Source organism: Lontra canadensis, unplaced genomic scaffold (assembly GCF_010015895.1).
Source record: "Lontra canadensis isolate GAN:19392208 unplaced genomic scaffold, GSC_riverotter_1.0 scaffold44, whole genome shotgun sequence".
Taxonomy (NCBI): domain Eukaryota; kingdom Metazoa; phylum Chordata; class Mammalia; order Carnivora; family Mustelidae; genus Lontra; species Lontra canadensis.
The window spans coordinates 10,553,042-10,697,220 of NW_022631038.1; the positions used below are offsets into that span (position 1 = coordinate 10,553,042).

The 144,179-nt window shown below is 34.6% G+C and overlaps 1 protein-coding gene and 1 pseudogene across 1 annotated transcript; one reads left to right on the plus strand and one right to left on the minus strand.

The window, feature by feature from the left end:
- Window positions 1-1,035: 1,035 nt before the first annotated feature.
- On the plus strand, window positions 1,036-94,710 carry CDH19 (cadherin 19). The gene is made up of 12 exons (XM_032872261.1): window positions 1,036-1,179; window positions 24,695-24,996; window positions 28,206-28,500; window positions 42,143-42,262; window positions 43,624-43,788; window positions 50,228-50,409; window positions 50,976-51,229; window positions 55,395-55,516; window positions 66,088-66,209; window positions 89,116-89,233; window positions 91,218-91,469; window positions 94,142-94,710. The coding sequence occupies exons 2-12, from the start codon at window positions 24,802-24,804 to the stop codon at window positions 94,630-94,632; spliced, it is 2,316 nt and encodes a 771-aa protein (XP_032728152.1). The 5' UTR covers window positions 1,036-1,179; window positions 24,695-24,801; the 3' UTR covers window positions 94,633-94,710.
- LOC116876248 lies at window positions 7,981-8,137 on the minus strand (annotated as a pseudogene).
- Window positions 94,711-144,179: the final 49,469 nt, after the last annotated feature.

Consider the following 144,179-nt stretch of genomic DNA (forward strand, 5'->3'; position numbering starts at 1 on the left):
TTCCTAACAAAATTTTTAAAAAATACTTAATGAAAAACGCTTATTTTTGGTTTTGACTCAGGTTATAGAGGCATCTAACATTTATTTAGCAAATGGTAACAAATAAAGCTTGTTCTTTGTGAATTTAAATATGAAGTAAGCCTAAACTAGACATCACGTAGTCAATTTAGTTCTCATCGACATTACTTGTAATTTCTTTCCTACTACCCTTCCCTGTTATGATGAAAAGCAATGAACATGCATACGGTCCCACTGTATCTTTCTGATATTTGTGGTTGCCTCCTCACAATAATTGCATATGTAAACCTTAAAATATTAGTTTTTTAGACATCAGTCATAATTTTGGCACTGTTTTACCTTACACGCTGTTCATTATTTCTGAACCTCTCTAATTTGGTACAAAAAAATTTTTAACTAAAAACAGCCTTAGTAATCAACACATAATTTAGGATTATGTAGCTCATAATAAATAATAGCTGTAACAGAATCTAATTATAAATTTAATGAAATAAGTGTATTTAGGTAATAGATAAACCAAGGAGAAGAAAAGGAGTTTAATTTAGAAATTGCCCTCTCTTTCTGTATTTTACTAGATTCCTGAGCAGAAAGACTGAATTAAGAAGCAGCCAGAAGGCATAGATGCTGAGTGGAAAAGCTCTTCTCTTTTTAGTAACTTTTGTGCCTGTTTTAAATTGATCATTTGTTTCTTCAGCTAATCCCCAAGTAGAGGGCATGTCATTTCCACTTGTAGGATTCTCTTACAGAAGTTGAATTCCTTCCTTATCACCTCAAACCAATAAGTACTTTATTTTTCCTTTTGCTTGTTGTTAGGAAGAAGGAAAAAAAAAATGGCTCATACCACTTGCTGGAGCTGTCTGCATTTTAATCCAAGCCTATGAACGGACATCAGAGTGCCCTTATGATATTTTGCACAAAAGGCTCAGTGTTCATGGCTGTACTCAGAGAACCCAAAATAGCATTCTGTAAGCAGTGACATGCTGGTGGTGTGGTACTAAACGAGCAAGTATCTCCAGCTCAGAGCACTGTGACACATGTTCATGTTTGAGGAGAAGCCTGGGAAGCAAAATAAGAACCATCTCTCCTACTCTTCCTCATGTGTTTACCATGAATTTTGAATGTCAATGTTTGCAGAACTCTTAGAACTTGAAGATAACACAGGTAAGGATGTGAGAATTAGGCATATTTGAATTATATAAATTGTCTTATCCTGAATATAGGGCCAGAAAGGACTTTAAAAGTGCTTTGCTAATTGGTGCTTCAAAAGAGAAAATAATTCTAAAAAATTTAAAATCACAATGTATATATTGAACTTTCTCTAAAATAAATATTTGTGAGACCACTTGGCCATCTCTACAATTCAGATTGAGGAAAATAAAAGTTGCTCATTCCAGAACATTTAAAATGTTAAATTTTTTAGGAGGAATGTATCACTATTATTTTTTTTCTTCCTCTAGGATTTTGTTTTTAATTTATCTTGTATTTATCTTTGTTCTATCAGATGCTATGGACAATAAAGTCACCTTAAAGATGCAAGGAAAATATAGAGTAAATATTTTTAATTCAATTAATAACTTACTTCTTAGGAAATGATATTCAGAATGGAGCTTTCCGCATATCTGAATAAAATTAAATGTTTCTTTGAAGGACAGTCGATTCTCAAATTTGACATACAAATACTTTATTTTCTTCCTTTTTGTCAGGTGTTTGGGCTTTGAAACTTTTATGAACTTTAGAAAAGTCTTAAGGCAAAAAAGCTTAAATAATTAAGAATATAATAATAATAATGAAAAGTGAACAATTGGGCAAATTATCAATACAGATACCACATATTCAAACGTGCATGTATTAATGTGCAATAAATTATATCCATCACATGTAATAAAGTAGCTGGTTCATCAGATATGAAAGACACAATAATATGAAAGACATGAAAGTGTAAATTATAAAAATGCAAATTGTGAGATATTTAATATTGCTTCAGTTTTAATTTATTGCAAGTAATTTTAATAGAGTTTCTAATTTTAATAAAATATTTTAGTGTAAGTTTGCCAAAGGGATTTAGTAAGTCTGTAACTAGCATATAAAAAACACATGAAGAGGTAACAACAAAAATATCTAAATAGAATGGCAAATGTTTTCTTTATGTTAATTTATATTGTCGCTCAAAAGAATTCATTTTTTGAACTAATGTTTCTATACAGAAGACATTATGTAAAATATTTGCATATTTAGCAATATAAATTTATATTTTGGGTACATTTGCAATATCAAGTAATGTAATAAAATAATATGCATTCATATATCCTTTATTCCAAATTCTATATATGTTAGATGTCTAAGTACACACATGTGCAAATGGATATGTACTTATAATTTTTAGTTTGAAAATATTTAAATTTTTATATAATGTGGACATTTCTGTTTACCAAATTTTGTAACCAATAAAGCTATTCCCCAAAAGGAATAAACATTATAAAATTGAAAGTCTAAAATTATTTTTTACAAATAACCAGTTTACAAAATCTAGAAGTCATCTCTAGATGACTTATTCTCTTATTTTTTACATGCATTTTCTGCTTTACCAAGGCTTTTTAACAATGACTGAAATGTCTCAGAACATTATGTAAATTATATCTTCATTTTCCATTCTCAATTTTAGTAATTCTTTACTTGTGGCCTAATAAAATATTGAAATATTTATACTTCTATGCTTAAACCCACTGTCTCTCTACCTCTCTCTCACACACACACACAAACACACACATACACAGACTGGAAATCTTAAAGGGTATTTCATCTCTTCATATATTTTGTTTTGTTTTGTTTTTCCCTTAGAATCTTTCCAATGTATTATTCCTGGGAACTTTAAAAAAAATAATTCAATTAAATTATCGTAAATGAAGATGCTTTAAAATGATTTGCATAAGTGTTTCCCAAGCATTCTTTCAAAATCTGACCCATCTTTCAGGAATTTGTCATAATAGAGATACATATAATTAGATAGATGATAATGTATAACTAAATATAAACTGATATTGAATTTTTTGACATTCATGCTCTTAACATGTACCCTTTAAATATTGTTCTTTTTTAATATTTTATTTATTTATTTGACAGACAGAGATCGCAAGTAGGCAGAGCAGCAGGCAGAGAGACGGGGGTAGGGGGGGAAGCAGGCTCCCTGCTGAGCAGAGAGCCCGATGTGGGGTTCGATCCCAGGACCTGAGGGATCATGACCTGAGCTGAAGGCAGAGGCTTTAACCCCCTGGGCCATTTAGGCACTTCCCCCTTAAATATTGTTATATTCGGAGTTTTACAGAGTAGTATTTAACATGTTACTGAGTAGTAATAGAATAGAATTAAATGTATCACATGATTTAAAAGTCTATATTGGTCTTTTCATATACCTTTTTTTAGACTGGGATTTATTGCTACTAACCTAATGTTTGAGACCCATGATAATAAATATGAGAAAATGGAACTTTTGTATTTTGTTGTCATGACAATTTCCTCTAATATTTATGATCTTCCAATACCTGTATCTTTACTTTGGCGTAACAGATTGAGGATGAAAAATAAACATGAAACTTAATAACCCAACATGAATCCTTTCCTTCTAGCGTTGCTTTTAAATTCTCCTGGATTTGAGAGATGAGTTACTTTTGCCAAAGTGACCAGAAAGATATTTGACACTTTAAAAAACCCATACTGTTAGAGTTTTCAACTTCCATTACTACTCACTAGAAAGAATCCACCTAAAAATGCTCTAAAACCTGCCTTTTTTACAACTTACAACAAATCAGTTTCTTTTTGAAATGATGCATGCCCTCCTGAAAATGCTGATGTGATCCAGTAAGAGCATTTGTGTCTCACTTTAAAAAACACTGTAGGGGGTGCCTGGGTGGCTCAGTGGGTTAAAGCCTCTGCCTTCGGCTCAGGTCATGATCCCAGGGTTCTGGGATCGAGCCACACATCGGGTTGTCTGCTCCGCGGGGAGCTTGCTTCCTCTTCTCTCTCTCTGCCTGCCTCTCTGCCTACTTTTGATCTCTTGTCAAATAAATAAATAAAATCTTAAAAAAAAAAACAAAACACTTTAGAATTAGTAAAACAAATGTTTTTTCAGAAATTCATTGCACGAATTACTCAATAAAAGACATCCAGAATCATCAAGGAATGTTTTAAAATGAAAGCAAAGCATATAATTGTCTGAGACTTTGCTTTGACATACCAAGTCAGGTTTGAAATATTAGTATTGGACAGTGACTTATCAACATACAGGATCAATACATCTACATTTTATAAGAACTCACATGATAAATGAACTTGTAAATTTGTAGGATAGTATATTAAAGTGGGAATAATTTTGGTGCATCAATTATGGCTTAAAATAACCTAGATAATTTTCTCTAAGTGCAAAATTTAGAACTGTCATTTCTGTGGAAATGAGCAAATTATACATAAATCATAGAAAAGGAAAATGCCACTATATTTTCTGTCTTTAATTTGGATTATAACTAAATTATTTCCAGGAGTTTGCCACCTATTTTTTTTTTTAATATCTAGTGGAGACTTTTTAAATCTCTAGTGAAGTTTCTATGACTTTTTTTTTTTTAAAGATTTTATTTATTTATTTGACAGAGAGCGATCACAAGCAGGCAGAGAGGCAGGCAGAGAGAGAGGAGGAAGCAGGCTCCCCGCTGAGCAGAGAGCCCAATGTGGGGCTCGATCCCAGGACTGAGATCATGACCCGAGCCGAAGGCAGCGGCTTAACCCACTGAGCCACCCAGGCGCCCCTCTATGACTTTTTTTGATAAAGAGATACTACTATGAAAATCAGAGAAAAACATAAAATGTAACTAGAACATTAAAAAGATTTTAAAAAAGGATATACATGCATCTTTCTATAACTTCTTAATGGTATTGTTGTTTGTCATTAAGGAAATACTTAATGACAATGCTTGAATTTGCTTTTGAAATAGTAAAACAAACTATAACCATTACCCTATATTAGGCGAAAAAAAAGGGCCATAACATCACTTTTCAGATGGATATAATTCTCTTCCTTCTAAATAAGGCTTTTGTCTTTGTGTCTGTATAAGACATTGGTTTTTCTTTGGTTATTTTCTTTCTTTTATCCAATATTTGTAAAATATACCAATTCTATAGACATACCAGGATTTGACCCCAAATTATTAGTTAATAATAAATGGGCATATGTGACAATGGAATATTACTCAGTCCTCAAAAACAATGAAATCCTGCTATTTGAGATGACCTGAGTTGATCTAGAGTGTATTATGCTAAATGAAGTATTTACTTCAAATGAAGTACTGACTTCAGTCAGATAAAGACTAATATCATATGATTTCACTCACCTGTGGAATTTAAGAAACAAAAGAGATGAATGTAGAACAAGAGGTGGGGGAGAGAAAGGGAGAGAGGCAAGCCATAAGAGACCCTTCACTAACAGGGAAAAAAACGAAAGTTATTGGAGGGTCATGGACAGGAGATTGGATAAATGGGTGATGGGCATTAAGGAGGGCACTTGTGATGAGCACTGGGTGTTGTATGTAAGTGATGAATCACTAAATTGTCTTACTCCTGAAGCTAACAACCAACCAAAGTTGCAGCTGAATTTTTGACCCAGTAAGTCTCTTTCCTGGGACTTTATCATACTTAAATAATCTAAAAGTAGATAAAGAAGAATATCTACAACAATGGGATTATAAATGATGAATTGAGTAACATAATATGCTATCACAATAAAATCATATATAGCCATTAAAAATGACTGTCATAAAGACTATAAAAATGTGTATGTGTATTTGCATGCACGCACATATGCATGTGCCTGTTTTTGTCTATGGACAGATTTCAGATTATATATATATTTTCATTTGATAATATCAAGACCACATAAATTATTTATTAAAGTTCTATGCCATTTTATAATTTTCCATCCTTCATATTTTTAAAATTTTTTAAAGTTTCTATTTTAATCCCACTTAGTTAACACACAGTGTTATATTAGTTTCAGGTGTATAATACAGTAATTTAACACATCCATACATCATCCTGTGCTCATCAAACAAGTGCACTCCTTAATCCCCATCACCTGTTTAACCCATTTCCACACCCATCTCTCCTTTGGTAACCATTAGTTTGTTCTTTATAGTTGAGAATCTGTTCCTCGTTTTGCCTCTTCCCCCCTTCGCTGGTTTGTTTTGTTTCCTAACAAAACCACATATGAGTGAAATCAAATGTTACATGTCTTTCTCTAACTTATTTTGCATAGCATAATATTCTCTAGCTCCATCCCCGTTATTGCATTAAAACTCAGTAATCTTTCAGTGTGTATGACTCTTCTTCATCCATCCAATAGATGGACATGGGCTATTTCCATAGTTTGGTTATTGCAGATAATCTGCTACAAATATTGGGATGCATATATACCTTTGAATTAGTATTTTTGTATTCTTTGAGTAAATATTAGGGCAATTGACGGATTGTAGTGTAGTTCTATTTTTCATTTTCTGGGGAACCTCCATTCCATCTCCAGAGTGGCTGCGCCAGTTTACATTCCCACAACAATGCAAGAGGGTTCCCCTTACTCCACATCCTTGCCAAAACCTGTTGTTTCTTGTGTTGTATGCCATTTTATATAGAGGATGACATATATAAAGTTACTTCTATGAAATTTAAATTTAAACTGTTTTAAAGATATGAAGCAATGTTGTCATTGTGTGTGTGTATTAAACAAATGTTTAAAACACACAGCTCTTAAATCGCAAGTATTTTTATGAGATTATGTGACACTGTATTATAATTGAACACTTGCATTGTAGGAAAACAGGAATAAGCAATACACTTTTAACACTGTATATATGTAAGTTAAGTATCCAGATTTTAGTAAATTGTTAATTAGCTGCTTTTTACATATTAAGAAACAAAATGATGCTAGGCTTGCTGGATTAAAGAAATAACATGATGGATTATTTTATATAAGAACATCATCTCTTCACAGAACATATTAACTCTTTCTACACATTGATAAATGGAGTGGCTCATAGTCCACATAATGTAAGTTCTAAGAGGAAAAAAAAGACATCTTTTCAGTCAAACAATTCACTCATTCATCAAACTATACTGAATGCTTTTACATTTAAGCACTGAAAGGAACATCTTTATCTTCTCTGGCATCAATTACAAAGGAATCAATACCTTAAAGAATCTGTTTCATCTTGCTTTTTAAATCCATTTGTTCCTCAAATTAATTATATTCATGATGGTTTCCCTTCCTGAAATTTATATGTATGTTTAACCCATTCCCATCTCTTGGAGGTACACTTTTACTGTCTTATAGATTTACAAATGTATCTCTTTTAATTTTTCCTATATACATTTTATTTAGAATTAATGTGATGTGGAGCGCCTGGGTGGCTCAGTGGGTTAAGCCTCTGCCTTCAGCTCAGGTCATGATCTCAGGGTCCTGGGATCAAGCCCCGCATCGGGCTCTGCTCAGCATGGAGCCTGCTTCCCCCTCTCTCTCTGCCTTCTTCTCTGCCTACTTGTGATTTCTCTCTCTCTCTCTGTCAAATAAATAAATTAAAAAAAAAAGAGAGAGAGAGAGAAAAGAAGAATTAATGTGATGTACCCAAATTGCTTATTTTGGGAATTTTGGAGTAGGAGTTTACTTACTCTGTAAGCATGCCATTCATGTTAAAGAGATTTAAGAAATCTTCCTTGTGAGATGTTTCCAGTATTATGTTTACTAAAATACATTACTTGGTCATTCTTTGTACATAGCTAATAGCATACAATCATGAGATGATAACCCCAAAATGTAAAATAGTTGTATTAAACACTCTGCTGAGCTAGTTCATCTGGTTTCAAGCTTTGTCTTCAAAATATATTTTCATGATCACATACTCTAAATAAATTCAACAAGATGTATTTTAAAAGTATGGACTAGTCAAAAATAATGTGGGCTAGTCACTAAGTTATTTTAACCTGCATTCAGAAAACAAAAACATAAATGATATGGAATTTTTTCAATTAGCAATAATTGCACCTTGGATAAACCTCATTGGCTATGATACTGCCACTGCGCAAAGCTGGAATTTTTTATTTATATGTTTTATATAAATAAACTAAGAAAGCATTGAGTTTTTTATTTTATAATTTGAAACTAAACTAATTCTTTTTTCACAGAGGTGTTTGTGCAAAAATATTTTGTACTGAAATAATTATATATTCTCATTTATTTTTAAAAACCTCTCCTTTGAGGTAGACATTCCATATTAGGATCCAAAATTTATTATCATTTTACTCTAAAATTTTTGTGAATGACTACTGAAATACTAAATTAAACTTCTTACCAATTCATTTTTTCAGTTTTGAAATTGATTTCAGTATCATTTTAACACATAGAATAATTTGAGAGATTAAAATTTAGAATTTCTTGAATTTATTTTTTAACTCTCAAGTCATGGGGAAGTGTAAGGAAAATGATTTTATTATTGCTGTTTACTTATATATTATTATTATTCATAATATACAGAATTTGCAGTGGTTACTTTGGTGCTTGATTTATTTTTTCCTTATAACATCTTTGCTTGTTATTGCCCATTTAATTGTCCTACAAACAGAATCCCAAAACTGCATTTTTTATCTTAAAACATTCTTTCTTAAATCCATACTCCCCAGTGAAGAGATCTCTGCTATTGCTCTATTAGCATCTACTTTGAATGACTCATCTATTCTTAGATTTCATCAGTTCTAGACTCTGATCACTCTTCAGTCCATTCTTTTCTGCTTCAGTCATTCCTAAAACTTCTCTTTAGTTATTCTCCAAGATGTACCATTTTTTGTTTTTCTTTTAATTTACAAATGGTATGAGAAACCAAATCTGGGCACTAAGGGTGCATGTTAGATTTGTGATAGGTAAATTACCAATGATGTTGGTGTGACCTCTTTTGGTGACAAGTTAAGAAAGATACCTATTTTCATGTTCATTTGTTAACATTGATTTTTCTAATTAAATACAATTCACTATGGAACTTTACTTACCTGATACCATGAGTGTTGTCAACTACTAAATCTTTCTACTATACAACTATAATTGTCATAATCCTGTCCAATCTCTTTAAACATTTGAGTATATATGTCAAAAATTAACTGTCTTCAAAAATTAGTTTTATATTTTTATGCAATAAATAGTACATCTGTAAACAGTGTTTTACACCACATTTTCTAAATTCTGATTTATTTCTTTAGGATAGACTTTCAGACATGAGTTCAGTAGATAAAATGGTGTAAAATCTTTAACGCTCCTGAAATATATTTTCTAATTTAAACATATCATTTCAATTTATTTTGCTGGTATGAGAAACAGCTCATGACTTCTTCAAGAAGTCATAGTTTAAGAGCTCTGACGTTATAAGAAGTAAGTGCCCCTGGGGCAAATAATATATATTAATTAAAAAAGAAAGAAGTAAGTGCATATAGTTGAGAGTTTTAAGAGGTACACTTGACCATAAATGAAGATTGAATGTGTATGGAAGGTAAACATTGAAGGGGGGTTCCTTATTCAAGTTACAGTTTTTGAGTGGGTCCTGGTTCCATTCAATGAGAGAAGGAACAGTGATGAAGAGGAATAAGCAATAAAAGATAAGGGTTTCTCTGTGGGCCATGAGACTTTGAAATGCATCTTGGAAAATAGATCTATAGATAACGAAAGAGATAAATATGGACGCTGAGGATCCTTTGCAGTGCTTTGGTATATAGACATTAATTGAAGCCATAAAATCTGCAGATATTATTGCATATATAGAATGAGCAAAGCATTTCTGAAGAATGGATCTTTAGTATTTAAGGAAGAGAACAATAAAATGAAATAGAGATTTTGAGGTGAAAGAGAAGCTTGAAAGTGTGTAGAGCTTTGCAAGCCAAAAGAGAGAATTCTTAAAAAAGGAATTGCAATTATGATGAAAGCAACAATGTGCTATGCCACTATAAAGTTAATTTCAAAAAATAAAGAAAAAAAATATTGAATTTTGTTAAAGAAATCCCCCTCTTGACCTGGATGGATTGGTTGCATTGTAGTATTGGGGGAACAAGCCAGATTGCATTTTTCTGTAGATTGGATGAGAAAAATATGGAGAGAGTGAATGAACATTTATTCCATTTCCCTGAGATTTATTTTTTTTATGTTGTGTCTTTTGAATTAATACCCTAATCATCTTTTTATCTTATTTTCTGTACCCATGCTTTGTTTTTCTGCTTTGATAAAGATTTTTCTTCAAATTTACTTTTCAAAATTTACTCCTATACATACCTTTAAAAAAAAACCAGGAATTACAGTTCCTGTTCTCTAAACATTCTTATTAAAAGCAAGCTATACTCCTTTCATTGAGGAAGTCCCTTATTTATCTAAGGAGCTTTTGGGTTTCTTCCTTTCTGTTGTTGTTATTCTCTACCACTCCTGGCATTTGTTTTTGCTTCTTTTCAGTTATATTTTTATGTTTTCTATTTGTTTTGGACTTTTTCTTTCAACTGGCATCTTTCCCCAAAAGGAACCTCATGTATATATAAGAATAAGGAACATAAAAATTGTTTGGGAAGTCTTTTTGTATGAGTGGCGAATGGAGACTGAATACTGTCAGAATTCATTCGATATTTTTATGGCAATGACCAAGGTGATTGATTTAGAGATCCTCAAATATTACAGTTTTTCTCTTGAGGATGTATATTTCTCTATTAAAGAAAATTGATAGGCAGACAGGTAGGTAGAGAGAGAGACTTCAACTTACAAGTTGATGGGAATCAACTTTTCTATATTAAGATGTGACAACAGACCTATATAGTAATAGTTTATTCTTCTGATATCTCTAAAGTGTCTTAGGTCGCATGACTACTTATACACAATTCTACTCCTTTCTCCTACCAGATCCTGACATTTCATATAATAGAAACTGTACACATTAGCCTTTGGTGTATTAACCTGAAGTTATTTGTAATATTTAGGAAATATTTCCCATTCCCAATTGCCTTGAATTGGACAGAGCTCTTACCTGAATGATTTAAAGTGTGTGTATTTACAGTCACTTCTTTTATTTTTATTCTTGTAGCAATGGGGACTTAGTAGTGGCTCTCTTCTGCACTTTAGGAAGAGATTAATTAGAATTTTCCAAAGAAATCTGGGGTTAGAAATATTTAAATAAATGCCATGTTTTGTGGTATAATAATAACTACCTTTATTGAACATTTGATATGCTTCAGGTCCAGCTTGTTATTTTTATGTGACTTATCACAGCATACCTAGAAGTTACGTATGCTATCTCATTTTGCAGTTGCAGAAACTCAATCTGAGTGTTTAAGTACTTAGACTAGTGTCATGCAGCTGTATTATTATAGAGACACAAATCTTTACATTTTATACAGATTCTCCTGAGTGGTCAACACTAATTTAATATTAATATTAAATGAAGATTTAACTAAGTACTATAATTAAGAAAAAGAACCAGATAGAAATTATACAGTTCATTTGACTTAATTCCTATTTTCAGTTTGTATTACTTATAAGAACCATCTATTGTAGGTATAATTTGGCAACCAGAAAGTTACTATTGCATAATCAGAACATAGAGTAAAAGTCTGAGAACCCATGCAAATTGTTCTCTTGAAGAGAGAGAAAAGCAGGATAAGGTGGGAGATATGGACTTGAAATATTCAAAATGGCCATGTTGTGCTCCTTCACCGTGCAGAACAATCTCCAGAGAATTGACTCCCTTGTAGTCTCCTATAGGTAATGTAGAGTGTGCCCAAGACCATCAGCTGAGCTGTGGCAAAATATAAAAAAAATCTATTTATATTGATGTTTTACCTCATACTCTTATATTTCAATTTTGAGTATGTTTTTATGAAATATCTTTATGGTGGTAAAAGTTGTAGAAGTAAATGATTAGTATATAAATACATATTATAATATTGGAGTTTACCCTAAGCATTTTTTTCATAGGAGAATAAATATGAAAATTTGGAAACCACTGTCCTAGAAATAAACCCTGGACATTATTTACCCATATATTTCTTTTTTTCTTTTCCAAAATGGCATCCATATCCTGGAAAATGGTTTCCTGCAACGTTAAGGGAACCAGCTCTGAAGGAAGTAATCTGTTTGGATTTAATTCCAGCCTGACAAATTATTACATAGCTAAGCAAATCTAGTTAATTTCTGTGTGCTCACTATCTGCATTTATGAAATATCAATAATAATGGAGCATATACCATAGAACTGTTGTAAGAGAAATCAGTTAAAGAATGGCATACTCTTTGTATAGTAATAATCATGAAGTAAGCCCCCAATATATGGTAGACATAATGGTTGTGGTGGTGGTGTCATCCTTGGACCATTTGCCTTATAATCACCTTGGAGCTTGTTAAAATCTCCTAAATGGTGAATCAGAATCTGTGGGATATGGAATCTACATTTTACTTTTAGCTTTGCAGTTAATTCTAATGTGAATAAGGTGAGTAAGTCATTTCCTAGAAATCGAGGGACTGAATCAACCAAGTTATTGATTACTTTACACTTATGTAAAGAAAAAGGGATTCTCTTCATGCATAATGAAAATTTTAAAGTAGAAAAATGTAACCATCTCCAGCATAAAATAAGTTTTGTCATGTTTGTTCATGTTTTAAAATAATAATTACTACAATTATCAAAGTGTTTTTGCATGGCAGCTAAAATGCTTTAATATTTTAACCAGTTCATATGAATCAGGTACTATGTGGTTTTATGATACTGTTATAAACATTTGAAGTTTTGCATTGATTACACACACACACACACACACACACACAAATAGAGTATATGACTTTAAATTTTTTTTCCATTCACTAAGATTTAGGTCTTTAAAAAGTCATGTTTATATTATGCCTTTTTCAATACAAAATTATATTTTCCACACCATTTGGCAGTGATGCTTACTAAGTATTGCTTTTGATGGTAGAATACATTTATAGCTATTATAGTTATAAAGAATATGTACTGAAAGCAATTGATAATTGGAGAAGGGAACATTTAGATGATATATTTGACTAGGTATTATGTAGCTACTAATACAACATCAGCAAAAAAAAATGTCAAATAGAGTGCAACTGTGTCTTTATTTACTGTAGTAAGCAGTAGCTAAAAAGATTTTCAACGAGTGAAAAGCAAAATAATATATGCATAATGGAAATTGAAGACCAAATAAATAATTCTGAAATAAGTTCTTGGGACAGTAGGATGCATTGTTGTGAGGAAGAAAATATTTTTTCTTTTCTTGTTTCTATGGTGATATATAAATTTAATTTGTCAGATACCACTTATGTGATGAGAATAATTAACTGATAGGCTTTCATATTTATCCAAATAATGTTTTTGGATTGTGGAATGTGGAAGCAAAAAATGCTTCACTTTATTATGATTGTGGAAATTCTCACTCTTTACATAGATGGTAACTGGTGATTTTGTCAAACTGCCATGATTTATTTCCCAGATCAAGAAATCTCCAAAAATGGGGTGCTTGGGTGAATCAGTCATTTAAGCATCTGATTCTTGATTTTTGGCTGAGCTCATGATCTCAGAATCATGGGATTGTGCTCCATGTCAGGCTCTGTGCTTAGTGGGGAGTCTGCTTGAGATACTCTCCCCCTTCCCCTCTTCCTTTGCCCCTTCCCTCACTCACACTCTCTCTACGATAAACATTTTTAAAAAGAAAGAAATCTCCAAAAGTGCACCTTATTAATCATTCTTTGAAGTTTTTACTTTCCTAAATTTATTATTATTTTTAGCATTGAAAGTCATTACTTACTGGTTCTATATTATCTGAAAGCTGTGTAAGATTAAACTGATGATAAAGGAAATTTGTGATATATATTATATATTCTAATTGGTGGATCAGTGGTATATCTAAGTGAATTATAATTAAGTCTTCAACACATATAGAATTCACACACACACACACACACACACACAGCATGACCCTTGACATAAATGAAGTTTTCCTTCTGCTTGTTTTTGTTTTTGTTTTTGTTTTTTAAATTTTATTTATTTGAGAGAAAGAGAGAAAGAGCACAAGCAGGGGTAGAGGGAGAAGCAGGCTCCCACTGAGCAGGGAGCCCAACACAGGGCTCTATCATGACCTGAGCTGAAGGCAGACACCCAACAGACTGAGCCACCCATGCTCCCCTTTCTATTTGTTTAGACAAAATTTTTGTTGGTGTGTGTAATGCAACTTTGATTCCTTCTAGTCATAAAAATTAAAAATGAATCAGATTCAACTAATTATAAAAATACAATATACTTGGGATCAATTAAAGCTAAATCTACTCTCATAAAACACAATACAGTAATCCAAATTATGACAATTCCTCAACTCAATTTATATAATATAATATCCTAATGCCAAAAAAGACAGTGTAGGAAAGAAATAGTAGAATAATTTTGCATATGATATTAGCTAGAAATCACCATATGCTATACAGTCTATATTGTATAACTTAGAATTTATATTCTGTATAACATTTATACTACCAACAACATATATCATAGATAATATATAATATAGATTACACTTTATGTATTGTTTTTGTTATGTATTTTATACATACAAAGTGGTGTGCATACATTAGGAATGCAAGCATGTCTCAGTATTATTGAATCTCTTCTCTCTATTCTGTACCTTATCAGACCAAAGGAAAAGAAAGTAACCATATGGTAATCTCAACTCATAGTCTCAATTTTAAATAAGCACATATTTATAACAAAAACTTTTTTTTTCAAGATTTATTTATTTGAGAGAAAGAAAGAGCATGTGAGTGGGAGAGGGGCAGAGGGAGAGAGAGAATCCTAAACATACTCCCCCACTGAGCATGGAGCTGGATCCCAGGGCCCTAAGATAATAACCTGAGCTGAAATCAAAAGTCAGAAGCTTTAACTGACTGAGTCACCCAGACATCTTAACAAAAACTCCTTAAAACTAGAAATATTCACCAAAATCCTCTCCGTGTGAAAATTTGGAAAAAAGTGGGAATTTTGGAATTTTATGTGTGTATATATGCCTGCATGTAATGAACTTTTAAGTTACTTGTTAATTGGCGTTGTGAAATAAGAGAGCCTTTGGCTGTCGCCCACTACATCCCTTGTACATTTGACTTTTCAAAGTTTCCTCTATGGCACTCAACTCAAACACGTGGTTATAGGCTCTGGATTTGAATTGGGAGTAGAAATCTACAGGACTGAACATACAAGTGTCCACGATAGTAATTCAACTCAGTTTTCCTGAACTAAATAAGTTGAATTGAATCCATCAGTCAGGTATTTATTAGGTTAGGATTTAACAGTTGGGTTAGTGGGCAGGAGAAGGAAGAAATAAAATTATTAGTACTATTGGAGATTTAGGTATATCTATGTTTTAATGTTTAAAATGTAAACATTAAAATACAACAAAGGGTTATTATTTGAAAAAGGGTATTATTTGAAATCACAAGGAAAAATTAAACTCAGTATGAAAGATTTTAAGTATTTGCTTTAAAATTCATGAGGGGGTTGCCTAGGTGGCCCAGTCGGTTAAGCATCCAACTCTTGAGTTCAGCTCAGGTCATGATCTCAGGGTTGTGAGATGAAGCCCCGTGTGAGCTCTGTGCTCAACAGGGAGTCTGCTTTCTCTCCCTCTCCCTCTGCCTCTCCTCCTACTCTCTCTTTCTGAAATAAATAAATAAAATCTTTTAAAAAATAAAAATAAATAATTAGTGAGCAAATGGCCAAATAATTTATTCATTACCTAAAACTGTGGAGCAAATACCCCAGAAATATCAAGACTGGGTTGAATTACAGAAACCAAGCCTTGACATACACACAGGAAGGAATAGCTGAATTATATAGGCTATGGAGATTTCTACCCTATTTAACTAACCTTAATATCTTAACTTGGAAATGGCTTATCTTGGACTGTTGTTTGGAATAATGTTTTTGAAATTAATATGCAAATGTACTTGTCCCTGGGCACATCATATTTCTCCCCAACTCTGACCTTGTTCAACTTGTATTCTTTCAGGTTAGGTATTTTTATCTCTTTTATTACTCTGACAAGACTTTATTCCAGTTATTATCTATAGCTGGCCTTTGTGACTTCTTTTTTCCATTAGTTTATATAAGCTCACTTTGATCTTCTTTCTTCTCTTTTTAAATGGAGGTTAATAATTAGTATCTCACAGAATTACAAAGAAAATTAACAAGAGAAAACATGAAGTACATATTATGTTTCCAGGAATATAGTTGGGGATTTTATTAGGGTGCTAGGCTATGTAGCCAAGCAGCTACCACTTCTTAGTAACCTCATACCACAAATATTTAATGAAAGTCATGAGGGTACAATATTGAGTTCCATACACTTACCAGTGCCCTAAGCTTGATTGAGGCTCTGCTGTCTCATAGCTAGAATATTTGAGTGCCAAAAGAAGGGAGGGATAAAAACAAAGCCTTTTACTGCTCTATTTCTGAGGTGAAAGCCATCAATTACTTATAGATAGTTAGGAAACTAATCACATAACCCTGCCAAATTATAGGAATGATATTGATGAACAATAGTATGTCTCCTACAGTGATTAAAAGATGTTAGTTATTTTTATTACTCTCTGATGTCTCCTCCCTGCCACTTCAGTGTACTAATCATCTAGAGGTTAGGGATGGATTATGAAATCCTAACGAATTAAAGATAGCCTTTTCTTAGAGCAATAGGGTGAAAGGGAAGATATCATGATAACAATGACATATCTGAGTATAGAATCACCAAGTGCTCACTTAGAATTTCTGCCTGTAAGTTTTGCAGGTAGCTACCTCAGTATTTCTAAACCTACTTTTGACACTCCCTACACCATCTCTCTTGAAATCCAGTTGGCCATCACGTTTAGTCAGTGCTGGTTCTTTGTTATTTACTAATTCTCTTACTCGTACTATTTCACATTAGTCTGAGTGCTGGGAGATACATTGGCACCTTGAATCTCTGATACCAAGATCTAAATATGTGAAGCAAGCAAATTTTATAAAACATCAGTGTGGAACAAATGGTAAAATACAGCTCTTGGGACTGTGAGTGGTTAAACTATTACAGAGGAAGTATTTAGAAATTGTTTTCTGGGGCACCTGGGTGGCTCAGAGGATTAATGTCTCTGCCTTCAGCTCAGGTCATGGCCCCAGGGTCCCAGGGTCAGGCTCTGTGCTCAACGGGAGTCTGCTTCTTTCTCTCCCTCTGCCTGTCATTTCCTCTGTTTGTGCTCTGTCAAATGAATAAATAAAATCTTAAAAAAAAAAAAAAGAAGAAATTTTTTTCTCTCTTAATTCAAGGAGTTATATATTTATAGAAAGAAAAAAAAATGGAGGCTTTGAAATGTGTATTAACACTCCTCTTTTATCCCTTAAGTCCCTTTATAATGTCTGGTAGAGCAGTAGCATGGGTGGTTGGTGAGAGGTTATAGACTATAGCTCCAAGTCTAATTTTTTTAATATTACAGACACAGATTCAATATCCATTCCAAAAAAATGTACTGTATATTTGTGTAAACCTATTTAAAACCTTGTTTATTTACTTAAACACAAAAGTAAGTATATTAATGCTGGGAAATGTTAGGTTGTTGAACTGTTTCAGCTGAACTATCTTGAGAAATCGGTATTGTCTGTTATCTTAATTCCCACCTTCATGTCTGCCTTTATATTTAATTTTATAGATCTATATATTTTTTACTTTAATCAGTTTTATTTTAATCATTTAATATGATGTTAGCTTTTAATTAAATATTTTGAATCTTTATTAGCTCTTGAAATCATCTGCAATTCCAGACATTGAAATTTTGCTTCTCTGGATCTATTGCGTTGGGCCCCTGCCTGTTTATCACTTCAAGGTGCCTATGTATTCAGAAGTTAGATGTGCTTATTTAAACGGAGAACAAACTGAGGGTTGCTGGAGGGGAGATGGGTGGGGCATGGACTAGATAGGGGATGGACATTAAGGAGGGCCCTCATGATAAGCACTGGGTGTTACTATAAAGTGATGTATCTCTAAATTCTACTCCTGAAACCAGTACTACACTATATGTTAACTAACTAGAATTTAAGCAATGACCTAAAAAAATAAGTTGACGAAGAGAAATGTTTTGTATTATTTTTAAGCAGTGTTTTAGAAACCCTGATTTTGAGAGTTTTCCTTTTTCCCCTAAGCTTTAGAACTTCCTGACCATTGCAAATTATTAGTCTTTTGATATATCATTTTGACCAAGCCACTCATAGTTTTCTAAAGATGGAGACATTATATTAATTGCCATCTGTTTTTCTCTATGAGAAGCTGACTTAGTTGAGCCTTGTTTTAGCTTTCCACAAGCCTTCCAGAATACATTATATTTTTATAAGTTTTCACAGATGGAATAATTATCTTTATGTAACCAAGAAGAGGTCATAGAAAAGACAATTCATAATTAGATTCGGTTACAAACTGTATAAGTGCATAGATTGTAATATTTTTCCTCCCTTAAGTCATAATTAGTCCTCTTTGAAAACATAATTGTTCTGAATCACACTGAGATCATTTTTAGCCTATATATGTGCATGCAATACAACATATTATTTCAGGCATCGTGATATTTATTTGTCATAGTCACATAGTCATGCTTAGAATAAAAAATGACATTCAAATCATTTGAAAATATATATAGAACATACACATTAAGAGCCATATATCTTGCACTTTTTGCAGTAGACATTCATAAAGTCTTTTTTAATATGTGTATATTGTCTGAAGAAATAACAGTAGTTGAATATTTCAAAGTTTAGAAATAAATCATTAGCTCTTTCCCACGCACTTATAGGTAGCTATTTTTGTGTAGTTAAAAGCTCTTATAAAAACACTTAATGTTTGTCAGACAGTATCTAGGCATATTAACTCATTTAATCAAGATAACTCCATGGGATAGGCACTAGTGTTAAACTAATTTTCCAAATGAGATGAGTAGGTACCCAGAGGTTAAACCTTTGTCAAGTATTATAACAGTGGGTGGCAAGACTGTATTCAATTCTTCCTTGACCCCTTACTCCACCAAGTTGCCTGTGGAGCATTTCATCTCAACAAGTCTGGGAGAACAACCTCAGGGGCAGTCAGTGTTGCTCTCTTGATCTTCATGATGGCACTAAATAAACTTTTCTTATGTAATATGTATAGGCATGTACTAAATACTAACACAGGTAATACACATGAGGAAAATTTTAAGTCATTTATAATTTCTCAATGCAGACACGATTTCTGTCTACATTTGAGGTCATAGTCTTTCTGGCCTTCTTTTCTGCACTTGTCAACATACTTTTTTCCCTAAATTAATGGGATAATTTTCTTTGTATGTATTCCTTTCACCTAACAAAGTGTTACAGCCATATTTCTATATCATTAAATCACTTTAGAGCACCACATTTAATGGCCGAATAACATTATGTTAACACGAATTTTGAAATTTGTTTTTATTCACTTGTTCTTTGTTAACCGTGAGACCAATTTTCTGTGTCTCTCCAAATGAATAGATTTAAAGTACTCAGGGAATTCCTGGTGTTTTTAAATTATGGAGTGAAACCAGAAGCATGGATAAATATATGTGGGTTTACCTCCTGGAATAATGAAGTGATATTAGAATACTTCTTTAGAAAGTATTTAGAAACAAAGTATTGCTTTATTTTTCTTTTTTGTTGTTGTTTTTTTTTTCCTTTTATTTTTCTATGTTCTATATTTTCACAAGAACATTAAGAGAAAAGGAGATTTCACTAAAGAAAATATTTTACAGGTTTGACTGCAATCACACAAGAAAACTAAGTGTAAGAAAGAGTGTGGACATGCAGTGGCCAAATTAAAATCATTACTAATAGGGCAAGATATAATGAAGTCCCATACTGATTAATTGCGTGACATCATACAATGAAGGATATGCGTTTTACGCAAATCATCAGTACAGCGGTATGTAGTGATTTAGCTTAGAAATAATGAGAAATCACGTTTTGGTAACTTGTAGAAGGTGGAAAAAGGTGGGATACCAGATTTTTTAAAGTGATATTTTGCCAGTGGGTATTTCATCAATTGGAATATGCATCTTCACGTTGGGGAATATTTTCACATTCAGGATCAATTTTGTCAGTGCTTAGCACTGAGCACAGTGCTCATTAATCCACAGTCCTCTGCACCGCCAAAAACAAAGTTCACAGTAGCCAGCCCAGGGATGAAATGGCCCTTGTTCCCCATCCTAGGACATCATGCAGATAGTGAATAGGGAAGGCTGTAAAGCCAATGCGGGCTCGAGAAGCTCCTACACAGACACTCTGACCTTATATTGCTTTAGCTGTAGCACAGTGCTTTTATTTGTGCCAGTAAATATGTAAAATACGTTTAACAAATGCCTATAAATGGGACAGAGAGAAAGATGTTTTACATTCCACATCTACGGAGAAAGAGTTGGCCCATGGTTTATTACAAATCGTGGTCCGGAGGTACCGATTCTTCTCACTTATGTATACGAGCTATAGCCACGAGCATTTCTTTCTGTATTTCCTATTAGTGTTCTGAGAAAGCCATTTAATAGCCTTTATGTATGGCGTCATTCTATGAGGCTGCCAAGTTTCACTTGATTTTTAAAAAGATCCCAAATAGGATTAAGTTTTTCTATTTAACCCATCCACATTTTCTGAGCTACTTTTATCTTCTTCCATACAGACACCAAATCCATCGTTCTGACTCATTCTTGCTTTTTTTTTTTTTTTTACCTCAAGAATCTTTAAAACAAGGGGGGAAAAGGTTTTCTAAACAGAGATAATAGAAAACATTTTATTATGTCTAATTTCAAGACTGGTCCAGACGTTCAAAAGCAATTTCTATATATTTAGTCAATTTAAATAAGGCAAACTATCAATGAAAAGTGCCATGCACTGCGTTAGACATCTACATGTTTTCCTTCTTCAGTAAGACACAGTGAACACACCATGCCCTTACGATTAGATTTCCAGTCTTATTTCCACTGGTAAATAATTATGTGCTCCTGGACAGGTCACTTAAAATGTCTTGATATAAATTTCTTCATATGTGAATGTAATACATTAGAGAAAGTACAGATTTTGATATTAAAATTATGTGATCCTATTTGAACATAATATGTTGATATATTTTATAATAGTGCTATTCAAATATTAATATTGTTTTATTTTGTAATTTTGTGTTAATAGTAATGTCACTTAATTTTTATACATTGTATATTTTGAAATATATATTTTCAAGATATGTAAGGAAATGTAGTTCACACTACATTTTATTTAATATTTATAAATATGCCTAGTTATGAGCAATGAGATTAAATTTAAACAAATCAACATGAGACACAGTATTAGTGTTTTTTCCATATTGAAATATTATGCAAGTTTTCATCCATACATTCACCTGACAGGATTGGAGATGGAGGGTGGAAATGCCACCACTTGTTTCTCTAGGGCGCATTTCAGACATACTAATTGATAGCATTTTTCCTTATTAGCCCAGACTCTCCCTGAATATTTCTCAGCCTGGCACTGCTGACAGCTGTCAACACTCTTCAGTCAGAAGTGGACGATTATTTGAAACATTTTCCCTTACCCTGAAATGTCTGACCATTATAGACAATTTGGGATCTAGAAAAGTATAAACAAAGCCATAATATTTCATAATTCAGGAATACCTACTGCTACCATTTCATTCTTGTATCTTTATATTAAGAGGTTCAAAAAAGGGTCTCCTATCTGTTTTATCATTTAGGATTATAAAATAATGATAGTTTAACATTTAATTTTAAATTTAATTGCAAAATATTTCAATCATGTACTTTATCTGAAAAAAAATCTAACATATGGTAGAAAAATCACCCAGATTTAATGAGTGTTATTATTTGACATATTTACTTGAGATTGTTTAGAGGGAGAAAATTGAGACATATTTCTAAACTTCAATCTTTAAACCAATTTCTCTTCCTACTAGCATGGTAATTACCATAATAAATGTTGTGTATCACTTTTCTTTTTCTAGACTTCCTTTACACAATTTATGTATGACAACAGTCTCATATAGCATCATCTTGTAATTTTGAAACACTTTGTAATTGGTATCGTATAGTACTGTGATTTAAACTTTATTTTTCTATATATATATATTTCTGATTAACCCAATTTATATTTGCTTCACAGTGGAAAAATTTGAGAATATCTCTAGATATAAAGCAATAAAAAAATAGCTGTTAGTTTATATATTCAACTAATTTTTAAATACAGTAGATTTGGCCAAACTATTCCTCAAAATGGCTGTCCAGTTTTTCAGTTTCATCAGCATCGTATAGAGGCTCTGTGTGTGTGTGTGTGTGTGTGTGAGTTCTCATTAGTAGCATCACTAAATTAAATTATTTAGTGGTTTTTGTCCACCATATTGATTTTAAAAATACCGAATAAATTGTTATTTTTGTTGTTGTTTTAATTTATAAATTTTAAACACAAGTGAAGAATAAAATAATAGCTATGCAAATGTTCATGACCCAATTTCAAGAATTAATTGTCAAGCCTTTGCCTCAATGATTTTACCTGAGCTCCTACTATTTCTGAAATGTTTTTAAAAAAATTCTAGACACCATGGGGCGCCTGGGTGGCTCAGTGGGTTAAGCCGCTGCCTTCGGCTCAGGTCATGATCTCAGGGTCCTGGGATTGAGTCCCGCGTCGGGCTCTCTGCTCAGCGGGGAGCCTGCTTCCTCCTCTCTCTCTGCCTGCCTCTCTGCTTGTGATCTCTGTCAAATAAATAAATAAAATCTTAAAAAAAAAAAAAAAAAAATTCTAGACACCAAAATGTTTCAGTATACATGATCAAAAGTAGGTTTATTTTTAATTTTTTTTTATTCTTAACCACAAAGAAACTTCTATAACTAACAAAATCCACAATGTTTTCTGTCATCTCAAGGTACTGAATTATCATATTGGATTGCCACAAATTCATAAAAAATGTAAGCATAAAAATATGTTTGTACAAATTAAGTTCTAAACAATGTCTTTATTTTACACTTGTTCTTGTGTGTTTTAAATAACTTTTAATCTAAAACAGTATCTTCCCTAAAACCTCTCACTTTTCTCCTAGATGAATGAAAATATAATATAAAATTGACACAAATGCATTTTCCCAACATTATCATTACACTTCACACCACTGTTAGTGATTGTTTTTTATATTTATAAAAAATAACTTCCTCATTAAGAAACTGAACTTATTCTGAATATTTTCATTATTTACTGGCTATCAAAAGGTATATTTTAGCAATTTCTAAACAACAAACATTATTTAAGTTTCAAATGTTCAACATAAGAATGAAATTCATCTTTAATTTTCACCGCAGTTGAATTTCTTCATGGCCTTCATTAAGTAAATATATAACAAAGAAAATATCTGCTTGAAGGAACTCAGAGGCACCACAATATCCCCATTTATGACAACCTGTTCTTTCTTAATTAGGTGTTTTTTAACAACTTTTTCTAACAAGAGTCAGAGACCTAAAATATCTCTCGGTGGTTGTTCAAAAATGTGTGGAGAAGATTCAAAGTGAGATCATATAGAAAACTCCTAACAGACACAGGGACTCTGGCTTTTCTGTTGATCATGTAGTATTAAACTACATACCTGACAAAATTATTTTTCTTCGTGAGTCTCAAACAAATCCAATTTGGTTATATGGAAGTGCTATGTCAATGTGGTAAATGCAAAGCTATTCAATTTTCTTTAAGGGTGAGAATTACCAATCATTTCAAAGGAGTTGGTATAATAAGTATCAGTTAAATGGAAAGTTTTACATGTAAAATTCAGTAGTTGAAGTTTCTTTTTTAGTATTTTGATAATAGAAGCTATCTTTTATCTCTGTCTTATGTATTATAAACAGCCATATTTACCCTGGCACTATATTTTGTATTTATTTTCTAAAAATAACATAATCTCTTTGTTAAATGAAAAACGTTTCTTTTCGTATCTTTCATAATATAAAATGGCAAATATCTTGCATGGGTTTTCTATTCACACAGTGTTTTATAACATCAATAAAACTGATTATTAAATCCCCCAGATTTCAAACTGAATTGGAATTTTGTTTATCTAATACTAGATAAAATACTGTAACTTGGGAAATTGGATTAGGAAACTTACTTCTATTTAGAAAAAGGAGAAAGATCACATTTTTTCCCCTGGCTTGACTGTTGAATTTTACCGAGATAGAATAGAAGATGTAAGCAGGTTAAATTAAACCAGAAAAATCTCAGTGTCACCTATCAATCAATGAGATTGCCAGACCAACTTTTCAACCTTCAGGCAGATTTATGGCTATAGCTTAAAATGGACCATGCTTGAGCAGAAGTTTTTAATTATACCTTTCAAATTATTGCTGAGGTATAACCAAATATATATAACAAATATATAACAAAATATAACCAGCTTAGAAGATAAATAAAGTGTGTATTGTTGTTTTGTTTTTATGAATGCAAAAGTTGTACCCTTACTGTAGCAATTATGTGAGAAAGTGTTATTTTTTAATTTAAATTTTGTTTCTTGTTCCTTAGGAATATGAAAGAAACCTAAGACTTAAAAAGATTATAAAGGAACATATGGTTTTTGTTTGCAACTACTTTTTCTTCTGAAGAACACCAGTTAGAATCAAAAGAGCAGAATGAATTGTTGCTTCTTGCTACCTTTTATCTTGGGAATTCCTCTCATATGGCCTTGCTTTACAGCAACAGAAATCTCTACAACGGAGGAAGTTGAGCACCCCGTGGGTTCTCACTTCCGAGTGAAGCGTGGTTGGATGTGGAACCAGTTTTTTGTACCAGAGGAAAGGAACGAGACTAATTATCACATTGGCCAGGTACTGGTTTTATGAAAGTGTTGCCGGAAATAACATTACAGAACTCTAAATGGATGGGTTGAGGAAGTTTTAAGTCATTTAATAATTCTACATTTTCTCTGTGGAACCCTTAGGAAGCTTCAGACATCAGCCTAATTAATTGTTTCAGATTTTCAAGCACCTAAAATATTTGCAAAACTTGAGGAAGAAGAAAAGCTCTGACTTTCAAATTTTACTTTTGTCTCCCTTATGAAAATACTGCCCTCATTTATCAACATCTGGAAATTTGATGGCGTTATTTTTGGTAATGGATCAAAGCAACCACACTGAGAATAATAACGTTTACCAACATCATTTAGTATGATTTTCTGTTATGTTCAGTAGGTGTTGATTTACCCATCATTAATTTTTCATGAAGCAGATTAATACCAAACCTTTTTACAGCTAAGTAGCTTCAAGGGCCTACACACTTCATTTGATTATGAAGTATAAAGAATAATTATTTTTTCTTTTTTGTAAGAATATTTTTAAAATTTCCTAATGAGATAAAACATTCCCTATTTATGTTTTTGGTTTTTATTATTATTCAATTTTCTTTAAACAGAGGTAATTACAATACCATGTCCTTTTCTGTAAGGATCTTTGTCTAGATGAATGAACTGAAAAAAGTTTAACCGCTAATTAACTGGCACTAAAATTTAATTGGGCCCAAAGGGTGAAGCACTCAAAATTCATTAACTCCCTTTTCCTAGCCCTTTCAGGAGAGCTGCAGTGTTAGCGTGATGTGCAGATTCCAAAGGACTTCATCTATCCCATCCAGCAAATGTATATGTGTATATTCAACCGAAGGCTCAGGTTAGGATCTTAGGCAAACAGATTTCAAACCTTTGTGTATGTGCGTGACTGCTTTGAGGCAATTTCACATCTTTTTATTCTCGAAGATGACTGCAAGTAAATCAGAGGCAGGATGGCAAAGATGAGGTCCTTGGTTAAGCGTGTGCTAGTTAACTGAGTCTCTGTAGCCACATTTACAGTGAACTCCACAGAGCCTCATATGCTCTCCCGTCAATGAGCCAGGTGACAGACTAACAGAGGCTGGTGACTTTTAGTGAATAAGGCTCTACGGGGAAGTGCATCAGTACAATCAGAGCAGAGACTAGCTCCCTGGCTGACTGTCACATTTTCTAGTTTTGTTTTCGTGCTCCGGGCACATCTCCTGTTGCCTCCTTTCACATCGTGATTGATTTCGCCTATTTTTTTCATTCTGTAAAAATACTTACAAAAGTATCCTAACAGATGCTTTCGCCTAAAACAATGTCATTAGGCTTAAATAACATACAGATAACTGGTTTAAAAGACAGTAATAATGAATATTTAGGTGTTGTAGTTAAAGAGCTAGTAAAAATAAAATGTAGCTGATGTGTCCAGATGACTTTCTTTTTGAACTATTTGTTAACAGGGATTAAGTTTGGAAAGCACAATTAAGTAAAAAATTAAAGGCATATTGATTTGCCAAACCAATAGTAACTGCCTAATTGAAAAAAGTATTTTTGAATAGAAAGACAGAAAATATCATAATATGGAATTCATGAAATTAAAATGTATTTAACTTGTGTATTTTGTGACATTAAGAGGCTGATGTTAAAAAAAAATAAGTAAATATATATCTCTTAAAAAGATCAGGCTTACTGATCCATGAAAATTATACTGTACATATATACTTGGAATACATTTATTCATTGCCTAATTTGATTTATCATCTCATTCTAATACCTAATCAAACTTTCGAACTGTATCAAAATGATACTTGAAAAACATAGCCATCCTTTATTTTCATTTGATATACTTATTGGAAAGGACATTTGTTTCCCTAAGTTTCTTATTTGTAAGTCATGGAAACTTGTTTTATCTTATGAGTAATGAAGAGCTATCAGATGAAAAGAGCTAGAACTTTATTATCTCTTTATTATTATTCCCAATCTGTTTCTTTCAATAAATAGTAGTGTTATTCAACACATGATTAAAATCATTAAAATTCATTGTTTTAGATATCTTCAGATATTCTACCCAATCACAGAGGAATATATTAATTAGTCCATTGTACCTTGAGCTATTAGAAAATTATGAATTGGTTTAAAATTTTATTTCTTTGGTTAGCTTTGTAAATTTTAGAGAAGCTCTTACTTTGAAGAAGGACATATTCATAAATGATGAATCAAAACTATGGATTCACAATAATTAAGGGATTATGGCATACTTCTTCTCTTTATGTAAAAATAATTTAGGTATGAGAACCCAACCAACCAATGTTACCTGCATCATAATAACCCTTGTTTTTATATATAAAATTCAAAATTCTATTAACACCATGAATGAACAAATTTACTTTGCCTTTAAAAAATAAAAAATAATGAGGGCACAAGAAGAAAAGATGCATTTGAGAACTGAGTTGAATTTGTTGGAAAGCAATAGATCTAATTTAGCAAAACTCAGAACAGGGAAGCTCTGGGGTCAGACAGACCTATTGTCTAAATCATAAACCTATATAAAAACCATGACTCTGTGAAAGTTTGAAAAATTTTCAGTCTCTCTTTCTCTGTATAAATAATTATATCAATAATATATATCTCACGATGTTATGAGGATTTATTGGGAAATCATACATAAAGCAACTTGTAGATTTTATGGCATGTTATAAATGCCAACAAGGAAGGGTGAGGCTCTCATTATCTTCTCAACATGCTTTCTTATTTTCCTGGTAATATTTTCAGTGTTTCCTATGTGTTTTTAGCCTAGAGATAAAACATCACTGTTCAAATTTACCTAGATTATTATTTTCCTATCTGTCTCTACATCCCAATCTAATACAAATATTTGAGAGTACGGTTTTAGTAACCAAGAATATAGTCATAGAGTGAACTTGAACCAATTTTGTTGTGCAGAATTTATGGAAGGTACTTTGTTTTCCAATTACTATAGTTTCTAATTAGAATAATCTATTTAGAGTAATAAAATTTATGTAGTGATTTACATTGAAATTTCAGACTTCTCTGACTGATGATAGAATTTAATCTTAAAATTAATATTTCACCTGATTTAATATACTGTGGAAATTACATGGAGTTATTAACTTGGGGAAAAATTAACAGACTTGAAAATAAAATCGTTAAAATTGATTTGTCCGTTTAAACCTGTCTTGGAAACTAAATTATCCCTCTTTGCACTTGCAGCTAAGATCTGATTTAGACAATGGAAACAACTCTTTCCAGTACAAGCTTTTGGGAGCTGGAGCTGGAAGTATTTTTGTCATTGATGAGAGAACAGGTGACATATATGCCGTCCAGAAGCTTGATAGAGAGGAACGATCCCTCTACACTCTAAGAGCCCAGGTAATAGACAGCACTACTGGAAGGGCTGTGGAACCTGAGTCTGAGTTTGTCATCAGAGTTTCGGATATCAATGACAATGAACCAAAATTCCTAGATGAACCTTATGAGGCCATTGTACCAGAGATGTCTCCAGAAGGTATTGCATATTAATTTACATCAAAGATATATTAACAATGACAACAGATTTAAAATCTTGAGCTAATGTTTTTGGAAGTGAATTATTTAAAGTTCAACACTTGTACTTCCTTCTACAAACATATAAGTAAAATATTTTTTAAAAATTAGATGATCATTTAAATTTTGTAAACAATAGTACTATATATTAATACATTATTCGTCTTGTTAAAATACCTCATTCCTCAAGGCAATAGAAAAAAGGGTTAAACATGTACATTTTAGGGATGCCTGAGTGCCTCAGTTGGTTAAGTGTTTGCCTTTAGCTCAGGTCATGATCCCAGCGTGCTGGGATTGAGTCCCGCATTGGGCTCCCTGCTCGATGGGGAGCCTGCTTCTCTCTCTCTCTCTCTGCCTGACACCACCCCCTGCTCATGCTGTCTCTCTTCTCCCTCTGTCCTCTCTCTCTGACAAATAAATCTTTAAAAAAAATGTATGTTTTAGTGATTTATAAAATTCTTTAGCTTATTCACTTATTAGTTTCTCCATTATAAAAATGCATTTTCCAAAACAGGGTATAATCTTGTATCTTAAAAACACATAAGATCATCCTGAAAAATATGCATGTTTAAGTAGTAGAAGACTAATTTTTAAGACACAAATACTGTATGCATCAAAATCATGGAACATAAAGACTAAAAACAAAGTGGTTGAACACCTCTGTGCAACTGTATTTATCTTGAAAGTTCCTTTCAATTCCAATGTTATTTATATAAATATTTTAAATATATTGCATATAGAAGCAAGTGCTTTCCATAAGCTATAAGAACTGAAGGCATTGAAAATCAGAAATGTCTTTCTAATAGAGAGGAAATTATGGTGTGGCTATGCAAAATTTGTTCACTCACTGAGTCAGAAAATTTTGATAGCACAATATATATTAAAATTAAGTTCATAAAATTTACTTAAGTGTGATAAATTCTGTTCCATAATGGCCATTTTAAATTATGCTAACATACTTCAAAATTGCTTTACCTAAATATTTAATTTATTAGCCACCAAATCTAAGATGTATATTCTGTTGTATATTTTCCTGATTCTTGTTTTTTAACATTCCAGGAAGCAATTTTTTTTTAATTTTTTTTATTAACATACAGTGTATTATTTGTGCCAGAGGTTCCAGGAAGCAATTTAAAGACTTCTTTCTACATGTGTTCAGAACATAGGTCTTTATAGCATAAACAAATTCAACTGTGAATATGTATCAGGACCAATTATCATTAGATGTATATGACACATTTTTATTGTTCTATTTGGTAGCTAAGCAATGAAACATTTCTTCTTCCCACTCCATCCTCCTCCTCCTCATTCACTTCCTCCTACTCCTCTTCTTTCTTAAATAGCATACATTATGGACCTAACATTTACTAGAATATTTTTTGAAATGTAATTTTGGAGGTAATTGCTTGTATGAAACTTATGTTTTAGTTATACCACACAAGCAGTAACTATTTTTAAATAAGATGATATTTGATACTGTGTGTATGAAAGTGTTAATTTTGGGTAAGGTATGATGCTAATTGACTGGAGGAAGTGGGACATTTTAGGAGATGATATTTGAAGTTGATTACAAAGAGTCCAATCATGTCATATTCTAGGAAAATATTCCCATACAGTATGAAGAGGATTGCATATATTAATTATTAATATGGGAGTTATTGTCAAATAGCAAGCATTTAGGCATGACCATGGATGAGATGCCTTGGCAGAGAATGTATGTAGAAAAGAGAAAAGCATACAAAGAAAAGACTGTTAAGCAAAAGGGGATTGACTTGTACTTTAGAATGATTGAGATTGACCAGTGATGTAGGAAAAATAGAAAGACATGAAAAGAGATGTTGCAAAGGAATAGGTCCGCCAGCTATGTGGAATGCTGCTGTGAGATTGAATTAAATGAAGAAAGTATAGTGATTTTGATTTGGCAAGTTGAAGGCTCCTAGTGATTTTGGTAAGAGAAATTCAGTTGAATTAATGGGACTGCAATATTTTGGAGATTATTCTATTGCATGGATGGATGGAGAAGAGGAGGTGACAGTGAATTTAGCCAACTTTAAAAGACACTATACTACAGAGAGAAAATAGAGATGTGGACACTAGGTAGAGAGAGATAAAGGTAAATAGGATTTTTTTAATTATTATCATTATTTAAGCACTTATTGGGATGGGAATTTTAAAAGCACAGTTATATACTATAGGCAATGATCCAAAAGAAGGGTATTTTTGAAGAAAATCAGGGGGCTATAACTAATGGAAAACTATTCTTGAGAAGGAAAAGACCCATGGAATCTAGAGCAATAGTAGAGGAGACAGATTCAGGTTAGGTTAACACTTTGGTTGATAATAAATCAGTTAATAAGTGCTTGTTTCTATCCATTAGATATGAGACAAAGGCACTAATTGAGAGCAAAGGGGTGGACTTTTTGATAGAAGGAGGAGGTACTCTGTTATGAGATACTCTATTATGTAAAGTTGGAGAATGGATCCACAAGGAGATTGCAGTATGTGCAATACAGTATTTGCACCATGGCATCAGTGTAGCCACAGACTGTGGTTGATTCAGCAGACATCACAAAACCTTGGTTTGTTCTGTATGGTATTTGGCTAGCAAAGATCTCTTTGCTGTGCAATTCAAGGTTCATGCATATATAAACCTAGTTAATCTGTGTATTTCAGTACATCCTGTGGGAGTGCCAGTCTGGGTTCAGGCATTATATGGAATCATACTAAAATCAATAATCATTTTGTATTCCTTTCTGTGCAAGTTAAGTGGCCAATAGTCAGCTATTGTCAGAAATGTTATTTATATGGAGATAGAGGAATATCCCATTGTTCTGTCAACTGAGTGTAGATGGTTTCCCTCTGAAGCATTCCTTGAATTATTAACTTTGCTTTGAAGAAATCAATCAATATTATATGTGATTTTTCTGTTTTCCTCAATCTCAGTATTTAAATAATGAATAATATGAATTATTTTACCTGAATATATACTTAATTCTTCATGTTCTTTCCATATTAATGCCATTTTATAGGTTCTTGAATGTTAATCTTGCTTCCAAACACCCTACCCACCATTCTTATCCTTTACAAAGCAACAAATGCAAACATTTTATTCTCTGTTGTCTTAAATATTGTGTGTTGTATTATAGTCAACTACCAGTTATTTTATTTGAATCTGTACTTTGCATGTAGAATTTGGTAGAGTACTGAAAGGAATCTCCATTTGAGGATGTCATCAGAAGAGGAAACCAAGAAAACTACAAACTACTTGTTGCTTATTAAACATATTTATTTATAGTGGGCTTTTACTGATCAGATTTATATTTAAAATGCAATTACTTTTAATACTAGAACTACCAAATAGAATTGAGATAAAACATTGTCTTTCCACTTGTTAGTCTGGAATTACAAAATTATTATCTCTCTCCCACACAAAAATATAAGAAGATCTAATAGGCTAGGAGTCACACAGGACCTGAAGTTTTTGATGACTGAGTAAAAAAAATGAGTGCATGTATGGATAAAAAACTACATAAGGTTTATGTATAAACCTTATAAACATAAGATTTATTTTTAAATGAGGTTTGGGAGATGAACAAAGGATATCAGTGGTTCTAAAACCCAGGGCGGCTTTGACGGTGTCAGTTGAGCACACAGTTGACCTAAAGTGCTGCAGATAGTCTCTGAATAGTGATTCCTCAATTGTAAAATTTCCCAGTGCAGGACTTCTAGAAACATTTAAATTTCCAGAAATATATAACCCACTGAGACTGAATTGTGAAGAAACAGAAAATCAGGGCAGTCAGATTACTAGTAAGAGTGACTCAGTAACTAAAAACATCCCAACGAATAAAAGTCCAGGACCGATTGGCTTCACTGGTAAGTTCTACCAAAGATTTTAAAGAAGGATTAATATCAACCCTTCTCAAACTCTTCCAAAAATTTGAAGAGGATGGAACACTCCCAAAGTTAATTTTACAAAGTTAACATTACCCTGATACCAAAACCAGATAAGGACACCACAAGAAAACTACGGGTCAGTATCTCTAGTGAACAGAGATGCAAAAATTGTCAACAAAATTTTAGCAAGCCCAATTCAACAGCACATTAAAAAGATCGTATACCTTGATCAGGTGGGATTCAGCTCCAGGATGCAAGGATGGTTCAACAGAAGCAAATCAAACATGATATACGACTTTAGTCAAATAAAGTATAAAGATCATATAATAATAACATTACTGTATTACATATTGGAAAGTTACTAAAATAGTAGTTCTTAACTGTTCTAACCACAACAAGGTAAAATTATAATTATATGAGGTGATGGGGTGTTAACTAACCTTATTATGGTAATCATTTCTCAATATATTTGTATCAACCATCATGTTGTATACCTTGAACTTACACAATGTTGTATATCAATTGTATCTCAGTAAAGCTTGAAGAAAAAGAAATTCACTTTAATAGTATTTACCATCAAAATAATATGTCACCTGTTATAAAAGAGATTGATTTTGATTTATGTAAAGTACATGTAAATTTAGATGTCACTTTTTGAATTCATAAATTTAATAAGCATCAACACTCAATAGAAATTATCTGAAATATAAATATCCTTATTTCTTAAAATACATCAAATTTGAAAATTATATTCTATGAAACTTCTGTCTTTCGAGATATGACTTGAATGTGACTGAGTTTGGGATGGATTACTCTTTGTATTTTCTCTGAACATATTGTTTGCTTTCTTAAACACAGTCCATCTGTCTGACATAGATTCTCTCACATTATGAAAAGTAGAGGTGTCAAAAATACAACACAAGAATAAGAATGACCTAATTTTCAGGTGATGGTAGACAGAAAAAACAAAAAAAAATTTGAAAAATATTTTGCACGTTTAAGATGACAAGTGGGAAAATATCATCTGTTTCTTGAGTTTTGCTTGGAGGTTCTAGGTTGTAAAATAATTGAATCTCAAATATAAACACCGGAGAAATGTACTAATCAGTCCCTGTAAATAAATAATGATCCTCACTAATAAATAAGTGCCTGGTGTGAAAGAATGAGCAGATCCACAAATTAAAACCTTATTTCTGTCATGAATTTGATTGCATAAAATTATAATTTACTAAATTATCTAATATATATACATATATATATATATATGTTTTTTAAGATTTTATTTATTTATTTGACAGATCACAAGCAGGCAGAGAGGCAGTGTGGGGGAGGGTGGGAAGCAGGATCCCTGCTGAGCAGAGAGCCCAATGCGGGCCTTGATCCCAGGACCCTGGGATCATGACCTGAGCTGAAGGCAGAGGCTTTAACCCACTGAGCCCCCCAGGTGCCCCTAAATTATCTAATATTTTATATCTGTTTTAATGTTACAAAAATCACAGACACAGAGTGTAGGTCAAAATAATATTTAATTTGGGCTTCTTTAAACTTGACCATTACACAATTCAACATCCTCTCAATAAATTTGCTTCAGCATAGTCAAAACATACTTGTACTAAAACTGCATGTAAAAATAGCTAGCCTATTCACAATTTATATCTTCATTCTAAGAAAAGCCTGTTTAATATTTTTACCACTGAACTTAACACACAAAAAGTTACACACTAAAATAAATGAGTCATTTTGAAATCTACAGTTCAGATCTTGGCATTCAAACATATATTAAACTAGGACACACTGTTTATTTAGTATTCTATAATTAGTGGAAACTTTACATACAAAATGTCCTTGTCACAGGTTGCTGACTTCTCTATTGCCTGCAGGATATCTAAATTAGTCTGCATATCAAAATTTATCACTGTTTTACATTTTTATGGATATCTCCCATAATCACTAGAAAGAAGATAAAGCATTCAGTGTGAAATATGAGATATCATTTAATAAAGTTTTGTTACTAATATTAAACTTAACATTTAAGTGAGAATCATTCAGTCTTCTGTAATACTTGTGGTTAATACTAAAATCCACTTATAAATCAATATTGATGGAATTACACTATTCTTACATTAGATTTTACTTTTGGTTGCAGAATATGTCTAATGTGTAGGGAAATCATATTCATGCTGTCAGTAATGCTTTTGAGCTTTAAAATTTTCATGTTGTTTTCTAAGTTTTAGCACTTATTAACAATGCCACAGAAAGCATAGTTTATATGTAATTTCTCATATCCAATAAATATTTTATCTCATATTAATATACCATTATCTTATAATGATATCATAGCTTGTGTCAAAACAAATAAAGTATATTGGGAAACTGCAGTTCCCAGTTCCCATAGTTGGGGCTACTAAACTATGATTTTCCTCTCAAGAATTTGGTACAAGTTTACATTGTGTGTAACCTACATAATAATAAGTTTTCACCATATAGTATTGCTGACAAAAATGGGTAAAGTCAAATATTGTCTTAAACTTTTCATAAAGTCCTTTTACAAAAACTAGCTTTAAAAATTCAGAATCTTAACTAAAAGACAAAATTGATTTGAAATTTCCATTTATGTAAATCTTAGCAGTAATATAGCAAGCAATATCAACCATCAATGTAATAATAGAACCCAGAATTATTGTATTAAATACTACGTTTGTACGTTTATTATTGGAACGAGTAAACTGAGAAATTCCTCTTATTAAAACATGATTCTGAGAGGCTCCTGACTGGCTCAGTCAGGAGAGCTCGCAACTCTTGATCTTCATGTTGTGAGTTTGAGCCCCATTTTGGGGGTAGACATTACTTCAAAATAAAATCTTTAAAAAAAAAAGAAAGAAAGAAATGTGATTCTGAGAGAATAATTTTTTTGTAGTTAAACTTTTGTTCATTGCTAGAATAGATACATACTGACTTAAGACGATCTTTAGACTATAAGAGTCTAATCATATGGTCTCTTTTCATTTCCACGCAATACAGCTGTCTCTGATCAAGCTATAATGACTCAACTCAGAGACACATGCTGACTTTTGGACCCTTCAATCACCAAAAGGCAGTCTAGCAGCGGATGCCCTATTTTGGGTATTCTCCCTAGCAACTGACTTTATAGTAGATACAGCAGATTAAAGAGTGTCCACTTCAGGTAGGATGGCTTATTGCTAAGGATGCTAGATTGTCCTTGAAAGACAGTGACTTGGCTAATACAGTAACAGCATGTCATGTGTGTTCTAAACACTGCCCAGGGCAACTGCCAAAGGAGTCTGGGGCCACCCAGTGGAGTTTCTAGTTGTTGACAGGATCTCAAATTGATTATATTGGTCCCCTCCCTCGGAGTGAGAATTTTAAACATGCCTGGTTTTGTGTGGAAACATGCTTTCCCTTGTCATTATGTGAACCAGGCTGTCACTACTAGGAAATTAGGGAAACTGAGCGCTGTGTATGGATAGATTGTGATTAAGGGTCTCATTTCAAAGGTCATAATATGTAAGACCGGAAAAAGAACATGATTTTGAATGGAGGTTCTATCTCCTACATAATGCACAAAAAGCAGGGTTGGTAAAAAAAAAAAAAAAAAAAAAGAAATATAAAGCAGCAGATTAAATTACTAACAAGTACAACCACCTTGGCCAAGTGAACTAAAGTACTGTCCCAGGCTTTCATAGATTTGAATGACCAACGTAGAGAGTGTTGTTCCATATGCCCATCTGGGGACCCCTCCTGAGGTACCAATACCCTAAAGGTATAGAAGCCAGGGGAAACCACCATTGCCCCAAATTCTGCACTTTGAATTAACATACTACGCTTCTGAGAACACCAAGCCTCATCACGCCTGGGAAAAGTTATTTACCGGAATTTGCAACGAGATGTCCCACCAAGATGAGTGAGTTATTTGGCACCTCTGGGTGAATGAAAACTATTTACTTCTCACTGGGATCCCGTGGTCCTGCTGTAACTGGACCCTGGAATAGAACACTGTCCGTTAAAAGAAAGAAGAAGAAAAAAAAAGAGAGACAGAGTGAGAAAGGAAGGAAGGAAGGAAGGAAGGAAGGAAGGAAGGAAGGAAGGGGAAGGAAGGAAGGAGGTTTGGGATCTGATCTGCAATATGCCACCTCCAGATCCTCTCCTTACACCTGATAGTGCTTCTTTACCCCAGCAAACATGTGGTATGCACAGCCAGGTCAAGTTCTAAGCTGCTGACCCCCCTCTCCTCAAAGCCAGGTGGGCATATTGTTTCCTGCTAGTTTAATCATTTGGCTGCCTTGTTTGTTCCTCGCATTGGCCTTGACACAGAAGCCCTTTGACTTGAATGATAGCAACCGAAGTCTGCCCCTAATTGAACGCTGACATGTCTCTGATGATAAAAGCTGCTCTCTAAAGTAAAACAGCCTTGGGCACTTAGAGGCTCACAAGGGGGTGCCTGTGACATTATTCAAACAAATGTAATATGTTCATACCTCATGACTCTGTTAGTGTGTCATCTTTATTAAATCACATGAAGATACAAGTGATCTGACCCCCCGCTTAGGGGACTTAGCAAATGAGTGGTGCAGACCACAGGATTCTTGGTGCAAACAGTTGTCTCTGATTGGGGAATTATTCTTAATCTGTATTTTTCTTGTATATGTCAGTATTACCTGCTTTCAGGGCAGCCTGATAGCTGACAAATGAGCCACCTCCGTTTTAATGAAGCCCCTTGCTGATGGCTCAGGCCACATCATGGAACAGAGGAAGCATGTAAGATTGTAAGAACAGGTCACGAGGTTTGGACGTTAGGGGTGGTCATTGAGAGGATGTGACTGCCAGTTGACCTGTGTGCTGGGCCTCAGAAATCAGAGGCTCCTCAGCCCCTCCCCTGTCCTTGGAATGTGGGTTCCACTAGCCTGGTTCCTCTCAGAAGTTGCCCCACGCATCCAGATCTGAGATAGAGATGTAGTGTTGAGTCAGGAAGGTATAAATAACAGAAGCTACATGAGGCTCTGTAACTTTCAAGCCTTGGTGGGCAGATCCAGAAAACTGCTGGTCTTACAGCCACACAAAACAACCCTCATAATAAGTTCTCTTGCACAATACAACTGCTACCTACCAACCTAGAATGGTCTGCCTCTTTCTTTCGTTTGCTCCTGCCCTCCTTGGGAGGAGCTGGTTTCAGATTATAGCCGAGAAAATTAGGAAGATTTTGTGACAAATAGTGATCTGATCTCCAGTTTCACCTAGGACAGCCCTGCTTAATCCTATTTTGGGGGGGGGGTGGGTATTTTGTCCAAAAAGCATTTGGTCCTGATTTTTTATTTTTAAAAATAGTATTGGTAGGTGCATTATAGTAAGCCAGAGTGAATTTGGGGGACATCTACTTCATACTTGTGGCTCTTCCATGGGGTGTGAGAAGTAGTGTATGAGACATATGGGCATTGAATTAAACATCTCCTTTTAAGACATGATTAAATCTAAAAGAGAGTTAGTGATAACCCAGGACACTGTTCATAAAAACAAAATTAAACTAAGAAACTGATTAAATAATGAAACTACATGTGAAAAATATCTATCCGGTGATATATTTAATGTTAAATTAATTTATATAAAGCATTTTCATTAATGTACATATGTATCATTTGTTTTAGAAATAACTTTATTCCTAACATAATTTAAAGGAACTTTCATTTTTGATCCACTAATGTGGCTAAACCGACTTTGTCAGTTTTAGTGAGAGCACAATAAAACGCTGATGAAATTAATGAAGAGGCTACGCAGGTTGGTTCATATGTGAGGCATGTACCAGGTTTCATACACCAACTGAGTAAAAGCACCAGTGAGCATACAACTCTACTGAATGGCATTTCAGTAGAGTAAGAGCCACCAATCCAGGATGGGAAAAAGGAACAAATGACTATGTCTAATAAACAACAACAGGGATTTGGGCATTGAGACAAATATCAAGTTATCAATCACCCGACCCTGATTAAGAAGTTTGGCATTTGTCTTTTTTCCCTGATATTATACAAAAAAATTTCGTATTTCGTTATACTGTTATATTTGTGTTGTGTACCTTTCACATGTATATCTATAATTTATTTTATTTTTTATTTATTTTTTAAAAGATTATTTATTTATTTATTTGGCAAGCAGAGATCACAAGTAGGCAGAGCGGCAGTAGAAAGAAGGCGAAGCAGGCTCCCTGCCGAGCAAAAAGCCCGATGTGGTGCTTGATCCCAGGACCCTGAGATCGTGACCTGAGCCAAAGGCAGAGGCTTAGCCCACTGAGCCACCCAGGCACCCCTCTATAATTTATTTTAAACCAGTTTTTGCGAATGGTGTGAAGCACGTGCCAAATCCTAGGTCAAAAGAGAGATAACCAACACACAGATGTGTAGATGCATGGAGATATCCAGTTCACCCCGCAACATTCACTGAAATGATTCTCCAGTGCTCAGCTGTGCCACCATTGCATAAATGAGTTCTCACCACATATGTATTCTCTGGGTTCTGAGTCTCTAGGCAGTTTTATCGTATTTTTTTGCTCCAGGGACTGACACTATATTGTCTTCATTGATGTGGTTGCGTCCTGAGCCTTGCTGTTTGTCGGTACAAGTCCTCCAGATGTCGTTCACCAAAATCGTCTTGGCCCTGCTTGCTCCTTTGCATTTCCAGGCATATTTCATAATCATCTTTTTAATTTATTCAGTAATACAACTTGCTAGGGTTTTGATTAGGATAGCATTTACACTGTGGATCAATTTGTTGATATTTCTATGAAGTCATCAAATTCATAAACCCAGTATTTTTGTTCATTTTTGATCATTAATATCTCTTTAGTTTTTTTGTAGAGATCTTTAATAATTTTTGCTTAGATGTTCCTGGATATTTTTATTTGTTATGTATGTTATGCATTTAATTGAAATAGTTTATAAATATGTATTTCTGGTGTACATGAAAATGGAGTTTTGTGCGACCTTGCTAATATTATTAATTTAATATTCGCCTGTAAACTTTTCTTAGGTATATTCTGCTTGATTTTCTAACAAAAATACTGTCACCTTTGAATAATTGTTGTAATTTAAAAAAACATGTTTCTGATACCTGTCTATCTATCTATCTATCCATCTATCCATCCATCTATCATATATGAATCATTAGTCTGTCATCATCATCATCTTTAATCATTCATTTCGGTATACATGGCATTGTCTCACATTGTCTAGGAGGTTCAATACAATGCTTTAAAACATAGCAGTGATAATAAACTTCTTGCTTTTTAAGTACTCCAGAAGGAAAAGTTCTAAATCTTCATAATTAAATATGATTGCTGTCAAAGTTTAAAAAATGTCCTTTTCAGATTTAGAAGGCTGCATTTTTTCCCTAATTTTCTGAGTTTTTACTGAAAATAAAAATAGAATATTTTCGGATCTATTTTATATATCTAATAAGAATTTTTGTTTTACATTTTTCTTTTTTAAGCCATTAATGCCACAAATTATGTTCATTTTCTGATGTTAAAACATCCTTTAATTTTAGTAATCAAATATTCAAAATGTCTTCTCCTGTGAAAATAAACATTTAAAAATAGTTTGACAAGTATGCTTGAGATGGGCCTGTATGAATTATGTTCTTATGTGGAATAATACCCACAATATTTTATATTAGGTTTTCCATTTAGTAGAGAACAAGGGAGTGACACATTAGAACAGTGAAGGGGTATGTTCTGTTTAGAAGTAAATGAAGCATCAATTTAAAATGTGCTTGAAAAAATTGGGGGGAAAAAAACCCTAATTTTGTAACTTGTTTTTCTATAAACGAGCATGGGGTGATATGTGAGTCAATGCATTTTCATGATCTTCCTGGTACTCATTTGTATAGTACTAGGTAAAGAGGTCTAAAGTTTTAATTGTAAGAATTTCTTTTGGTCAAAAACTAACCATATAATGATTTTGACTTTTGCTTCTGAAGCTAGAGTAGACAGGTAGTCTAGTTCTGGAATCTAGGGATGGAGCACTCCTATAGAAAGAAATGAAATGGAGACATGAAGAGGAAATGTAGAAAAAGTAAATGAATGTGTGCACAGAGGGTAGTTAAAAGAACAACTCTTGCCCAATACAAACTGATTGAATTGAGTGTCCCTAAGAATCCTTTTCTTGGAGTAACTGTTTACAGTTACTACAGAAATGCCTTTTATTATTTGCTGATTATTTATTAATTTATTATTTTATTGAGATATATTCAACATATAATATTGTATAAGTTTAAGGTCTACTATGTGTTGATTTGGTACATTTATATATTGCAATATATAGTTACCACCTCGTATTAGCTAGCATCTTCAACACATTATCTTTTGTGTGGGGGGTTGGGAGGGAGACAAATTAAGATAGACTCTCTTAGTAACTTTGAAATATACAACACTGTTGACTATAATTATCATGCTGTACATAAGCTCTCCAGAACTTATTTATTTTCTAACTAGTTTTCTAGGCTTTGATCAGTATTTACTCAATTGTCCCACCCTAACCCCTTTTAACCTCTGTTTCCATGAGCTCAGCTCTTTTAGATTCCACATGTAAGTGATATCTTTGTCTTTCTCTGCCTTATCAGGCTTAGCATACTGCCCTTAAGGTCCATCCATGTTATCACAAATGAAAGTAATGTATTTTAAGACACTTGAAACTATGGTGTTTACATTTTGTGTGGTTGTACAGTATACAAGTGTTAAGTAACTAACAAAATACTGAGACAAAAGAGCAAATATCACATACATTTGAGGGCCATGGTAAAAATTTCAACAATTCTGTTATAGAAGAATAGAAGGGCTTCCTCTTAGAGTGTCTCAGTTTATAATTAGCTTGTAATTAAAATATTAATGATGCTAGTTGTAAAGAAAAGCACATAGGCTATTTGATTCTGTGATGCTCATGTTGCCATTCTTACTGACACAGAACATAATGTTTCAATAAATGCCGATTTCCAACAAGACCCATAATGCTATTCCACGTTTACATAAAGATGATTAAAAAGCTTAATATCTTTAAATAAATATGTTTAATTTAAGAATGGAGTTTAAATGCACAAATACTTACATTGTGTTTTATTGATTGTTACTGAATTTTCATGAGAACACTTTACGTTGTCAGTATCTGGTAGATTTTGCTTTGTACTTTTAAAAAAAGAATTCTTCAAAGTAAGAAAGAATTTTATAGATGGGAATTAAACAGGGTAGATAATTATGGCCTTCCCAAACTTGATATTAATTCAAGCACATTTCAATAATTTTTATTAACATTTTATCAACATTCTGTGACTTTTTTGAGTTACAGGTCACAATATGATTTTTAAATTAAACTGCTTCCAATTCTGTTTTTATTCTTCCACTAATAATACACCTTTGAAACCTCCTGAATGGATCTTGTAATGGATCATTTAATGGTTATATTTCATTATAGCATAGATTTATATGTTTAAAATCTACATTGCATATAGGAATTAGGGCTATTTTGCATGAGGCTATATTATCTTGTTTATACAGAATGATACTAGTTTTATAATTCTGAATAAGGAGGGCTCGTCTTTCATGTGTATCATCGTCTTGCTTGCTAAGGAGAGAACGCTTTATAGAACTGAATGCATTGTTCCGTAATACCACAGTCTTAATTTCTTGTTACTATTTATATTTTCTTCAGGAACATTAGTCATCCAAGTGACAGCAAATGATGCTGATGATCCTTCAAGTGGCAATAATGCTCGTCTCCTGTACAGTTTACTACAAGGCCAACCATATTTCTCCATTGAACCAACCACAGGTATTTATGATTGAAATAAAGTGCAATTCAACAGGATTCTAAGTAAGCAGATGTCAGAACAAAAATCATCTGCGTATTATAAACATGTTGTACAGTAAACCTGATGTTTCAATAAATAAATGTATTGTACTTTTAAACATTTAATTCTTTTTAGGCTTTTAGCTGATTTTTCTAACTTTCAGAGATTGAATTTTCCACATCTATACCACAAATAGTTTGTGGATAAGGTATAAAACATATGTAAAGATTATAACAAATCAACTGGAAAAAGAAAAAAACCCAATTTAAAAATATGCTAAAGGCACTTAAAACAATTGACTAAGATTTGATATAGGAAAAGCCTGCAAGCATATTAAAAATGATTAACCTCAGCAGTCATCATGGAAATGCAAATTAAAACCACATGAGAAACGCAACACTTTTACACCCAATTCTCTCCAGAGTCAAACGTAGGTAGATTCTAGCAGTGTCTGTTTAAATTTAATACATTCACCGTTTCCTATAGTGATTCATATGAAAGATTATACTTGTAAAACACTTTAATCCACAATTAAAATGCCATCACAATATGGTCCAATTCATCCCTTTTTGTTTTTATAGGTCTCACAATTTTTAATGAACATTTTTCCCCAGCCTTATTTGAGGACTGGCCATTTTCTGTCTTTGTGTTCGTATTCCCAAAATCTTTAGGCCAGCATCCCCTTGTCCTTTGTACCACCTTGAATTTTTCCTAGTTTTTTTTTTTTCAGTGATAATTAATTACTTTTTTGGTAAATAATTTTATAAAAAGTTGATATTTATTACATTTATTATGGTCCATCTTGAGTTTGAAAATCTGTGTATATATTTATCTCTATTGGTAGATAATGAATAACTGTTGGTCAAAAACAAACCTTTCTTCACATACCACGACTTAAAATAGATTTTAACATCCCAGGTGCACAATATTTTTTGCATAAATTTGGTGTTATAATTGACACATTTATTCATAATTAACTTCTTTCAAACTTAAGGGAAAAGTTAATTGTAGCACACTAATATTATGTTAGCGAAGACAGCAGAAAATAATTTGAGGTAGAATTAAGATATTCCTCTTCTCTATCTGCAGATTATATTAACATAGGTATTTTATTAAGGGTCTGCTAGTATTCTTAGTATCCGATGACTGTTCTAACCTCCAGGCAGAGTTGGTGTTTATTATTATCATTATTATTTTTTGTTCGGAGCAGTGTCTACCGCATTGTAGTGCTTTAAAATGTGTCAAAAGAACGATTATATGATTGAATTCTTAGGAATTTAACTAGGAGGATACCATGGTTAATAATGAAATAATAATTGATGTTTTTATTACATTTTTAAAGGAGTCATAAGAATATCTACTAAAATGGATAGAGAACTGCAAGATGAGTATTGGGTAATTATTCAAGCCAAAGATATGATTGGTCTGCCTGGAGCACTGTCTGGAACAACAAGTGTATTAATTAAACTTTCTGATGTGAATGACAATAAACCTATATTTAAGGATCGTAAGTAGAAAACGTCTTGAATTTTCATTATAACATCATTATGCATATGTTAAATATATGCAGATGTCATCGCCTATTAGCACTGGAACAGCACTAGAATTGTATAAAAGAATTTGTTAATTATTCTGTGTGATTATTTTTATTAGTGTGAAAAGTCAAATACAAACGAAACAGTAATGTGTTTTCTGTTCATTGCTTCTATAACAATTTCCACAAGCTTTATGCCTTAAATTATTATCCTAATGAAATGTCACAGGTGTCACCATATTAAGTTCAAGGTGTCTGCAGGGCTGTGTTCCCTTCTCAAGGATCCAGGGGAGAATCCATTTCTTTGGATTCGGTTGTTGGCAAAATTCAGTTCTTTATGTTTGTAGGATTAAGGTCACTGTTTCCTTGATGGCTGTCAGGTGAAGGACACTGTTAGCTCCTTAAGGCGTCTTTCTGATTCTTGTATATAACTCACGCACCTGAAACATAGCAAAAGGTGTCAGATCCTACACGCACAGTCATCTCTCTGACCCACACTTTTGCCTCTTCTTCACTTTTAAGGACTAATGTGATTAGATCAGGTCCACTTGGAGGAACCAATACAATCTCCACATCTCAAGATCAGCTAATTAGCAATATGAATTCCACCTGCAACCTTAATTCCCTTTTGTCAATCCGTTCATAGGTTCTGGGGTATTAGAACACATATATTTTGGGGATTCATTTTTCTACCTACCACAGTAATGATTTGAAATGATAATATTTTTAAATTTTTATTTATATTCAATATATTAAAACTAAAATCAGAAATAAACACAATTCACCTGTTTTTGTGTTCACCTATGATTTATATATATGAAAAAATCATATATAATATTTCACATATAAGAGAGATCATACCGTCTTTTTCTTTTTCTGACTTATTTCACTTAGCATAATGCCCTTGAGGTCCATCCATGTTGTTGCAAATAACAAGATTTCATTCTTTTTTATGGCTAAGTAATATTTGTGTGTGTATGTATCATAATTTCTTCATCCATTCATCCACTAATGGACACTTAGTTGTTTCCATATGTTGGCTGTTGTGAGTAATAATGCAATGAGCATGTGAGTGCGGATATGTTTTCTAATAGGTGTTTTTATTTTCTTCGGTTGAATACCCAGAAGTGGAATTGCTGGATCATAAGGTAGTTCTGTCTTTAGTTTTTCAAAACACCACCACACTGCTCTTCATAGTGGCCTCACCAATTTCTGTTCCCACTAACAGTGCATGGTCCTCACCTTTTCTACATGTCCTCACCAACACTTGTTCTTTCTGGTCTTTTGAATAATAGCTGTTCTAACAGGTGTGAGGTAATATTTCATTGTGGTTTTGATTTGCATTTCCCTGATGATAAATGATATAGAGCATTTTCTCATGTACCTGTTAGCCATCTGTGTGCCTTTTTTGGAAAAATGTCTATTCAGATCTTATGTCAATTATAAATATTATTATTAGATATTGAGTTCTATGAGTTCCTATATATTTTGGATATTAGTACATTATCAGATATATGATTTGCAAATATTTCTTCCCATTCAGTAAGTTGCCTTTTCATTCTTTTGATGGTTTCCTTTGCTGTGCAGAAGCTTTTTAGTTTGATATAGTCCACTCATTTTTTCTTTTGTTGCTTTTATTTTTGGTGTCAGATTAAAAAGATCATCACCAAGATCTAGGTCAAGGAGCTTACTCCCTGTGTTTTCTTCTAAGAGTTTTATGGCTTCAGGTGTTAGTTCAAGTCTTTAATCCATTTGAGTGAATTTTTGTGTATGATGTAAGATAATGGTTCTGTTACATTATTTTGCATTTGGTTGTCCATTTTTTTCAACAGCACTTATTAAAGAAGCTGACATTTTCCTATTGCATATTTTTGGCTCCTTTGTCATAAATTAATTGACCATATATGTGTGGGTATCTTTTACTTTTGTAGCATGAATAGGCCCCAACTGCTCTCATAATTTAAGATATAATACAAGTTAAATCACTTGGTGAGCTTCAGAAGGAATTTCTTGTAAAATTCTTAGGAGAAATTGTTTTTTTCTTAGGACTCCCTCCCCAACCAGAGGATTGTCTTAACTACAGAAATACATTTACAAGCAATTTTAGAAATCATGAGCAATTATCATGATAGGAGGAATATATAAGCATGTATCAAAGAAAAAAGTGGATCTCTCTCTCTCTCTGTTTCTCTCTCTCTCTCTCTCTCACACACACACACACACACACACACACCTTTGATACAGACAAGATTCAGTTCAGCTTATTTGTGCCAGAACCAAAGTTATCAGATCTTTTGACTTTTTGAAAAAAATTAGAAATCTGTTTATTTCTGTGCTATTGTCAAATTTTAAATTTTTCAGTTTAATGTGGTCATTTTTAAAAAATAAAAATTGTAGGGCGCCTGGGGGGCTCAATGGGTTGAGCCGCTGCCTTTGGCTCAGGTCATGATCTCAGGGTCCTGGGATCAAGTCCCACATCGGGCTCTCTGCTCAGCGGGGAGACTGCTTCCCTTCCTTTCTCTCTGCCTGCCTCTCTGCCTACTTGTGACCTCTCTCTGTCAAATAAATAAATAAAATCTTTAAAAAATAAAAAAATAAATTGTATATATTTAAGGTATACAACATGATGTTTTGCTATCATATACATTGTGAAATCATTACTACAGTCAAACTAATTAACATATCCATCTCCTCACATTGTTACTTTGTGGGGGGGGCGGGGTGAGAGCACCCGAGATGTTCTCTCAGAAAATTCCCTCTACAATGTAGTATTATGAGCTGTAGTCACCAAGCTATACACTAGATTTCTAAACGTATTCATCCTACATCATTGCACCTTTGTACCATTTGAGCCATGTCTCCTCATTTCTTTATGAGTCAATGAAACAGCTCCTCTTTGGATGGAATTTAGGCAACAAAGCAGCAGTGTGTGACCTTCATCACCAGGGTATTAAATGCATTATATATGTGACTATCTCTACAAAGTGTGTGTCCTAGAGACAAGAAGATGATGTGTAATTAAATCTGAAATACCCAGGATTTCATAAAATGACTGCCATGTAATAAATGTAGAAAAATAGTCAGTGAATATATTAAATAACTCTATCTATGTTTTATTCAGATGGGTGTGAAATAATAATTGAAGACTCTCAAAGGCAGTACCCCAAGATATGTTTGTTGACACAAAAATGTCCTTGCAGCTTCTGCTGCCATCCTTACTTCTTTTAATTTTTTCCGACTTTAACATTGTTTTATATATATAGAAACTTCGGTGTGCATATATAATTTATAACAATGTGTGAATATAATATATAACTATATATCTGTGAACATTGATAAACAATCTATAATTATAAATAATAATGTATACATAAGTATATATTGATATATATATCTGAATAAATTAGAATTTTTAAAATACTTTCTAAAATTCTTATAGCTACCCAAATCCCACATGTAAGATGACAGCATTACTACTTTCAAATTTGAGTGTGGATGAACATGATTCTAGCACCATAAAGTTGCCTCACTCTAAAATAGTTCTCTCTATTTCTGTCCCACACCATAATCATGTGAAAATGTGTGTATTGACTGTTCTTCCAGAACAGAAGCATGCTGACCTCCTTACTCTTGTTCAAACTACTTTCCCTTTTATAATCCCATTGTCCTCCTCTCATGTTAAATATTTAATGCATATCTCCTCTGATATGCACACTCTCCCCTCACCTTACAGTCAAGGGTTATCCGCTCTGCCTGCTAATTACTATTAACATTCAAACATTCAAACATCTTGTTTTCATCTTAAAAACAAAATAAAATACATTATTGACTCCACTTCCTCATCTAGCTAGTCATGCTTTTTTCTTTTTTTTTTAGAGAAAAGAATTTTTACAGTGTTGTCAAACTCATCAACCTGTTCACAGTCTTAAAATCTCTGGAGCCCACTCCAGTTTGGTTTTTGCATATTACTTGACCAAACTGATCTGGTCCGTTCTATCATGTGTGGCGAAATCCAGTCAATTCTCTGTCCTAATATAGTGTGATTTTTCAGCAGGATCTGACAGGATTACTCTATTCTTATGTACTTTATCTTCTATCTCACTGGTCACTTTTTAATAGTCTTCCTTGCTTTGTCTTCATCTCTGTGTACTGTAAAGTCTGGCGTATTTCTGCTATCAGGCCTTAGGACCTCATTTTTCTTCCTTTTGCCTTCACTCTTTGATGTTCTCATCTGGCCACAAGATTTGAAATGCCATCTCTATGCTGACAACTCCCAGATATATACCTCCAGGATGAACCTCTCTAATGAAGCCCACACAAGGCTATCCAGCTGTTTACTCGGTGTCTTCATTAAATGTCACATACATTTAAACTTGACATATATTTGAGTTCCTGATCATGCCTGACTCCTCCTCTAAACCTCGTCTTTTTACAGCTTTTCCCATCTCAATGACTATCAGATCCAGGTTTCACATTGCTGAGGGCAAAATCTCACCCATTCGATGCAAATTCAGTTCAATTCAAACAATCCGGTTTGGATTACTCTGGGTTAAATTTAGGTCAATTCTAATTTCTAACTCAGACTGAAGTGATGATCAATTCTGCACAATTCCTGCTAGTCCCTGATTTTCAGTATTCTGTGCATACACACACACATACACACGCACACAATCTCTCCTGATAATAGAAACTTACTTCGTTTAAAGATTTTGAAGTCAGCTTCCCCTCTGTTCTTTCTCTCATATCCAAAACTCAATCCTCTGTGGATCCTGTTGGCTCTACCTTTTAAAAATACCCATAATCGGAACATTTCTCACCAATGTTATTTGCAACCTTGGGTCATGCTACCCTCTTAATTTGTCTCCACTATTGCCATAGGCTCCCATCTAGTCTCTCTGCTTCCACCTTTGTTCTCTGGTCTCCTTCCAACACGACTTTAATGATCTTACTGAAATGCAGATCAGATCAGATCACTTAAATGTCTACCATGTCACTCAGAGAAAAAAGTCACAGGCCTTAATATAACTTCCATTGTCCTAAATAATTTGCCATCATTCAGTCCTTTTCCATTACCTCTTGGTGTTAATTACTAGCATTCTACCCCTTGTTCATGGGGTAGGCAATTGACCTACTCTCTGTCACTGGAAAACTTCAGCCCCTGGTTTTGTGGCCTTTTGGCTTGCTCTTCCTGAAATCCTATTCTCTCAAGTATACATTTTCCCACAATGAAAAACAATTAAACACCTTGAAACAGAGTTAAGCTGTTACTTCCTGAAAATAATAAAAATATTAATAACTTTTCAGTAACATTTCTCCCATGTTAAAAAGAAAGGACATCTCACAAGGCAGTCTGTGAGGTAACTTGCTATATTCTAAGAAAATAATCTCTTTAAGGAAAATTTTTATTATGTCCTCCTTTTTAAAATTCTATGAAGTTTCTTTTTTTTTTAAGATTTTATTTATTTGAGAGAGAAAGTATGGATGCGAGAGCATGAGTGGGGGGAGGGGCAAAGGCAGAGGGGGGAGCAGGTCCTGCCTGAGCAGGGAGCCCCACATGGGACTAGGTCGGGACCCTGAGATCAGGACCTGACCCACATTCAAACGCTGGAACTAAATGAGCCATCCAGGCCGCCAAATTTCATTCTTTAGAATATTGATATATATGATTATTCCCACATTTTAACATAAACCACAAATAATAATTTACAAATGTCTAACTCTTTATCAGTTTTAGGCAAGTTACTTCTGAAAAATAAAGGAAGCAGAGCTTGTTTATTTTTATTTACATCTATGTATTTCAAATATAACTTCCCTTGTTTTCACGTGACCAGAACAGTGGGGTCATCTGACTCCATCATGGTTTTCCTACTTTGTTCACTCACTAACTCCTGTGGATCCTTTCCCCTCCCCCTCATTTCCATTATGGCTCCTGCACTCAGCTCAGAATCTAAAACTCAAACTGTTATACTTAAAACTCACTTATTTGCTTTTTTTTCTCTCATCTCTAATCCACATTTACATTTACTAGTAACTTTAGATTTAAGAGATTGCTTAAGTGAAATTGAAAATTATTTTTATCAAATTTAATTGGGATGGTTGGAGTATGTAATAAAAAAAATCCAAAAATATCAACAAAGTATACATATGAATAAAAATTTGGAAATTATATTTACTGGTGCTAAGACTCACTAAGTTATATTTGAGAGACATTAATCGATGCTCAGGTAGGATATTAGGGAAATACTAAATACAGATTATAATAAAAATAAAGAAGTAATAGACAGATACTGATTTAGAAGAAGTAACTGGTAGAAGGTAAGCGTATGGGTTTTCCCATAGTCCACAAAAAAAAAGGGTGCTAAAATTTTATGTTTAATATTTATGTGAAATATCTTGAATTTTGTTTTTAAAGGGTTATACCGCTTCACTGTTTCTGAATCGGCACCTGCTGGGACTTCAATAGGAAAAATCATGGCATATGATAATGACATTGGAGAGAATGCAGAAATGGATTACAGCATTGAAGATGATTCACAAACATTTGACATAATTACTAATAATAAGACGCAAGAAGGAATAGTTATATTAAAAAAGGTAGATATATTTTCAATATTTACTTTGCAGAAGAATACAAAATCAAATCAGAGATGCATATAATTATTTTGTTTAGCCAGTTAGTTATTGCTTCATTAAGTAATTGAAATGAGAACCTGTGATTTATGACTTAGGAAGCAGAGGAACTTAGAGATTAGACAGAATTATTACAGAGTCTCAAATTATTTGTAGAACAGGTTTTTTTTTAATTTTATTGTTTTTAAAGATTTTTAGAGGACGTTTTGGAAAGATCTTAAATAAAAAGAAATTAATTCTCAATTCCATAGGATATTAATGCCAAGAGAAGTATAATTTCAATCCTAAAAAAAATGCAGTTACTATTCCAAAATATTTTATAACAGAAATAAATAACAAAACACTTACAGGGATTCGCTCTGCAGCTGCTTAATGATAATATCAGAGGGCTCCAACCCAAGTACATAAGAAGGGAAACCTGACTGAAAAGCGACTGAGACTTAATAACCCAAACTTTTTTTTTTTTTTTCTAAATAGTGCCTTGGGTTACTGAAGCCATTTCTTCTTCTGTACATTGTATTTCTTTCTAGAGGGTGGATTTTGAGCACCAGAACCAATATCGTTTTAGAGCAAATGTTAAAAACCTCCATGTTGATGAGAAGCTCATGGAATACCATGTTGAAGCTTCCACCACTTTCATTAGGGTCCAGGTGGAAGATGAAGATGAACCTCCTGTTTTCCTGGTCCCATATTACCTGTTTGAAATCTTCGAAGAAAGCCCACATGGATCATTTGTAGGCATGGTGTCTGCCATGGATCCAGATCAGAGGAAATCACCTGTCAGGTATGTTTGGAAGGCCAGCTTCGTATTATTAAATGAGTGAATACAAATTAGCCTGAAAATAGAATTTCATAGAAATGTAATAGAGATAAATCTGTATTCCTCTATATGGTACTTATTAAATTTGCAACAACTTAAACCAGTTAAAACAGGAAACTAGTTGTAGTGAAATAAGCAATTGCTGTTGTAAGAGAAATAGGCAATCGCCAGCCAAAATTCAGTGAAATCAACTCTACTAATTTGGGGTAAGTAGTGAGGGAAAAGAAACCATTGATTACGCCAAGTCAGAAGCAAAGCTGACTGAAATGTGGTGAAGCTCACCAAAATTAAATACTACTTAATAGTCAAAAATTGAGAAAACTTTCACACGATACCACTTAAGTAATAGAAATGAAGTAAGTTCAGTCAGCTAGAAATAAGTAAGCTTCTGTGTTGCAATTAAACAATACTTATCATTTATTAATCTAGTCTGTTATTTTCAGGTACTATATTTTCTTTTTTTTTTTTCCAGTATTTGACTGTAGACCTGGTGAGACATAAAAACAAAACCTGCTACATGTTTCCTTCCACCTCCTTCCCTTACTCTGCTGTTCTCCACACTTCAGAGTTCCGAGAATTTTACTAACTTCCATGTATTTATTAAGATGATGGCTATTGCTTTGCACTTTGTACAGGCAATGATACAAAGAAGCTTTTTTACATTTTTGAGACAGAAGAATGATCCCACTTTTCCAATGTAATTCCTAATCATAAAACACTGCCTTCTCATATGTAGATGTAGTTATATTTAGTAATAGTACTTCTCATAATAAATGTAAGTACATGTGTGGTATTATATGTATATAATTATAACCCAGTAAATGAATTATTTAGATTTTTTAAACTAATATATCTATTCACCTGTGTATTGTTCTTTTGAGAATACTAAAGAATACATAATTCTAAAAAAAGGCTTTAAGGATTAAGATGTTTATTATATTATCATTTATAACAATTAAGTGTTAGAAACAATTTAAATATCTAGTCATAGTGGTATAATTAAGGTCATAGATGATCAGTGCTTGACAGTGATACCTATGAACGTAGCTAAAAATATGGTGTGATTTAAAAATAATACAAAATTACTTGACTTATAAGTTTACTATAAGTAAAATATTTCCTCTCTATGAGTCAAATAAGTGAGCCACACCCAAATATTAACTGGGGTTATGTGTTTTATATTATCACTATTGGTGGTTACTTACTTTCTTTTCCTTCTTTATTTTTTAAGAAGATTTTATTTATTAGGGAGAGAGAGAGCACAAACTGGGGTAGGAGGAAGGGCAGAGGGAGAGAGAATGGGAGAAGCAGGCTCCCCAGTGAGGAAGGAGCCTGATTTGGGGCCCAATCTCAGGACCCTGGGATCATGACCTGAGTAGAAGGCAGATGATTAACTGAGACATCCAGGTGCCCCTACTTTATTTTCTACCAAGAATATTTTAGCTAACAATTTTTACATTTATACTGAAATTAATTACGTTAAAATGTTTTGTTAGTGCTTATCAAAACAATTTTTTTAATGTCTTTTATGGTCATTGTTTCATTTAGAGTTGCCTTTTCATTAAGACTGCTTTTCATACATTTGTTAGGATGAAAATAGCTATTTGAACATATTCTAGTGGGTACACCCGCCCCAGGTTTTTTTGTTTGTTTGTTTTTGTTTTTGTTTTTTTGTTTTGGAAGCAAAAGATCTAAAAAAATGTTTGAAAATCAAATGCTAAATGATTTCAATTCGAGTTTTAATGTGGTACATCTTCCTTAATACTCATTACATGGCAAAACATATGGAAACCAAAGGAAATTAAAGGGCATTTTACTTTGCCTTCAGGGATATTCCCTGTTTGGGGGAAATAAATTAGCACATAGTAAACAAATTACCTTACACATAATTCAGATAACTCACATTACTTAGTTTTTCCTTCCATGTAAGAACTATCTGGTATTTCTCTGAAGTGTGGAGATTGTCAGGCTTAGTTTCAGCGAGTCTTCGGTGAGATAAACCAGCTTAACAAATTATTCTTGCCATTGATGTCACTGTTAAGTGCAGAAAAGCATGAGAAAATATGCTTTGGTATGAATTACAAACTTTGTGGTAAATGTTTAAGAAAAATGGGGTGCAGGTATGAAGAAAGAATGCAATAATTAGACCTGAAATTGATCAGTCTTTAGCAAAACAACCAAAGGGGGGGGAAAAGAATGGACAAAAATTAACATTATCAGAAATGAAAGAAGGAACATAAATTTTAATCCCATACACATTAAACAATATTATAGGGAAATACTATGAACGACTCCAAGCCAATGAATTCAGACCAATTCCTTGAAATTCTGTCAACATTCATATAAAAAGATAAATAACCTGAGTAGTCATGCGTGTGAGAAACGGAGAGCTTTGTGGGTGTTCAGGAATGTCAGGAGTGTTCTCCTGTGGCAGAGGCTGTCTTTAAACATCTTTCATCTGTGTTCTAATGGAAGCACTTACACATCCTTGAAACACCCAGTGGATCTGCAGCCTGCTTGGAAAAATCCAGCTTTTGTAAATGGGCTGGCTTTTATGCGTCTCAGTTGCTTTGTCTGTGAAGTGGGAACAGTCCTTGTGTAGAGGCACACGAGGATTAAGAACAAGAGGCACAGGCATCTGAAGAAGCATAGGCAGAACCTTTGTTTGTCATTCAGGCAAGAGCTGTTGGCAAAGGGAAACAGCGTCACAGTCACATGGTATTCATTCAGCATTCTGTAGGAATGAAGAGTTCCGTGAAAAGGAATTCGACAATGAACCAAACATCAAAACTTCACATTTTAAGCTTTTTAGCTCAAGCTCTTTCTAAAATGTGTTGCGCACATCTTTCCTAATGGGGTATATTGACTATTACTTAAAATGTTACTGATGATGGAGTCATGATTTTAAAAACTTTTATTTGAAAATTATGTCAAACATTTGATTGGCTTTATTTGGAATGGTTTATTATAGAAACAGGATATTCTAGATGTTCAGTATAAAATATTAACTGTTAAACTATTATTGCTCTCTGTCAACAAATCTCTTAAGTAGGAAATGTGACCATTTGTGGATATGTCAGTAAATTGCTTATAAAGTTTTAAAATGGAGTAGAGGTAAAACCAAATTCCTTAAAGGTTAATTCTCTGCAATTTCTATTTTAATTCTCCCCTGAACACCAGTCTACAAATCAGTGTGATATTTTTAGAGACCTGTCAATTCAAGATTAAAATATTCTCATCTCTTGCCACATAATTATGGCAAAACTCATTGATGTCTCATCAAAGTCTTCAGGAATATACGTGCAATGGGAAGTCATCATTGAACCCAAGTTATTACTCTTCTTTAATTTTTATTATTAATCATTTGCAAGCAGATAAGACATGCTGAGGACTTCAAAGGCTCCTTTCATTGTGGAGTTTGAGATCGTTTTCCAGGCTTTTGCACGAGGAAATTCTATTATCTGGCTTCTTTCCATGAATGCTCTAACAGCATATTCCATCTAGTATCATTACTTTCGGGGGATGCACACACACACACACATCTCATTTTTATCAAATATTATCAAAGCATTTTCTTTAAACAAACAAAATCAAACATTTTTCATATATCAGCAATCAGGTAATTATAGTCTAACACACAGATTGAGCAGCATCGATATGGTCTGGGAAAGAGACTCAGCAAGCAGTTTAGGGTAAGGATATGCTTTGTGTTGCTTCAAAGGGGAAAGAAACGTTAACAGGCAGTAATTTTTACCAGTAGTTATTTGTACTTCTCTTAATTTTGCAAATGACATTGTACCATTTCTTTTTAGCTAAATCATTCACTTACTCAGATTTTGTTTTGGGATTGAGAGTGAATTACATGTGTTCAGATTTGGTACACATCTGTTTAAATCTGAGACCATTTTCATGTAGTTTTTTTTTTTTTCATCCTCACTGAGTTGAATCTTAAATATATGCATGTACCTTTCTAAAAAAATGTTCAGCATTACATTTGCTATATGGGGAGCATGCATTTTAATTTGTCTAATTGCATCTAAAAGGTTTTACATATCACAATTATACAGATAAAATAATAAAATTAAGTGAAACTTTTTTTTTTTTTCTGTATGTATGTGTGTGTGTACAGGTATTCTATGACCAGAAGCAAAGTGTTCAGTATTGATGACAATGGCACAATCGTCACAACTAACCCTCTTGATCGAGAGATTAATGCTTGGTACAACCTAAGTATTACAGCCACAGAAAAATGTAAGTACTCATTTAGGACCAAACATTGGTTCAGCATATATTTAAACCATTCAATAATCTCCAAACGTAGGGGAAGAAGCTAGCTTAAAATTTGTTGGAATTGGAGTTAAATGATATATATGTCAATTCATATATGTGTATTTTATTTTATTATTTTATAAACCAATGTCTGTTCATTCCTATTATAGCTTATTTCTACACTTACCACTAAATATTTTAAGACTTTTTATTATGACAAATTAAACATAAATTTTGCAAGATATATTTAACTGAGATATATTTAACAGATATTAATGGGTTCTCATTTAAGTTATGATTTTAATGAAAAAAAAAGTCTTATATATACATTACCACCCCCAAAAAATTGACCCTTAAAAAATACATATAGGTGGAAAGAAATTATAATACTCATTTCATAGGAATCTGTCCCTTAGAGAAAATTTTTTTAATTTAGAGAAATGTTTAATTAATGTTATGCATTCTTTTACTGCCATCCAAGGAATAATAAACCTAATGGTGAGAATTAAAATTTTAAATTTAAAGTAATTTAAAATTGACTAGTAATATCATACCATTTAACTATAATCAGTTTAGACTGACTGTATTAGTTCACGAGAGGACTATTCTAGAAATAAAACACAGAATGCCTGTGCCTTGTTCTATTTCTGGAACAACATGTTAACTATAATCTTGGACATTAGGGACAGGATAACACTCCAGCACAGCCTTTTAAAACTTTAGGCACTTAAAAATAATCACATTTCAATGAAATTATGGGAAAGAATATGAAGGATTCAAACAACAAACATTCATTGGTAAATCACAGTCAGACATTTTCAAATTAAGCTAATAGTGGAAGCTGTGCTAATGATCACTTCTTCAGTAATCAGTGGGGACCAGTTGTGTGTTTTTATTTTCATTTTTATTTTTTGATTTTGTTTTTTGTTTCAGAGATAGGGAGGTGATTCCATTTTCAGGTTGTAAAAACTAGATAAAATCATCCTAATTTACTGCTTGGATAGTGTCTCCAAAATTATCAATCAATTTGGTATTAAGTCAACCATGTTAATTAATTTGATCTCAAAAGAATAGGTACAACACAGTATAAAAGCTTATCAGGATCATCCCCTTTATTTAACTGATAGTTATTATAGTTCAGTAGATAATTAAATTTGTGAATATGAAGTGTTCCGAATGCATCCTTTAGAATTGATTTTGTGTAAATTTTAATAATCTTGTTTACTTTTCTGGCTTTTTTAAAAACCTTTATACATAGATCTTATTCCTTAGTATTGAGTGGTGGCTGGGGATATGGTAGACTGGAAAGCATCTCTTGCGTATTTTTTTTGTCATGCCTTGAGTAACTCTATGGAAACACTGCAGGAGGCCTAAATCTGGTTTTGAATTTTCCATTTAATTTAACAACAAAGACTGAGGAGCAGTGTTACAGGGAATAAACGTCTGCTGCAACAGAAGAAATGCCAAGGCTCTTGGTGTCAGAAAACACAAAGATGCTTATTCTAAAGGCAAGAAGCTTTTATTCACTGGGTTTTCTGAGAACAAATTATTTATAATATCACTATTTACAAAACTGTTGAGAAAAAGGAATTCGAATCAGTTCAAGGGAAGGGTGGACATCTTTGAAAATGTGTTTCTCTATAAAATGGTTTTTCAGCTATTACAAAAGCATGTTTAATAAATGCATATAAACATTTTTATATTCATTTTATATACATATGTAAGTTTACTTTATGTACAAGGGGGATTTTTTGTAAGAATATATCATTTACTTTTTGTCAAATTAGAAAGGCTACCATATGCATTATTAGGAAGCAAAATCTATAAAATGTATTATGTGTATTCTGAGACAAAAAAATCCTAATATTTTATGAATGAATACAAAAAAGGATGAATGATTGATTGATATGAAAAGTTTGTAAGATAAGCCAGTTATACCCAAATCCCATTAATTACATGATTACTTTTTATCAAAAAGATGTCATGGAGATCTCTGGAGAGACATTGTTTGAGGTATCTTTGTGTTGCCCGCCCTCTTTTTAATACAGTGGAGGTAAATATAACATCACAAAATGAAATAAAAACAGTCACACAAATCTCTGGGTCGCAAGATAGCTGCTATCCCCCCAAATTATTAATTTGACATATGTATCTATATTTGCATATATACTACAAAATGTATTCTCTAATAAACTTAATTATCTCACTACATGCTGTGTTCAGAGGTGATACCCAAAGATTCAGTCAGACTTGAGTTCTTACTAAACTGTTACTCCTTACCAGTTTCACCTTATTAAGGAAAACAGTGGCTCCAAGTGTTCTCTGTAACGTATTTATATATGTGAGTGGGTGTGCAAGCATATAGTATTCAGGAAATAGAACTGTTTCAATTCGTAGTTTACAATATTACTTATTACATAAGCTTGCACTAAAGACCATAGATATTATAATGATTTATATATTAAGGAAAATAAAAATACAACGATGACAATAAAAACTGGGTATCTTTTGTGATTCACAAGGAAAAAAATTCTACCTTTGTCAATTCTTGTATGTTTAGGTATTTGTTTATAAAATACATATTTTACACGGTGTTGTGAGTATTGGTGAGTTTTGAGGAATTCTATTTTATCAAATGGATACTTGTATTGCAAATAAATATATATATGGTTATAAAGGTATATATCTGCATATATACTTTGTGTAATATTCTATAGTTAGTAGCATTTTTATAGGTCTTAATAAAAATCTGAAGCAAACATTATTCCTGTTTCAGAGAAGATGAATCTGAAACTTACACAGTTTATTTGCCCAGCTCCTAAATAATGAAGCGAGAGATTGATCAATGTTATATCTGATTCTAAAGCCCGTCTTAATCCTATGCCATGCTATGCCACAGTGTTTCTTACTGAGAATGTGAGAAATTACACTTGCTTTCTATTTTTACTCTTTTTTAAAAATTTGTATTCCATTTTATTGTTTTCAGTGTTCCAATATTCATTGTTTATGCACCACACCCAGTGCTCCATGCAATACGTGCCTTCCATAATACCCACCACAGGCTCACCCAAACCCCCACCACCCTCCCCTCCAAAACCCTCAGTTTGTTTCTCAGAGTCCACAATTTCTCATGGTTTGTCTCCCTCTCCAGTTTCCCCCAACTCACTTCTCCTCTCCATCTCCAAATGTCTTCTGCATTATTCCTTATGCTCCACAAGAAAGTGAAACCATATGATAATTGACACTCTCTGTTTGACATATTTCACTCAGCATAATCTCTTCTAGTCCCATCCATGTTGATACAAAAGTTGGGTATTCATCCTTCGTGATGGAGGCATAATACTCCATTGTATATACGGACCACATCTTCTTCATCCCTTCATCTGCTGAAGGTCATCTTGGCTCTTTCCACAGTTTGGCAAATGTGGCAATTGCTGCTATGAACATTGGGGTGCAGATGGCCCTTCTTTTCACTACATCCGTATCTTTGGGGTAAACACCCAGTAGTGCAATTGCAGGGTCATAGGGTAGCTCTATTTTTAATTTCTTAAGGAATCTCCACACTGTTTTCCAAAGTAGCTGCACCAACTTGCATTCCCACCAGCAGTGTAAGAGGCTTCCTCTTTGTCCACATCCTCTTCAACACTTGTTGTTTACTGTCTTGTTAATTTTGGCCATTCTAACTGGTGTAAGATGGTATCTCAATGTGGTTTTGACTTGAATCTACCTGATAGTTAATGATGATGAACATTTTTTCATGTGTCTGTTAGCTGTTTGTATGTCTCTTTTGGAGAAGTGTCTGTTCATGTCTTCTGCCCATTTTTCGACATGATTATCTGTTTTGTGTGTGTTGTGTTTGAGGAGTTCTTTATAGATCTTAGATATCAGCCCTTTGTCTGTACTGTCATTTGTGAATATCTTCTCCCATTCTGTGGGTTGCCTCTTTGTTTTGTTGACTGTTTCCTTTGCTGTGCAGAAGCTTTTGATCTTGATGAAGTCCCAAAAGTTCATTTTTGCTTTTGTTTCCTTTGCCTTTGGAGACATATCTTAAGAAAAGTTGCTGTGGCTGATGTCAAAGAGGTTACTGCCTATGTTCTCCTCTAGGATTTTGATAGATTCCTGCCTCACGTTGAGGTCTTTTCTCCATTTTGAGTTTATCTTTGTGTATGGTGTAAGACAATGGTAGAGTTTCATTCTTCTACACATAGCTGTTCAATTTTTCTAGCACCATTTATTGAAGAAACTGTCTTTTTTCCACTGTATATTTTTTTCTGCTTTGTTGAAGATTATTTTACCATAAAGTTGAGGGTCCACATCTGGGCTCTCTACTCTGCTCCACCAGTCTATGTGTCTGTTGTTGTGTCAGTACCATACTGTCTTGGTGATCACAGCTTTGTAGTAAAGCTTGAAATCAGGCAACATGATGCCCCCGGTTTTGTTTCTCTTTTTCAACATTTCCTTAGCAATTCCTGGTCTCTTCTAGTTCCATACAAATTTTAGGATTGTTTGTTCCAGCTCTTTGAAAAATGCTGGTGGAATTTTGATCAGAATGGCATTGAAAGTATAGATGGCTCTAGGCAGTGTAGACATTTTAACAACGTTTATTCTTCCAATCCATGAGCATGGAATGGTCTTCCATCTTTTTATTTCTTCTTCAATTTCTTTCATGAGTGTTCTGTAGTTCCTCTAGTACAGATCCTTTACCTCTTTGGTTGGGTTTATTCCCAGGCATCTTATGGTTCTTGTGCTATAGTGAATGGAATCGATTCTCTAATTTCCCTTTCTATATTTTCATTGTTAGTGTGTAAGAAAGCAACTGATTTCTATATATTGATTTTGTATCCTGCTACATTACTGACTTGCTGTATGAGTTCTAGTAGTTTGAGGGTGGAGTATTTTGGGTTTTCCATATAAAGTATCATGTCATCTTCAGAAAAAGCATTTGACAAGTACAGCATCTGTTCCTGATTAAAATGATTCAAAGTATAGGGATAGAGGGAACATTCTTCAACTTCATAAAATCTGTCTATGAAAAACCCACAGTGAATATCATCCTCAGTGGGGAAAAACTGACAGCCTTTCCTTTGAGATCAGGAACACGACACGGATGTCCACTCTCGCCACTGTTGTTCAACATAGTACTAGAAGTCCTAGCAACAGCAATCAGACAACAAAAAGAAATAAAAGGTATTCAAATTGGCAAAGAAGAAGTCAAACTCTCTTCTATTTGTAGTCTTAAAAAATAAGGTTTAATTACAAAGTTATTTTATTTAGTGACTCTTAAGGTTTAAATCAGTTCATGTTGTATGACCTCCTCAGGGCCAAACAGGTGATAATCTAAGTGTGTTAGCTAAATTCCCCTCTGATACATGTTCTGACTGTGCTCTGAGGTGAGTGAGCTCATGGCATTCGCTGCTGTTGCTTCATCAATATTCACTTGATGAAAGCACGTGTGGCAGGTGATGTTATAGTCATTGAAGAGGAGTTTGGGAGATGATTACTTTTTTTTAATAGATTTTGAAGAACAGTGTCCTATTGTGCAAAATTATGTTAAAACTATGTTTTTGGGGGGTGCACCTGGTGGCTCAGTCGGTTAAGCATCTGACCTGTGATTTTGGCTCAGGTCATGATCTCATAGGTCATGGAATCGAGCCCTGACTGGAACTCACACTCAGTGGGGAGTTTGTGCTCAAAATTCTATCCCTCTGCATCTCCCCCCACACATATGTGCATGCCTGTGGATGTGCACATGCAGGCTCTCTCTCTCTCTCTAATAAAAATCTTTAAAAAGGACACGTTTTTTAAAATAAATTTTCTCTTGAAACATTAAAGTCAGAACATATTTTTATTATAATAATTGTTTTATATTGGAAGATAGCAAAATAAAACACATGTAAACATTTAGAAACAATAAGTTAGGGTTGCTTGGGTGGTATAGTCAGTTGAGTATCTGGCTCCAGGTTTTTGGCTCAGGTCACGATCTCAAGGTCCGGGAATCCAGCCCCGCATGGAGTTCCTCATTCAGCAGGGATTCTGCTGGAGATCTCTCTCTCTCACTCCCTCTGCCACCCACCGCTGGCCCGTGCTCACATGTGCCACTCTCATTCTCTCTCAAATAAATAAGTCTGTAAAATAATAATAATAATTTATAAATAAAAGAAGATTAAAAATTCAGTCAAGGAAAACAAACTTATAAATGCCTATGAAAGGCACATGGAATATAAACTGAATACATTTATTTTACACAGAATTTAATACTTAGAAGTTAATCACGGTTTCAGAAATAAGTGATTAGAAATGTTATCAAGTACAAGAATTACACAGTTCATGCTGTTCTGCTCCTGGCATTTTAAATCAGTTTTCTTAGAATAAAAAATAATACTTTTAGATCAAAAATGATATTCCCACTGTTATTTTTATTACAAAGCTGAAAAGTTACAGCATTGGGAATGAAATTCCAAAGTAAAATATAATTAGATAAACATTTTCAGAAAGCTGCAAAATTAGTGTATATTTAACTCATCTTTGAAGACTTTCTGAATTTTTTGTTTCATTTTAAGAAAAATTTATTTGAAGAAACTTTTGTAACACCAAGTAACCAATTTTCATGTACTTTTCCTCTCTATGAAATTTTTTTCTTGTTCCACATCATTGAACTCATTTTAGAACAGTTTTGGAGAAAATATTTGTATGTGCCAATTTCTTATTAATGTGGTATCAATATTAAAAATAATTGTTTGAGAAATGCCTGGGTGGCTCAGTTGGTTAAGCATCTGACTCTAGGTTTTGGATCAGGTTATGATCCCAGGGTTGTGGGATCGAGCCCCAAGTTGGGCCTTGTGCTCAGCAGCAAGTCTGCTTGAGTGGCTCTCCTTTTGCCCCTCCCTGGCTCACGCTTTCTCTTTCTCTCTCCCTAAAATAAATAAACAAATCTTTAAAAAAATAATTTTTTGACCATACACGTTTCAATAGCAATATGGACAAACAACCTGAATGGTATAAAACTGGGAATCAGGGACACCAGGGTGGCTCAGTTGGTTGGACGACTGCCTTCGGCTCGGGTCATGATCCTGGGGTCCCGGGATCGAGTCCCACATCGGGCTCCCGGCTCCATGGGGAGTCTGCTTCTCCCTCTGACCTTCTCCTCGCTCATGCTCTCTCTCACTGTCTCTCTCTCAAATAAATAAATAAAATCTTTAAAAAAATAAAAAAATAAATAAAAAATAAAACTGGGAATCACAAAAATTATTACAAACATTTGCTGCACAAGGTGAATAACTTGAAACTTAAGGTGGAACAGTTATGCTGATTATAGGAAAGAGATGTTCCATTTTAACATCTGTCTCCCCAGGAAATAAAGTTCATTGTACTCAGTCTCTTTCCTCGAAACCTTCCCAAATTAAGCACCAACCCATTTATCAGCATGCCACCTAAGTGAATAAAGCTACTAACTACTTTCAAATGAAGCTGTGAAACATACGTATGTTTTATACAGCCATAACAATTTTAATTTAAACTTAAATTTAAACAGAATTTCCAGGTAAAAAAATATAAAAACTTTAAATAAATTTCTTATTCTTTTTTTTAATTATTTGTGTGTGAAATACTTTTTCTGCTTTACTTACTTAAGCAAAAAGTTGTTCTTGGGTATATGCTTAAGCCATAAAATATATAAGCCTTAATAATTCTATCTTGTAATCTCTGGAAATTGCTATATCTTAATTTTTTTTATCTATTTTTATCCTGAGCGTAACACAATAGAGAAGAGTCTCAAGATGATAATTCTTAGGATAAGTCTTAAGATGATAAAAACTAAGAGCTAGATTTTTCGGTATGTAATAAACCTTGCAAATTATAATTTTTAATTAATTGGAAATTATAATTTCTGTCATAATTGCAACTGTTATTTGTTGGAAAAATAGTTACAAACAAGATCATCCCATCCCAGAAAACAACTCCATAATAATGGAATAAAGAGAAAACAGTTTTATAATTGAGAAGCACTCAAACAGAATTTGATGGTGCATTACAGCAACTGCTGAGATTTCCAAGTCAGAAAGAAATTTCACCCTATTGTAGAATCAAGCGTCATGTTCTCCACATAACCCACTACTGGCCTTCAAGTAGGAAGACTTCACACAGTGTGTCGCACATAGTTCCCTCTATGTTTACTAGGTAGATGACATGACCATCTGTTTTTACTAACTGGCTTTATCCAAAGGAAAACTAAATTTCTCAGACCTTTATGAAAGAGGTGGTTTTGAGCGTCGGTCAAAGGCTTTGCTGAAATGAGGCTCCAACAGAAATTAGGAGAAAGGAGTGTTATTTTCCTTGATATTTATATTTCATAGAGTTGGCTTCCATACTTGAGAAAGACAAGCCTGTGTTGTGAAGTTGGCAAGACATTTATTCAGCTTTTAAAGGGTTTACATACATTTAAAAAAAAGAGAGAGAGAGAGAGAGAAAGAGAACTTAAATTACAAGTTTTCTAAAGTAAATGCTTTAAGAGGAAAGAGGGAAAATCTTTTCCTTGCTTTCAAAAGGGAGAATTAAGCCTTTCTTTTTTAATGTATTTGCCCATAGAAATTACAATTGCAAATATAATGCTTTTGCAATAACATAAGAAGAGGATATTATAAATAAAGACATTAAAACAACAAAGAAACCTTCTTCTCACTCTTTAATTGTATGTACCTTCCCACAGCATTTTTTGAAATTAAAAAAAACATTTAAAGTAATGACATGCAAATACACAATAGCAGAAACTTGCTTTCTTTATCATTTCGCAAAATGCCATGTATTATCACTGCTGATTAGTAGATATATAAAATAATAATATTTAACATTTATTGCTTATGTATATCCTAAGTAATCTTATAAATGCTTTATATGTTTTAATTAATTTAATCTTTATAACAGCTCTTATAAGGTTAGTTACCAGTATCTTTTCCAATTTGCAGAGAGGCAGCTGAGACAGTGGTTAAGCATTTTTGTCAAATTGAGGATCAAGATTAAAATCTATTTTTAAAGCTCACTGTAGTCATACATTTATTACATTAGCTCATTCATTTTTAATAAGCGCACACAGTTTCATAGTGAGATTGTAATTTATTTCTCATTTCCCTTTTGATATGCATTTGGGTTATTTTCAGTTATTTGAGATGAAAAAAAATTCTGGAATAACTAAGTTGGATCACATACTCTTTGAATATACTAGTGCCTTGGACTGTAGCATAGATTTCCCAAAGGAATTCTGGGGTCAAAGATAAGTGTAGCTTATCTCTTACCATCTACTGCCAGATTAAGTTCCAGAAAAGATTTACATCCCTACTATTTCTCAGTGCTCCACAATCACTGTGCTCCACTGTATTTAACACGGAACCCACAAACTAAGTCATCATTACCTGCCCTTCTGTGAGCCAGAGTGTGTGTGAATATTATGAAAGAATATTATGAAAGAGCAGATGGGGACGGTTTTGCCTCCTGATACCTTTGACAATGTCTGAAGCCCATTTTGATGGTCACAAGTGTGGGGAGTGCTGTTGGCATTGAGTTCCTGGAAGTCAGGGATGCTGCTAAGCACTGTACAGTGCAGAGGAGAGCCCCCTGAGACAAAGAATTACCAGTAGTGACCAAGTTGAAAAACTGGTGTGGATCATTTGAATTTTCTCATCCATGAATTTCTAGTTTGTGATTATTTCCCCAAATTGCTTTTTTTTTTTCATATCAACTGTCAGAATTTGTAAATTAGAGCTATTAAAATTGCATCTTCTGATGCAAACATTTTTCCAATTTGCTGGTGTCTTGTTGTTTTTGTGGCTTTTTTAATTTGTTTTTTTGGGGTGGGGGTGGGCCAAGGACAGCATTTTAAAATGTATTTAACCATATCTTCCCATTCCTTCATAGTTTCTGTATTTCTTGGCTCACAAGAAAATCCTCCCAACTAAATGTATACATAAAACTTTACCTGGATGTGTTTATTCTATTTTAAAATTTATTTAGATCCTTATTCTCTGTCTGTTTTTGTTTTTAAAAAATTGTACCAAACAGTGCCATTGTAAAGAGCACTTGTTGCAGGCTTCTTAAACTGCCCTTTCTACTTCAGCTATGACCTTAGACCAGCCATTTGTCTGTAATTTGTGGAACTAAATTTACAGTGGTTTTATCAGTAAAGTTAGGGAGGGTGGTAATTCATTATTAAATGAATTAAATACATTAATATACGTATATTCAACAGTTGCTAGATTTTAGGAGGGTGTCCCTAAACCTGACCATCTTTTTCATTATTTTTCCTCATCAGCTCTATCTATAGTCTCTGGCAAGGAAAAGGCACTTGGTAGGTATTGGCTAAGTTGAATGTGTCGAGAACATTTTTTCCTAGGCTGTATTCTTGATAAATATATGATTGATAAAGAGATTCTGTGCTCAGGTAGCCTTTATTCAAGGAAATTAAAAATATGCCACCCGTGTCTACTGCAATTTTCATGTCCTTCTTCCCCCCTAAAGATAGCATTAACATTCTTTATTTTCATTCTGTTTATTCAATTTTGCAGACAATGTGCAACAAACTTCTGCAGTTCCTGTGTATGTGCAAGTTCTTAATATTAATGATAATGCTCCTGAGTTCTCTGAATACTATGACACATATGTTTGTGAAAATGCAGGCTCTGGTCAGGTAAGGACCTGCAATAAATTGCTAATGTCTAAACATTGCCATATATTATATTTAATAACTTTTGCTACCATCCCTCCCATTTTGAAACGATAAAAATAATCTTATTTTACCTATATCAATTACTGCTTTTATGTTGTGAGCTCTGTATAATTTAAATGTCTTTTTAAAAAAATAAAATGTAAGCTTCAAGCTTTCTACTTTCAAATTCTTCAGATGTTTGAAAAATCTGCTAACACTGGGGATTCACAGTGAATCATTTATTCTTTTGTCAATACAATAAAGAAAAGTCCTTTTTGGGGTAATTCTATAGACTAGGTAATCCCATTTCAATTACTTTTTATATTTTTATTCATCATAGCATAAAGAAACATGATACATAAACATAAACATGAAGAGAGCGAGCTGGAATTCTTTGTGTAGCTAACTACTGTACCAGACACCTCGACACAAAAGAAACCTAATGTCACATGAGTAACTAGATATGTAAAGAATAGAGAGCAGACTTATTTTGAAACACACCAGCATTACTTCACTTGATTTTTTCCTTTCTTCCTTCATTCCTTCCCTCCCTTCCTTCTTCCTTCCTTCCTTCCTTTCCCTTTCCTTCTCGTTCTTTTTCTTTCTTTATTTTCACTTCACAGTTTATTTCACACATTTTCTCTTATGGAACTCACTTTTTTCATCTGCAAAATGTAAAGCTTAAAGTAGATGGTTCTTTGTTTTCAGTTCCAGTAAATGAAAATTTTTCTTAGGCATCATTTGAAATCATAGAAGCCTATTCAATGTCATAAAACATTTTTAAAGATACATAGACAGGTTTCAGAATACTGAATGTGTGTATGTATGTGTGTATAAATGTATATATAGAAATATATACTTACTATGAAATAAATTATTTTCAATAGATTTGAATTTCTCAATGAAGCTAGGTGAAAACAATTTGGATTTCACAAAAATGGAACTTTTAATTTTCTGCCAGTAAATAATAGTAGCCAACATTTTGCTTCATTTTCAAATATTTAATATGGTAAGAAATAGGCATTTTTGAATTCGCTTTTTTTAAATTTTTTAAAATGTTATTAACATATAATATATTATTTGCTTCAGCGGTCCAGGTCTGTGAATTATCATACAGGTTTGTGAATTGTCTTACACACTTCACAGCACTCACCATAGCACATACTGTCCCCAGTGTCCATCACGCATCCACCCTCTCCCTACCCCCACTCCCAGCAACCCTCAGTTTGTTTTGTGAGATTAATAGTCTCTTATGGTTTGTCTCCCTCTTGATCCCATCTTGTTTCATTTTTCCCTCCCTTCCCTCCACAACCCCCGACCCTGCCTCTCAAATTCCTCATATCAGAGAGATCATATGATAATTGTCTTCCTCTGATTGACTTGGGAAATAGACATATTTTAAGAATGAAGTATACATGAATTGCCATGGATTATTCAATTGAGACATAACAGGGATGATTAGTAGCTCTTAAAATGTCTTGTGAAATTGATTTGGCCATATGTATTTTAGAATACATTGTATTCCAGAAATGATTCTGAAATACTGCCTATAAGCATTTCCTAAGTTTAAAATAATAATAAAATTATAATAAATATACAAATGAATTTAAACTTAAGCTACTTAATTTGAATTGGTAGGACCCAGGGTTTTTGATAAAGTAAAATGTCAATATAAAACTTTCAGAGACTCACTGTGCAACACTTCCCCCAGATCCAAAATTGAACGAATTTAGAAACCTATGGACAGACTATATGGCGTAAAGGAAACCCTGAAACAGAATGCAGATGACCTGCTACCAACGACTCCTGTAGAAACTAGCTTTAAACATTTCTTTGAACTTGGAATTATAAATAGCTGACATACTTAGAAATTTAACATATCTGATGTTCTCAAACTTTTCAAACACATCTGTCTATCTGGACACATAATAAGCTTAAAATTAAAACAATTTTGGAAATAATTTATCTCACAATTTTCTAAATCTCTACATACTACATTTACATATTTAAGATGACTTGTATTTTATAATTATTGTAAGTACAATTACATTTTATAGTTATTGAAATTATATATGTCAAATTTAAATATTTTATATGCTTTACGTAAACATGGATGTATTCACAGTACCCCCCCCCCAATTAGACAACCTATTCCCAAACTTAAAAAAAGTAGGCTTAATTTACTATCACTTATTTTTTTAAATGTCCTGGGTGGTAAATCCAGTTACCCAATAAAGTTGTAAGTTCGATGGTCTTATCTGGGCTGAGATGGACAGAAGATTTGGGAAGCAACACAGTTTATGTAAGAGACTTGAGACTAGCGCCCTCGCCCTATTTTGTAAACACTTCTCAGGATGAGGCTACGCAACCCTATTGATCACATTGGAGCTTTTATTCTAATTCCTCCAGTTATTTATAACAACTCTAATTATGTTTATAATAATCTTTTTCAACTTGTGCGTCATGTGAAAAGATGGAAATCGACATTTCTAATAGGAACGAGCTCCTTTCACTGGTGATTGCATTAGAGTCCACTCATATCCTTACTGACTCAGTGGATCATTCAAACTTTTCACAGAATCTGGCTCATAGGCCAGAACTCAGAGGTCAGTGCATTTGTAATATTGTGGAATACTCCCTTTTTTGAGAATGAGAATTTTTTTTTCTACTTCTGCTCACTGACAGTGACACTGTGATCACAGGAGGCTTCAGGCATTAGGCAGAGATGAATTCACAGCAAAGGGCAGAGCAGACAAAACTTCCTACAGCACAGTTTTCTGACTTCAGTACTCAAAACTTCAATAGATTTTCCAATACCAGCACATAAAAGTACAAAACTCACTGGCCTGGTATTTATCCCTCTCTTTGATTTGATCACAATTGTATATGTGTATATATATATGCACACATTTCCTGTTCACACTCTGAATTGCTTGTCTTTCAAAATATAAATTACATTCTCTAGAGTTTGTTCATATCGACCCTTCTTCCTGAAATGCCCTTGTCAGTTCCTATTGGAATTTTAACTATACTGCAAAACTGAACTCACATGCCACATAATCAAACTATTTTAAACAAATATATATTTACAACATCCCAGGCATGATTCTAGCATCATTATAAACATTAGACCAATTCTCAAAAATTCTCAAAAAAAATGTGAGGGAAATATATAATGTGTCTCATTTTCCAGGTGAAGAAACTGAGGCCCAGGGAAGTTGCTACTTCCTATGTAAAGAGAGAGATATTTTATCCCGAGTGCTAGCATCGGAATACATGCATGTTACCATTATATTTTGTTGCCTCTCTATCCATAGTTTGAATATATCTTACGTGTTTGCAAAATGAGTCATTTCTAGTTTCATGTGTTTTCTAGATTCCAAGATCCTTGTGAACAATGAATGGATTTATTTTTATATTCTTGTCAACTTGCAGTGTGGTTCCCAATAATAACTAGTTGGATAAATGAACAGAGCATGAAGACAGTAGTTCCTGAAATAGCATTTTTTCTGTAATTCTCTGGAGTATACACTTGAAATTACTCGCCTTGTAGGTGATATTTAAAACTTTGCAGTGTGATGAGATCCTTTAAAGAAAGACTATGGACGGAGACAAGAATCAGTCTAAAGACTGAGACACAGATATTTTAGTATTAGTGTTTGGGAGTTGGAACACTAGAAAATAAAATTTGCAAGGAGAGTATAGTAACATAGAAACTAAAAAAGTATTCCAAGGAGGAGAGGTTAGTACCTGTTTTATTTGCTGCTTACAGGTCAGGTAAAAGCAGAAAAGAAAATATACTATTGAATTTAACAATAGAGATTTTAGACTTACTAGAATATTTGTAGGTAGTATTTGTAGTATATGTAATATCACCCAGGAAGAAAATAAAAAGTGAGACTATGAACTAACTTGAGCAGAACCTTTGGGATTGGCAATATTTAAGGATTCAGTAGAGAAAGAGAATCTTGCAAAGTAGACTGAGTAGGTGGGACCAATAATGTAGGAGAGAAACAAGAGTTTTGATGTGGACATGCATGAGTGCAACAGTTTTTGAGGAGGAAGTGTCAACAGACTTAAATCCCACTATTCCAGGGAGGGGGGGAAATCATCCTCACAGTTTACCATATGGTCAAATTTACTCTTTAAAAATATGTAATTTTGTAAGTCATTCACAGCTATATAAATAAAATGACAGTGCAAAACAACTTGACTAAAATGTGGCAAAGAGAAATTGCACTGGGCACTTGTTAGCAATGGCAAGGAAGATGCAATTCAAATTATTGCAATAAAGGTCAAGACCATTGCAATAGGGGAGACAAATGAACTTAACTCTGTTGAAACAAAATCCAGGAGAGTTTTTAAACGCTGGGCTGAGCTAGTGAAAAAGTGCTAGAGGACGCGTGTGGGGAGGGGGAGGTTGGCCAGTGTGATTAGAACAGCTGTGTGACTGGCTCCTAGAGAAGTTAGGCTTCTACCCTCCCATAGAGACTGAGAGATGGGGTCCTATCTCGGTTGATGTCTACATTTGAAAAGGATTGTTTAGAGGTGTTTGAGAAAGACCATCCTGCATCCCCAAATTGAAAGAGTTTGGGAGATTTATCTACATTACAAAGGGTCAGAGAAATAATTTGCTATGAGAAATTCTCTCTTGTAATTGGTCAGAAAAAATGGAGGTCAGGAGATTGTAGTCAGGAAGAATCCTGTCTAAAATTGAGTCAGGCCAAGGGGAATGCTATGGTCCTCTTGGTCACATGTTCACAGAATGTGAACATGCCAAATATGTACTTCTCAGTATGTAATACTCCAAGAAGTTTAAAATACTTTTACGGCTCATATTTTTGTTGAAGAAAGAATGACTATCTTCTTTGCTCTGTGATTGCAAAGCATTTAATCTTTAAATTTATAAACCGAAAATATAATAATCTAGTTAAAAAGAAAAATCCTATTGCATTCCCTTCCTTCCGGTGACATTTAGATACATTCTGCCTTCAGCAGTTTTCCATTTGCAAGATAAATCAAGTAGATTTTGGTGCAAAACATTTATAAAAGATGAAAAAATACTGTCACATTTATTTTTAGCCAAACAGAACAGCCCAGATTCTTATCGCAAAATATCGTGTGATGAAGGCCTTCCTGTTGAGTGACTAAAAGGATGATTACTATATTTTTCCTTTATCCTTAAAATCATATTGTTCATTTGCTGATTCTTGATTTTGAGAATATTCATCTGTTTTATCTTCATCTGAGGACTCTGTCTCAAACCTTTTTTTACATGATCAGTTTCACCATCATCTTGTGTCTGTAGTGCTGGTTTCTGCTTTTGGTTTTCATCTTCTATTCACACACTACTGTGAAATTACTTCCTCTGTCAATTTCTTTCCCTCTAGCATTATGAATGTAAAATGAAAAATCTTGAATTTTCAACTGTTTTTAAAGAAAAAATAAAATCAAACTAAAAAGATAGTGTATCAGTTTTTTTTATCTTTTTGAACAATGATGTAATACTTTAAGCAACACATTTAAAAAGAGGAAGAAGAGAATGATGCAATGGGGAAGATTTATTTCATTATTTTATCATCCTTCTAGGCCATTCATCTTACAAGTTTCATATAAGTCTTTTAAAAGCACATTAAGAGAAATTTATGAGTAATGATGAAATGATTTGTAAGATGATGAAATAGCACAACACTGAAGGCATAAAAAGGATCATGTCACTAGGTTCCCAGAATGTAGCCTAGATTTAATGAGTGTGCCTCTCCAGTTACGGAAGGAAAGAGTACTGACTAATAGTAAGTTAATATTTCCTTATTATCAGCAATAATTCTAAGAATCAAAAAATGATATAATAGTCTTTAAAAATGAGAACTGCTCAAAAAGAAACTCAAATGCTAATTTTGATGCAACAGACTTTAAAGCCATATTGAGGGTTGAACTTTGCTGAAGAAGAGCGGTATCTGTTGGATATAGTGGTGTTAAGTTCTTGTGTGACTTAGAGTTTACAAACAAAGCTCTGTGGGAAATCTATGACATGCCATAGTTTTATAATTTTACTGATGTGTATATTATGCCTCGAAAAGTTTAGGTAAGTTTTTCAACATCATATAGCTTATGAGTGAGCAAGGATTATAGTTTCTTTCTCTAAGAACGATGCTTATTTTAACTATATCCTGATAATTACAAAGACTAGCTGTCCTTAGATTATTTGCACAATACAAAAGCAAATAGAAAAAAAAGTTTTCTTTCTAATTTTTAAAAGATTTTATTTATTCATTTTATAGAAGACACTGGAAGAGAGGGAACACAAGCACGGGGAGTGGGAGAGGGAGAAGCAGGCTTCCCCTTGAGCAAGGAGTCCGATGCGGGGGTCAATCCCAGGACCCTGGGACCATGACCTAAGCCAAAGACAGATGTTTAACAACTGAGCCACCAAGGTGCCCCTCTTTCTAATTTTTGTACCAATAAATTAATTACATCTGCGATTGTGAGGGCAAAAACAAAAGTGAAATCGATACAACTGAATCTCACCTCCTTTCTGGGAGATGCAAAACTCAAACTCAGAATAAATCACATGGGTTAGTGCTATTTCATAATCCGTGTCTTTTAAGGAGGAATGCCACAAATCATCAGATAAGTCAGAGGACTCATAGATGTCACTATCACATTTAGAAGTTTGTCCAAGGTCTGTAAGTATCTGAAAAAAACAATATGCAGCATGCCTCCCTATAACGGTCCTCCACTCCAATCCAAGGGGAGTCCAAAAATCCCCACTCACATGGCTACATATGCTGTGGTTTCTGAATTGACATCAGTGTAGAGGCTGAGTACTGCCAAGATACCCAACATTACCAGAGATATTTTCTTCCGGACACATAGTTGATGATGCCTTATTTAGTGGGTGGGTGTTAGGGCTATCGTGGCTCCTGGATCATCATTGTTTGTACCAAGTTTCCTCAGATGTTACATGTGAAATCAGATTGAGTTGGTCTCTGATTTCTGGTTTGAAATTTATTGGATAGGCATACTTCAAGTACAGTTGAAACCAAGCCCCTAATATAAATATGTACCTCCCAGAGTGACATTAAAAACGTTCAAAAGTACTCTTAATATCTTACTCATTCCTAAAACTTAGATAGTAATGTGTGAACATTACAACTTAATGGAATAAGCTGTCAAAAAATATCTTCTTTGAAAGATAATAAAGCATATCTTGTGTAACTGAAATGGTTTTTATGCAGACAACATAATTATTTTTAATTTAATGGCACCTATAAGCAAAATATTAAGAGCATTCTGTTTAAACATTCAGAGGAAATGCATTTTACTCTATTTAAAAATAAGGAATAAGTAGTCTATTAACAAAATAAGAAAGCAGCGACACCATCAAAACACAAACTGGGAAATATATATGTCACATAATATGAATTCTTGACTGAGCCAAGGAAGGATGCAGAAACAGCATATACCACTCCAGATAGCAAACAGGAAATTTGGGTGTGTAAGCGAAGAGGAAAGAATCTCCTCTAGACTGAAGAGTCAGAAATGAAGGCAGTGTGGAGAAAGGAGGAACCTTCAATGATGCCCCTCCCTGGCCTGAGGCTTACCCCCCAAGTAAATTGCTAAAATGAAATATAATTTAGAAAATGTTGGGGTAGGGAATATAAAATTTCATAAAAGCAAAACCTGAGGGAGTCTTTGTACCAAGGAGGATGGAATTTGGTGTGAATTTGTTTATATTAAGCATCCCAAAGTGAGGTCCCTCTTTCTTCTCCTACGTTCTCTCCTTCCTCACAACACTCTTTATATAAAAACATCAGGCCTCTCTGATACTCAAAAAACATGGCACCATATAGTTTAAAGTATGCTTATATGTGCTTACCCATACATAAATACACATACACAAGTAGAAATGATAGAAAAAAATGTAAGCAATCTACATCTCAAAGAGAATTATAAATGGACAAAGAATGGTAAAGAATAGATCTTCAGACATTCGTATCAGTTTCTGTGTACTTTAGACATGACCTATTAGTCTTTGATTGCTTTCATCATTTCTGGTACAGCAATATGTTCTAGGCTTTGCCTCTTACTAATTTACTGCTTTCTGGCTTCACGGTCATGCTTCAGCACTGCCTTAAAAAGTACCTTTTCTGTGATACCATGATAATGGATTGGTTCCTTTAGAGCATTTCTCTTATTGGGAATGCAATGTTGAGCCTTGTCAAAGGAGGGCATGGAATGAACGTTGAAGAGGGAAAAGGTCTTCTTTTCCTGGTTCTGTGTGTAGAATGTTTATTTTTGCCTTTCTCAACCTGCAGAGTTGGTCAGTGTGAAGATATATGTGGTACTTTATCCAGCCACAAGTATAGCCCCAAAGGTCCCAAAGGTACATTCCCTCAGCAACCATAGCACTCCATCCAAGGCCTGTTGAGGTCTTGCAGCCCTCCCAGTATGGATGCTGTGAGCTTCAGGCCTTGTACCTGCAGTGGCCTCCCAACTCCATCTGCATTTCTGTCCACCCACACACTTGCACCCTGGAGGATTGTTCTGCTTGCCTGGAGAATGTGGGCTAGCTCTGACCCAGGCAACCCAGTGAGCTCCTTTGTTCTGAAAACAAGATGCTGCAACCACATGTTCTCCAAGGAGGTCTAAAACTTGTCTTTGGGAGAGGGCCTATCTTCCACATTTGTGTCTTTGGATAATTTCACTGAACTTCCAAGTACTCTTTGGAGTTCTTATTGCATCTTTATAGTTACTCTCCTAGTATAGCTTAATAATTCTTAATATTAATATTCCTCCTTTTAAATTACTGTGTACTTCCTTTCCCTCAGTTGGACCCAGACTAATAAACTCATCCTTTATATTCTCTGCATCAGATTTGGAAGCATTCACTTTCCTAACATTTTGTGATATTTTAGTGGGATATTGCAGAAAATACAGATGGAATGATTAGTAAACAAAATTGGGATACCAATCCCAGAAAACCAAGAAAAATCCTGCTTTCTCTTTCTCTCTTGCTCTCATTTTATAGCTCTCCTGTTCTCTTTTATTTTCAATAACATGGAAGACCACTCTAAGGGAAACTCCAACAAAGTCTGTTATTTCTTGTTTATTTTCTTCAGTTGTTTGTAATTAATGTACCTTAGAGAAATATGGATATGATCATTTTTCAGAAGGTTTTCATTAATTAGAAATATAAGGATTCAGAGGCAAAGAATTTTCCCTCAAGTTGCAAATGATAACCCCACTCACCGTTCACTAGTTGGGCTAGTTTTGTCATATGTGTGTACATGTGTGCATCAGTACACATACATTTGTGTACAGCTATCCAAAGTTATGGCAAATGCTTTTTTAAACCAAATACTTTAAATTTCTAATAGAGACATAAAATCCTAGGAGTGGTATAGAACTCTCTAGCCTTAAATAAGATTGAATTAATATGGACAATATATAAAGGTAACAATACCAAAAAGTAAAAAAAAAAAAAAAAAAAAAAAAACTTAAACATTAGAAGCTATCATAGAAGACAAAAAATGCAAAAGCAAATTGTACAAAAAATGCAACACTTGTAAGCAGTGTCAAATTTAGCAAATCTTTTCAGTTGCATACAACTCGAAACTACAATGAGATACCACTTCATACCTGTCAGAACTTCTAAAACTAACAACACAGTAAAAAATAGGTGTTGGTGAGGTTGCGGAGAAAGGGGAACCCTCTTACAGTTTTGGTAAGAATGCAAACTACTGCAGCCACTGTGGAAAATAGTATGGAGGTTCCTCAGAAAAGTTAAAAATAGAGTTACACTACAGCCCAGCAATTGCACTACTAGATACTTACCCAAAGGATACAAAAATACTGATTCAAAGGGGCACATGCACCTTGATGTTTACAGCAGCATTATTAACAATAGCCAAACTATAGAAAGAACCCAAATGTTCATCAATGGATGAATGGATAAATAAGATGTGGTAGAGGTGCCTGGGTGCTTCAGTCAGTTAAGCTTCCAACTCTTGATTTCAGTTCAGGTCATGATCTCAGTGTCATGAGATCCAATCCTGTCTTGGGCTCTGTGCTGGATGTGGAGCCTGCTTGAGATTCTCTCTCCCTCTGCCCCTTCTCCCTCCCTCTCAGAAAAAGAATGCTGTAGTATATATATATACAATGGAATATTAGCCATCAAAAAGAATGACATCTTGCAATGTCATGTTTGCAATGATATGGATGGAGCCAGAATGTATTATGCTAAGAAAAACAAGTCAGAGAAAGACAAGCACCATATGATTTCACTTGTGTGGAATTTAAGAAGTAAAACAGATGAACATAGGGGAAGGGGGAAAAAGAGAGGGAAGGAAACCATAAGACTCTAAACTAAGAGAACAAATTGAGGGTAGAAGGAGGGAGGGGGACAGAGGATGAGCTAAAAGAGTGATAGGTAGTAAGGAGGGTGCTTGTTGGGATGGGCACTGGGTGTTAAATGTAAGTCATGAATCAATCACCAAATTCTACTCCTGAAACCAATATTACACTATATGTTAACTGACTAGAATTTAAATTAAAACTTGGAACAACAACAACAAAAAAATACCTTTTCAATTACAAATAGCTATATTTATATACTCTATACCTTTTTGGCTTTATCAGTAAATATTAGTTAAAAATAAAGACAAAAGATAAATGGGGAAATAGCTACTGCAAAAACCTGAAAAAGTCATTCTGGTATTAACATACAGTAGTAGTTGCTGTTTGATGAGAAATCATCTTGTTTAACAGCAGGTTCTTAGTATTGATGTAGTAAGTGATCTTTCAGAAATAGTATGAGAAAGCTTGTCAATGAAGAAGTATTCAAGTGCTCTGAATCCATTACAGATGACATCTTAATTATTTCTTAATGTGAATGTTTTCTGTAGTATATGTTGATCCTATTGAACTTAAGTGAATCGTTTTCTAGAATATGCTTTTGTAAATATCAGCATAATTTTTATATTTTACCAAGAAACCACATTCTATTACATAGTCTTTTAAAATAGAATATTTACTGCTAATATTCTTATGGAGTAAGCATTTATAATAAATTGATTTATAGAAAACATCTTTAATAAGTTATTTATGGGTATAGAAATACTAACAAAGTAAGCATGTCAAAATGAGTATAAGTAAAATGTGAGCATGTAGAGATCTTAATTTAAGAATAATAACCAAAGTGAAAGGTGTTTGGGGATGCCAATTACCTAAGAAAGCACCCTAAACCCAATAAAAAGGAAAGCAGTCTTTGAAATTGGCTCCTAGATTATTAGAACAACCAAATTAATGAGTCTTGAAGTCACACAATTTGATGCAATTAGATTCAGAACAACCAATGTTATTCTCTAAAAGCAGCATTCTCCCTCATTACCTTAATTTTGGCATCAAGATTATCAGATTTTTAAAATTTGTATTTGCAAATAATTAGGGCAAGACACTTTGAATTATGAAACTCATTTTTTAAAGCTCGTGATGTGACTGTGTGTGAGATTTTATAAGATTATCCATGAGCTATACTGGTTCACTTTTTATAATATAAACCTATGAATAAATGGAGAGTCCAAAAGTGTAGCATTTTAAAACAATTTAAAATTTTCCAAATGCATTTAAAGATCTGTATGTCTTAAAACAATGTCTTATTATATACAATATTTTTTATTATTTTAGATAGAATTTTGCTTGTTTCTTCCCAAAATGATAATTTCTTTCATTTTCTTTCTTTCTTTCTTTTTTTTTTTTTTTTTCAAAATGGTGATTTCTTAATGACAACTTTATTGGGGATATTGGACACTGCTTGAATGCATTACAATGTTAGAAATCTATGGGGTGCCAGGGTGTCTCAGCTAGTTAATTAAGTGTCTGCCTTTGGCTTAGGTCATGATCTGTGGCTCTCTGCTTAGTGGGAAGTCTGCTTCTCCCTCTCTCTCTGCCTGCCTCTATACCTGTCACTCTCTCTCTGTCAAATAAATAAATAAAATCTAAAAAAAAAAAAAGCCCTCCCAGTAGTTTCCTGCTGGGACACCTGGGTGTCTCAGGTCATTATCCTAGGGTCATGGGATTGAGTCCCACATTGGGCTTCTCCCCCTGGGGGAACCTCCTTCTCCCTTTGCTTGTGCTCCCTCTCTCTCTCTGACAAATAAATAAAACCTTAAAAAAATAGAATATTAGAAAGCTAAACAGTAAGTCATTATTTTCCAGCTAATTATCATTCTTGGCCCCAAAGTGACCAGAGTCAAGGACAAGATAGGTATTTATTAACTCAGTATACTCTCTCTCTCTCTTTCTTTTTGAGTGGTATTATCTACTAAACTTCTAATTTAGTCTTAAACAATACAAAGCTTAAGTTTTCCAATGATAACTGAATGTATTTGTGTGAATGTGATGAATTTACCTCTTTACCATTTGAGAAAAGTTGACAGAATAGGAAAGTAATTTTTGTTTCCTTTATTATTCTTTAAATGTTCCCCTTGTTTTTATGTGTTTATTTTGTCCCAGTTTTTATAGACACAAAGAGTCCTTTAGAGTGGACTGCAACAAACATTTGTTTTCTACTATTAATTTGGGGGCATTGTATGGGCTAATTGGTATTCTTCATTATTATCTAAAAATCACATATGTAGAAAACCATGGGTTTTAATTCAAATACGTTTCCCCTCATTTAGGAATGAAACATCAAAAACAACAGTAAATAGCAGTAACAGAAAAATTGACAAGAGGATTTTACTATCACCCATACTTCCCAAATAAGATGATGATCTAACCACACTGAATACCAGTCTCCTCATTTGAAAAAGAAAACACTTTTGCCCTATCTTATAGGAATTTAGTAAAGATAAAATTCTATTAAGTAAGACAACGGGTAGAATTGGCCTTTGTTAAAAGTTAATTTTGTTACTGTTAAAATTAATGGTTAAGAGTAGTCTTACGAGTTCTTGACACAGGGCTCATTCCCTTGTAAAAGAATTCTAAATGAACTAAAAAGGTGCGTATGTACACATGACATTGCACAGAAACAAAACTCTCAGCGCAGATAAGGGTGGGAACAGATTAATATTTTTTATCCTGTGCTTAAAGGAATCCATTGCTTATAAAATAAAAATTAAAAGTTACAAACTTCAATATAAACATTAATTGAGGTTGGTTTTGTTTTCTTTTTGGAAGTTTTGATTTTGTCAGATTATTGATTTTTGATTGGTTTGAAGGAGATTAAGTTGTTGCTTGTTAAATTTCTGGAGCAATAATAATGAATTGCATTTGCCACTTTTTTTTCTTAAAGTAATTAAATACTGCTTTCTTTGTTGACCAGATTATTTAATTTCAAAACTGGTATTTGTAATACAAGAAAAATTTACCTTTGAGTATGCAAATTAAAGGAAATAACAATTAGATCAATATATGTAAAAAACCCCATATTTTATAATAAAATATTTGCATGTCCTAATAAATTTGAAAATCTGGATGACATGAAAAGTACTGCAGAACAAATGCAAAGATACATATAAATTCTCTAGTCTTTTCAGCAAGTTTTTCTGGAGCAATTGGATATACATAGGGAAGAAATAGGAAGCTCCACCTAAACCTCATACCTTATATAAAAATTATTTCAAAATGTATCATAGATTTATACATACACTTGAAACTGTAAAACTTTTAGAAGTAAACTCAGGAAAAAAAAACCTATTCTCTGTGACTAAACAGAGTTCTTAGATATATCACGAAAGGCCCAATTCATAACAAAAAGAAGGTATTAATTTGACTGTATAAAAACTTAAAAATGTGTAAATCCCTGTTAAAAGGATTAAAGAAAAGACCTACAGGTTGGAAGAAAGTATTTGAAGACCAAAGATTACTCAAAGGATCTGCACCTGGAATATACAAGGAACTCTTAAAACTCAGCAGTAAAAAAAATAAATAATCCAATGATAAAGTGGGCAAAAGACATGACAGGACATTTCACTGAGAGGTTATACAGAAAGCAAGAAAGCACACAAAAAGATGTTGCACATCATTAGGTATTTGGACAATGCAGTTTAAAATTACAATGAACTATTACTACACACCTACCAGAATGGTTAGAATCACGCCACCCATAGACATCATCAAATGCTGGGAGGAGAGGAAGTAGAAATAAAAAATGGATCATAATTTGACAGGTTATTATAAAGCTAAGTATATACTTACTGTAAAACCTAATAATCATCACTGGGCAGAGTGCCGCACACATGTCAGAGAAATACTAATGTTCATATAAAAATATTCATAGCAACTTTATTCATAATAGCCAAAACCAAAATAATCCACATGTCAGTCCCCAGAGGAATGATTAAACAAAGTGTGATACATCCGTAAAAGGGAGTACCACCTGGCCATAAAAGGAACAGGTTATTTATACACGCATAGCGCAATGAATCTCAAAGGCATTACGTTTCGTGAAAACAGCAACATCCTAAAGCTTACATGCTCTATGATTCCATTTATAGTACATCCTCCAAAAATCAAAACTGTAAGAGACAGAGAAGGAATTAGTCGTTGCCAAGGAACAAGGGAAGGAGTGGGGATGTAAGTGTGACCAAAAAAGAGTAGTATGAAGGAGTTCACACATGTGGTGATAAAAGTCTTCTGAATCCTGATTGGGTGTGGTGACACCGGTCATTACATGAGATCAAACTTTTGAATTATATATGCACATGCCAACACACACACATACACACACACGTGGAAGTAAAAGCCAGTGAAAACTGAATATATTATCCATTTAATAATATTCTACCCATTTTGATTTCTACAATTATGTAAGATGTGACCATTGGGTTAGCTGAAAGAAGTATTCAAAATGTGTTTTGCACTGTTTTTGAGATTTTTTGAGAAGCTACAGTTATTTCAAAATGAAAGTTTAAAATCATTTGCTGCAATAAAAGGTGATAAAATGCAAAAGTAATGGTGTAAGAAAAATAAGAATAGAGATTCAAAGAAAAATCATTAACATTATTAAGAATATTTTAGGCCAAGAAATCAAAATTATTAGTGATTACTAGTCCCCATGCTATATAAACTTTCCCAAAACATTCAAAACAAAGGGGGAGAGGGGCTCTCCTCAAATTACTCTGAGTAGCTTTACTGAAAGAAAAGTGACAAAATTAAACACCTGCAAACATAAACACAAAATGGTTGTTAAGAATATGGCTATAACCATTATATGTAAATTATAATTAAAAACAATTTATGAAGGTACTAAATGGTGATACGGAGAATAGAAAAACGTCTTTAAGGAGAAAAACAAATAGTATTTTAAAATCTGTTAATATTTTCCATTATTTCAGTATCTCAAAGGAACAAAAAGATGCACATAAACTTCATTTGATGATGACAAGAAGCCCTTTCACGAAATTAAAACTTAAATTCAGGGTAACAAATAAACCAAGACAAAATGCAGCCATAATAAATAGAGTAAGAATAAAATGATGATACTTGCACTCAAATCAACAGTCACGATCTCACTTAATACCGAAACATGTGTGGTAGCAGACTTTAAAACAATGATGAGGAAGAGATCTCTGCTTTCACACTACCACTTCATGGTCTTCTGCAGCTCAGGTCCATACAATGATATGTAAAATATATATACAAAAAAGTTACTAAAAAGAATGACATTTAGTCGAGAAAATGAGATCTAGTGCTGTACTGCCAAATAAATATGATGAAATTTTAAATTTTCTTGAAGTCACATTTAAAAATATAAAAAATGGAGAGTTGGTGTTCATCAGGTACAAAGGTCCAGTTATAGCATATGACTGAGTTCTAGCAATCTGCTGCCCCACACAGTGCCTGGAACTAACAGCGCAGTGTGTGCACTTAAAAACTTAAGAGGGTAGATCTCATGTTAAATGTTCTTACCAAATTAAAGCTTAATGATTTTTAAAAAAGAAATAGAATCAATTTAATGTATATCTACATAATATATACAAAATGCTATGATTTTCACATGTAATAAATTAAAAATCAGTAAGGAAGTATTTTATGTCTTCTCATACTGTGAAGATCATTCTTTTTTAAAAAACAGATGTATCTATCTGTCTATTTATTTATTTATTTAAGAGAGAGTACACACAAGTGGAGGAGGGCTGGAGGGGGGGAGTCTTCAAGCTGACCTGCTGAGCTCAGAGCCCTGCAGGTAGGGCTCCACATGGGGATTAGTCTCTTTACCTTGAGATCATGACCTCAGCTGAAACCAAGAGTCAGAGACTTAACCAACTGAGTCACCCAGACACCCCACTGTGAAAATCATTCATGATCTTACTTCCACAGGCTTAATTGCTGGACAGGATGACAAATTAAAAGGTGTCTATCTGCTTTGGATAGATAATACCTTCATCGTAGAAAATCAAAATGCAAGAATAGTTGCTCTCCATTCTGGAGAAAATCAGGCACTTTCCTTAATGATCTATATGGATAAACAGAATTTTTGTTTTTGTTCTTAGTGTGTAAGTGCCCAGGGTGGGGAGGAGAAGAGAGAGAGGGCTCAGTGGTTTGCAGAATGAGTATAATAAATGAGCTGACACTAGGGCAATTTGCCTTTCCTGTTTGGGGGAAATAGTTCTAATTTTTCAAATTAATGATTCCCATTATCTTGACTGATACCAAATATCTTTTCCAGAAATAAAGTATAATATCAGCGATTTTTAGATTCTCTCATAACAATATTTTAATGTAAAGACATTTACATTGTCTCCATGTAAAAATTTTCTATTGCCTAAATTTCCATGATCCTGCATTATAGTCTGCTTTTCTTCTCACCTCCTTTCTCTCGTGTCCTGTTCTTTTATTTATTTATTTATTTATTTATTCAAAATCACTCTCTTTGCTTTCAGTCATACCTATGTCTTAATTAAAGTTCATACACAAATGACTTCTAGATCTTCATGCCAGTTTTTTCTCCTATATTTCAAGCTATATGCCCAGTTAACTAGAGATTTCTACGTATTTGCCCTAAGGTTACGCCAAATTATCTTCCAAGCCTGCTGCGTTTGTTTGTTGTTGTTTTAACATCTCTTGCAAAATTACCATAACTCACCAAGTTGTGCAGGAAGGATGTGTGGACATCATCTTTGATTCATTCTACTCTTACATTCTTCATATCCAGTCAATCACTGATTCTCTGAGTTCCATCCCCTAAATACCCCTGTAATCTGTCAATTTTGCTCTATCCTCACTCTTGAGACACTACCAGGGGCCTAAGACATCTTCTGGAGTGAACCATGAACAGTTGTGCTGAAGGACGCTCCTATAAAATCAAACTGCTCATTATCCCGTTTCATGGCTTCCATGCACGGATATACCCAGAGTTCTTGCTCATTAGTTATCTTTATTAGTGAAGTCTGAAGGCATGTAGAAAATTCCCAAGGCAGTCAGTTCTTAGTGGTGGGGCAGTAGTCGGAAGAATATATTGTGTATCCTCTTTGAAATGGTGAAGTGTTACTGTGACAATAACAACTTTCCCTGTGGGAAATCTGGAGCCTGGGAAACCATATTGTCACCTGAGAGCATGTTGTTACCAGCTTCAGTTTGTATAAATACTTCAGCAATTTCCGTATGATTTCTTATTAAAAAGAGCTCATGTTCTGTAACTGTGATTGTTGTTGTCTTTATAGATCACATCAGGAGGTCTTGAGTACAAACTAGTTGCTCCCCTGGATTGAGGCAACAGCTTGTCACTGGGTTCCCTATTTCCAGATTTACAATAAGGCTGTCTTCAGAGTGAACATTCTAAAATGCAGATTTTTCCCAATCATTTGGATCATGGGATCCTAAATAAAAATAAAATCATGTTTTTTTCCAATTGAGAACTTGGGAGGGGACCTCAAAATGAAGTACAAGCCCTTTTAGAATATTCATGATGTCACCACTGCTCACTTCTGAAGTTTAATCTAATTTTTGTTTAGATTCCAGATCCTCTGACCCCGAAATAGTGGGTGTTTTAGTCTGCACTTTTCTTTTTTGCTTTAGGTATTATGTCTCTCTACTCCATTAGAATGTAAGCAGTGGTGACAGACACTTGGTGCTGGCCACTGTTTCACCCCCAGGGCCTGAGATGGCGTGGGGTGCTCCAAATACCAATGAAATAGTGGCCGAATGGATACCTTTGGTATATTAGTCAGATAATTTCATAATTTAATCTTCTTTATTTATATATGATGATTTTATATTAACTTTATAAGGCTTGTTTTAAAAATTAACAAAAGAAATGAAATATATACTGAAATAAAAATTTAAGAAAGTAAAATTTTTAACTGAGTATAAGTAGATATCTGCAAAACATTACATATCTGTGACACTTAAGTACCTATAATTTGGTAAAAAAGTCTTTTTTAGAAACAGAGTATCTCTGCTTCTGTCCAGACCATAATATTAAAATACCATGAGTTTTTCAACATTTTTTCTCCTAATAACATGCTAAACAAAGAGAGAAAGCAGAGACTATAGACTAAATTTTCTTGTTAGCTCTAATTCTATTATTGTGTTAATTAATACTTTGACCTTTTGAGCGGATATTCAACAGCCTTTTCGAATCCTTTATTTTATCTAAACAAGTCACATTTTGTATCATTTCCTCAGTGGAGTGGTACAGAAAGTGACAGTCTTCTTCAAATTTGTTGACAATATTTCTTGACGATGTGAAGAATAATTCACATCTCTAGCTTGATGCAGGGTACAAATACCTAGAATAATTATGTAAGTAAGCAATTGAGATGAAATTTTAAAAATTTATTCATTTATTGTATTCATTTATTGAAATTCTCACTTTTTGTTTAACATGTTTCTATTGAAAGAAATTGTTTATTAAACACATTCTGAGAAATTGATAACTTATATTAATACTCAATACCTATATATTGATTTATAGTTCATTTTTCAATTTATAGTTTGTAATCATATTCAAAAATGTATTCCTTGACTAATACCGAAGGTAGATTTCATTGATATCTGCTGTTCAGGTAAAGAAACAGACTCAAATGTATTACCTGTTTGCTCCAAATCCAGGTAGGATACTTGCTTCTTTGCCCAGCTATCAAAAAAGTTGCATGTTTAATAAAGGTCATACTTACAGTTTGTGGAAAATGAATGTTGTAGAGATTTTTTAATCAACATAATAGTAATCTAAGGATGACATTTTAGTAAGCTAGCCCAAGTGTGCCTCTTTTTTTAGGAAAAGAAATCCTAGTGTGATGTAATTGATAGACACAAACGATTATCTTTTTTCCCATGATTATCTTTAAAGTCAAATACTGTTTGTAGTTCCATAAAATGATTAAGTTGAAACTTAGAAAATTGCCAGTGTTTATTTCACTTTGACCTAAAAATGGAAATTTCATGTAATCCTACCTAATAATATATGCTCTCTGGATTCCTGGTTTTTGCATGGTGTCCTTTTATCTGGATCACACTTTCCCCGTTAATTCATTTTTTTTTTTTTTACTCAATTATTAGCTCATTTGCTCAATTCCACCTGGAAAATCATTTCTTTTTCCTAAATTAATACTCAGATTCTTTTTTCTTTTTTTTTCCAATCATTTTGGTCTATATCTATTCTACGGCAATTATATTACCTATTTCTCTGTATGTCTCTGTCTTTTATGAGACTTGGTTTTGTTTGCTTCTTGCACACCACACGCATTACAGTATTTTTTTGTATGCCAACTTCATGAACAAGAACAGGTCTAAGGCTTGAACAATGGGTCTGGGAGGAATAGAAAGTGGTTGCCAGGAGCTTGAGGGTGGGTGAAATGGGGAAAGGTTGGTCAAAGAGTATAACTTTCAGTTATAAAATAAATAAAGTCTAGGGATCTAATGTACAACATGACTATAGCTGAGAAAATTCTTTGTATAAATTTGCTAAGTAGAACTTTTAAAAATGATAAATATGTAAGGGGATGGATATGGTAATTAATCACATGGAGAGAATCTTTTCACTGTATATATGCATCTCAAACCATTATGATGTACCTTTTAAACATTTATCAATTTTATTTTTCTCAATACATCTGAAGAAAATATGCTCTGGGGGCCACACATGCTACTCATTTCACACTCGCGGTGACGTCAGCTTGCATTCAGATTCTGACCAGCATTTTACTCACCTGAGATACTTAGGTGACTTGAAGCTTAATCTAAGGAAATATAAAATGGGGACTCTTTTTAGACTTTCTAGACTATCACAATGTATTTCCATTATAGATTTTAAAGTGTTATAAATGGAAAATCACATGTATTGGTTCAGAAAAAAATTGGACAAAACTCGACCCAGGGCAAAGCGGAATTTAAAAATTTTAGCTCCCAGAATTTGTCATAAAATAGCCATCCATGTTTGTCTACTGTGTCTACTCTTTGCTTTTGATTTGTCTTTGCTACTCTCATCAGTGTGTACAACAGTGGTAAGCCCCAAGCAAGTAGATGTAGGGAATAGTTTAGAAATCTAATCAATGCAAAAAGATTTTTTTCTTAGAATTTTATTTGAAAATTAAAACAAAAACCTTTCCATTGTCATATGAAAGGAAAAAAAATGAGCATTCCTAGTCAAGACTCTTGTGCTCATTAATGTTGGCTCTTTTCTAGAAATCTGTGTTCTCAAGAATAGTGTACACACTCAGGGTTAGTTCAAAAGAATTAATGGTACCTGCTGATGGTAACTTACTCTATTACATCAGTGGTTTCCTATTTTGTAAAGTGATAAAACCCCTAAAGCATGTCGAAGTTTAGTTTATAAAGCAAGTGCAAGTTGAGGGATGTACATTAAAGAGGGACCAGGATATTGAAACCTATGCATATTCAGTTTACCTGTACATATGTAGGGAGTAATTTAATTAATTAAAATCATTTAAAAATATATACAAAGTCAGAATTTCACCAGTGTTCTTAAACCTACATACCCAAAAGGGAAACATTTTCAATGTTTGGTCAGATTTGTGTATTTATTTATTTATTTATATTTATTTTTTTAAAGATTTTATTTATTTATTTGACAGAGAGAGACACAGCAAGGGAGGGAACACAAGCCGGGGGAGTAGAAGAGGGAGAAGCAGGCTCCCCACTGAGCCGGGAGCCCGATGCAGGGATCCATCCTAAGACCCCAGGATCATAACCTGAGCCGAAGACAGACACTTAACCACCCAGGCATCCCAGATGCATGTATTTAATACAGAAAGGCAGGTAGGAGATAAATTATTCCTTGTCTAAAAATCAAGACTGCATGTGCCAACAAGGTAAACATGAGTTTTTACAATTTGCTATCAATCTTAGTTAAGCAAATACACATATGATGAGATTACACACAGTATTCAGGATACCGTTCTGTCTATGCAAATCCCAACATTAACATGTTTTCATGAAGAAAACACCTTATAAACATGTATGGACAGTATGACAAGCACTTTGACAAGCTATGACATAAAATTCTAAAAATCATTCCTAAAACTTAAGTATTAGTATCTCAATTTTTTTAAGAGTAAAAAAACTAGTGGGATGTCTGGGTGGCTCAGTGGGTTAAATGTCTGCCTTCAGCTCAGTCATGATCCCAGTGTCCTGGGATCGAGTCTCACATTGGGCTCTCTGCTCAGCAGGGAGCCTGCTTCTCCCTCTTTACTCCCCCTGCTTGTGCTCACACTCTTTAGCTCTGTCAAATAAATAAATAAGATATATATTTAAAAAAAAAAAAAAACCTAGTAAGTGGCAATGCCAGGACTCAAAATATGCCCCTACCCTTCAGCCTGGCTATTATGGTAATCCAAAATAAGACCATTACCCTAATACAATGCAAATTTATTATTGTAGGCATGGGTTGAATGAAAATGTTTTATTAGATTATTCAATTAACACCATATGAATATGATTTAACTAGGAATGTTTTATAAGGAAAAAGATAAATCGATGTAGAGCAATAACGTACAAATTACATTGGTTTTATAAGACTGCATGTGGAGAGAGTCTGTTCTTTGAAGTATTACATTATACAATTTGGGTCTGTCATCTTGCAACTAAAGATATTTTTGTTTGACACATTGTTAAAAGCACTTTAATTCTAGAAAATTCAAAACAATAACTTCTATAATCAATTTACTTTAATTTCCAGAATTAATCACAATCTCACTATGTGATCTTGACAGCATATCTCTTTTTTGACAATAACGAACCACTTGACTGACACATTCATGTCTTGAAAGAAAAGAATTAAATGTGATCTGATGTGTTCATAACTGCGTTACTTCACTTTTTTATGTTCTGAAATAGGAGTTTATTTGACGTGGAACACTTTTGCTGTAGTCTTTATGGGTCAAAGGAAATCATATACATTGCCCCTAAGCTCTAAATGTATTATTTGCTCAAATCAATTTGAAAACTCATTAGTTTAGCTAATACTTTAGTAAGACAATAAGTTTACCACAGCTATGCTCTCAAATGAGCAGGGAATATATAATTTCAACAAATCATAATGGCTGCTGTTCAGATAAGGAAGGAAGAAGGAAAAAAAGAAGAAAAGGGGAAATCAGACCTGGAGGATGGGAGGAAATCTTGATTTATAGCAGCAGTATTTTCAGAATTTCTAACAAACTTAACTGCTAGAAATCATTTCAGCCCCCGACAAGAATTTATTATGTATTATCAAAACACTCTTTTGAAAGGGGCAAGTAAACTTATTTTTAACCTGAGAAAATATTTTAACGTTCTCCCCAAATTAAATTATCCTCTGCAACAGACACAAAAATTTTGATAAGGCAATTTTGATAAAAGCTAATACTAATACTGATAATAATCTCTATAATAGTAATTATATTCCTGAATCAAAAACCAAGCAACCTGTTTCTGCTTTTCCTAGGTAATTCAGACCATCAGTGCAGTGGATAGAGATGAATCCATAGAAGATCACCATTTTTACTTTAATCTCTCTGGGGAAGACACAAAGAACTCAAGTTTCATAATCATAGATAATGAAGGTAATGCCATTCCCTCGTAATGGCTTCTGATCCTTTCTTTGGGAAATGTGCTTGATTTTAAGGGGATTTATAATGTTGCTTTTTGTAAGGTTCTTGCAGTATGATAATGTTGAGAAGTAGAGCAGAGAGAAGCAGTGGAAACAGCAAACAAAACCTGACATCACGTTCTGAAAACACTAGTCCCATTTCTCACTGGATTTCTTTAAATTAGAAGCACATTTTCAAGTCATCAGTGGCTAGAAGACCTCACAAAACTGAACGAACCTGCAGATATAATGGCAGTACTAACCCAGTACTTCCTTTCGTGTCTCGTAAAATCAAACTTCAATCTAAGTGGAAGAAAATGATACATACTTACAGTCATGTTAGCTTGATTGATTCAGAGTTATTTGGAGTCGTTAATTTGAAGCTATAAATATATAAAATTGGTTTAAGATTATTCTCTTTCCTTCAGAATGAAATGATCCTATCAATCTAAAGACACAGTGTGCCATAGGGTTTCATGTGGAGAGACAAGAGTATCTTCTCCTTCCGTGCAGAGGTGGCTTGACTTTGCATGAAGCCACTTTTCTTGTTATAATATGGGCCTACTTTAATTTTACTTTATATCTTGAAGATAAGAAACACCGTAGGATTTATTACTGAAGTATCCATAGCCAAACACCTGCTGATATCCTTCTTTACCCCTGATTCTGGGTTTCGATCTACGGGAGATCTTTTGTGGACAATAAATGCAGGCATGTTCTCTCCCTTTTCTCCTTGCCAAATTTCTCAGTGAAGGAAACTCAACTAAATTTAGGATTAAAAAATGCAAATATCAGTAGAAGAAATAAGTTATGACTTAGATTTATTTATATCAACATAAGTCACTGGGGCAAAATAAGTATATTAAAACAAAGAAAATAATTAATTGGGTTTAATGTTTGTGATTAAAAAATAATCTGGTAAGATATGAATTGAAAAATGTAAACTCTCTTACCTTTTCAGTCTGCCTAGTCAATAAAATCCCAAGTTTTACAGGTTCCAAAGCATGATGAAGAATCATTTTAAAAAGATGATTTGGAAAAAAAATAAAAATAAAAAAAAATAAAAATAAAAAAAATAAAAATAAAAAGATGTTTGGGAAGTGGTTGGCAAGCACACACATTTTGAAACACTGCATTTATTTGCATTTTTACTGTTTGTGTAACCTAAGTTTTGATTACTACAGAAAATATTTTGGGGGGTGGCAGTACAAAAAGGAGGGGGAAATATAGGACTCAGATATAAGAAATTGCACCAAAAAAGCTTAGAATATTTTGGGATTTGGGGAGAAACAACTTCAAAAGGGTCAAAGTATATATATTGTTCATCTGTGCTAATTTCTTAAACGTTCTGACTAGAAGAGCGATCAGTGCTGCTGAGGCTTAACTGTTACCTGAATTTTAAATAGAAAATGGGTTAATAATGTCAAAGTAAAATGAAACATCCCAATAGAATTTTCCTACCAAATAAAACTAATCCTTCTGTCTCATTAGTAAATACATGATTTGAGACCACTTGTGATATTTTAGATGACTTCAAAAGTCTTACATATTTATAGTATTTGTGAAAAGAATGAGTTTCTATTAGACAAAGCACTGTGTAGTGAGTAAATAACCCAAATGAAACTCATACTGTGATCATAAATTTAATATCAGTAACCTCTATAAAATATTGACATATGATTAAAAAGCTGTTTTCTGTGTTCCACATTTACGTTTTCTATCTTTATCAAAAACATTTTGGAACTGATTCATGTAATTCATCTAAGATTGTAATTATGGTTTAGGCAATGCCAAATCAACAATGACTTTTTGAGTGGATCTTTTGATTTTTTATCAGACATTTCTTTTTTATTATTTAAACCTACTTGATATATCTATACTATTGCCTCTAGTACAGATGACTGGTATGAATTTCTTCTATATTGTTGAAAAATTACACACATGGGTTTTTGTTTTAGATAACACAGCTGTAATTTTGACTAATAGAACTGGTTTTAGCCTTCAAGAAGAGCCTGTCTTCTATATATCTGTCCTAATTGCTGACAATGGAATCCCATCACTTACAAGTACAAACACCCTTACCATACACATCTGTGACTGCGATGACCATGGCAGTACACAGACCTGCAGAAATAAGGACCTTATGCTTGCCATGGGATTCAGAACAGAAGTCATACTTGCTATCTTGATAAGCGTCATGATAATATTTGGTAAGTAGTGCTGAACTGAACGTATCTTCATTTATTAAAAATAATTAAAAAGTAGTTAATTCCATCATCAAAGTATGGGGTGTGTGTGTGTGTGTGTGTGTGTGTGTGTAATTGCTCTTCTGAATATGCTGTAATTCTTAAACCATGGAGTAAATTAAAAATAGAGTGGCCATGCATTTCAAGATGAAAATGAATGATCCCCGAATTCTGAGTATGTCAGCATGTGTGTGCACATCTGTGTAAGAATGTTTTTGACACTAAGCATTGGCAGTGGACAGCATATACAGTTATATAACAATTAGTAATAATAGTAGTGACCTTCTGTTGAGTGCTTATTATACTACAGGATACTGTCTTGAGTGTTCACATGCAGTATGTAATTTGATTCTCACGATAACCTTATGAAGTAATAACTATTAATCACCTGTGTTGTATGAATGAAGAAAGTAAAACTCAAAGTGCTAAGTACTTTACAAAGGGTCATGGAGATGTGCTAAATTCCCATAACTGTACACAATCTATTTAACCCTGTCCTGCAACTCACTAGAGCCCCAGGACCACAATGAAAGAAAGTAAATAGGTTGGGGGAATGCAAAAGGAGGGCTTTACTTGATCAGAGCTCTAAACACAAAAGAAATTTCAATAAAATAGCTCCTTTTTTTAATAGATTTTACTTATTTATTTATTTATTTATTTCTTTTAGAGAGAGGGAGAGAGCACGCAAGAGGGGCGAGAGGGAGAGAGAGAGTGTGCACTAGAGGGGCAAGGGGCAGAGGGAGGAGGAGATAATCTTCTGTAGACTCAGGGCTAAGCGCCATGAGAGTGGGGCCAAACCTCACAACTCTGAGATTATGACCTGAGCTGAACTGGAGTTGGCCGCTTAACAGACTGGACCACCCAGGCGCCCCAAGCGCTGTTTTCTTTGTTTGTTTGTTGTTTTCAGGTGTAGATGTCCTATCCATTTTACAGATGAGGCAGATGAACCGCAAAATGTTTTCTCGGGCTTCCACAACTACAAATAATTCATTTAGCATCACCGTCTCTCTTTCTTCAGCAAACCAGTCAGTATATGTAACCTAAACCCTCTCTTACTTCCCTTATAACTCTATGTCAAGGTCAACACCACTTTACTGAGTCCTGCGAACAGTTGTATCATCCACCGGTTCTGTAATCCCAAACTCACTGCTCAAAATGGCATCTGTGTTTCAGGGATTGCTTTGCCCTCACTCTTCTCATCTTTCTCAAAGCTCAAAAATCACACATTCCTCTTTACCATCCAAATTGCCATTCTTTCCTATTCAGCCTCAGTTTTTATGATAATTTTTAATGGTCTTTGATCCTAAAACTGAATATAGAGCTACATAGCTGGGAATCAGAATCAAGTGTAGTAAAAACAGTGTAGGGTTTGAAGGGTGATAAGTACTGCTTTACTCATAGGGACAGACCTAACCCAAGACCAAAAACCCTATGAGTAAAAAGGACAGCCTCACAGTCAAAGTCATGACTAAGATTTAGGGGGTGGGAAGTATGGGTCAACCAACAGACAGTAGTTTTCTTTGAAAGTGTCATGAATACTCTCTCCCATTCATAGCTTGAAAAAATTATTTATTAGCTCCCTCTCTATACCAACCATATATCTGAACTGAGTTTCACAGTATCTGGATTCAAACTTAATGACCTTATTTCAAGAACACTATTTCAGTGTTTTAAAAGGTAAGATTTACATAAAGTATGGCCTAATATATTTCTCTTTATGATAATATTAATAACATCATTTCATGTTTATTTCAGTTCCTATAGGTGAAGTTCTGAATAGTTCTAAGGCTATGAAGGGGTTGGCTATTCTCGATACATACATACGCATGCACACACAATTTTCTCTAAATAGACAAAAGGTGCTTTGAAATTTTTCTATTTCTACATCATGTTAAAATTATCTTAATAAATATTGATTGTGGGCATACCGGTGTTACGATAAAAAAAAATGATAGTTTGGGCTTTCTGAAATTAATGTAATATCACTGAGCACAGGTTCTAAACCAGCTTTTTGGTGGCGTATACTTTGTAGTCAATGGGTATTAACTTAGAAAATAATTATGCCACAGAATTTGCCTCAGTGGGGAATTTCAGATGGCTCTGTTGTGCTTAACTTCTCTTAACATGGATTATTGGTTACTAAAATTGACAAATGCATGTAGATTGGAAAATGTTCCCATATGCTCCTTTCCTTTTTCTGTTTTCAGTATATAAAAAATACAGTTTTCAATGGATTATCATCACAAAACAGTTCACTCTTATTTTTATGATGTAAAAATAATTTGAAATATAGTTATACTGCCTTCTGTCATTCTGCATGCCCCTTTTGTAAATTTTCAACAGCAAATACTGTAGTTGAGTTTTGGGGAATCAAACGTTATTCGGGGATAATACACTGTACAGGGGATGACATCACCAACCCCGGCATGGCTCGAGGCTCCACTCTATGTTTTCTTTTCTTACAATCCTAAAATCTAACTCAGGTCCTGAGCTTTTAACAAAAGCAAGGATTGCAAGGCTTATTATAAATAACATATAATATTGACGAATATGAACTTATTACATTAATATATATTATGTTCTGTCATACTTATTACAGTATGTTGCTTCGTGTTCTCATATGCTTTCTTTGTCAGGGTTTATTTTTTTGATCCTGGGTCTGAAACAGCGAAGAAAGCAGACTCTGTTTCCGGAGAAAGGTGAAGATTTCCGCGAGAATATATTCAGATACGACGATGAAGGGGGAGGCGAGGAAGACACGGAGGCTTTTGACATCGCGGAGCTGAGGAGTAGCACCGTCACGCGGGAGCGCAAGCCGCGGAGAACCGCCACCGCGGAGATCAGGAGCCTGTACCGGCAGTCCTTGCAGGTTGGCCCGGATAGTGCCATTTTCCGGAAATTCATTCTGGAAAAGCTCGAAGAAGCTAATACCGATCCTTGTGCCCCTCCTTTTGACTCCCTCCAGACCTACGCTTTTGAGGGAACAGGGTCGTTAGCTGGGTCCCTGAGCTCCTTAGGGTCCGCAGCCTCTGATCAGGATGAAAATTACGACTACCTTAACGAGTTGGGACCTCGCTTTAAAAGATTAGCATGCATGTTTGGGTCTGCTATGCAGTCAAATAATTAGGGCTTTGTTATTATTTAAAATTTTAAAAATGCTAGTATGTGTTTGGGCAAACTGGTAGTCTCTTAGTAAAGAGTCGTGTGCTGCAGTTCTCGGGGTGAGGGAGAAAAGTTACAGCATCTTCTGATTTCCTGGGAGTAAATGCCCTTGGTTATTGCAAGCTACCCACGTGTTGTCCCCGAATGCAGATGTGGAGTGATGCTAACAGTCAGCTCTCATGTGCCGATGCAGGCCAACTGTGGCATGTAACTGAAGTACTCCTCTGGCATTTTTTTCACTATTTTCACTACCATCCAATACAAAGTTTTGAATGTTTAATGTGAGAAAGGCCCTGAACTAGATCAACTTAATATTATTTGTTATCCTTTTTTGTTTTAATCTTACAGAGTGAGAGTATACTGTTTATGTGTTTTAAGTTCCTGATGCTGTACAAAGAGAAACAAATACCTAATAGAATCTGGGTGATGATATAAAACTTTTAAAAAGTGTTTATTTTTTATGAATAAACAAGTTTCTGAGATTCTATGACTCACAGTAGTTTGATATTTTAAAATCATTGTCAAGCCCATACTTGAAAACTGATTTCAAATTTAGACAGATTCTTAGTGTATATTGATTAATCAAAGATACAGTATAGATTGGTATTATCTTTGATATTACAGATTTATATAAAAAAGGGAGTATGAAGATATATCTGGGACATTTAATGTTATTTTTATATGTAGCCAAAATACATCTTTACCATGGCACAATGCAATAACAAAATACATGTCAAAATTTACTCAACATTAAATTTTAACTTTATGATAATTGTGGAAAGCATGAAAATTTTTAAGTAAATTTTTATTGCCACTAAAAATGGTAGCAGTAAATGAAAGAAGTATTTGACTCAAAGTTGAATTAATATTCATGCAAAATATTATGATCACCTGTACTGATTCTCACCACGCATAGAATGAAACATGATAAAATTCTTAGCATTTCCTTTTTATTAAGAGCTTAGACCAGAACTGATTCTTCAGTGTCATCTTTTTTATTATGGGATATAAAATTAGGTGCAATAGTTACTTTTATTATAACATTATGAAGGAAGTCTGCTAAGCTGCCGGACATGATAAAATCCATGGAAACATCCAGATAACAAGCTTTATGATAATGTCAGATAATCAGATAATAAAACCCTTTAATTTTACCCAGCATTTTCAGAACCATCCTTATTATTCTATACAAATCAAGATGGAATTCAAAATTCGTAGGTGGAACAGAAAGAAAATGGTGAATAATACAGTGTCCTCAAAATTGTTTTATATGTTCATTTCTTATTAGCAGCATGTGGAAATGAGCTGAACCAAACTGACCATTTATGTTTAGAGAAAATAGTTTGAATAATGTTTAGCTAAAGAGAGTGGGTTTGAATAGCTACAGTATTGTTTTCCTCTGTACTTGGAAACATAAACACCACACCATGTAAGAGAAGCGAGGTTTTCCACCAATATCCATTCAGGTACCGTCATGTCAGTAACGTATCAACACTTTACAAAAGCCCAAGACTGGAAATACGACAATTTAGGAAAATATTAAAAGTGGATGAGAAGTGATAAGTCATAGAAAATCCTTAGGCATTCATATGCTCATTTACTTAGGAAAGAGTGTGAATACTAAACAAAACAAAATGTTCAAAGAGAAAAACTTGCAAGTAAAACAGAAATGTGTGAGTTGAGAGAACATTTCTATTTCTATCATATTAACATAAAAATTGAAAGAGTGTAATTGGGGATATTTTCACGGATGATTCCATAAAGAATTATTCCCTGTATTTAAAAGATTGTGCTATATCTAATCTTGGTTGAAGAATTGGAAAGTACAAAAAGCAGCAGATAAATCAGTCCATGGAAAATAGATGAGAAAAACAGAAATAGGGTTTTCTGAGGCTCAAGTAGGTTCTATCATGGGTGAAAGCCTTACGAACAACTTATCAATTTGGATGAACACTTTAAAAAATGCACACATTTGAGTCCAGTGGCACTAAGCAGGTGTGTTAAAATAAATTCGGCTTAGTTGATGATGAAATTGTTAACTCTAGGTACATAGGAAAAGAACATACATGGTTGCATATCGATTTGCTAGTCTTAAATAATATCAAAAAATACTATCTGATTCTTGTACAGAAGTTGCAATTTCCTAGAAATTGTGTTCGTTCACATTTCAATCACACTTGACCTTTTTGCGGTCACCTGGGTGTTGCAAGAACACAGCTGTATTCAAACCTAAAGTCATGGCATTAAGATCTCATTTTTGTAAATTTTCATAAAGGCTAAATCAGTGCAGATATTTATGAAAATAGCACAGCTTCGCACTAACACTTGCAGTGCTTAAATACTTCCCTCCGTTAACTCACAGGTGTATGTGTAAGTCTGGGATTACTAATGGTTGAAACAAGAAAATATTTAAAGGCCTCCGTGCTTGAGCCTGCAGATCCGAGGATAGCTTAGTGCGCTTTCGGTTAAGTAACTGTGTGAACTCTGTCGAACTGTCTGCTCTTGGCCCGGCTGAGTTTGTCATCTGTAAAATAAGGCCCAGTTCAGCTATTGCACATGGTTGTTGGGGCCGACGAGCAGTCCCTGACCCACGGAAGAACTGCGTCGTTGTGGGAGCTGATGCGATGCAGCTGACCTCGCAGACCCCTTTCCCTTCCAGGGCTGACTGCTCTGCGCGGCTTCACAGCGTGTTTGTGATCTGAGTCCACTTTCTCACCCCACCTGGAAGCCGGGTGTTCCTCTGTCCCTGCTCATGTCTTCCAGTCTCGTGTTCTAGGCCCGCAACACTCTGCTCCCCCGACATTTCGCTTTTGCATTCCCTCGCTTCATTCAGGTCTGTGATGGACTGTGATTTCCTTAGAAAGGCCTACTGGCCATCGTCTTCCACGGTGGCCCTCACTCCTCCTTGCTTTTATTCAAATCACTTAGCCACCTGGTATTACAATATATACGTACTTTTTTTTTTTTTTTTACTTGTCATGTCTTTATCACTTCTTAGAATGTAAGCCGTAATGGGCAAGGAATCCTCTGTCTTGTTCATTTGTTCTTGTCTAAAATTGTTTGTAGCACATAGTAAGTGGACCAATAAATATTCCTGAATACAACAGTGAATCCCAGTCTATTTTACTTGGTCATGCATAGAACCATATTGAGTTTTGTTAAATAATAATATGGAATTAATATATTTTTCAGAATAGGTCACCACTGGGCAGTACTCGGGTACACTAAGATTTTTCAAAAGGTTTCTAGTATATGAATTTGGTGTTTTAACTTGTTTGGATGTATTGGTATTATCCCCAGGGATGACCAAAGGTAATGTTTATAAACTGTTCAGTCAAAACAGGTTCTATGATAAATGCCGTAGAAATTCTCATATGAATAAGTTACCATGAAGTGTGATGAATATGAAAACATGTGCAATGTGTGAGAATTCTGCTTCCTGGTTGTAATACAATACTTGGCAACAAATATATTGTTAGACTTGCAAGGCTACTGGAAACCTACAAGGTAGCTTCACAATCTTTCGAATGACATGAAAGGACATTAGATATCAAATACACTAAAGGCTGGGAAACAAATTAGAGAAATAAATGGAGGAAAGGAGTATGTGGTTTTTTATATTTCCAATTATGTCTTCCTGTCTATCTATACATCTATGTATCTATCATCTATCTATTGAGATAAATTGTGATTTCCTGGAGGAGGGGAGAATAGCACCTCTATCACAAAGCAGATCCTTAGGACCTGTTAGAATGTGTCGCTGCCATCTTTTCCTAGAGAGCTCTGAGGATGGAAGGCTGAGCAACTGGTCTGAAATGGCAGACAGTCCCAGAGCGGGGCAAAATGCAGCTCCTAGCTGTTGACAAGGCAAAGCTGCATGAATTTCCCATAGGTTAAGGAGATGGCAGCTCTAGAAATTTTGCACAGAGGGAAGCTTAAACCAGTCATCCACAGCATATGTCATACGGGCTAAAGAAAAATACATACCTCAAGTCCTTAAAATGTCTCCACATACCCTAAGCAATAGCCCAGGACAGAGTGCCAGCATTCTATGCATGACATTGCAGAGGAATCCAGCTGTGGGATTATGGAAGCGCCGGCCATGTTTATTGTGCCCCTTACTTCTATCTCTGGAATCAGAGGCCCAGAAGCAGCAGTTAGTGGGAGAGAGTGAGAGAGAGAAACTTACATTGGATGTAAGGAAAAACATAATTTAAAAAGTGTTTTTTACACTGACCAGAAGCTGTGCAAACTGTCTGGGATTTGGCCAAGGTGGGCATCAGGAAGATCAATGCAAATGTGTGTCAAAACTGAGTAGTATCAAACATTTTCATGATGTTTCTTTCAAGTTCAAACTAATCAATAACCTGGATACGTTAAGATATCAAATCGACTTGGAATTTCATATATCTTAAATAATTCAAAAATCAATTCTTATCTAAATCAGAAGCAAACTACAAAAAAGTGAACCTAATTTATAGTGTCCTTAAAACATTTGTGAGCATACAAAAATAGTTTTCACTTTATTTCATGTCATTCTTTTGTGCTTATTCATTTTAATATTTAAAATGTGGTATGTTCTATTGAGTTCTGCAGTGCTAAGTGATTTATCTCAGCTACAAATAAGGTGGTCATGGAAAATAACTCATATGCATGATTACATACAGGCACAAATCTGTAGAATGTTTTGTCTAGGAAAGGGAGTGCAGCTGATGTAAGTATTCACATGTTTCCATAATATTATCTCATTTACATGCTAGTGAGAAAAAGTGGTCTATGAAGTATATTTTTAATTATTTTCTGGTTGCTAACATTTCTTTGTTGTGTAAACTTTGATGCATTATTTAAATGTTTTCTTTGGGCACCTTAATTTGTACAATAGGGATACTAAAAATACATACTCAGACTTTTGTAGGAATCAGCAAAAATAACACATATAAAGAATGAATGATGCCTAACAAAGAGAATTTATGATATTTTATCTGTTATTGTTAACATAATTATTGTGACATTATCAAGTTTATCTTTAGAAATGCTCATAGACCAAGCTCATTACTCTACAATTAATGTGGACATGAAGAAAATGAATTAATGCAGGACAATAATTAGCTGGCTGTTACTTATTGCCTCCCCACCTTGACCCTTCCTGGGTAATGTTCCATTATTATCAAGGAAAAACTTAATTGCTCAAATTATGCATTATGTATGAGATGTTCTGATTGAAAATCACTCCCCTATGACATTTATTTGGGGGGAAAACTCCACTAAGTAATAAACACAGATCATGGCAACTTTCTTTAGGTATGAATATTTTAGGGAAAAAACTATCAAAAAAGAAAGAGGTTTTCTCAATCACTAATGCACAAATGAAATTGTTTCTGTTTTATTAGATTTATATGGAAGAAATTCAAGAAACATGCTAACAGCTTCAAAAGACATCTTTCAAACCTGTTGTTAACAACATCTGATGCCCAAAGTTCTAATTTTATATTAGGAATTTAAAATCAAATTACAAAACAGATTGTTCTAATCACCTCTGACAATTCAAAATGAAATTCTGCACCCTTGACTTCTCCCTACCTTGCCCTATCCTCTCTCTTTTTAAAAAAGAAAAATTAAGAACACATTACCATATGTTCTCTGCTGAGTAAATTTTTATCATCTTTCCTTTTCTTATCCAGTCTTGGGGCTCGAGCAAGTTCTAGGCGATTGTCCAACTCATACCAACACCTCAGTTTTCAGATACTTCTTTCTTATTCCAGATGACCTCTATGTTATTCTGGAAGCTTTTCTACAGTGCTAATTACCTAATTTTAACCTTCATTAAAACTTAACACATACTTGCACTTGACATATTCAGTTTACATAGAATTTCACCTGATTGAAAACGTTTTTTTACTAAATGTATAAATTAAATTATAAGTGGATAAATCACATAGTATACTTATCTATAGCAACTTATCATTATCACACATTGTTTAATCATAACACAGTTTTTAAGAGCAAAAATTTCTTCTTTATAAAATAGGGTCTGCATAGTACTTTATTTTTTTGTAAATACCTGAAAGTGAAATCTGTACCAAGGCACAAGCTAAGAAAAACTGAGAACTGTAAAAATTCGAAGTATGTCTCACATTCGGTTCACTCATTCTCAATACGTAAACTAACAAACATCAAAGATTTTATCCATTGGTGATATCTAGGGAGCATCTCTAAGTGGAGTGCTATGTAATAAGCCGGGACTAAAATCTCAGCAAAGGAAATGTCAGGGTCCTTGCCTAAAAAATATCAGCTAGGAACACTTGGAACTGAAGGGCCTGGATGGGACCAGAATACACAGAATTACAGCCAGCGTGAGATTTGGTGCGGAGTCCAGCTCCCCTCTGTGCTTTGCAAGGAATACTGCCTCTTAGTGGTGTTCCACTGAGGCTATTGGGCAAAATGAGGAAAATATTAATGATGGGAGGACTTGTATTTTTTCAAATGTTCCTGAATAGAGCAAACAAAGCTTTTCCCCTAAATCTTTCTCATTCTTTTTGTTTTAAGCACATGTATTTCTAAGTCATATTCTTAGTGGTTTTCTTTTCTTCTTTCTCTTTTCTTCTTTTTTCTTTCTTTTATTTTTTAATGTGTTATCTCATTTAATCATCTGTTATGTGAGGGAGGCCCCCTTGTTATTCCCAGGATACTAACAAGGAAATTGAAACAAAGAGACACTGAGTATTTTGCCTGAAGTCATATATGTAATAAGTAGCAATAAGGCACACCTAGGCAAGCTAGTTCTAGATTCCAGGCTTTTATCCATTACACCGTGCTGTCTGTCCATTTATTTCAGCTCCTTAGGTTATTAACCTCGAGGCTTTTTAATATGACTTAAATTTTTCTGTCTCCATAGTAACAATCCTCCCATAAAGGATATTCGAATCAATAATTGTGTACAATTTTTATATCATTATAATTAGCAAATAAATGATGAGCAGAAGAAAGAAAGAAGATTAAGGAAAGAAAAATTTTTTTTTAAAAACCCCGCTAAGTTCGCATTGGAGAATTCACAGCAACTGCCATGCGTTTGCGTTGCTTTCATGACTTCTCCCACTTCTTCCTTGGATCTTCCTTCGAGTTGGCATTTTCTGTATCACTTGCCACTGACACTAAAATGTGCTTGATTTTTTTGTCTTCTTTTCTATCATTTAATCATCAGCTAGAAACAGGGATTAGCTGTTTTTAAGCAATGCTTTTGAGGTTCGTGGAGGCAGAACGGAGCACTGAGACTCACAGGGCTGGTGAGTGATTCGCACGTGGGGGTAACACAAGGTAAGCTTACATTAACATCAGACCTGGTTCCTGATTTATCTGTCAGCAGTGTTCTGTGCTTTAGGAACGAAAGAAAGATAATAAGCCCGACACCTTCCTTTAACTTTTCCCCTCTGATATCAGACTGCACGGTCTGTATCCTATCAAGGGATGTAGTATTCCTTGATTAAAGGAGACAGCACTGGCCAACAGACGACCCCAAATACCAAGATAATAGGCACGATAAGTCTCGCACCTCAGGTCAAGCCTATTGATTCTTCTAGCGCCCGTCCACTTGACTCGGGATAAAAACACAGAGGAGGTTCCCTTTGGTTCCCAGCGATTCATTGTATCAAATGAACACATTGGGAAGCACATGCATCACCCAATTTTTTGCACATCTGAACTGTAACTGATTTATTTCTGAACTTTTGACAAATATATTCGAATGTGGTATTGATTTTTAAGGTGGCCAACAAAACAATATAAGTCGATTTAATAATATGCATTTTTAACTTGAAATTCCTGATTTAAGAATGTCTTCTGGTCAAATTAGGGTCAAATCAGGAAAATCTTGAAAATCACAACCCCAGTGAGGGTGAAAACCAGATACAGAAAATAAATCAGGAGCCGTGGATCCAGACCCATTTTAAAAAGGAGAAGGAAGTTGAGGGAAATTGGAAGGGGAGGTGAACCATGAGAGACTATGGACACTGAAAAACAACCTGAGGGTTTTGAAGGGGCGGGGGGTGGGAGGCTGGGGGAGCCAGGTGGTGGGTATTGGGGAGGGCACGGATTGCATGGAGCACTAGGTGTGGCGCAAAAACAATGAATACTGTTACTCTGAAAAGAAAAAAAAAAGGCAACTGTGCTTACGAGACTGCTTTCCATGCTCTCTTTCTACTTTTCCTGGTGGAAAGCAGGTACTCTAAAATCCTTTCTCTGTTATATTTTTAGAGAAAATATTAGAACAGGGGGGCCAGTCTGTAACATGGAATCACTAATGTATTCCTTACTAAGTAATTAATATCCTTGTTCCTACTACTAAACTGAGGTTCGGCTCCTATCTGGCAAAGGCAAGGTTGACAAGTCATAGGCAAGATGGGCTCCAGCACTAGGTACATTCTACCCATTTGACTTAGATGGAAGACTGCCCTTCTGCATCTTGCGCCAAGGCAAGCATTACCATTATCAACTCAGAGGGAGGGAATATAATTGAATATGTATAAGGAAGTCACACCAACCCACACAGAATTGTATAACTTTATATTACATTAAAATCCCAAGTTTCCTGTAGGTTCTAATTTTGTTTTCCTATTGTTCTGTAACATTAATAATTATTGATAGATTTACTGAAATATGTAGAGATAACTAGAACTGAAAGTCATATCTTAGCCTTTTATGAGTGAATCATCCTAGAGTATTTAACATTCCAGACTGCAGAAGCGTTTCTGCCCTTGTAAATCATTTGCTACTTTATAATGTGTTCTCTTTTCTAATTAAATTGGTTGCACAAAGCTGGTGGAACCTTGGGATTTGAACTGAAAGAGCATTATGGAGGCAGAGCTATTCATTTCCAAGTTGGTTCTTGTTTTGTCACATGCCAAATGATTCTAAAAGCCAGATGCTACTTTCTATAGCATGTCTCCTACTCCCTAAGGTAGATTTAAGCCCCCAATTCTCCCTTCCCTAATCACTTCCATTTATTTTTATACTGTATATAACATTAAGTAAATCAGAGTATTCCTCTAATTGCTTTTCTGAAAGGTAGGCTTCTTAAATGTATTAAATATGTTAAACATGGCAACAGTCCCACTGAGAGACATGGGGATCTGAACAACATCATCACCTTTATAAAGCAATTGAAGATGCTTCTCTTTTCCAGGCAGTTCCTTAATTCAAGTAGAAGTGATCTGAGATGTGGCTTTTATAATTAGCCTTTGCCTTAAGACATTGCCCCCGATGAGAAAAGATCAGAATAATAGTGAAATTTTAAATAACATACCTACACTTCTTTGCATTAATAATAGAAGAGTCCAGGGATATTGGTTTGGAATACTCAAGTATTTAGTAGGTATCCTTGGGGGAACTATAGCGTATGGTTAGCATTGTTAATCTTTTCAAAAGTTAAATCTCAGACAGTTAAGCCACTGTTAAACTACTTGTAAGTCAATATGTCCCTTAAGTGTCCTTCCACTGTGAAAAATATCAAGAGGTGAAAATGCAAATTTTAGAAGATATTTTACTTCCTAAGCAATTACTTTCATCAAATGATCCCCTTTAAAAATACCATTAAATATATTTAGGATGTGATCTCAATATGATTGATCCTATATCGTTTCATTTTTAGGATGATTTGGTTCTAATATACTAAGTAATACGCACACGCACACACACACACACACACACACACACACACACACAAACTTACCCTAAGTACTACACCAAGCCATGCAATGTAAAATACTATTACAAACATATAATGGGCTGCAGAAGTCACACCATAAGATAGGAGAATCTCTTCCGCTATATTCTCATCCTAGGGTCTTCCTAATGACATGAAGCCATCTCACTTACTCAACTTCCATTTTTAATCCCAAAAAGCAAATATTTATTGAGGACCCACTACATGGCAAGCATTTTAGCAAATGCTGAGACAATCAGGAAGAATAACACAAGGTCTCTTGACACCAAAACACATTCTAAACAAGAGGCAGGTGCACAGCAGTACATTTATCATAATCCATATGCTATTGGAGGTAAATATAAAGTGGACTTGGAACATGGTGGAGAGAACCACTCGCTGGCTCATGGTGGTAGGGGAGATGGCAGAGAAAAGTAGTGAGGATACACTTTGCTTCACAAGAAGGTGATGTTTGAGCCTTGGTTTGAAGAAGATTGATAAAGATATGGTCATTCACATGACCTTTGCAGATCCCACACCATACCCCTAACACATGTACCTCCACACAGTGGAATTTCTTTGGATATTAGAGCTTGCTTGTGACACCTTGCTCCGTTGGTAGGTACACGAGAACTACTTCAAAGCTAGGCTTGCTCCAAAGTCACAAGTAGTGAATACCAGTCGTGTTGCTAAGGCAAACACCTAGGTAGGGAGCTTAATCCAGCTGTGGAAAGAGAGCACTGTATTGCATGAGTCATTTGTCAGTCGGTATTGTACAGAGTTTAATTTACAAAATAACCTTGGCCACAGATGTCTTCCTCCCAAGAAAATTCTGAATATACTTTATTTTAAAACAATGTTAGATTTACTGAAAAGTTATGATGAAAGTGTAGTCTTCCCATTAAACACATGTCCAGGGGCACCTGGGTGGCTCAAGTTGGTTAGGCAACTACCTTGGACTCGGGTCATAATCCTGGAGTCCCAGGATCAAGTCCCGCATTGGGCTCACTGCTCAGCAGGGAGTCTGCTTCTCCCTCTGACTCTCCCCCTTCTCATGCTTTCTCAGTCTCTCTCTCTCAAATAAATAAATAAAATCTTTTAAAAAACAAAAACACATGTCCAGTTCTCCCTAGTATTAACATTTTTCCATTAGTGCAACACATTTATTATAATTAATGAACCAATAATGATACATCATTACTAAAACTCACAATTTATTCAAAATTTGCTTAGATTTTACCTGACATCTCTCTTGTTTCAGTGTCCTATCTGGGGTACCTACTCCATTACTTTGTTTTCACTCTCCTTAGGCTTCTCTTAGCTGTGACAGTTTCTCAGGATTTCATTGTTTTTGATGACCTTGACTATTTAGAGTAGCTCTGGTTGGGTATTTTGTAGAATGTTCCTCTGTTGGATTTTGACTAGTGCCTTCCTAATGATCGGACTGGGGTTATGGGGTCGGGGGAGGAATATCACTGAGGTAAATTGCCATGTTCATTACATGGTAACTCAAGTGTTCATACTATCAGCATGGATTATTCCTGCTGAAGTCGGCCCTGATTACCTGCTTGAGGTATGGTTTGCCAGTTTTCTCCACTCTGAAGTTACTCTTTTTTCTTCCTTTCCATACTATACTTTTTGGAAGGCAGTACCTATGTGTAGCCCACACCTAGGGCATGGAAAGTTAGGCTTCCCTTCACTGAGGACAGAGTAAGTACATAATTTTTAGGATTATTTTGTATGGAATATGTGTCTATTCTCCCGATTTATTTCCTTATTTATTCATTCATTTATATCAGTATGTACTTACAGATGTTTCTGTTCTATTTTGGGTTATAAGACAATATTACTTTGTTTTGTTGCTCAAATTGTTCCATCTTTGGTCACTGGGAGTACTTATATTTGGCTTTTGTGTCCTTATGACATACCCCTGTGTGTGTGTGTGTGTGTGTGTCTGTGTGTGCGTGTGTGCGTGTGTGTTGCAGTCCCTCACTTCTCAGCACTATAACATGCTCTAGGCTTGTCTTGTATATTCCCTGCTCCACTCCCGGAAGCAGCCATTTCTCCAAAGAGTCATGGTAAATGTTATTGGAGAATGATGTTAGAAACCAAGTTTGGGCAATAGGTGTTGTTATTGCTACAGGGATATTATTTATTTCCTATTAGGTCCTTTCAGCTGACAGAGCAAGGGAATATATGTGTGTGTTTACTGTTACTTGCATATACACATATCTTATAAATATTTCCACACATTACCACCTGCATTTGCATTAAGCAAAATATGAGTTTATGCTCATGTTTCCAACACTAATCCACTGGCCCAAGAATCATCCTGGCCTTCTACACTCGATTATTATATTTAACTCGGCTCCCAAAATAGGCAAACTATCTTCTCATATCTGACATTTATTTAATTATTCAATTCTATATACATCTGCAGCAGTGTCAAGCTGTGAGCCAGTCTCCCCTTTGAGACAAAACTTTATCCCCTAGATTACCGGGCTTAAGTACAATTTCTTTTACCTTAGTTTTTACAGACTCTAGTTATTTCCAAAGTTACTTAGTCAGCACCTCCCCCCCCATCTTTCAGTGAGATTGTTTTATGGATTTATGTGGTTATATTGTACAGTTACACTGTTTGGTCACATTCTGCATTCAATTCTGAGATTCCCTCAACCTCCTAAATATTTCTATTTGCATATACTCAAGTTCATTCTTTGCTATAAGTTCAACAGATTTTGAAAAAAAGCATAGTGTTATATAACCTCAATCATATTATCATACAGAATGGTTTCTTTGTCCTAAAAATGTCCCTGTGCTTTTCCTATTTAACTCTTCTTCCCTTCCCCTCCCCCAAAATCTGGGAGCTATTGGTCATTTATTTTCTTTATAGTTTTGCCTTCTCTAGAATACCTTATAATTTGAATTATACAATAGGCAAGCCTTTAGATTGGCTCCTTTCACACAGCAGAGTGCTTTTAAGACACCCTTAGATATTTTTGTGGTTTGATAACTCATTTATTTTATTGCTGCGGAGTATTGCATTATATGGATGTACCATTTATGGTACTAATTGTTTATCCATTCACCATTCACCACTGTCCACAGCAGGACATCTTGGTTGCCCTCCTTTTGGGCAATCATGAATAAAGCACATGCAGACATTCCTGTACAGGTTTTTGTGTGGACATAAGTGTTCAAATCACTTGTGTAAAAACCTAGGAGAGTGATTGATCATATGGTAACACTGTGTTTAGCTCAATGAAAAGATACCAAACTGTGCTCTCAAATATCTGTACCACTGAATCCCCATCAACAGTGAATGAAAGTCCCTATTGCTCCACACCTTCACAAGCATTTGGTGTTGGGAACTTCTTGGATTTTAGCCATTCAAATAGGTTTGCAGTTGTATCTCATTTTAATTTGCATTTCCCTAATGACAAATGATCATGAGCATCTTTTCATATTCTTATTTGCCAGCTGTATATCTTTGGTGAGGTTGACTGCTCAGATCAGTTGCCCATATTTTAATTAGGTTATGTGTTTTGTTGAGTTTTAAGTCTTTCTGCTATATTTCGGATAAAATACAGAAAAAAAAAAAGAAGAGCTCTTTCTGCATTTTGGATAAAATATTTTTTCCAGATATGTTTTTCAAGTATTTTATTTCTGTCTGTGGCTTGTCTTTTATTTTCTTAACAGTGTTTTTTTGCAGAGTAGAAGATTTTATTTTAGTAAAGTATATTTTATCAATCTTTTTCATGGATCATGCTTTTGATGTTGTATTGAGAAAACTCATTAAATGATTCAAGGTCACACGGATTTTCTGCAAAGTTTTCCTCTAAGATAGTTTTTTGTTCCATATTTGTATCTATGATCCATTTTGGAGTGAATTTTGGAAAGTCATGATGTCTTTGTCTAGGTTTATTTTTTCTCATGCGTACATCCAGTTGTTCTAACACCATTTGATAAGAAGACTATCCTCTCTGCATTGAATTCTCTTTGCTCCTTTTTCAAACATAAGTTGAGTATATGTGTATTTCTTTCTCCTGGGCTCTCTATTTGTTTCCATTGATCTATGACAATACCATGCTGTCTTAATTATAACAGCTTTAAAGCAAGGCTTGAAATTGGGAGTGTGAATTCCCCAACTTAGTTATTTTTCTGCAGTGTGTATTGACTATCCTAGATCTCTTTCTTTTCATGTAAAGCTTAGAATTAGTTTGTCTACATCTACAAAATAGATTACTTGGGTTTGTACTGGGATGGCACTGAATCTATAAATTAAGTTGGAAAGAATTGCCTTTTTAACATACGCCTTCTATTCCATGAGCAAAAAATATCCATTTATTTAGATCTTTGATTTCTTTCATCAGATTTTGTGGATTTCCACAAATTTTTTAAGATTTACATGTAAGGATATTTTTGTGCTAATATAAATTGTAATGCACTCCAGTTTCAATTTCAGATTCTAATTGTTTAGTACAGGTATATAGGATAGCAATTGACTTTTCTTGTCTTGTCTTTTTTTTCTTTTCTTTTCTTTCTTTTTTTTTTTTTTTTTTTTTTTGTTAACCATGTATCCTGCAACTTTGCTATGCTCACTCATTAGTTCCAGATTTGTTTGCTTTTTAACTGCTTGGGATTTTCTACACAGGCAATTATGTCATTAGCAATCAAACCTATTTTTACTTCTTCCTTTCCAAACTATAGTTTTGGTTTTTTTTTCTTTCTTTCTCTTTCTTTCTTTCTTTCTTTCTTTCTTTGATCAAGTTGCAGTAGATAGGAATTCCAATATGATGTTGAATGGGAGTGGTGAGAAGGAACATCCTTCCCTTTCCCCATCTTGAGTAAAAGAGTCTAGTTGCTAACATTAAATATGATGTTAGCTATAAGTTTTTTGTAGAAGTAATGGATTTCTGCTCTATTCTTAGTTTGCTGAGTGTTTTTAAAAGATTTTCTTTATTTATTGTTGAGTTTTTCTTTTTTAAAAATCATGAATAGGTGTTGGATTTTGCTATTTTTTAAGCAATAACTTGTATGATCATTTGATTTTTCTTCTTCAACTTTGTTGATGTTGTGCATTGCATTTACTGATTTTCAAGTATTCAGCCAGATTTGCATTTTTAGCAGAGTAAACCTGCATGGTCATGGTGTATAATTCTTTTTTATACGTTGTTTTTGCTAATGCTTGCTTTGCACATTGGTTTGCTGATGTTATGTTTAAGGGATTTTGTATTCACATTCATATTGGTTGGTAGCTTTCCTTTCTTTCAATGTTTTAATTTGATTTGGGTGTTAGGGTAATATTGGTCTCAGAGAGTGAGCATATGTGTTAAGAAGAGCTCCTCTAAGGGTGTCTAGGTAGCCCAGTTAATAGAACATGTGACCCTTGATCTTGAGTCCGTGAGAGAGGGAAAAGCAGGTTTCTCCACTGAGCAGGGAGTCTGACGTGGGGCACAATCCCAGGACCCTGGGATCATCATCTGAGACAAAGACAGACACTTGACCAACTGAGCCACACAGATGTCCCAAAAAGACTTCCTTTTGCTTCTACTTTTTTTTTAGAAGAGATAGTAGAGAATTGTTATCATTTTTTTCTTAAATATTTGATAAAATTCATATATGAAATAATCTGGTCTTGGTGTTTTCCTTTTTGTAAGATTTCTTGGGCGAGTTGGCAGTTTGTGTCAAATGAATCAGACTGTTTTATCTAATTTATCCGATTTGTGGTCAGAGTTGTTCACAGTGTTCACTTATCACCCTCTTAATGTTCATGAATTAATATTGATAACCCCCCTTTATTTCTAATAGTTATAATTTGTGTTTCCATTGTTTTTCCCCTCTTGGTTGTCCTGCTTAAACTTGTATTAATTGTATTGATCCTTTTAAGAAATCACCTTTTGGTCTTATTGAGTTTGTCAATTGTTTTTATGGTTTTTTTCAATTCCATTGATTTTTTTTTTTACCTGATTTTATGATTTGTTCTCCTTTGTTTGCTTTTGTCTTAAATTGTCCTTTCTCTAGTTTTCTAAGATGGAAACTTAGATTATTGTTTTTAGATCATGTTTTTTATAACACTTTAACTTAAATTTAAATTAAATTAAAATCATGATTTTATTTCACTTGCTTTAATTTTTTAAAATTTTTTGAGATTTAATCTCAAAATAAATCTTGTCCCATATATTATTTAGAAGTGTGTTCTATGGCCTCCAAATATTTGAGGATTTTTCATGTATCTTTCATTTATACTTCTCCTTTAATTCCATTTTGGTATACTTTGTGGGATTTCTATTCCTTAAAACTTGTCAAGGCATTCTGATCACTGGGACAATTGTCTGTCTTAATGAGTGTTCCACGGGAGTTTGAGAAGAATATGTATTCCACTGTTGTTGGATGGAATATTCTATAAATGTCAATTTGATTGAAAGATAGTGCTGGTCAGGCCAACTATATCATTTCTGATTTACTGCCTGCTTGAACTGTCAATTACTGAAAGAGGGTGTTGAAACCTCAAACTAAATAATGGACCTCTCCATTTATTCTCTAAGTTCTATAAGCTTTTTTCCCCCTCATATGTTTGTGCTTTTTTGTTAGATGCACACACATTAAAAATTATGTTTTCATGGGGAATTCATTACTTTATCAATCTATCCTTAGATGTAAAGATTTTGTATAGATTTATAGATTTGATAGATAAAAATATAGATACAAAGATTTATTATTATCTATATACAGACATGCAAATAAATGTACAGATGCATATATAGGTATATATCACTATCTATGGATATAGAAATATTTATCTGTATCTCCCTCTGTACACCTGATGCTTTCCCCTGTTCTAAAATCCACTTCTTCTGAAATGTATATACTGATTAAAGTTTTTTTATTATTAATATTAACATAGTACATCTTTCCCATGCCTTTACTTTTAATTTATTTGAGTCTTTACACTTAACTATATAGTGAGTTATTTTTATATCCACTCTTACAATGTTTTTAATGATTATATTTATACCATTCACATTTAAAGTGATTATGCATATATATGAATAATAGTTATCATGTTAGTCGTTGGTTTCTATTTATTGCTTCAAATTCCTCTACTGTCTTTTTGTCGCCTTGCATAGAGCCCATGCTTTGTGATTATTTCATCTATAATGCACTTTCATTTACTGGAGCTTTGGTGATGTGGTGATAAGGTATGAAGGAGGGTAAGCATTCTACAATGCTATGATTAAATTCCAGTGTATGATTAATCTCTTTTCATGACACCGTGTCCCTGTTCTTTGACCTTCACAAGTACTTCTTAGATCCTCTCTCCCCTCAGGTGAGAGAGAAACCTGGTGGGAGCTAGAGTGGCAGAAGTGCCCTTGTCTCCAAGTGGGTATGTCTCTGGTAAGGTCGCTCCCCTAGAGAGTAAACATGGAGCTAGGCCTTTCTATGGGTCCACAGAGAACTTTCTGGGTATTGTTCACATTTCCTACTGACAGAAATATAAGAAAAATTTTTTTTTCTTTCCTACCCTCTTCCTTTCCTCTTTCAGTGCTTCGGCCCTTTACCATGAGAACCTGCTGGAATTCCAAAGAGCAAATCCACAAAAGAATGCAGCTCCCAGGGCTTTGTCTCTGTTCAGCAATTCTTCCACTTACCTACTCAGTCCTCCAGGCGAGCAGATCAAGCTGTGCCTGACTGGATTCACCAGTCTGCGGACTCTCAGCGTGGCAGTCTGTCCTGCAATATTCTCAGCAATATGGTCAGTTCTTTGTGTTGAAGAGAACTCAGTGATTTTTAATTTGTTCGGCTTTTGTTGCTATTATTGTAAGAATAGGAGTGATAGCTTTCAAACTCTATACTTTGCTGCTTGTGCCAGAATTCCCTCTCCCCCCAATTTTTAGCAAGGCAAAGGGGGAGCATAAAATTGGTACCAGCTGTAAAGAAGAAGAAAGATAAAATGGTGGTGCCCACCAGCCTCCCTCTTCAGAGCTTGGCCCTGATACTCAAGCCAAGGCTTTAAGGTTAGCAAATGGGTTTCTTTCATGTAAATTCCGGGTGCTTTTCAAAGGGCTGTCTGGCTGGGCCCTGGGGCATCTGGGCCCTTTAAGAGAGGTTTCTCAGTTCACTGCTATTTTGTGGGTCTTATGGTGGTTTTCAAAGCTAGATGTTTGGGGAGCTTATCTCGCAGGTGCAGATCTTAAGTGTTGAGGTGCTCAATATGCGGTTTAAGCCATTCACTGTTCAGGGAGAAGCTCTGGGTTTTGAACTCCTTCCTGATTATGAGTTTCTGCTTTTCACTACTGTTGTGTTGTAATTTGAAATTGTCTGTGGCTCTTATAGTCCTAGGCACTGGTCAGCAAATCTTTCCTTAAAAGACCCAAGAGTAAACACAGCAGGCTTGCTGTCAATATGGTTTCTATTGCTACTTTCAACATTCGCTTTCGTAGAGTAAAACAGTCATAGACAATACATAAATTAGTGGGTGTTGCTATGTTCTAAAAAACCCTATTTAGGGATGGCTGGGTGGCTCAATCGCTAAGCGTCTGCCTTCAGCTCAGGTCATGATCCCAGGGTTCTGGGATTGCATCATTGCATCGGGCTCCGTGCTCAGCGGTAAGCCTGCTTCTCCCACTCCCACTCCCCCTGCTTGTGTTCCCTCTCTCATTGTGTTTCTCTCTGTCAAATAAATAAATAAAATATTGGGGAAAAAAAAAAAAACAGAAAAAAGAAAACGTTATTTGTAAAATCAGTTAGCTGGCCCACAGGCCAAAGTTTTCCAACTTTTGTTTTTAGGTAGTCTTATGAAACCCACCAGGGTTTCAGCTATTATTAATACTTGACTGCTTTATGTAGTGATTTCTTTTCAATGTCCTAAGAGTTAAACAATATGTGGAATTTGCCTGGATTATGATGGGAAAACAGGGTTTGTATGGGTTCTATCATGTATGAACAAGTAATTTAAATTCTCTACTTCAGTTTATTCGTGTGCAAAATCTAATATAGTCCTATCTATCTGAAAGAGGAGGACAGGATGGAGAAAAACAAATTAGATCTCCATAACTTTTCTGTGCCAATTCCAGTTCTTTGTAGGAATTCATTAAACACCTCTGCTTTCCATAGTTGGTTATTTTAAGATCAAATCAGAAAATGTATCTGAAAATATACTGTAATTATAAGATACTGGATGCTTGAGATTTATTATAATTATAACTAGCAAACAGATTCTGTCCTTTATATCCAGGTGAGTATTATCTAAGCTTGGAATTGGACATATTCAAAGGGATTGATGCACTACTTGGTCCATTTATTGATCAGCAATTACTTTTTATTGTTGGTTCTCTGGTATTTTCATCCCTTAATGGAATGCTCTTATAGCACTGGCTTCATTGGTCAGCTTTGCTTTAACTTGGCTTGGTTCTAAGAAGATTGTATGACTTTGAAATAACCTACATTTTCACATAGAACTCCACATTTCATTGATAATTTCTCCCAATACAGCCATTCTTTTGAATGGACACTTTTGGTAGAGTGATTATCATATACAGTACTTCCCATAAGAAAGTGATCTTCTTTAAGTAGTGGCCATCCCTGTCATTTCTTTAAAGCAAAAGCCTGTAGATCATTTTGTTCTCTTATAATTTAACAGTGAAGTGAGTTTAATGCTTTACTGAAGAATTATGGAAACTTTTCTAAAACATGAATTTGTCAGGATAGAGCTACAGTATATTTATGGGCAATTTTATTTTGAAGCATAGTCCGGGGTGAATCAGCCTTCTTGATCTCAGAATTAACACCAGTGGAGCATATTCCGAAACGGTTTTAAAACCCTGTTTCCATCCACATTCACATTTTGAGAAACTTGTAAATGTGTAGAGAGTACATTTAGAAAAGGGATTAAATGCAAGTCACTTCATTTGCAAAGTCCCATAGCGACACTTCACAGGACATAGGAAGATACAGTGGTTACTTATCTTTTTATTTCTAGTTCACTTAGATTTTTTTATTCATATCTGTTACTCCTTCCTGAATTGATCCTAATTTATCAAACCAAAAAGTTATCCTTTAATAATCACGGGGCAGAGTACAGAGTTGAGTGCTTAATAGGTCATCAATGAAATCATAAATTAGGCTCTTAGGATAGGTATAAATTATCCTTACAAAATTCACTTATTCGATAGGAAGAATGGTTAAAGCTGGGCTGAGAGAGATGATTGCTCTTTTTGGGTCATAGATGCCTCCTATTTCAAGTTAATAAGAATTAAATGAACTGCTGCAGCCCGGATGCTCTCATGCATTTATATTACATGGATTTACACCAATATTATTTTTATATAGTCTTATGTCAGACATAAGAAGAATGCCAAGCAGGTGAAAGATCTCCTGTGACTTCTTGTAAATTAAAGTTTTGCATTTGACAAGTGTCAAAATAAATGTAAGTAGTAAACTGGCTAAAATCACAAGGCAAAGACAATTTTTAACAGTATACAATTTATTCCTTCAGACTCTCAGTTTTATGGCATCTGATGATATTAAAAAAAAATCTACCTTTTAATCAAAATCCCGGGCAAACATTGTAAAAGTTTCGGGTTCAATGGTCATCTATGAAAAATCACTACTATCACACCTTAAGGTCTCAACTTGTGAACTCTATTTAGATACTCTCCTTAACAGGTAAACAAACATCTAAAAACAAAGACACAACACCCATATCATTCAGAGGAAACCATAAGACTATCATAAGAAACACCGTCGAGTTTGTGGTGGTTTTCGTTGTTAATATCCAGATGATTATTTACTGACTCTATGTCCCAATCTTGTTATAGGACTAGGTGATGAGTCTGTGGAGGTTTCATTTGTATCACTCTAAGTAAGTCAAAGAGAGAGAAAAAAGAAAAGAAATCATTCTTTTCTGCAGATGAGTATTTAGAACAGAGAATGTCATTCTTAAAATTCCTTTGGAGTGCCAGAGAGGACAAGGCCTGGAAAAGCATTCCTGACTCTCAATTTCCATCTAACTTTTTAGAAAAATCAGTAACTTGCAGAAATGCAAGGAAACTTGTGACAATAATAGTAATTGCCGATAGCAGCATGCAGGGGAATTTTTAGGGGAACACCAGAAGAGCTTTGCAAATTATGCTTGCCAAAGCCCTGGCTTATGCCTGAGACCACTAGGGGAGAAATATGGATTTTAATCGTCTTTTGCCTTCCAAATTGGCTTTGCTTTTCTGCCTTTCAAAGTTTCTCATTGGCAAAACCTCAAACCAGAATTGCGCTGTCAGTGATTTCCGTCCTAATTTGGGGAGCGACGGAAGATGATGAGGGTTATTGTTAGTTGTAATATATCATCTTCCCCATTTCTTACTCATCCACAATGGGCCATCATCAAGTTCTGTTGATTCTACTTCTTAAACAGATCTCAAATGTATTCACTTATCTCCACATTTATCATTATCATCCTGTTACCAGCCATTGTTCTTACCTGGACTGTTACAACTATTCTTAGCTAGTCTCTAAACACTCCTAATACAGACTCTGTCTCCTTCAAATTTGCTCAGCTGGCAGAGTCCTTGTCCTCAAGTGCTTATTGCATCATGTCCCACCACTACTGAAAATATTTCATGTCTGCCTTTGCATTTCAAATATAAAATCAAACTCGTTAAAAAAGTGCCATAAGAACATTTGTTAAATATTTATTAGGTGCAATATTTGATATATGTATTTTATAACCATATGTACCTTCTAGAGCCATCATTTCAGCTGTAGAGAGTGTGCTGTGTTTTTGTAGGGGACAGATCTAGAGATTAGTTAGTTTGAGAATCTTTAGGAAACAGGTGTCCGTATTCACCGCAAGGAGGCTTTATGGTGGTGTTTGGAAAATGAGATATCTAAATTTCCTTTTTTTTACAGATGAAATAATTACTTATTAGTACAGCCCTCAGGGTATGATCCCGAGAGTGGGTAGGTAAAGTGGAGAGGATGAATCATCTGTATTAAGATTTTAGACATCTATAATGAAGGTAAGATTTGGGTAGAGAGAGAGAGACATGCAATGAAAAATGGGGGGAAATGACCACGCTTGGTAGACAACAGTGAAAAAAAGGTGTGAGAGGTAAATAAGTCAAATCTCCACTCCAGAGAAGAACCTGGTATAAGAGCAGGATGAGAAAAAAATAAATGGCAGGAGAAGAGATAACATGACATACAGCCATTGTAGGGGACTCCCACAGAAGAACCATCCTTAGGCAGAAGTCAGATCTCAGTGACATTCAGGAAGAGAGACAAAAGTATTTCTGAGCAGCTTGGTAGCAGAGTTGATGTTTCTATGACACATAGACTAAAAGGAGACTGTGGACTCTCCCTGGATGATTTAGATATACCACAAATGGTCTGTCATCATGGATAACATGGATGTGAGCTTTAAAATAGGTGTGAAATAAATGCTGGATAAATAATGAATCAATAAACTTACACTGAGCAAGGTTTTCCCCTTCCACCTAACAATTTAGATTTATTCCTTTTCTTCTCAAAATTGTATGAGGTTATCTCCATGATAGTTGAACTTTTATTAAGTATTGCCATTGCACACATGACTGAAAGCGTTGGGAAGTGGCCTGACTTTGGAAAGCTTCTAAAAGAGCTACCTGGTTTGTACAGTAGTAATGTTGACGATTCATATTTAAATTGGGATTTCAATTTGAAGTTTGAAGTTTATCAAAAGTATGATATGCAAATTAATGAAAATTTTGTAACTTATTTAGCAGGATGAGCACATTACTTATACCATAATATGTTATGGATATTGAAATGATTTACATTAGTGAAGAGTTTTTCATATTTGCAGTGAAATGGAAAAACAGTTGAAACTTGGAGTCGATCTTTATAAATTTTTCACATTCAAAACTTTAACGCACATGAGTCGATACTTTAATCATATAAAAGGTATTGCATAAAATGCAAAGTCAACAAACATATTTCTTAATTTCAACAAGAAGCATTCCACAAGATGCAAATTGGAAATACTTTCTAGGGCATCTGTGAAACCTCATAGCCTGAGTGTGAACCCAGCTCAACTATTTCTGGCTCGAGCGATTCTGAGCTTCTCTGTGTCCCGGTTTTCTCTATGTAGGAGGGAACTAATAATAAATCTGCAATCATTTAGTCACTTAATGTATGTAAAACAAATAGTTCCTGGGGCTAAAGCAATGTTTTATGAGTCTTGGTTATTTGATGTAGTCTTGAAAATGATTTATGTTTAAATTCACCTGTATTATTATTTTATTTGTGTACATTGTTTGAATATTGTACATAAGGGACTATACTCCAAATTTATTCAGTAATGGAGCATATTTCATAAACATGATTGGACTATGTTGATTTAGACTAAATATTCATAGAGACTAACAGCTTGAAAGAACACTCAGTTTTAATTATCTGTGATACTTACCAAAATATGTAAGCCCACATGAAAATTAATCAGAACCATGTTTCTAGTGAAAATAATATTAAAAGTGAGAGATGTACACATAAATAGGGAAAGAGGGAACTAGAAAAACATGGGGATGGAATCTGAGTATTTTTTGGATCTTACAGCTATTTCTTTCAGTGATATAGAATATTTAATATAAAAGTTTCTTAGGTTTATAGAAAAAATTATAATAAAGACAAAAAAACTTTTTAAAATTGTATTATTTATTTCATATAAAAATTTAATTGAGGTCTGTTCTGAAAATACTGTCTAAATAGGCACACATTCCCTTCCTCTGAATGTGATAAATTTTGGTAGTGTTATTCAAGTATTTCTAATAAAAACTAGTAAATAATTCATGGTATAAACCCTGCCAACTTCCAGTAATTGTCCTTTATCTCGAATTTATTTGCCAAGACACTGAAAAGTTTGAAAAATTCTACCTCTGCCAAATACAGATTCAAGAAACAATAACATTAATGATTATCTTTCTTCTAATTATGAAGAATAGAGCCAAAATATTGTCACCAGTCCCAACACATGAAGTTTGGATTTGGGACTTTCAGGAGCAAGGCAGTAATCAGACAAATGTCACCATGTTAAAACTTTGAAGTCCAGCTGAGTTAATAAAACCCAGTACCCCCTGATTTACTTAAACATTAAGGCAAGTAGGTGGGCTGGGGTAGATTTTTTGTATGTGATTGCCCTTCAGATATGTAGGTGCCACTGTCAGCTAGCATATGCAATTTTCTTTTCAGATCAAGTTTTCTTTCCTGCTAGTTAAGTGGGTCTCATTCTCCAATCATTTCTCACAGACGAGTGTTTTGATATCCCTCTGACTCTTGTAAATGAACTGTGGTCCTCTTTCTCTACAGTGTATTGTAAAAAATGAAACATGCAGCACAGGTATAATCTCATGTGTGGAAGGAGAAATGGAAGTAGCTTCATTCTAATACAAAGATGAAGGCAGACAAAAATCATTTTACTTTTTAGAGTCAGACTTATTGTCAATTATTTTGTTGTGCATTACAAGGAAAAGCACTATCTATTATTCCTGGTAGCACACCTAGAACACATGTCACATTTAGTTGTAGGAAGGTAATTGAAGGGAGTTAGAGTCATTTCTATTAATATTCTTAATATCCTTAAATATAATCCCTTATTATTTTATTCAATATATTTTTAAATCCCTTCAGACACCTTGTCCTCTGGAAATTTTCAGTTTCTTCCTTTTTAGATGATACAGGAAAATGAAAATGAGGGCAGTCATCATAAAACTGTTTATATTTGCAAATGGTGTGGCATTTTAGGTGGAAAAACCCATGAAATCTACAAAAAAAGCTACTGAAACTGAGTTAGGTAAAGCTGTAGAATACAAGATTAATACACACAATCAGCTATATTCTATATATAGCCATGAAGAAACAGAAATTGTTACTAAATCAAAATAATTTATGATATCAAAAATCAAATTTGTAGGAAAAGTCTGACGAGAGTGAACACTAGTGCTGAGAAATACTAAGGTGATCTGTGTAATTTAAGCAGATGTGTCCTATTAATGGATCAAAAGATAGTACTATTAAGGTGTCAAATATGTAACAATTAAAATGAGATATCTGTTGGTATCTTAGTCTGTTCAGGCTGCTATAACAAAATATCACAGTTGACATGAATTACAAATGACAAAAACTTATTTCTCTCAGCTCTGGAGGTTTGGGAAGTCCAAGATCAAGGTGCTGGCAGATTCAATGTCTGATCAGTGCTCCTTCATGGATAGCTGTCTTACTCTACCCTCAGGTGGCAGAAGGGGTAAGCCAGCTCTCAGGGGTCTTGTAAGGGCCCTCATTCCAATAATGAGGGCTCCACCAAGGCTCTAATCACCTCCCAAAGAATCTACATCTTAATACCATCACCTTAGGAGTTAGGATTTTAACATAAGGATTTTATGAGGATACGAACACTCAGTCCTTGGCAGATGGAAATATATGTCATTTCTTCAGTCTTGTATCCAGGGATCAGAGTGTCTCGTCATTATGCATCAATAAAATAATTTTTAATTTGGATAAAATTAGTGATGAAAAAATGTATGGCCACCAGAATTTTGAATAACAGATTTTGGAATGTTGAACTTTGAAGACAAGTTCATGGATCAAATATTGTTCTGTACCGCCATTGCCCGTTCTTGCTTAACATTTATTATTATCATTATAATTATTTTTTTAAAGATTTTATTTATTTATTGAACAGAGATCACAAGTAGGCAGAGAGACAGGCAGAGAGAGAGGAGAAAGCAGGCTCCCTGCTGAGCAGAGAGCCTGACGCGGGGCTCGATGCCAGGACCCTGAGACCATGACCTGAGCCAAAGGCAGAAGCTTTAACCCACTGAGCCACCCAGGCGCCCAGCATCATCATTATTTTTTTTTTATTACTTTGAATTTTTAAGTGTAGGGAGGTTTGGTAAACCTCGAAAGGCTTGCTCTCATGGTATAGTCTTATATAGTCCAAGAAGAGAATTTACTTTTAATTTGGCATGGTATGTGTAATCTCTTTTCTTCTTCCTGCTTTCATTCCTTCATTTCTTCCTTCCTAACGTGGGATCCAACTTTCTCTCTCACTTTGAAAAAAATGCAAAAAATTGCATTTCTTTCTCCTAAAGGAGTAATATGCTTTGTGTGTGTTTGTGATTCATCCATATTGCTAAGGTTTTTAGAAAATCAAGCAGTGGGGCACGTGGGTAGCTCAGTGGGTTAAGCCTCTGTCTTCGGCTCTGGTCATGATCCCAGGGTCCTTGGATGGAGCCCCTCATTGGGCTCTCTGCTCAGTGGGGAGCCTGCTTCCCACCCTCTCTCTCTGCCTGCCTCTCTGCCTACTTGTAATCTCTGTCTGTCAAATAAATAAATAAAATCTTTAAAAGAAAGAAATAAATCAAGCAATACTGAGGAGGTGAGCTACGTCCTGAATGCCCCTGAGTAGGAGGTGACATACAGATAGAATGCCTTTTCCTCTGAAATGTTACAAGTAGAAATCATCATCTTAGAAATGGGAGTAGTATTTGGAGAAACTGTTATCAATAGTCCATTTTATGCTTATGGCTAAAAAATATGACTAAAACTGAGCATTTAAGTTCACATAATAATGCCTTCAAATTGGAATGTAGTTGAAATAACAGTGTTTTTAAAGAGATTGGTATGTTTTGTGTAAAAAGAAGGAAATCACTGAGAAATAACAAAGGAAATAGTTTCTTCGTGTTTGTTGTTATTGTTTGTATTTTAACACAACAGTAAGCCTGAATGTATGGAAGTAATACGTATATCAATGTTTCATGGAAATATTCCTTGTTGTCTAATTTTTCCCCCTTATTTAGCACCATTCTTGTCTATAATTTAGTCTCTATCAAGGATTTTCTTCCGGGAGACAGTACCATAAATGAACAGAAACATGTCTCATTCTAAATTAAGAAATTAATCTTCCTTGAAATAAAAAAAAATATCTTGGGATTTGGGTTCAATATGCTAGTATTTTTAAACACTATCTAGATAAAATGGGGTAAGTGAAACTGCATACATGTGGATCACACTTGATTTGGGTTTGCCCCAGTATATGTATTCCTAATTTTTAAAATCTGTGTAAGGGACCAAACTTTTCTCTATGTGTTTTGATATCCCTTTAATTCCAACAACATGTAATGATGTAAATTAAAGATATCCAGAGATTTCTCCATATTGTTTCATTCTCATACTCCTGAGTTTATATTTGAGCTTTCTTCTCTTCCTCAGAATTAACTCACTCTGTATTTGTGTATGTGTGTGTGTGGCGGGGAGGGGTGAGTGTGTGTGAATCTGATAGTGTGTATAAGGAAAAATAGTCACAAAGTTTTATTTCTTCTCCAAGCTGGGTGACCTTGTTTCAATGACATAGAGGTCATGTTTGCCTTCAGCAGAAAAGGATTCCCTCTCTCGGCAGGTCATAGAACAGATATTTCAATTTATTACCTTGTGGGATAAGATGGTGAAATAATAGTGCTTTTTGGGTACACTTAGTTTCTTTTACCCAGAATTCGGACGCTGACCCTTAGTTCATATTTATATTCTGTTTTTTCCCATATTATATTGCCTCCTTCATAGCAACAAAAACCTTTTAGTTAATTGCAAGAAAATTACCAGATAATTACTAACACTAGTTCCTTGATACACCTATTTGATTCCATCCCATATGATAAGCAAATGAAAAGCTAAAAGAAATGTTTACATACTAGTAAAAATTGTATAATTTTTAGTCATGGGGTTCATTATTTGTAAGCGAGGTTTTATGTTATTCAGCAGGGTAAATAGTTCCAAATGATGAAATTTGAATTGACTTACACATCCTAAGTCTCTCAGATGAAAACATTAATTACTGAAAGAGCATATTTTGTCTCTTGAAGATTCAACTTTTATACCTCCTCCCCAAAAAACCAGGTTTGGAAAAAGAACTTTAAAATATTAATTTAAAACAAGGCAAGTCAATTTCAATATATTTGAGACCTACCAGTCAATTACACTTAGGTTTGTTTACTGAGTATAAGTCTAGGGCACCCGTGCCAATGCCTCTTTGAACAGTTCATATACCGTGAAGAGAAAATTGACAGTATTGAAAGTACCAGATGATCTAGGGCCCCATAAATATTTTGGACTTTGTGTGTTCTCTTACTTTTTCTTTTCTGGCTTTGATAGTATACTTTGATTGAGGTAAAACTTACATTATTATTTTCATATGTGTGATTAATAGAATATGACTGTAGGAGCAAATAGTTTGGAAAGAAACGTCTTCTTCAAGCACTTTAATATCAGCCAGCTTGTATGTGAAATGTCACTTTCTAACAGTATTCTGCTTTTCTGTCCACCTTCATGATTACCATTTCTTTTTTTCCTCCTCTAGTATTGAGCACCTCAAGGATATAGATAAATGATAGATAGACAATGCTATAAAAATGCTCTTTTCAAAACCCTATGATCATTTCATATAAATCACTGGACTGAATATATGGATTATCTCTCTTGCCTCAGAAAATCCCCTTCATGGGGTATGTGGGTAGTGTAGTCTGTTCAGCATCCCACTCTTTATTTCAGCTCAGGTTATGGTCAGGATTGAGATGGAGCCTGGGTAGGGGTCTACTCTCCGCATAGAGTCTGCTTGAGATTGTCTTCTTCCCTCTCTTCTGCCCTTCCCACTCCTCCTCTCTATCGCTCTTAAAATAAATAAATAAACTTTAAAAAAAAATCCCCATTTAAAATGACAATATTGGGGATTTTAAAGAGATGTCTCCACAAATAAATGGAGAATATAAATGAAGAAAACAATAAAATACCAAAAGTTTGGGGATGCCTGAGTGGCTCAGTCAAATGAGCATCTGACTTCTGGTTTCAGCTCAGGTCATAGGATTAAACCCCATCAAACTCCACATTCAACACAGAGCTGCTTGGGATTCCCTCTCTCCCTTTGCCCTCCCCCTTGTGTGGTCTCTCTCTCTCTCTCTCTCTCTCTCTCTCTTTCTAAAAATAAATAAATAAATCTTCTAAAAAATTTCAAAAGTTGGAAGGTAATGTAATAGTGACAACTGACCTAGCAGATGCAAGAATGTAGAACCCTAAATTCATAGAGAAAGAAGGTCAAGGTGCTATCTCAGTGAATGAGAAAACTCACAAAAGGCTTAGGAATTGGTGGCCTCGAGTTTCCCTATACTTGAGGCTGAAATTGTGCAGAAAGATAAGGCAAATATCTATGAAGGTAGAGTTCAGGGCCTCAGATCCCTTGTCCCATTCGGCACCCTAAGGTCACTTCCCTGTACCCTGTCTGAGGACCATCAGGTTTTTCTCACAGAACACAAAAAGCAGTCTCTGGATTGGAGCTCCCAGGCATGGTTGAGGGCAAAGTTACCATACTGTACAAAGGGCAAGGAGTGTGTATCTGTCAGTTCAAATTCTGCAAGATAGGCCAACAGGCTGGAGACCCAGGGAGGAGTTGCTGCTGCCATTCTAGTCCGAAGGCTGTCTGCCCGTCTGCTAGTAGAATTCTCTCTTCTCAGGACATCAGTCTTTATTGTACCGATTGATGAGGTCAACTCATATTATGGGGGATAGTCTACTTCACTGAAAGTCTACTGATTTAAATGTTAATCTTAACTTATTAAAAAAACCTAATTAAATAGAACTATCTAGAATAATGTTTGACCTCGTGTCTGGGTACCATGGTCTGGCCAAACTGACACATAAAATTAACCATTCACATAGAGTAACACTTTCATGTTCAATGTCATCATATATCATTGGTTTCTTGGGAAATTATTTGAGGCATTATTCTAAGAAGCATATTTGTTAAAAATGAAAGAAAGCTATAAATATTTAGATTGAGAGATAATTATTTTAGGTTTCTAATAATTGTGTAGCCCGTATGCTGCAGGTTGCTTACAGATAGGTACATTGTGAAATTGATGAAATTTATATTTGCCAATATAAATTTAATATATTTACTAACTGGCAGTATAACAGGATTAAAGTTGATGAAAACTTCCTGGGTACCAATTCATTTAGAAAATTTGAAATAAATATTTAAAGTCTTCATTTTTTTCTTGACATTTTACAAATGGCATTTTGTGTAAAATTTTAATCACTATTATGTATAGCAAAGCCAAGTTTCAGAAAAACAGAACAAAATAAACAATGTTAGTTTAGTTTATTTAAGTTACTTTAACACTGATTAATGGTAGGAAAATAAATCCCTAATAAATAAAAGGCAAAATGAAGAAAACATCAATACATCTTCGCCATGACTTTCAGCAGTACTAAGTGTGAGAAAATACTGTAACATTTTGTATTTATTTTTATAAATGAAACCATACCTCTAGGCTGTTTTGAATTTGTCAGTAACTATTTATTTTTTCTAAATGAAAGTGTTACATGTATTACAGTACAAATCATTTGAATAAAGAAATACATATTATGTATATGAATATTTCTTGTTCCTGAATACTCCATTAAATATAATCATGAATTAATTATAACTTATAATGGGGTTTGATAAAATACTAGGAACTCATAATCAAAAGTTAATTGCTTAGAAAAGTTTTAGTCCATTTTTTTTCTGTAGTCTTTAGAATATTATTTTGATACAGAATCTTCCACACCACAATTTCTATCCATTAATTTTAACTCTCCCATCTGGGATTTTATTCTACACATCTAATAGCTCTCGCAAGACTATCCTTTTGATTATTTAAAAACAATTGTTGTGGGGTGCCTGGGTGCCTGGATGGCTCAGTGAGTTAAAGCCTCTGCCTTTGGCTCTGGTCATGATCCCAGGGTCCCGGGATCAAGCCCCATATTGGACTCTCTGCTCAGCAGGGAGCCTGCTTCCCCCTCTGTCTCTCTGCCTGGCTCTCTGCGTACTTGTGATCTCTGTCTGTCAAATAAATAAATAAAATATTTTAAAAAAATTAAAAAAATAAAAACAAGTGTTGTGCCCAGCCCCCTAATTTTTTTCTTCAACGGGCAAAATTCATTTCTCATACATAAACTTCTATTTTCTTCATGATCCCATTCATACTCTTTGTGGCACAATCTATGTTAGCCTAACAATCATGTTGCAGCCTAAAATTCCAAGAATGAACTGATTCTCATTTCTGTTCTCTCTTGTACTTTTGAGCAACGCAAGGACTAGAGGCACTAACCCCCTGTGGAGTTGAGCCCACATAAAAATTCTGACCCCCTCTAAACTTAACTCCTAACAGCCTGCTTTTGACTGGAAGCCTTACTGATAACATTGTGTATTAATACACATTTTGTATGTTATATGTATTATACATCATGTTCTTACAATAAACTCATCTAGAGAGAAGAAAATGTTATTCAGAAAGTCATAAGGAAGAGAAAATCATGAATAGTACTGTACTATATTTTTAAAAATCTGCATATGAGTGGACCCATGCAATTCAAACCTGTGTTGGGCAAAGGTCAACTGTGTATATGTATATGAATATATGTGCACATAGATATCCATTATAGATACATATATTATGATATAGTGTGTGTATTATATACTCTCACTTTCTATACATTAAAAAAAAAAATTCCCACAGTTCATATCCAGAAGCTGAGGCAATGTATTCTTTTTATTAATTAGTAGAAACATTTTTGAAATTATTTAAATATCATTTCCCTTTGAAAAATTGTCTAGGAAGCCAGCATTTAGGTTGATACAGACTTCACACTGAAGTTCACCTTTATAGTAAAAGTATTTAAATATTTACATTGGCTTTGATCCTTTGATCTAGAATTTTAAGATTTCCATCTGTGCTAGAGGTGTCATTATCCTACAACAAACAGAATGCAGGGATGTTGTCTATGAGACACTCAAAATCTATTTTATGACACCTTCAAATGACTGGGGATTGATTGGCTGATCATTTTTTGTGAGAATATTTAAGCTCTACTCTCTTAGAAAATTTCAATCATACAACGTTGTCAACTACAGTTATTATGTTATACATTAGATCCTCCAACTTAATTCATTTTATAACTGGAAGTTTGTACCCTTTTACCAACTTCTCCCCATTCCCCCTACCTTCCATACTCTGGCCTGCTCTCTCTTTCTATAAGTTGAACTGTATTTTATTTTATTTTTAGATTCTACATATAAATGATCCTATGTGGTGTATGTGGTATTTGTCTTTCTCTGTTATATTTCACTTAGCATAACTTAGCATAATGTCTTCAAGTTCTATCCATGTTGTTGCAAATGGCAGGATTTACTTTTTTTTAATGGCTAAGTAACATTCCATTGTATATGTATACCACATATTCTTTATCTGTTTATCCATAGATGGGCACTTAAGTTGTTTCCGTATCTTGGCTACTGTGAGTAGTGCTGTAATGAAGACAGAATGCTGATAGTTCTTGAGGGTACTTACTGATTTCATTTCCTTTGGCTACCCAGAAGTGAGGTTACTAAATAATATGGTAGTTCTCTTTTTAATTTCTCAAGGAACCTCCATACTGTTTTTCATAGTGGCTGTGTGAATTTACATTCCCACCAACAGTGCAAAAGTGCTCTCTTTTTGAACAACCTCACCAGCATTTATTAACTCTTGTCTTTTTGATAACAACCGTTCTTAACCAGTATGAAGTGATGTCTTACTGTGGATTTTTATTGGTGTTTCCCTGATGATTAGTGATGTCGAACCAGGTGTTTTAGAAGCCTGTCCCTTCAGTGGGAATCCTAAAAGTTGAAACACAGATGCGGGATTCAAACTCTCCACTCCTCAGGAAGAAGCTTGGAGCTGGGGGGTCCCTCCTAAGGGCACAGTACTGTGTCAGCAATGGGGTTTGTGGAAAGTGTGTGTCCTCAGCTTTTCCTGCTTCCTAGATGAGGGTTTATAGGAGTGGCTCCCTTCAGAGGAAATTGCTCCTCATGTGGCTATACATTTGATATGTTCCTGGGAGGAAGGTAGCGAAGAGTCTTCTGTCACGATCTTGGTTGACTCTGTGTTATATCTAAGAATGTACTTATTTAAATTGAACAAAGAACTTCCGATTAAAAAGTGTATATATTCTTTGAAGGCACAGAAACACGATATACGTCTCTTTGAAACCACTTTCATATTCTCACTTAATCCTTTATTTCCCCCCCTAAGATAATTGGTCATTATCACGTCAACGATTTTGGCTGGCCACAGTTCTTCATACCATAACCAAGGTGTTGAACGCATTCATAGTCTGCTCCTGACCTGTGCTACCTGCCGAGGTCACAGGCACAGTCTGTCCTCTGGGAGTCGTTAGGTGAGCGCAGAATGAGTACATGAATGAATAACATCTGTATCACTTCATTTGGACATGAATGTACTAAGTAATTAATGTAATGAAATATGTTGGGATGGTATTTTCCCTTTCTAAGAAATTCCACTAATACGTGAAATACCAGATGAGAGCATTTGTCACAGTAAAAATCAAGAAAATTAATGGAGTGGTAGAGACTGTTAGCTGTCCGTCAAAAGTCTTCACCCACCCCTTCATAATGGGCACGGAGTTGGACTTCGTTCCTCAGACGCCCTGTCATGCGGGTGTGACTATTGGAGAAGGAAACAGAGCGTGGGCAGAAGTGTTTGTTTCTGACCAAGGACTTTTACATCAGCGGCAGCCTACCTCCACATCATTTCCATTTTGCCTCCTGTAGCCTAGACAAGGCAACCAGGTCTTAACCATGTAAATGGCGAGTAAGCCCTAGGACAGTATGGAGTAACCGTAGAAAGGTCCTGAGTCTTCATCCACAAATGAGAAGGAATTGCCCACAGACAGAGAACCATCACCCTGAGGCATTATGTGTAAGAGAAATGAATGGCTATTTTTTTTAAGAAATATTTTTATTTACTTATTTATTTGACAGAGAGAGAGATAGAGATCACAAGTAGGCGGAGAAGCAGGTAGAGAGGGAGGGGGAAGCAGGCTCCCCACTGAGCAGAGAGCCCGATGTGGGGCTCAATACCAGGACCCTGAGAGCATGACCCAAGCCAAAGGCAGAGGCTTTAACCCACTGAGCCACCCAGGCACCCCTGAAGTGAATGGCTATTAAGCCACTAAGTTGTTTGAGTATCTCATGTCAAAGTAGCTTAGCACTCTGTCACTAATATAACATAAAAACAGCAGATTATAGGATAAACAAATAGTAAATCTTATGATATGATTGTATGTCAAACAATAGTTTCATCGCTGGATTCTTGGATTATTGGGTGACGTTAGCATTAGATAAAAGAACTGATTAATTGTAAGTGTGCACCAAGTACGGTTTCTCTACCACAGGGCCACATTTCTTAATGGGAACTTGATCATTTGCACACATTTTGATTTTGGATGTGCGCCCAAAATGTTCTACAGGAACACTACGGATATGAAAACACAGGGAGTCCCGTTTAGCCCAGAGTGAACAATGAAAGCCAGAGTTTGATATGGCAACCAAAGTGAAAATATGTAGCATTACTTGTAAATAAACTTGTAATAAACTAAGTATAGGAGTAAATAAACTAAATAAATTTGTAAATAAATAAATAAACTTGTAATAAACTAAAAATAGGAGTCCTCACAGTCCTCAGTGAGAAAAGAAATTCAACACACTAATATCATTAAAGGTCACACTAGGAAATCCAAATACAAAAATCTTTCTTAAGAAGTTTTTGATTACAACATGTTTTCATCCATTAATTGTCAGTATATTTTTTTCATAGTTCTCCTAAGAAGATTTTCTTGTTAGTGCTGTTTGAGGGACTGGATGCTAGAACCACCTTAAAGTAAATTTACCTTAATTGTTCCCCTTATCTCTTATAAGATTCAATTTCATGTTTCATCTGCTTTCTCAATTTCCTGTTGTTAAATAGAAAAATGTATTCGGATCTTCTGAAAAAAATGCATGGAAATCGACTTCACCAAATGGATAGTTTTGCAGGATACAATCCATTTATTAAGGAAAATAATTCAAAAAGCTGAAGATGTTAGTAAAAGTTTTTTAACTGCAGTGCTTTGTATCACTTTAAAACAATTTAGATAGTTGAATAAATAAGTTTATCTTATGTTCTAGATTATGTTGTTTCCTATGTTATATGCTGACGTTAACTATTTTGTAATTATTTTATCTGGTAATTGACCCTACAGGTAATTTCTTCTGAAATCTTAAGGCTAGTTATTAACTATTTATGTTCAATTATTTATATTCAACAATTCATGATAATAATAGAGATATACTTTCATTCCAGGTGCACTCACAGCCACTTAGCACTTAGCACTTAAGCATCCCTGTCACAGATATGACAGAAAGTTTAAAAAACTTACCCAACTTCACAGTTAATAAAAGGCAGATTCAGACTTCAAGACTAAGAGATTTGACTCGTAAGCTCCTAGTTTTAAACACTCCCCATGGAGTTTCCCCAGACTGATCTAGGGCAAGGCAAATAATTTTACACAAAAGGAAATTAAGGCTCCAAAATGAAACATGACTTAGCCAAGAATAAGGAACAATTAAATAACAGTTTCTTTCCTTCTCAGGGCATTTCAACAGGTCTCAGGATCCTGTAATATAACTTTAAAATATTTGAAATATTTAAAATATTCGACAAAATATTTTGATAATCATAAACAAAATGTTCATTAACATCTGCTGAGTGAAATGCAGTATGAGAGATGGGATTGAAGTGTAAGTATGATGTAATAACAATATTTTCACTAAAGAACATGTAGTTTACCATAAAATATGCAGTGAGATGTGTCATAAGTGAAAGGGATTTAACTAGCAATAGGTGTATGAATTTCTCTTTTCATGTATATTCATGTTATTAAATACTGAATACATAAGATTGTCCTAAGAGCTAAGTAGTCAATGACTTAAGGTGGGTCATTAGAGAGCAGTAAGGTCTCCCTAGAGGGTAACAGAAATCATTCTAATGGATTTAGAATCAATATATTGCAGTACTCAGCCAATGATAACATTTTTGGATTTTTTTAAACCAATTTTTTTAAAGATTTTATTTATTTGACAGAGCACACATACGCAGAGCGGCAGGCAGAGGGAGAGGGAGAGGCTGGATCCCTGATGAGCCTGGAGCCCGAGGAGGAGATTGATCCCAGGGCCCTGGGATCGTGGCCTGAGTCAGGGCGGATGCTTGACCCACTGGGCCACCCAGGCTCCCCTTGAAAATAATTTCTTAAAACAATTATGACTTCCTAATTTCAGAGTTTTTTGAGTCTTTTAAAAATTGGTAGTGATCTGGTTTACTTGGTCTGGAGGGAATTGGAGATTTTCAAGGAATACAAGGATCTTTTTCATTAGAATTGTTAAAGTTTGGGGCTGCCTGGGTGGCTCAGTTTGTTGGGCATCTGCCTTGCACTCAGGTCATGGTCTCAGGGTCCTGGGGTGGAGTCCCGCATCGGGCTCCTTGCTCAGCGGGGAGCCTGCTTCCCCCTCTGCCTGCCGCTCCTCCTGGTTGTGCTCACTCTCTGATAAGTAAATAAATAAAATCTTAAAAAAAAAAGTTTAAAGTTTGAATCATTCAGATTGAGTCTCCTAAAAATCCTTCCCAAGGTGACCAAAAATTATTCTCATTGATTTTGATTGTTAGAAGTAGAAATACTTAAAGAATCTTATTGATAAGTTTTGCCTACTTCTGTGTAAATAGGAATGCCTATGGATTTATTTTCTTTGCTCTTGTCCCCGTTTGTACTTTAGTAAATAAATACGCTTTTTGAAAAAAATATCTAGCAATTATTGTTTCACACAGTGAGTGCATGGGAAAGGCTTCACTGTAAGATGCCATTCCACATCTTCAATGACTAGACACTACATCGTGTCCAGACTCTTGCTCAGTGTTTTCATTCATAAATGACCAACACAAGACTTTGATAGAAACAAATAGAAAATACTATTTCCACAAAAAATACATGAAATTTCTTGGCATTGATATAATATTTCCTTTGTCAATGTCTCTTTTCCTACCTGGAATGTTCAAGACACATGGGTCCAATGCTTAAACATCTTGCTGGAGATGAACAGACAATCCCTGTGTTGAAAGTATATCACTATCTACATATGATTCTATTTTAACCGGACCTGTTGGAACATTCCACTTCAACTCAATAGGAGAACAGTTTGGAAAAGTTGCAATATTCTCAACTTTTCCAAAATGTACGCCTCTAATCCTGTCTGTATATTTGTCCAGTCACTCCCCTCTACAAACTAACTGCTCACATGCATGGATCCAGGGGAAGGACTCCATAATGGACATCTGGCTGAGGTTATGGCTGGAGTGAGAGAAGTAAATGACCTGCCAGTTAATAACCCTGGGAAAACATTTTAACTATTTGCAACTTTGTTTAATATGTATGATTGTTAATGTTGTTGTTGTTGTTATTTTTGGCATAGTCAAGCATCCCCTCTGCTCATGACCAAAGTCATACAAACATTCATCCTCAATGACCTTTATTTTATAAGTTATGACAAAACATCTTGTTTGAAGTATTTTCTAAAATCAATACTGAAGCCATTATAGTATTGAAGAGTGCCCCTGGTAATGATATATAAAAGATATTGGGCAGTGGGGGCGGGGGTGCCTGGATGGCTCAGTCAGTTAAGCTTCTGACTTTTGCTCCGGTCATGGTCTCAGAATCCTGGGATCCAACCTACATTGGACTCCCTGCTCAGCAGAAGTCTGCTTGCTTGCCCCTCCCCCCATTCACACTCACTCACTCTCTCAAATAAATAAAATCTTAAATAAATAAATGAAAAAAATATATATATATACATACTTAGGATCTCAGGTACTTGGCTAGATGGACTTTTCTCTGGCTGGGGCTCTGCTACCGGGAGGCTTCAGGGAAGCCCACCAGAGCAGCTCTGCTTCCTGACACAACTGCCTTTCTTGTTAACATACCATCAACTCTTCATTTTCACTATCTAAAAAGGAAATGGGGGAAGGAGAGAATTCATAACTTTAAAATTGATTCCATCCACATAGTCTCCCCAAGACGTCATCACATTGATCCCAGCATGCCTTCCAAATCATCCTGCTCAGTCACCGCCCAAAATGAAGCATCTCCTGGCTGTCGGATGAATGTGTTCGCCCGTGTTGTTGGGCAACACATCAATCGGACCCCATCCCCAGTGCCTCTCTGACCTTCCAAAATCCTCCGAGGTTCACTCTCACAGTCACTCACGGTCTCTCATTTGCAAAATTAGCTACTTCCTGTGAATATGACTTCTTTCTTGTAGCCCTAAAAATGCCCTTTTTTCCCCTCTGTGTTACATCCTCTGCGTCAGGTACCACAGGACATGGGATAAATGTCCTACTTGTTCTTCTGTGGGGTTCCCAGTGATCCTGTGTATTCCCTTTTCTTTCTCTCTCTCTATGTCATTCTCTCTCTCTCTCTCTCTCTCTCTCACACACACACACACACACACACACACACACACACACACACACGTGTTACCGGTGATGCCTCCTAGGAAGGATGATGTTTGCTGTATTAAAGATGGTAATTTTGTGTGTTGGGAATTAACCTGATTTTTTTAAAACCTTCTTTTGTCTTTTTCTACATTCCCGAGTTCTTAAACTTCCTAATCATCAACTCTTTTCTCTTAAAAAATTAAGGCATCTGTATTCTTTCAAAAACCGACGTAGTATAAACAAGCTCAATGACCAACTAGATTGTACTTCTATGTGCTCTTGGGGGTCACTGGGTGCGATTTTTCATTCTGTGAGTGTTCTTTTTTTCTTTTTTCTGTTCTGTGAGTTTTGAACAAATGAATGTTAATAGGCACAATGAAAATGAAGATTAATTATCTTAAAACTTACTGAATCTTCAGAGAATTCATGAGTCCCGTTGATTTATCCTTTGTGCTCTTTCATAATTTCAGAATGTCATAGAGCCTGCCATATTTGCAAACTCCTATTTTTTCCTGTCCCATCCATAATGGGTCTATGGCATGTTTCTATGTCACAGTTGAAGTACAAAAGGTCACATATGTTAAAACGATTTTTTAAATTTTGATGTGCCTTATGTAGGAATATCAATACTCTAGAGGCGCTCACATTGGCAGCACGTGTACTAAATATCCAAGTGTGGATGACGGCAGTGCTGTGATCCGCACATGCCCGAGTTAAAGTGTGGGACCTGAGGCTGAACGTCTCCTGTGCTTGGCACGTGGCATAAACATGTTTCACAACCACTGGAAGAGACTCTGACTCGTGCACTGACACTGACTGGGATAAATACACAGCTCCCAACTGCTCTGCCTCTGAAGCCATCAAGCAATTTTAAAATCAATTTGGTATTTGACAGGGAGCCATTGCGGTTCCCATAGGAAAGCAGTGACATGCTGAGGCCATTTAGTGTGAATAAAATTCCGACAGCAGCGTTTTGCGGAAGTTGAGCTTTTGTGGCATTTTTTCCCCTTAAAAGATCATTTAAAAAAGGGCTTGGTGATAGTGTAACTTAGAGGTTAAAACAGCAGAATCTATTGTCTCAACATCAGCGGAAGACAGGTGGTGGATGCTTTCTATGTTTTAAGGCAATGATAAAATTAAATTCTTGTCTGAGATCTGAAATTGGGATTCAGAGGCAAAGGTTGATTCCAGATTAGATGTCAAATATTTGTCATAAGCACAATGACCACTGCCTTTAAATTTAGCAAAGACAGGAAGCTTCAGGAAGTGACATATATTAGACAGCAATTTTAATTTAACCCTTCAGACATCATTGTCTATATCATTTAATATATATTGAGTGATAATGCTACATCAATGTATTTCATTTTACCTATACTTTAAAAATCCATATAAATTTTATTTGCATTTAAACTGCCAGCTATATATTTCATAATCAATATTATCTGTTAAAACATTAATCCTACTGAATGCTGTAGATTAACCTGACCTACCCTAACCTTTGTAGTTCTAGCATATATTGGATACCCTTTCTTTACCACTTCTCAGAGGACCATTGTATTTCATCATAGATGAATGCAGTAAAACTACAACAGTAAAACCTTTTTTTCTATGGCTTTATAACCTTTGATTCATCCTAAACACTTTCTAAACATCCTATTCTAAAACACTTTAAGATATATTTTCTTTTGCAAACAATTTCTGGTTTTGAATATAAATTATGTTTTCACTACACCAAACTAATGTTAATAAGTAGAATGCGATAAAGGGGTGTGTGTGTGTGTGTGTGTGTTGAGAGAGAGAGAGAGAGAGAGACAGAGAGGAGAGGTGGGGAAGTAATTAGAAGTGTCTTTTAGCTTAAAAAACACACAAGTCAAAAAACATCTCAGAATGGATTCAATTTAGCTAATGTATATATTCTACACATAAATGATTTATTTTCTAACATTTCTGTCTCGATGAAGCAAATGGGCCCTGGTGGGGAAAATTCAGTGAAAATAATTTCTCTCTCTTCTCTTCTATTTCTGCAAGTATATAGCAGTAACATGATAGGAGAAGTAGCTGTGGGTAGTCACATGGTTGAATAAAAATGCATGCAGGTGAAATCAAGCGAAGATGGGTTTCTGTCAGTATACCTAATTAGAAGCCTACTCAATTTAGGGGTGCCTGGGTGGCTCAGGTGGTTAAGCATCAGCCTTCAGCTCAGGTCATGACCTCAGGGTCTTGGGACTGAGCCCTCCATCAGGCTCCCTGCTCAGTGGACAGGCCTGCTTCTGTCTCTCACTCTCCCTCTTCTGATCCCCTTGCTTGTGCTCGCTCTCTCTCAAATAAATAAATAAATAAATAAAATTTAAAACAACAAAAAAGAAGACTCCTCAATTTAAAACGGTCAGTGCATGATGTTTGTTATCACTCACATCCACTCTGAAGAGTCTGGTTGGTTCCAAATTGCTTAGCTAATTTTGGAAGATAAATATAATAGTTTGATTTTTTTATTGACACTGATTTATATCAATAATATTTTACACTTAAAAATAACCATTTTAAAGTGTAAATTTCAGTGACAGTACATTCACTGGATTGTGCAAGACACCTACATCAAGTTTCAAATCATTTCATCAACCCCCCAAATTCCCATAACCACTAAGCAGCCATTCTATGTTTCATGCCTCTCTGAGCCCAGACAATTACCAGTCCCCTTTCTGTCTCTATTGCTTTACCTATTCTTAATACTCATATAAATAGAATGACATGTGACATTTTTGTGTCTAGATTATTTCACATAGTATAATGCTTTTGAGGTCTGGCCATATTGTAGCATATATCAGTACTTAATTCATTTTATGACTGAATAATATTTCATTACATGGATATAACAGTGTGTTTATCCATTCATCTGTTGATGAGTATTGGGTTTTTCCCCACCTTTTAGTTGCAGTCAGTAGTGCTATAATACCATTTACGTACAAAGTATTTGTTTGAGCACCTGTTTTCAATTCATGTGTTGTGCAATCATTTGTATATCTTTTTTTGAGAAATGTCTATTCAAGTCCCTTGCCTATTTTTTTAAAGATTTTATTTATTTGTTCAACAGGCAGAGATCACAAGTAGGAGGAGAGGCAGGCAGAGAAAGGACGAAGCAGGCTCCCTGCTGAGCAGAGAGCCCGATGTGGGACTCGATCCCAGGACCCTGGGATCATGACCCGAGCTGAAGGCAGAGGCTTTAACCCACTAAGCCACCCAGGCACCTCCCTTGCCTATTTTTTAATTGGATTGTTTATCTTTTGGATGTTGAGTTTTATGTGTTCTTATATATTCTAGATACTAAACCCTTCTCAGATCTCTGGCAAATATTTTTTTCCCATTTTATAGATTGTCCTTTCACTTTATTAATAATATCCTTTGATATACAAACATTTAATTTTATTATTTTTTAATAAGACATAGTTTGTCTATGTTTTCTTTGTGGCATATGTTTTTGTTGTAATATCTAAAATCCATTGCTAAAGCTAAGGTCCCAAGGATTTACACCTATGTTTTCTTCTAAGAATTGCATGGTTTCAGCTCTTTCATTCAGGTCTTTGATCCTTTTTGAGGTAACTTCTGTTTGTTGTATGAGATATGGGTCCAACATCATTCACTGGCAGGTCAAAACCCAATTGATTCAGCACATATGTTGATGAGGCTATTTTTTGTTGTTGTTGTTGTTGAATTATCTTGGATCCCTTTTGAAAATGAATTGGCCATATATATATATATATATATACACACACACACACACACACACACGTATATATGTATATATACGTGTGTGTGTGTGTGTTTATTTCTGGACTATCAATTCTATTCTGTTAGTCTAGTTGTCTATCCTTATGCTGGCACCATTTTATTTTGATTATGATAATTTTGTAGCAAGTTTGGAAATTAGAAGATGTGAGTTCCCCAAATATGTTCTTGTTTTTCAAGATTGGTTATTTAGGGTTCCTTGAAATAGCATATGAATTAGGGATTGACTTTTTCATTTCTACAAAAAGGTCACTAGAATTTTTTTTAAAGATTTACTTATTTATTTGAGAGAGAGACAGAGGGGTAGAGGGAGAGAGAGAGTTGCAAGTAGACTCCGCACTGAGAGCAGAGCCCAATGCAGGGCTCAATCTCACAAACCTGAGATCACGATCTGAGCCTAAACCATGGGTCAGACACTCAACTGACCATGCCACGTAGGCTCCCTGTAGTCACAAGAATTTGTATAGGGATTTCATTGAATCTAGATCCTTCTAGGTAGTACTGTCATCTTAATAATATTGTCTTTCAATTCATGAACATGGGATATCCTTCCACTTATTTGAATATTTTAAAATCTCTTTCAGCAATGTTTTGTAGATTTCAGTGTACAAATCTATTACTTCCTTGGTGAAGTTTATTCCTAGGTATTTTATCTTTTGGGTGTTACTGCAAATGGAATTGTTTTCTTAGTTACCTTTTCGGATAATTTATTGCTAGTGCACTGAAACACAATAGGCTTTTCTATATTAATTTTTTTAATCCTGCTACTTTACTAAACTTGTTTTAGCACTAATGATTGTTGGTGGTATATATATATATATATATATATATATATATATATATATATATATGTAATCATGTTGCCTGCAAACAGTAACCCACAGACAGGTTAAAACAGACAAACACAATTATTTGAGAATAAGGTCTGTTCTGCTTCTTCCAGAATAAGGACCAGGGTCACACCCTGGATATATGCTGACTTCTTCAGTATCATTGTGAAGACTAGGAGAGTGTTTGAGTGTTTGGCAGGGGCAAAAAAACACACCATTAAGTTTCCTTACCTTTTTAAGTGCTTTATTGTTGTCCAGTATACACATATATGCTGTGAATGTTTGAATGTTTTTTAATAAATATTCCAAAGTTTGATACTGACAGTTATAGCTCGAACTTGTGATAATGTCTCTGGGGAAGTAGTGATCCTTAGAATACCTATCTTTGTTTGATTTTTTTTTTTTCTGACAATCCAGTTAAATTTGGAAAACAGCAAGCAAAATCAGGTGTTTTCTAGAGTATCCTTTGGTTAATCAAAGGAATTAATCTATGAAAAAAATGACCCCACTAATTATCACAGAGAGTGAAAGCAAATAGCTCTAGGAAGCTGAAAAAAGATTCATCAGGAGAGTGTTGCAATCATAATAATTCAGAACCAACTTCACTACATCTAAGTATGTCTTTGCAATATTTAAATTCTAAGCATTAAGGATCTTTTTCAATTCATTCCTCAGAGGTTTTTGAGTAGTATTGAATGATTGATTCTCAGAGTAATAACATGGACTAGAAAAAAGAATGTTGTCTATAGGAAAGGATGTTGCTCAGAATTTTTTTTCTTTTTCAAAAAAGTGAAATGGTCCCTAAAATACAAAGGGTTAGGAATAGGGAAATAAAGGCTGCACATAAATCCCCATTTCAACCCAGGAATCTTCTGAATACATGGGTACAGTAACATATTTTTTCCAGTGAGTAGAGAACTATTTTAGAACCTTCTTTGGGAGCCCAACAAGTGAAGGCTGCCATCCCATTAGATTCTGAAGACAATAATATTGTTGTCCTGAGACTCAGTGGGTGCCTCAAAGCTCACAGCAAGCTCACAGAGTGATGGTGTAGACTGGCAGCATTTTCTTAGTCTGCCCTAAAAACACCGTGTGTGTGTGTGTGTGTGTGTGTGTGTGTGTGTACCTAACAGAATCCTATCTGTACCATCCTGAAAAGATTATTTTATTTTAAATTTTAATTCCTAAATTTTGTTTCAAAAGTCTGCCTGTTAATCTCAACTATTTTTGTTATCAAATATAAACCCATGGTGCTAGTGTAAAGTAGAAAATAAACAAGAAAATATAGTCTTATAAAATGACTGAGAGAGAAGAATGTGGATTAAGGATGAAGTGTCAACCTTTACTTTTAATTTTCCTTCAGAATATCCAGAATTATCATTTAAAATGTGTTGAATTATTCATGGTGTTCTCATGCTACTTATTTATTATTCCAGTATTTCTTCATTATAATACATTATTTTGGAGATGTTACTATGTCTGCACATGGGGCCTTGTAGATGTATTTTTCTTCATCTTTAGTACTTTTCTGTTAACGCTTACAATAATTCCAAAGAAAATGTTTTTCTTTGTCATAGAGAATAAATAAAAAATTTCAGTTTTTATGTGTGCTAGCTACAGATTTATTCCAGGGAAGAAAATACATTAGTTTCATGATGTTTGGCTTCAATATTTCACTTGTGTACCATCCCACCCTGGATATTCATAATCACATAATTCAAAATATAATGAGAGAAAATGATATTATATTTGGTTTTACTCTGAATATATATTTTACCACACTCTTTGTACTTAGAACCATACCCACTAACATCTATCACCAATGATGACTATTGGAAAGATAATATAACCGGTATCAGTTATTTAAAGATTAAAATATATCAGACATACTAAGCAGTTCTAGTGAATAATAAATTGACTATTTCTTAAAAGACAAATTAGGACTTTTATTTATGTTTAATTTACTCATGTCATAGATATTTTTATCTACTTAAAGCAATTGAAATGCAAATATTTATCTAGGGTAATACTTTAAGAATCTGATATTAGAAGCTAATCCACTGAAAAAAATGCAAATCTAGGAGTAAGTTAATTAATCTTCTCTGCAACATAGAAATTAAATGCTACATATTTCATGTGTGTTACTGTGTAGTATAATTGGCCTCATATTAAAGGACAGAATGTATTCTCTTGTGGTCAACTCTTAAGTTGAGTATCTCGGGGATGTAGGAAAGATGTTGGGGTTTGGAGCTGATGGCTAAGAGAGAATCCTTGTGATGTCTTTGATGCAAAAAGAAGTTTTATTAAAGCACAGGGACAGGACGCTTGGGCAGAAAGGGCTGGACTGTGATTCTGAGGAGTGACCAATCATTTGGGTTTTCTAACCTACAGAAGGGAAGATGACTTTAGCGCTCCAGGAAATTGGATCTGAAGGCTCCTAGAAGTCTGATTATTACTAAGATTGTGTTTTTCTTATAAATCATTAAGACAGTTACAAACTATAGTGGAGTTTCATGTGCTGCATGACTGGGGTCCTGTCAATTGACCATTTGTTTCTCCCCTGCCACTGTTCTTAGGCAATCACTAGTTCCTGAGGAATGTTACACATATCCCACCTTAAGGGGTATATGTGTAACACAAAAGCTCAAGTTTTGCCCTCACCTTGCCTTTTGCCCTCTCATCAATTAACAAAGGTCAATAAATCTTAAAAAAAATAATAGTAAACTGAAGGTGATGTAAATTACTAGAATAAATGCCAAAAAAGGAGAGTAGAAAGCATCTAGAAATATTTTGATAAAATATAAGGACATCCATGGCAATAAAGAAAAGTCAATAGATACTGAGAGAGAAAACTAAAGATAAAAGGTGACAGCTGGACATAGACTTTCAACTGGATACAAGGAGACAATGAAGTCAATTTTTGAAGTGTTAAGGAAAACAAATTTAATTCTATAATTTTATAGCCATTATAACATTTCGAGAAGCAAGCGCAGCAAAGATCTCTCTAGGCATATAAAGGTTCTTAACAGGAAGACCAGCTGAAAACACCCTTTGATGAAGAAATCCAATACTAACAAATGGAACGCTCAAGAATGCAATCATGTATATTGGTTGTAAAGGGTGATTAAATGATCCAGTTGTTCCATAAAGAAAGCAAGGGCCACAAAAGGAAAATGGTGACATCACAAAAAAGTGGGGGGGAAATAGAAGAAGGAAGAGATCCAAGGTGTGCTATGGTACTTGCTTCTTTTGGGATAGCTGAGTGTCTTCGGTGGACTGTAGATACAATAGCAGAAGACTGAGTTGATGAATATGAATTGCCCATGTGAGACCACCTGAAGGTACAGGCATCACGGAGCAACAGGAGGGTGTAGAATTAAAAGTGGAGGAGAGGCTGAGTGACAATAGATGACCATGACCAACCAGCAACGGGGGTTGCAGTTTGGTCGCAATGATCTGTCTCTTCGGAGTCTCCCCTCAGAAAGAGAGGTCCACCAGAACCTTGGAGGAGCAACTCCCTTTGCTGGAAAGAAGATCCATAGATTGCAGCCAGATTTTCCGACAGGAAATAACTTGTCAATCAGTTGTGATAAGCAGTTAGCTGACAGCCTCTGGCTGAGGAGCTTTTATTACCCATTGCAGCATTTGATCCTAGATCTTTGCAGAGAGCAGCATGGAGTCTCTCATGTCAAGCAGGAGCCTGTGTCAAGCAATGATGTGAGTAGTTACAGTTCTGCAGCTAGGAGAGACTGCCGGGATCGATGTCAGCTGACACCCCAGAACTGATAACAAGCAGAACCAGAGGAGGTCTGCAGGGACCCAAAACCAATTAAATCCCTTTAAAAAGGGAAGGACTTTGGCAACAAACTGTCAGACCTCCCGACATGACCCCTGTATGTCTGACCACGTTAAAAAAGCAACTGCAGCCTGATTGATCTCTGAACAGAACCGAGATCCTTCCCTGAGATCCTTGAACATGAGAAGCAATGAGTGCCGAGAGCTGACCTGGACCAGACCTAGGCTTTATCTCAACCGTGCACCCACAAACGCACTTCGTGTTGGGTTCGTTACATTCCTGCACCCCTCTGCTCCCTGTTTGTTGTGTGGTTTGTTTTCTGTCCTACTTTGAGTGCCATATAGGAAGCCAACTTTAATCTCATGGTGGAATGTCATTCATTGAGTTTGGAATCCTGAACTGCTTTATACTTGCGATTTAACTTTGCTTTATGATTGAGAAAAGCTGATACTGCGGAAAGACACAACTCCTCTGTGCGCCTTTGTAGTATGCTGATGACAGTCTTCCTTTTCCTGGTTAACTTCAGCCACTGCCTGAGCATGGCCACGTACTGAAGTTTTAGAGGCATATGTAATGGTGTGATCCACGCCCTCACTCTTGAGAGATCTGCTTGCCTGGTAACCAGACCTTTCTTACATTAGGATTGCTGTACCTGCAACCACTTTGGGGCCAGGGAGGATTAGAGATGGCTAAGAGGTTCATCTATATTCCACATACAGTCCTCACCACCTTCATATGTAGCAGCAACCCTAGCTTTTTCCTGGTGATCAGAGTTACCCTTGCTAGGGTGGTGAATCCTTCCCACATCCGCTGGTCCCAGGATGCCACGAATCTAAAGGACTCAGCTGATGCTTGGTGGATGTTCATGTCTCCTTGGATATAGAAAGAACCTTTATTATTATTATTATCATTAATTTTATTTTTTAAATTAATTTTATTTTTTTATGTGGGATTCACATGGAGTTCAATGTGGGGCTTGAACTCACAAGCCAGAGATCAAGACCTGAGCCGAGATCAAGAGGAGGTCACTTAACTCACTGAGCCGCCCAGGAGCTCTATTCTTAAATGTGAAGTGTGTTGTCTCCATAACAAAAGAGGCTTAATAGATGTCATCATCTGTCTTTCCATGTGATAACAGATTCAAAAAGCAGAGGGGAGGACATCCCAGGATGCAAAAAGCAAGGGGGAGGTCATCCCAGTATTCACCTGAATCTTAAAAATATTCCTAAAATGGATTGTCCCTGGATATGATAGGGTTTATTCCCAGCTTCTGGGGCACATAGTCACATTTTTTTTTCTTTCACATTTTTTTTTTTTTAAACCAAGGCCTCCAGAAAGCTAGTCACCTCTTTGTCACCCTGCTCAATTAAAAAAATGCTTTCAGTATAATGAACCAATACAATGTTATGAGTAATATCCTGATACTCATGACCTATCCAGCAATCATGACAGAGTTGGAGAGTTAAAGTAGCATCAGACAAAACCGGAAGTGTGTATTTTGTCTATTCCTTGTGAGCGCAAACTGTTTTTGTTTTTCTTTTCACATTGGGATAGGAGAAAATACATTTGCCCAATCAAGCGATCACAAACCTGAAGCCACATTCATCTGGTCTAACGAAGATTCCTTGTTCAGTGCTGCAGCTGCATTTCCCAGTTCTTGGTTGAACTTGAGGTAGACTACAGCCATTCGTCAGGATCCAGGAGCCAACTGGTTGATTAAATGGGGATATAATAGGGATCATTACCTCTCCACCTTCTTCCCCTTCCTTTCCTTAGTATCTGGTTTGCATTGTGACTGGAGGCTTTCCCTGATTTCTACTGCTCCTTCTTCCCTCTACCATTCAGAGGAGTTAATACCAATACATTTGTTACAAGTCTACCTGGGTTTGGCACCTGCATTCCAGAGGACACAGCTGACACAGGGTACTAAAGAGGCTCAGCCCTTAAGCACTAATGTGAGACATTAAGATTAATGTACTCACTTCCCATCTAGTTAGGCGAATCATGTTGAGTGGTGTATAGAAAGTTAATATCACAGTACACAGCATTATGTGTGACAAACTCCTTGAGCTTGGTGTTTGGACCCTAAAAGGCTGCATCTTAGATAGCTAATAATCCTGAATTAAACCATTCTTCAGAGGAAGTGACTCAAAACTTTAAGTCATGTGACTGTAAAATTCTGAATCATGGATATTGGATTCATATAATTATGTATGGTTCTATTTTTCTTTCAAATACAATATCCAGGAAAATCTCAAAAGTAATGATAGAACGGTAGAGAAGGACATGATGACAATATTTTTTTTTCTTGTGCTGGATGGGAAATGAATGGATATTATTATAATTTATTAAGCTATATATCTGTTTCCCATATTGTATTGCATTTCTCAGTACAATGTTTTCAAGTAATAATAAATAAGAAATGTAGAAGAAAACAATATACATCTTTCCAAATGCCCATGTCTGAGTCATGATGATAAATTGTATATTTGCTCACTAGAAAATTTTCAGTAAGTTCCCCATACTAGAAATGACCATTTTTGTATCCAAAGAAAGAAAGAGTTGAAACTGAAACATAAATTTAGAAGCAACAGGTAATTTCATTGTGAAATTTAAAAGCTCTGCATGAAGTAGACAAAGCAGAAAAATCTCAGGTCTATGGGGAAATACAAACGGAGAAGCATGATTTTAAAAATAAAAAAAAATAATGAAAAGATCTCATATTAGAATTTCTCAGGAGAGCTAAAGCAGTAAGTGGCTTGAAACATGTCATTATGCATGTGTTTGTTTGTGTGTCTATAGCTTTAAAGACTTTTTAAATGAAATACATGAATTATTTATCCAAAGCTAGAACATGTTTAAGAAAGCTGTTCAAAAGTAGAAGTAAATAAGAAGCAAAGATAAAAAAGTTATTAATGGGGGTCACCTGGATAACTCAGTTGGTTAAGTGTCTGTCTCTTGATTTCCACTTAGGTCATGATCTCA

What these genes read in the sequence shown, in the direction of transcription:
- CDH19 (XM_032872261.1), top strand. Translation starts at nt 24,802, where the DNA reads ATGAATTGTTGCTTCTTGCTACCTTTTATCTTGGGAATTCCTCTCATA. An exon ending in CAGAGGAAATCACCTGTCAG is followed by an intron (nt 51,230 to 55,394) that starts GTATGTTTGGAA and finishes GTGTGTGTACAG; the next exon opens with GTATTCTATGACCAGAAGCA. An exon ending in AAGCGTCATGATAATATTTG is followed by an intron (nt 91,470 to 94,141) that starts GTAAGTAGTGCT and finishes TTTCTTTGTCAG; the next exon opens with GGTTTATTTTTTTGATCCTG.